At 41.3% G+C, this 144,179-nt stretch overlaps 2 protein-coding genes and 1 pseudogene across 5 annotated transcripts; 1 reads left to right on the top strand and 2 right to left on the bottom strand.

Annotated features, from left to right (window-relative positions):
* The first annotated feature begins 21,651 nt into the window (after nt 1-21,651).
* On the top strand, nt 21,652-29,246 carry camkvb (CaM kinase-like vesicle-associated b). The gene is made up of 10 exons (XM_041034412.1): nt 21,652-21,746; nt 21,894-22,025; nt 24,436-24,510; nt 25,006-25,144; nt 27,017-27,137; nt 27,264-27,339; nt 27,466-27,602; nt 27,801-27,879; nt 28,606-28,693; nt 28,884-29,246. Exons 1-10 carry the CDS (start codon nt 21,652-21,654, stop codon nt 29,244-29,246), a joined length of 1,305 nt encoding a protein of 434 aa, XP_040890346.1.
* A 10,373-nt stretch (nt 29,247-39,619) lies between these two features.
* On the bottom strand, nt 39,620-40,203 carry LOC121179792 (annotated as a pseudogene).
* A 19,732-nt stretch (nt 40,204-59,935) lies between these two features.
* sema3fb (sema domain, immunoglobulin domain (Ig), short basic domain, secreted, (semaphorin) 3Fb) lies at nt 59,936-117,726 on the bottom strand. 4 transcript variants are annotated; one of them, XM_041033672.1, is made up of 19 exons: nt 117,334-117,726; nt 115,136-115,309; nt 81,882-82,042; nt 81,474-81,536; nt 80,858-80,977; nt 79,408-79,497; nt 77,602-77,695; nt 75,422-75,541; nt 75,026-75,165; nt 73,735-73,849; nt 68,218-68,287; nt 67,976-68,120; nt 67,511-67,733; nt 66,301-66,389; nt 66,033-66,074; nt 64,889-65,046; nt 64,419-64,501; nt 64,000-64,133; nt 59,936-62,664 (listed from the first exon to the last, which is right to left on the bottom strand). In XM_041033672.1, exons 2-19 carry the CDS (start codon nt 115,251-115,253, stop codon nt 62,212-62,214), a joined length of 2,418 nt encoding a protein of 805 aa, XP_040889606.1. In that variant the 5' UTR covers nt 115,254-115,309; nt 117,334-117,726; the 3' UTR covers nt 59,936-62,211. The 4 variants fall into 4 exon arrangements, with proteins under 4 accessions (XP_040889606.1, XP_040889607.1, XP_040889608.1 ...); XM_041033673.1 differs by having other exon boundaries at nt 64,419-64,486; XM_041033674.1 differs by lacking the exon at nt 79,408-79,497.
* Nucleotides 117,727-144,179: the final 26,453 nt, after the last annotated feature.

The raw sequence follows: 144,179 nt of genomic DNA, 5'->3' as shown, positions 1-144,179 counted from the left end.
TCTGGTGGCTTGTCACTGTGGTGATGCAGTTAGAGATGTGCTTTGAGGTGACCCCTTGAATCAGGACTTAATGATGCTCTGGCAGCAGCCTGAAGGATAGATTATCATACTGTTTTTAGACACCTTGATAGAGAGGCACGTTGGAGGTCGAACAGACTTAATGATCTGTGCGTTTTCTGTCTTTTTAAGCAAGATGACAAGCTCAGCTTTGTCAGTTTGCAATTTTGAAAGGTGCAACAAAAGAGTTTTGGCTGCTGGCAAAAAGGGAGAAGGAGATGGAAGGGGGAAAAGGGCTTGATAATGGAGCAGGCAACTTTTTAGACAGTGTGCAATTAAATTAGAGATGTTAAAGGAGGTCTGAGTCACCAGAGGAAGCAAAGAGGAGAGATTTTTCTTTTCTAGTTAAGTTAATCATATGTGCCCAGCAGACTTAATCAGGTACAGTACATTGTACAAATTTTTGATTTGCAAATGAAGAAAGATTAAATTACTGTTTAAAGAGCACAGGGAAAAGTATTTATAGGCATCTGCCATTATCTTGATTGCCTCAGTAAAATGGAGCGTTAAAACTGCAATTAATGGTTTTACTTGGAGGCAATGGAAACAAGTTGTCAACATACTTACCATCACCTTTCAAGTTAATGTTGGGAATCTGTTAGCAAATAGTTGCTTATTTACACATTCAGTAGTTAAGGGGCAACATTCTTTTGGAGCCATGTTATTTTTGGACTCCAAACTGATGAATCTAAGTCCAGTATTCATCCTCTTTCAGCTCTGTTTTTGGTCTCCACCAACTCCTGAGGGAAAACTCAGGCTCTTGAGCTGCTAAATGCTCTAATATTTTCATCGGCTTGTCTCTAACTGTCTGTCTGCTGCTTTGTGGGTACAGGTGCTTTTCAGAGAGAAAACAGATAATTCTCCCTAAGTTAATAAGTATGAGCGACATCTTTCACACTGTCACATTGTCATTTGATACGTTCTCATTTCATACACTCTCTTAAAATATTTATAGCTGCTTTAAGGAAACTGTGCAATCTTTATGACTTTCTGGTATTTTCCTGAAACTGCATGTACAGATTTTAGAACAAGATGTTGTAACCTTTGGTTGCCTCTGTCTTTCCCACACCTGAGTTGTCTGGTAACCTGGAAAGCTTCCAAGAGTGAAAGTGTACCGAGGACTGTGCTGGTCTCTGGATCTGCCCGTGTATGTGCAGTGACAGAGGGTAGATACTTGGGGAAGACATTGTTTATATGAACCAGAATCAAGTTTATATTTCTGAACGTGCTTCACTAATTAGACTAAAGTTTGCTTAATGAGATGCAGCAATTCCTCACCGAGTGAGATCCACTTCGCAAAATCTTTGTCAACGGATAAAAGGAGGAGGGAAACTGGGCTGAGGGAGCAGGTGCGAGACATGAATGAGCTTATCCAATAAAAATCATTCAAAACAAGTGTTCCTGCTCCTCTTGCGTGAAAGACACAATCGTAGCACTGATCCATGTGGTAATGTACATGAATGTTTTATCTGTACGTGCTGTTTGAAGACATAAACAAACCTCCCGGACCTCCAAAAGACGAACAGGAAAAAAAAATCTTCTAAATTTAGCAATATGCAGCATACAACATGCACCCTCCTCCAAAGCAAATGATGCTTTTCTCTGCATTGAGCAGGAATGCTACTGTACTATGATGCCATGCTGGAGGACTTTGTAACCAAGGCAACAAACAACAGGCGCAGAGAATGGTCAGATTAGCTGGTGAAGTGTGAAGAGGAAGCATTTCAGATTTTACATAAAGCAAAACGGCCAAGCTGTCTTACATCAAAACAGTCCATTAAAAACTGAAATAAACAGTTTCATGTTGGTAGAGATTACGTGTGCCAGCCTTTGTGGTGCTGTGTGCACCTCATCATCAAGTTGCATAAACAAACACAGCAGCTTTTTCTTGACAACCAGAGTTTATGCTAAGTAGCAATTCTCAAGGGAATATTTAAACCCCCAAGCTCAAGGGTTGAAAGCACATATCTGAACACAAGGCTGCACATGAGCTAATCACAGACTTTAGGAAAAGAGCCTGGTGGAGGTGGATGCCTCCATTAGTGACAAGGATTCACACCTCAGTCATTCATCTCGCCACCTCCCACTGCACTGACCCCCTGTCACATGTTCTGAGTCACCTGGCTCCTCGCCACTCCTCCCTGCTTGTTCTCTCAGTGTGTTACGTGAGCCTCTCTCTCTCTCTCTCTGCCTCTCTCACGCTCTCCTCATGGAGCACACCAACACACCAAGAGCAGATTAACTGTATCACTGCCTAGACAAAGCAAGAAAACAGAGGAAAGTATATTTAGGTACAGACTGCTACTATTGACTGGAGAAAGGCCTCAGAGATAGGCTTTTTTCATTCACGTGGGAGGAAAAGAAGCACGAGTCCAGCTTTGTGGTGGATAGTAGGTTTTTGTAGAGCAGTGAGCCTGCTCTTCCAGCCACATTAACTTATACGAGAAAGGCCAAGTGTGCATCAGAGGACCAACCCCATGGGCTTTTTGGTGTTATGGCTCCAATTTTCCCAACACACACATTTGTGCTGCGGACACACGTTTGCTGCCAAGCATCACGGTTTTAAATGAGTCAGCCAGTTCAGGCTGGCTTTATTGTGCCTGCACAGTAGCACGTTATTTTTTGCCAGGAACATTGTTGTCAATCATCGTTAAGATGAAACTAGAACAGAACCACTTCCACATGTCATGTATGACATTGAACAAACAAGAAACTAGAATAACAGTAAAAATACCATACATACAGTATATTTTCTAAAATGCAGTATTTTGTGTTTGGTTTATGAACATGCGTTGTTTGTGTAGAAGCTCAGTATTTATTGCTATTGGAAGGCAAGCTATGCAAAAGTCCACTGAGGACCATGAAAGGCTGTGTAAAATTTATAGGCAATCCAGCAAATAGTTGTTATTTTAGTCTGGACCAAAGTCGTGGACAGACAGACTCACAGACAGACAGACTCACAGACTGATGTTGCCAACTCCTATAGCCGTGCAGCTAGAGTGGGAAAAATGGTAAATTTAAAAAAATCTGTAAAAACTGGTCAGTCTCCATCTGCTGATGAAGAGCATGTGATAAAAGCAAAAGCTCAGAACAGCTTGGAAATTGACCTTGAGTTTGCATTTTTTTTCTCAACCAATGTTTGTGGACTTTCTTTGTAATTCTACATTTTGAGCCATGCCTGAAACAGACGGAGGCAAGAAACTGCAGAAATAAATGAGGTGTTGACAGCTCTGTTTGATACAGTGAACGTCACTGGTGTTTTTTGGGATCAGATGATAATCTGCTGAAGGGGTGTACATGATTTACACATCCTGCCTCAAATTTTGCTGAGCGGATATGAAATAGTTGGGAGGCAGACAAATGTGTCATTAGTTCTTTTTCTCCCTCCCTTTTTTCACTACTTTCCTGCTTTTGAGCATGAACCCATCCAAAAAGTTCTAAAAGTAAGTTTTTTAACATGATGATGCTTCACCTAAGAGTAAAAGTATTAGGGGGAAATTCACTGCATGGATTTAAAGCAGACAGTATGCTTTATGCAGTACAGTAAGTAGATCTGAGTTGAAGTGTGGTGCTGTAAAGGTTGGATGATGCTCTCTTTCCCTTTGAGAAGGACAAATGTGATCACACTGTGGGTGTGAAACATGCATGAATGCCTTGGACAATTTAAGCACTGGCTGAAATGCAAACTAAAGGACGTTTTTTTGGCGCCTCTGTGTTTGCGTGTGGACAACAGGAAATGTAGCCAGCATGGGGATCGGGTTTTTGCTTGGCTCTGCTGTGGAGCAGGTGGGCCGGACTGGTGGGCAGGCGGTGCTGCGATCCCACCGGGTCTATCGAGGCCATATGCAGGACAGCTCACCGCCCCTCACTGGGTCTGTGCTTGCAGTGGGCTGTAGCACATGTACTCGCCCGGGTCTGAGGGGCGAGAGCGTGTGTCCCCCAGCAGGCGAAGTTCTCTCTCCACCAAGAACATGTCATCTCTTACAGACAGAGGTGGTCCTCTTCTGCTGTTTCACCCATGTGATCAGCGTGTAGCCATGGAGACAGGGCTGTTATCGTGCGTTTGCACTCCTTTGAAACTTTTAAGCCACTGCGGTCCTATTTAATCTGCCATTATGATTTGAATTGGCTGAGATTCATTCAGCAGTGTGTCCAGCATCTTTTTACCTGCACACGGTGAAAAATACAGCTTCTACCCTCTGGTGTCATTTGTAAAGCAGCAAGAAATTCAGTGCAAACTGAATTCTCTTGCTAAGCAAACAGCAGTGACACGATCCTAATTTTCATGAACATTCTGTCAAGAGAGATTACACATGCCTCATCCTGCTGGGTTTTCACCCCCAGAGAGAATAGCTTGTAAATATGATGAGGCTGTGAAGAATATTGCGCAGCTGACTTGTGTTACATATTAAAATACTGTAGGTTTTTTTTTTTGCAAATGAAAGGTGGAAACTAGAACAGGTTAATGTTTTTCCAGACAAGTTATTATTCTCATGTCTAACATTTTAAGGACTGCACTGGTGTAATTATTGATCCTACATTAACAGTCTTTTTGAAGCCAAAGCTTTATATGTGATGCACAAACACAAAGCGTTATTATCCTGAAAAATGGCGCAGTCAGTGAATTAACCTGCTCTCATATCTGAAATCATCAGGATATTTTAGCTAAAGCTTCTTTCTGCACAGCGTCTGTCAAGTTGTGTTTTATCTGATTAAAGACTTTGCTGCAGTTTATTAATGGCTCATTTGTAGACACACACTCTGGCCAACATCATATTTTGTGACAATTGCTGAGGTGCAACAGCTAACTTGTCAGCTTTGTGTTTTATTCATTCAGGTAAAACATACCTAGTATGTTTGAGTTGCAAAGACAATTATTCTCATCATGCAAAAATACTGTACATCTACGATAGCTACTCCTCATCCCCAAAAGCACACACACACGCACACACAGCTTATTCAAAAATACGATGCTCTCCTTTTCTCAGCTCACAGTTGTGCGAGGGGAGAGCGTGGCTGTCAGATCAGGGTACGCTACTTTAGACTGTTTTTACAAATCCTGTCTGAACACATGCATACCGATCAGCTTTTTGCCTTCAAGTGCCAAAACACATCATGATTATTTTAAACAGTAGTACTACTTTAACAGAATTTATCAGACCAAGAGAAAGTACAAATATATATTCCAGAATTTTACTGATTTTATTACATTAACATCTCAAAACAATTCAGTTAAAAAACCACATCATGACTGAGACACTGTTTTCAAACAATATATAGTTTTATTTCTTCCAGCACTAATAACTGAAAAGGATTAAAAGTTGTTTTAGTTGATCCTTTTTTTAGTTCTGCTTTTCGGACTATTTAAGGATTTCATCTTATTTTCATTATAAAGTTTTTGTATTTTCTCTGACTATAGTAAGTATTTTTGCCTTTTTTTTTGCTCAGTTTGAAACAAAAATGTAAAAATAGTAAACTTCACTGGGCATTTTGAATTTTGGACCCGCCATGTCTGAGTAACTTTTAAAGGTAGCTGATTTACAAAATCGTGTCAACGTGCCTGATTCAACAAATAACTCAATCAGTGCTGCCTGTTTTTACCAGCTGTAAAAAACAGAAGCATTTAAGAGCAATCAAGGACAAAACCTGATAAAAAAAAAACATGAAGATAGTTCAGTCAGCTTTATCATTTTGGGTGTCCTGCTTTTAATTTCAGTTAGATTTGGGTTTTGCATTTTTTATCAGTAATAAATTACATTATATTAGCTGCCAGCAGTTTCGTCTATTGACACTTGTTACACAATGCAGGGTGGACTACAGAATACACACTCACTCTCTCACAGAGTGTTGCTGTTTAAGCAAGCCCACTCATTTTCTTTGACGAACTGACCCTGTCTAATTTTAAATATCACTGACTGGTGTGTTCTACTAGTATTTTCTTCACTGATTGTTAAAGACAACTTGTGAATGTTTTTCATAATTTACATATAATTTGTTGAAGTAGTAAAAGAAGAGCCAACCCAGTCTGACCCAGTCAAGCATTAGAAATAAATGATTTGGATAACGACGACCTTCAATTATTATTATTATTATTTTTTAAATGTGTGAAATCTTTGAGGCCTTTGAGATTGCAATGGAGGTACTGATATTAATCAACAATGCTTGCAGACCCTCTCTGATACTATCAGATCTTGTTGCAATAAGCCATGAAAACATGACTTATTAAACCTTTAAATCAGAGATTGAAAAAGATGGAATTGGATGTGGATTCAGACAACATTTCAATCCATGAGAGTTTGTAATAAAGCAATAGAATCAAATTAATTTTAGCTTTCAGTGTGTACCCACTAATCCACTGCTTTGAGATTAAGAAAAGTAGACATAAAGAAAGCAGCTCACACAACAGTCTGGCTTATTATGACCACACTGTGGTCTATGAGCTTCTTTTAAACCAATAGCATTTGCATATCATTATGTCATATTTGGAGCATTTAATTGAAAATCATCAACAAATGAAAGCATCTTGTTTATTCCGTTTGGCCAGCAGTTCAGTTTGAGCTGCAGTTGACTCATAGCAGCACCAACGTACTGGCAAAATTTCACTCTGTGCCCTGTTGTCTTTGTCTCTGAAATAAAAGCAGATTCATTCAAACAGTGTGTGCTCCCATGACTGACTGACTGAGCCCAAACACTAAAGATTCTGAAGCAAATCTGGATTAGTTGAATTTTTTAAGAACCAAATACTTTTTAGGATTAGACAGCAGAGATCGGGATGGGTGACAGTGGTGAAAAAAAATGTTAAAGTTTGCATTAAAAACATAAATTAGTCTCCAGATTAACTGCAGATTAGGGTGTGTGGTTAAAATTACAGGCATACATGTGCAAATGTGCACATAAAACCCATATATAATGCCTTTTACTGCCTGAGGTTTTAGGTGAGCATTTATTGTAATGGTTGTAATGCTTGTTCTCAATATCTCATAACACCGTTACAGTGTCACAGCACAAAATAAATAAACAAAAATAAAAGACAACCATCACATTAACTAACATGATCTCATACGTTATCACTGTTCCATTTTCTAGGCTTCTCTCCAAATCACCAAGTGTTAAGCGAGAAACTTCTCTTTCATTTCACACCAAGCCCTCAGACAACAACAGCTCTGCAGCAGTCCAACCCATCAGTGTCCGTCCCCTCCAAGAACCTCCTAACGCACTTCTAACAAGCAGCGGCATGGTGCCCTGGCCATGAAGTCTCTCCATGCTGTTGGGTTTTATTTGCTCTCTCCGAATAAAAGAGAATTTAAATGAACATGCGGATGGCTTTCAAGATTGGACTTGGATGGAGAGCTAACAAAATCTAAAACTGGTTAACTTATGGACAGTGAGGAGGCCTGTGTACAAGACTGAATCATTACTTCCTAACGGGTTTTCATGTGTTACACCGCATTGTGCTGATTTGATGGTTTCCAGCTGGAAAAACAGTGGAGTGAGTCAGGTTGGTTTCATGCATATGAGTTTGCTCTGCCTTACCACATTAAACCTTCCACTGCAGTATTCCTGTTTTTGCTGACTCACCGGTTTAGCTGAATACCAAAATCTACTCATCCACTGCTCGAGTTATGGCAGTCACAAGATCGAAACAGCAGATCTGTACTGCTTAGCTGTACTAAAACCCTTTTTGACTTTGAAATTACTGACCTAATTCTACAATTACATATTATTGTTAACTTAATTTTTCTAATGTATTTTTTATGTAAATCTCAGCATCATCATTGATCTTTTACATAACCTATTTTGAAGTGTTTTGCTAAGAAGTGCAGCCTTCGCACTGCCCCACTTCCTGTAGATTGAGGCTATTTCATTAGCAAAAGGACATCACAGAGAATGAATCTAAACCATGTAGATACCCACATCTTCATCACACATGCATTGCCTTTGAGCAATGTATTCATCATAGCGCATTCAGTTTAAGTTGTGCTGGACTTCAGACAAAACCCTCCAGATCTGCCTTGTTTTAAACATCAGGCAGCAGCGGCAGCCTCAGCCCCCCCCCCTCCTCTGTCAAAGGCATTTTCATGCTCTGAACTCCCTATTTTCAGTTCAGTGAAACGATGATATAAGAAGCCTCCTCTCTCCCCGGTGGAGAATTGAGCTGTTCAAACTGAATGAGAAGAGAGAATAAAAGATGGAGCTAGAACGCAATGCTACGCACAGACAGTGGAAACTAATGATAGCATTAGACACAATCTATTTACACTGAGGAAGGAAACACAACAGACTGGGTGAGAGGACAAGGAGAGGGTGCTGGAAGACAATTTGTTGTCATATTATAGTTAAGGGAAAATGTGCTCTGTTTTTGTGCCTGCAGTCTGTAGAAGAGACCTTGATATCTTTGCCAGAAAGATGACGTCAGTCTCACACAGAGACATGACTGTTTTTTCATTTCTCTGTGATGAGACCATTTTCATCGATGTCTGTCGGTCTGTCAGTCGGTCGACCTCTTTGGTCCAGACTGAAATATTGTCCTGTAATTTTGTACAGACATTCATAGTCCACAGAAGATTAATCTTCAGTGGGTTAGCTACTTGACCAGAAAATCACTGTGATTGGCTGCTCCACCAGAACACGCATCGCAATGAGTTGTTGTACAAAGCTCTTCTGTTCATTCACTTAAAAATGATTAATTTTACATAGGAGGAAGCCAAAACAAACAAACAAAACAAAAAAAATAGCTTGAGTGAAGGAATGTGTGGCGTGAGGGCGTGAGATCTGAGCCAGTTGCATGAGTCTCACAGTCAGTGCATGAGAGTTGGCAGCTGTGTTAGGAAGTGGATGAGATTAGCGTCAGAGGTGGCTGTCGCTGCAGGTGACGGCTTAATGGAACCCAAGAGTATGAGACGGAGACAGAGGAGCGTACAGTATGCTGGGTGTACAGGCAAAGAACTAGCTGGAGTTTCTTCATTCAGCTAATGTGATTTTGGATCTTTCCGGGAGATATCAGTCGAGAAAAGAAGTGCTAATATTATTGCAGGCAAAAAGCTGGTGATCTCATATCTGTCTCAGCAGATCAATATGCCCCTGCTCTTGCGGGCAGGTAGCAGGGGCAATGTAACGTGACTGTCATCTGGATATGTAGCTGTGTTAATAACCTACAAGATGAATCTGCCATCTTGTAAGACCACACACACACATTAAACAATTAAGCTGGGACTCAGGGTGGATGTCATTAAAATGCTGGAGACCTTATTGTACAGTGAGACTAATGCTGTGTCTAACAAGACAATTATGTAATACCAAATGTGATACAGAAATGTCATGAATGTGTAGCTAGTGCGTACAATGTTGGACGATGTGGAGTTAGACCATAGTAGACTAGTCTCCTATAGCCTAAGGTTGCCTTGTGCTGTGGTTCAGCTACAGTACAACATAATTCCCCTCAGGTGGGCCACAGGACATGGTTCGTCCCACAGTCGGGAGGCATTCACTGTAGTGCAGTATTGTTTGCTTTCAGATTTATCAATTTACAGTCTCCTTTTGTCAGTTTCATTAACAGGCTTTCTTGAATTTACTGCTCATAATTTGTGTCTCTTTTGTGCTATCAATTTCACAGTCAGCACTCTAAGGGGACTTTCAATTAGTGTGAGCTTGACATTAAAACTGAGCCCGCTTTATTTATCCCTGCCTTTAGATGATAATATTTCATGTAATGTCGATTTTATGCGTGGCAATTAAAGTTTCTGTCCACTGAAGCAGCATGAAGGAACTGAAAGCTAATGAGATTGGCTCTGAAAAGACTTTGGTGTTATAGAGGAGGAGTTGGGCCACTGGGTCTCCTCATGTAAAACAGTCAGCAGTACATTAGAAAGCATTTCTATGGTTAAATTTCACAATCATAAACTTTTTTTTCACATTATTCAGATTCACAAAAATCTGAATAATGTGAATATATTTAGATGTTTGAGTATATACAATATCTGCCAATCAGTAGGCATAATATGTTTGTTAATCCCACATTTACAACTAGTTATCTAAAAGAAACAAACAATAAAAAACAAACCTGTCCAACAACTCCACCCTGATAAAAAGAAAAAGAACAAAAAAAAAACCTCTCTTAACAAAGCGTTTCTCTGTTGTGTTAGTGTGATCAGTTTTTAAATCTACACCAGGCCAGGTCCCCAGGTAAATCAAAAAGTACCTCTGTGCAAAGTTCATAAAGTTCCAACTAACATTTGTCAAGCTTCAAACAACTGTGAGAGGCATACTGGTGAAAACCAGCAACCGCGAGTCACAGACTGTCCAATCTTTTATAATCTGCTTGATTGGAGGGCCGGAAGCAGAAACAAGGGTGGGCCACACTTCCAGCAGCTGGAGCCTTATGCAGGGCTGTTTTCTTGCACAGGGGACCACACATCCTGCTCAGCATACACACAAGAAGGTTAGACACATGGGGGGTGGGGGGTGAGCACCAGCTGCGGCTATAACACAAGTTTTTCTTTATGGAAAAAAGCAGAAATACTTGTGAAAATTAGTAGTGTCTATGTGTTTCAAAATAAAAGTCTTCACTGACTCTGCATAATATTGTCCAAGAACTTAATTTAATTTGATATTCATAGTAACAGCATACACACCACTACAGCTGCAGCCTGAGCCAAATTAGTGGCTATGGTGATTTTTGTGGAATGTAATACATTATTTTCAAGTTACAACTTGAGTAAAATAATTTTTTGGCTTCTGTGTGACATCTCAGGTTTCTTATTGTTTACAGTACAGTAATGGAGGCACCACACAGAAAAAATAACATGACGACTATAAATTTGTGGACCAAACTGTGTGTTTCTGTGGATGTGCGTGCATATGACATGTAGACATGTCAAGGCTTCTCAGCAGATATCATGTCTCAGGTTGGATTTGATGAGACTCTTCCACTGACCCTTCATCATACTCATACATTTTTCAAGCCGTGTCTGTAATGAGCAACATTCAAAATGTGCTGTTACCACCTTATGTTGCGATTCACCACACTCTCCTGCTTCAGACTGAAAATGACATAAAGGTACAGGAGTTTTGACAGGAGAGACATTTCTTGGGCTAAAATTAGAAATACTGGGTACATCCATTGCAAATAGGAAAGGACACAAATGTGCATAGTACACTGCAGTATATTCACACTGTAATGCACTTGTGCATTCAGGCATGCAGTCATGTCTATACGCTCACACACACTATTCTCCCTCAGGATGGATTGTCTGTAGCTGTTTTGTCAAAACAAGCTTTTGTTTGCGTTTGTTCTCACACACTCTTTCCACGGGGAAAGTACTTCAGAGCCATCTTACCTGAAGCCCTGTAGAGTAATATATAGTGTATATGGGCTGCCAGGCCAGGTCACACTGACGCACCCTCAGGCAGCCATATTGGAAGTCAACAGTGGACATGCAGCTGTGGGTGGACAGCATTTATAAACATACAATTTGGCCTCTCAGCAGGATTGACAGTGTCACAGTGATTTTTATTTGTCCTGCTTCTGCTGACTAGCTGATTGCTTTAGTATATAATACATATTTAATCCATTTTGTTGCGTGGTAGATATTTGTTAGATAACTGTTCAATTTACTAGAACTGCTATCACTGACATAACTGTCACTGAATTGTTGTAAACACATTATTTAATGCATTAGATTGTGGTAGCGTGTCACTGTATGAATCCTGCCATTAGCTTTATTGTTAAAATAGCCTGCAATTTGTTAGATTAGTCCGTAAGCACGTCGGTACACCATCCAGGTTAATTTTCACTCACGCTCCTGAGGGCAGAACTCAGTGCTTTGGAAAAATGTCTACAATAAAAACACACAGTGCATTATGTTACAAATCCCACGAACACCTTGTTACTTTGGCATTTCAGCTTCTACCAGAAGTTAGATGATGGGTTAATATCAGATTAGTCTCTCTGCATTCAGTCAACAGACTGGTCCAGGACTTGGCTCAGGGGTTTGAGGAGGGCGAGGCCATTTCTACCAAAAGAGGAGAAATGCGACTCCTGTGAACAAGAAATGTGACTCCTGATTATTCCAGAGATGTCTTATTCACGTCATGTAGTCTTAGCTAACACTAGCCAAGTGTATATATATGTTCAAGAATCACCTGGTTTTGTTGAGGTTGTAAATGTGCAACTGAGGTTCAGACTTCTGGAGAGCTGTGTGCAGTCACAGAAGCTGTTCAGTAAATCTCTTGTCCTTGTTAAACCAAAATGTCTCCTTTTCTATTTGTACATGTATAAAAGATGTCATGTGTGGGCATAGAAGCTTATTCCTCTGAGACACCTCTGACAGAGCTGGACTGAGTGATGAAAGTGCAGTAATGAGTAATGTAACCCGTTACTTTTACTGCTGAGTAATTTCTAAATCAATGTAATTACATTTTAATGACTAAGGCAGGCAGGCAAACTGCTGCACATTAAGAACAATTTCAGAAGACTGTTAATCTGATCAAACATGGACATTTATTGAGCTTCTCATTTCCTTCCTGGTTTCTGTAGGCTTATTTTAAAAACATAATTAACAAAGCGTGTCTGGCTTGTAAATGAACACGAATCATGAACAAAATAATTTAAATCATATTCCAAAAATCTCCATACAGCAAATTTTAAATGCAGGAAATGAAACGTCTCCCCCTGGCAAACCACATTATGCCCACACTTACCATTCACGCACTAGTAGCAGAGTCAGCTTATCTGCTAGCTTGAATCAGTTTAATAATTGATGTAACAAAACCACAGCATCTCATATTCACAATGTCTTCATGACTTGCAGGTTAAACAGACAAAGTGCAGCAAAAGGCTTTTTTACCCTGTTATCTATGCATTGCAGTTGTTTATGAGGTGCCCCTCCTGGTGTACTGTACTGTAGGTCTTTGGCTGTCTCTGTTATACAACCACTTCCTTTGTGGAACAGACACGTAAGATAAATGCTGTTAGTGCTGGCAGGACTAAAGAAGACTCTAAAGACAGGTACACTTACAGGTACATTGTGGACCATTGTGCCACAGGTTTCAGTTTTTCAGCTATTTGTAGGTGCTGATTCAAAGTATACTGTTCCAAAAGATAAAAAGCAGGCAGTGCATGCTGCAGTACTGTTAGTCAGCTCTGAGACTCATCGCACATAGGCTCTGAGGAGCTGTTCACTGCTTTTGTAATAACATAAATATTATTCATAAAAATTCTTGTGCACTGTCCTGCCAAATTAAGGCTGTGCTTTTCATGTCCCCAGAAAAAAACAACAGAAAAGTAATGGTACGGCAGGCAGCAGGTGTGAGTCCTGGGGGCGTGTGATATATCGATTATAGACCTGTGACTCTTTTACAGTAAATGTGACAAAATCCTGCAATCTCACCTCCCCTTTAGAAGCTGTTACAAGATGGGGCTGTAATTTGCCTTGTGATTCTTGTAAAGTGCAAGGTTAAGCTTGTGGTGCAGTCGCTGCGAGTGACTCTCCATAGATGGGCTCTGAGTGCAGCCATGAGAAAGTGGCACAGGAAGACAGAAGGAAGTGGGAAGGAAGTGAAGTGGATAAGAATGAGGGGTTTTTCTCAAGCTCCCTCTTTTCTGCTGAAGAAGCCTCTGCAGTCTTTTCTTATTCAGTGAAGAATGCAGCAATATGAGTCAGATTCAGAATGAATGACAGCACACAGAGTAGGATTGTGATCACTGTCTCATAGTGACTAAATTATTGGGGTCCATGGCCTTGAATAAGCCTGTGAAAAAAACATATAAGGTAGATTGCAAAGCCTGCAATCCTCCATGATGTCTGGCAAACAAATGAGAGATGTAATGGATTCTTGAGAGATTTGCTGTGTGTGAGGCTGACGCAGACTCCAACAAGCAGAGCACCACACTGAACTGGGATTAGAGGAGGGCTGAGCAGAGAAGGCTGGTAATTATTATAGCACTGCCAGAGCTGCCATGCTTCTGCTTCTAGCACACTGTTAAGCAAGCGCCGCGGGACACAGCGATTCCTCGATATCAGAAAGACGGGAACCGCAGGCCCAGTGAGACAGACTGTGGAAAAAGAGACTATCAGCCATGAATAATTAATTCAACTGTGTATGTGCCCACTTTTTAAAACCTTTGCCACCATCTTCATTGTGATCCTGCTCCATACATGATGCTGATTGATGCAACTTTCCATCTCTCTACATGTATTTCTGCTGGTGTTACCTGTGGCGCCGTACAAGGGCGAAAAGTTAATTTTCTCATTATTGAACTATTATATGCCATCATTAATATAATATTTTATTTACAGTGTACTAATAAAACTGAGCAGTGCAGAGCAGCAGCTTGTAAATGGTTTGAAAATGAATGCTGGTTATTTTATTGGGAACTGGGATGTATTATATATGAGAGCACAGAGAATAGGAGAGAAGCAAACAGATAAAGGGCTGAAACCTGCTGAAACTAGGCAGGATGCAAATATGATGCGATGACGTCACAGATATGCCAATTAGCGCATGATTTCATCTAGTTGAGCAGCGCTGTGTTGAATGGCATGTCAGTTTGCATAACTGAAGAGGTAAATGTAAAAGAATTTTCCATTCAAGAATTTTACCATTAAAATTGCATTTAAACTGTAAAAGATTTAGCAAATTTCTTGTAGAGGGTATCAGCCTTGCATCAAACAGTGATTCTGACTGTATGAAGAATGTTGTGTTATATTTTCAGGGTTGGCGTGGTCTGTGGGGGTGGGGCCCAATTTAGTGTCACTTCATGGGGCCCAAAATCCATGGTGCCACCCCTGGTCCTTGCCCTGCTCTTCTCCCCTTGTTTCAGACCTCTGAGCTCCACGCTCCTCTGCTTGCCCGGCAAAGGTTAAAACAGCAAGCCTAATATGCTGAACTGCAACTTTAATTAGTGCGGTCAAAAGCCCCTGAGACAGTGCAAACCCTTAAAGTCAAATGTAGGGACATAACTCTTGCGAGGTGCAGTAATGAGGCAGTGTGATGATGTTGCCAAATGTTGTTTCCTCTTTTCCAGCGAGTTTCTGAGAAGTACTTCCATGAATACATTGGCTCACGACCAAATTAATGTAGTTTGTACTGTATACTGTGAAATAATATACATATAAAGTATATTGATTTCATCCTAATCTCGGGTGGGTGTTACTTTTCATCACATAGAAATATTCAGGGAAATGTTCAGCGATAATTTTATCACCTCTGGCAGAGGTACTGCCAGGGTTAGGTACCAACAGATTTGGATTTATTACATGGCATCAATATTCCACCTGGAGTACACTGCCAATATAGTAAATCTAAACACTAATGGATTCTCTTGGCCCTTCATCCATAAAAGTTCACTCAGAGTCAGATGGCTTTGACTTGAATGGGATTTCACTGTTACTGTATAGCAAGCTATAACAATCATCAGCAAATGTATGTGCCACATTTTGCACCTTCGGAACATAATAGCTGCAAATTCAAAATTACAGATCTAAATGAATTAGATGGTAGTGCTTTTGTTATATTAGCATTGCTGCCAGGCTGCCTCTGTGTTATCTAAATGAATGATTGCTTTGGACTGTAGATACTCTACGCCTGAACACCTTTCACACTTGGCACTTCTTTAATGTGTTATGTGTCCACACCTGACTAGAAAATGTTTTGTGTAACACTTATGATGTTTTTAGGTCTTTAAAATGCATGCATGTGCTGTCCCTCCCAAATGCCAATGCAAAGTTCACACCTGCAGCTAAAACCTTTAGCGTGTCTGATATGTCAAATTTCACATAGAATCAAGTCATGTCAGATAAGAATTACAGCAAAACTGTGCACATGATTTAGTTTTGAATTGCTATTCACATCACATCTCTGACATTGCAGCTCAGTCTGACCTTTCAGATCAGGGTCAAAACTTGTTCACCTCTTACTCAACATATGACATGCATTTGACATGATCATTAATAAACACGGAGGAGAGGCTACAAACTGATACTAATGACTGGGTGAATGATGAGGGTCAATCTATATCTGACCAGAAGTAATCTTAGAAATCAGGTGGGATTTGTCTGCTGTCTGAACACAGTACAGCTGGATTACTTCAGTATTTGGTTTTTAGAATCAGATTGACAGATTGAACATGTTTAATAACCTGGTGCGATTGAAACTTCAATGAAAAGTAAAGTGCATTATTTAAAGGCTCTTTTGTTTGCTTTGAAACTGCATATGTGGAGGGCTTTCAAGTCAAGATAGAGCAGATTTTCAAAAGTCTAATAAGAATTTGTTTTGTATTTGTTTTCTATTGTCCTCCAGTCCTTATTAATAAGCATAGTTACCTTGCGCTATTTATTTGCAACAGCAACTTCCTTCACTGGAGGAGGTAGTGAGAGGCAATTGTTTAAGTATCTTTCTCACTGGTGTCTGTTAAGTCTTACACAATTGTCCTCATGCCCATCTGTGTTGACCTCATCTTCTCCTTTCAGCTGAAGGCGAAGTGCTGTTGCAGTCTCTTGGGCAATCCCAGGAGATCAGCACGGATAAAAGAAAATGAATGTCAAGGATGTTTATTTCCAAATAGCTGCAGAGTTTGTCCTTGTGGGGCTGAGGCTCCAGCCAATGCCCAGGAACAAAGGGAAAGACTGAGAGTCAGAGGGAGGGAAAGATGATATTTCAGATGCCTGAGCTTAGCCTTGTCAAAACAGAATTACTGGTTTGTCTGAAACACTGGAGTACGGAGTGGGCTTGGTGAATCAACACAGAACAGTGCTGTGAAATTAATTACTAATTCTATGTTCTGTTCACCCCCCCACCCCCATGAATTATCCCATGAAAACAGGAAGGGAGGGATTCATTAATTTTTTTTGCCACTTGGGAGCAGTGCAACAAGATTAAACCCAATTATAACATAATATCACATTAAAAACGGTGAAACTGCCTAATTAAACATTCAACAGACAAAGGCCAACATTAGCATTCATTCAGAGTCATGTTTCTGGCCACTTGACGAAGTGAAGTGTTAACTCTTCTTTCAGCTCTGTTTTGGTCTGAACCAGCTCCTGAGAAAATCATAGTTCTTTTTTCTCCACTATGGTCACCAGCTAGCTGCTAGATTTGTCTGTCTGCTGTTTGGTGTTAGGTAGCATACAGTAGGTTTGTCAGAGCTTTTATTTGTTGAAAACAGCTGTCTGATACAGCTCAGAACTGGGTTGACAGTGAGACTGAACTAAAATATTGAAGGTGTGGCCCGTAAAACCAGAACAATGAGCGGAAAAATGCAAAAACACAGAAACTGCAGAGTCAGGTGATGATTCTCCGTCTCTTTCACACGACCCATGGCCATTTAACCCATTGGTCATTGTTCGAAAACATCGATGAGTGCAGATTCATATTGATTATCTTATCACTGTGGGCACAACAAACCGATTAGATTGCTCTCAAGGTCGCAAGTTTTTCAGAATTTAAGAAAAATTTATTCAGACAGCAAAACAGCATGTATACAAAGGACAGCCTTGTCTAGGTGGTGCTGGTATCTTTATTTTTTTCATTCATGTTATTGCAACTAAGTCTTTCTAAATTACTTTCGTATACAGCTTTCCTCCCAAATGGATTTGGCATAGCAAATATATAGTCTGATTTATACCTAGCATATTCATCTATCAAAGTTCATGTACAATTAATACAGCATGTTTTTTATTATGATAATTTTTTTAAGTCATGCTCAGGTGAAGGTTTGTCTATGTAAAATATAGCTTATACATAATTGTTGAAGCACAACATTGCTTAGGTTCCCCTCAGTAAATCTGTAATGGCCTGCAGTCAGCACAAGTGTGATGCATGGGGTCTGATCTTTACTGTGCATCCTCATTTAGATGCGGCTGAGCCAGAGGAATAGTTAGAGAATAGGGGTGAACGAAGGACAGAGTAAAAACTGAACTGCAAATGAAAGGTTTCAAAAAACAAGGAAACACTTATTCGTCTCAGAGGACTGTCATGGTGGGATTAGTGCGAACAGCTGCTCACTTACATAAAGGCTTACCATACCAAAGGTACCAGCCATTTCCCCGAGGCCTCACATTATACCACAGCAGCAGCTAAAATAATCCCTCTTACCACTGCCTTAAGAAGTCTTGATACAGTGCACATAAGTGCTGCATTTAGCCTAATCTTAAACTTCACCCAGACCCAAGTGTTACAAGAGTTTCTCACTGATTTCAACAAGCAGAAGGAAGAAAAACCCCATTTGCTCATCGTCTTGCTTGGCTGGAGGAGGCGCTGTGCTTGCCTAATAAGCCAGAGATCTTTATGACCATTCATCCTCCGTACTGTAAATCTTCACTGTATCTGCAGAAAATCCTTGGTGATGCAGCAACATGGCCCGTGCAGGCCCCACTGGCAAACCCAGTTCACACACTAGGCCATAAAGCATCACGAGCCATCGATTGGTGCTCCTGGAGGGCAGATCACAGTCAGGACATGGGGTAATAAGGCTTGAATGTTGCTGATGGTGGTCAGTCCAAATGGGCCCATTATACAGCCTCCGTTATGTGATACTGCCAGCATCCTGCTCTTTCAGCTTGAAATGCTTTAGAAATTCTTCATCCATTACACTAATCAACACTTTAAAAAAAAATGGAAGAGGCCGACTGAGATACTTTGTGGAAGTGCGTTTAGGTGCTAAACTTTGGATTTTTGTGTGAATATTTGTGTCTCCATAGTCTTCCTCTTGTTGTTTTGTTTATTTTACAGACTCATTATGAACCTATAAAATTAAGGTCTTTACTGATTGGGATCAGAAAGCCTTGCAAAACCACAAAGGCACTGTTTATTTGCTGGATTACTTCATTAGATTTATTAGATTTCATCATCATCAGAATAAATATCTCTTTCACTCTATTTTTCTCCAGGCTGTTTTCCCACCCCACAATGCTACGGGTCTCTTGTGGACTGTTACATCTACTTGCTGAATATAAATGTTTTCTAGCTTATTATAGATTTTTCCTGACATGTTTCCTAATGCCGTGCTTCTGCCAGACCTAGCCAGAATTACCTCCATTCAAACCACAGATCCTGGAGAACTTTCCTTCCTTCTTTGTACCATAACTTCAGCATTTACCACTGAGAGATATGAACAGTATACTGAGAGAGCAAGAGATAAGGAGCCAGGAAAGGTCAGCTCCTCATGCTGAGTACACAACAAGGACTAGTGCCTCAGATGAGAAAAGGAAGTTCAGACAGAGAACGCAGTTTTCTCTCGGCAATTTGAGATGCGTCTGTGCTGTGCCTCGTTCATTTAGATTGGATTACGAGTTGGTTCGCGGATTTGCAGTGAACAGATTGCCCTTCTTACACATAACGCTATACTTCTCATGCTGGCTGCGTTCATTTACATGTGGACATCCATCACCCAGACTGTCGGCGCAGATGGATGTTGAGCAGCTAGGAAATAAATATTTCTTGCCCTTTATTCATCTGGAGAAATTTTTGCTGCGCAGTTGTTTTTCAGAACTGTCCTGCTTTACATTCAGACAGCTTTACATACAGAATATTTACACCAGCTCAGGACTTGTCAATAAGTCTGCAGGTGTTGTACTATAGGCCCCTGAGCAGTTTTACTGAAGTAATAAATAAGTAGCAGAGTGCCATATTCAAGGACACATCGCTGGTAGTCGTAGAGAGCGGCAACAACTGTTCTCCCACCAGATTTCTCCAATCTGTCCAGGGATTTGAACCAGGAGAACATTTAATCACACACTTGCTTGTTGTAACTGATCCCACGTTCTTTCTTTTTTGTTTTCTGGCACGCTGTTTCCATTGAAAACTATCTATTCATATTTAGCTGGCTATTGGAAGAGCACTCAGCAATAAAATCACCTTTTGTTGCGTGTTGAATTACATAATGTCTGGGGTTGGGCAGGATTACAATAGTGCTGTCATGAGAGATGTAGAAGAGATTTAGCCATTTGTACCAAGACAGACATCCCTTTATAAATAATAAATCCAAGCGATGACAATGTGTCATCGCTTGGATTGATGCAACAGCACGAATGTTTTGTAGGATGGCAGGATTATGATCAGAGGAAAGATGTTTTTTTTAATGAATGTATCCTTACATTTATTAACAGCAGTGGAGTCACCAGGGGGATGGTTAGGGTGGATGGCAGGTACACAAACTGCACAACTGTCACACCAGAGACCAGCGTTTACATCCACAGTCCTGTCAGTGATTTAGGCAACAAAATAAGTTTGGCTAAGGTCAGGGACAGGAAACAGGGTTGAAATTCCAGATATGTATGAGTAGTTTTAGTTTAGGACAATGACTGGAATCACAGGGAAAGAACTTGCCTGGCTCTGTGTGAGGAAGGACACATGGTACCTTGTAGCTGCTATTACATTTTTGAGGACATGCACATCAGCTAAGGTGCAGCTTACTGTGTCATTCTGTGTCATTACCAAACCTAACCTTCTATTGGGCAGTAGTGTACAGAATAGTACACAGTATCAAACAGACTCTCGCTCTCTCTCTCTCTCTCTCTCTCTCTCACACACACACACACACACACACACACACAGAAATGCACAGTATTAACTGCAGGGGAGCATCCATTCATCCATTAGCCATACCACTTATCCTTTGAGGGTCGTGGGGGGCCTGGAGCCAATCCCAGCTGACACTGGGCGAGAGGCAGGGTGCAGATCGCCAGTCTATCACAGGGCCGACAAATAAAGACAAACAAACACTCGCATTTAGAGTCGCTTGTTTGTCTTTGGACAGAGGGAGAAAGTACCTGGAGTACCTGGTTTGAACCCAGAACTTTCTGGCTATGAGGGAAACATAATTTTTGCAAACTCCAAAAAGAGCTAATCTTCTCCTTGTTTTGAGATCTTTGTCCCTGACTGTACGATGCAGCGAAAGAAATGCTAAAAAAAAAAAAGAAATCTTTCTTTTTCCTAACAGCTCCAACTTAGCTAATTCTAAAACCTCTAATTCTCAGAGGAAAAAACACAGTAAATTTGCCTAGGCTGGTCTCAAATTTCATTCCACGCTGTTAGTGAGCAGCACAGAGAGGCTGTGCCGCAATTAGGTGTTCAAGTGTTGATGCAGAGCTCGTAAAGTGCCTTAATTCCTCCCTGAGTCCTGCGGTGCTGTGCCTGTAATTGCTGGTTCCCTTTCTTGATTGGAAATGCTTCACTTGTTGCTGTGGTTGTCTCGCTGGGGCCCAGAATCAAATTAGCTGCTGCTCCTTCTGCTCCCTGACCCCTACGGTTTGTGACTTTCATCCCACAGTAAAGCACTGGTACATTATGTCCAGACTTCTGCTTCAACGCAAAACTGTTCCCCCAGCTGTTATATTAGTTATATAAGTTAGATCATAATATAAAACTGATTCTGTGCAGCAGGCTCCAAGGCTTTGGCCTTTATTAATGCAGGATCATGAAAGGCTCCGTTACAGTAAGTGAAACAATCCAGTGCAATGATACTGGCTCTTTAGCTCTTACACTTTTGAAAGGCTTTCTTAGCATTGCCGTTATCTCTGTCTTATTATTAATTTCATTCTCTCCCTCTTCTGTCTCTCTTTCGCTTTCTCTTACCACAGGTCAGGAGTGGCCATGCCATTTGGCTGTTTAACAATCGGGGAAAAGAAGGATTATAACAATCCTTCAGACGTGACAGATAAATATGACCTGGGTCAGATCGTTAAATCGTGAGTATCTCAGCAGCGGCATGTAGACCCAAACGTCCATGCAGACTTTTGAATGATGTTTGTATCTTTTCTCAAGAAACCATTATGATCTATGTTTATATTTCTTTAAATAAATCTAAAATACTGTCATTAAATGCTTCCTTTCAGGGAGGAGTTCTGTGAGATATTCAGGGCCAAGGACAAAACTACAATGAAAATGTACACATGTAAAAAGTTCCTAAAGAAGGATGGAAGGAAAGTCCGCAAGGCTGCGAAAAATGAGATCCTCATCTTAAAGATGTGAGTTGTTGATTGGGATTAATGTTTCCTTCAGTTCAAATTTCTGTGTTAAACAGTGCCTGATTAGTTTTGTGATGGGAATGTCATCAAAAGTTTTTCATTTGTTTTTTTTCCTTTCTCTATTTTGTCTTAATAAACGGTAATTTCACAGACAGCATCAATTTCTAAGAAGAAAAACAAAACTGAAAACAAATCTAGGTGCTCGCTTTATTAATAATAATAATATAAAGAAAGTCAAGTGAACCTCATTTCACTGACTGATCATACACAGCCTTGTTTATCTGAGACATTTTTTTCTCAGCTTCTCTGTAATTATCTAACTTTCCAATAAAAGCCACATCAACATAACCCGGGCCTTATCAATCAATGCGTCACTGACAGCGTGCGAAGCAGTGAAGCAAGATGAAGATGAAGGTGTGATTTCTTTGCAAGAAGCCTTTCAAAGCATGGACTCACATTCTTCTGAAAATTGCACTTGAGACACTGCAATAACGGGGACGTGCAGTGCTCCCGTTTTACATGCTCCAGTCGTCAGAGGGGGTTTTAGTGAATAATCAAATGTGATGACATTTTCAAAGGCTGTGAATAATTGCTGGCAAAACATCAAATGCCGTCTTGAATGTAAAACGCTTGAATATTAGCATTAGAAAAGAAAAGAAGTGATCATTCAAGTACTAATCCTCGTTAATTTATTTTTATTACTTAGAATGAATCAAAAAAGTCCCGCACATTGTCAGTCCCTTGTGATTAGATTTTTTTCACAGTCAAGAGTTTTTAATTCTTCTTTTAATACCAGTGACTTTAAGTCCCCCTCCACTCAAAAATCTGTTTTAGTTATTGTTCCTTCATTTGGATGTCGGAGCTTCACTGTGCAGAATAATGTTTGTGCAGAGTTTGACACTAGAAGGCCGTATTCATATTCAAGATTTTGTGACATAATAAGTTGTGGTTCAGTTTGCGGTTGCACAGGTGTGACGAGGAAAGTTGAGGCATCTTGCGTCCAGCAGTTAAACTTTTGAAATGAACAATACTTGCATATTTATAGATTTCTTTAAATGATGGAGAAGGAGGAGATGTAAGTTTAAAGATTTTTAATGAGGTAATTTTTTTTGAGGGAAAACCATATCAGACATAAATTCTTTCTCCAAGCAGAGTATTAAAACATGTCTGGAGGGGATCATTAATGGTGTGCAAGAACTTTGTCATTGGCAGTAAATCCCTCTCTGCAGTAGCTGTTTTGTAAATGTCACAGAACCATAGATAATGGCCTGAGGTGAAGAAGACACTTGTGTCATTAAATGTATAAATTACTTTTATTTATTTATTTATTTTTAATCTCCATGAAAAAATAAGATATTGAACACACAATTATTTTTGGAAAGAAAAATCACTTTTAAATGTTTTTGTTCTACAATGAACCTACAAAAATATGAACCATAAAATGTTATTTGTTTATTTTTTGACAGATAATATTTCTGATGACAAATACATTTACAAATACTAACCAACTACAAAATAAGGGAATTTGGTAAACTAAATGGAGGGGCCAGAAATGTATGTGTCAGCTGGGATTATGCACAGAGGGACATTACAAAACCTGCACTTCTTCAGGGCAAAGCAAAGAGCACGGTGCTTTATTAACCAATCCTATGTAAGAAAAGATTAGAGCAGTGATAAGCCAAGCTACCATTTGTCCCAAATCTCTCCCTATTAGCTACCTGCTGGACAACAAATCTGTCTGCCATTTTATTTAAATACAGGATTTTTTGTATATGTGCTTTGCTTTGTATATGTGTCCAAATGATGTGCACTACTTTTTTTCTAACAATCCCACACTGCAGTGCTTTCCCTCGGTTCCTGATGTAAATTACAGTTACGAAACAGTATACCTGTCAGTGCGGCAAAATGAAAATGACATACAAATGTCCCAAATCTCAGTTTTCCACTCAGTAAGTAACCTATTGAGTCTTGAATAAATGAGGAAGTGATTTCAGACACAGCTTCAGTATTCTAAGTCCCTGTTCACTGCAACTTAAAAAAAGGATAAAAAAGGATCATGAAGACAGCAGGTGTATTGACAGGCAAGAACAACACTTTGCAGCCTCAAATACTGTAGCTTTATCGGCTAAATTCACCATGAAGTTTCCTAGTTGGTACTGTGGTTTGTATAAGACATGGCCATGGTCATTATTGTCTCTATACACACACAGATACATTAGAGCACATAAATCTATGGACAGACAGTTTGACATGCAGAGCTCAGTCTTGTCCTGAATGAATGAGTGAGACGTCATCTTCTATATGACTCTTGTCTTCTCTCTCTCTCTCTCTCTCTCTCTCTCTCTCTCTCTCTCTCTCTCTCACCCTGTGTTTCTCTCTCTGTCTTGTGCTTTGTGACGTGTCTCCCTAGGGTGAAACATCCCAATATTCTCCAACTGGTGGACGTCTTTGAGACCAAAAAAGAGTACTTCCTCTTCCTTGAACTGTGAGTTCAGATGTCTGATGAGCCAGGGGAAAAGGCTTGCTGCTTGTCTTTGCTGTAGCTCGGGCTTGCTGAACTGTACTGTATGTGTTGATTATACACTCGTGGGGAATGAGCTGTTGTAGCCCGAGGCTCTGTAGATATGAGAACAGCTCTGAACTCCACTCATTTGGTATTCGTATATGATTGCTCGCTAGCTGCTCCATTCTTATCAGCATGTGTTCTTGGGGAATTTGATGCATTTCCATGGATATGCTAAATGTAGGATATTCATCTCGTCATTTGAGGACGCTTGATTTGTGGGTTGAAGAATTCTAGTTAGAAAGAAATTTATTTTGGGAATGACACAATTAACATTTATATGCATTTATATGCACTGTAAAAGTAGTTATAACTTTTTATTTTATCAGTTCTTGTTTTTTGCCTTTTTGTGAATAAAATCACATTCATAACTTAATCTAACAAATCTAACACATTTCGACCTTCCTGTTTCCGCAGTGCAACAGGCAGAGAGGTGTTTGACTGGATTCTGGATCAAGGCTACTACTCAGAGCGAGACACCAGTAATGTGGTGCGCCAGGTGTTGGAGGCTGTCGCCTACCTCCACTCCCTGCATATCGTTCACAGAAACCTGAAGGTAACACACTGCAGTAGTGAAGGATTTAGAATACACTGACTAATCTGGGTTGTAGGCAGCAAATAAGACACCATGACTGTGGTGCATCTCACCGGAAAATCCAGGCAATAAAACAGTAATCTGTGTATGAAGGAGGTGTTGGTTTACTGAATACCCAACATGTGACCTCAGTGCTGACGAGTGAATGAACCCTTAAGTGCTGGTTCTATGGATGTGCACTATCCACAGGCTGTCCCCGTAAGAACAGGAACAATGGTGATATATCAGTGAATCCAGTTCATAACACACACACTGAAATGCAGCTCATTTAATGCTGGTGGTGTAGGATCCTCCTTTGATGTGAATGTGGTTACTGCATTAAAGGGAATAAACTCTGAACATGACATTAAACATATGAAATAATAAGACATTAACGGTGAAATATACAGTGCAATAGTAATGCAGTTCAATTATAAACAGTACGAGGATGAATAAATGAGGAGAATACAATTCTCATAACTGTAAGGGAGTATCAACAAAGAGCAACCTTTTACGGGGAACCTCTTAGCTTAGAAAGGCTCGTATTACTGCTGGTGTAGTGCACAAAGAAGGCGAGCTAAGGAAATGTTCGATGGTCCCTTAACAGACACATAAGCGCACTTATTACGCTGCCATAGCAAATGCACTGTTGAAGAGAGGGTGACCTTCTGAACACTGCGTAAAGGATTTCACTGTTGAACCACTTTCACAATGAAAAAAGTCCAGGAGCACTTATGCTGAAACATAAATTACAACAGTCCAGGTCTAGTAGAAGGTTAGACTTCAAGAGACTTAGACTTTTAACCTGAAAATCACCAAAACCACACTGACTGTTTCATGTTGTTTTCAGCAGCTCCCACAATAAACCTCAAACATGGGGGGAAAAACCCAGACAGCAGAACCCACAGGCATCTGCTCCATGTAATTAATTTCACTTTAATTCAATCGAGCAACTTGCCAGCTGTATGTACATCATTAAACATTAAACATGAAAGTTTAAAACACAACACATGCAGCCCATAAAACCTGAACAAACTGAAGGAAACTGGCAGGTAAATAAATAGAAGTAAACAAGCTTAAGGTGAGTGAGATAAATTGAACAGGGGACATCATTCAGACATATTAAAGGAGATTGGACACAGATAGAACAGGTGTACACTGAGCACTGTATATGTTCAGCAGAACCATTTACATGTGCTGTGCTTCAGAGCACCAAGAGGGAGAGTGAGGAGGCTTCCAGTGAGTAGAAAGCAAGACTGCAGGTTTCTTGATTTTATTTATCCATGGGTTACAGACTATTTTTCACACACTACAGTAAAGTTTAAACAGAGGTAGTGTATTATGGTGGTGTGTTATTTTAACTGAACTCCATTACATTAGGCCTGAGACACACAGACAGTGAAGCCTGTTAAACACTGTTTGGCTGCCCTCTGTGTCCTACCCCTCTAATCACGTGTAACCACATTTACAACAAAAGCCAGATCAGCCTCTCCATCTCCAAACCTCTCATGTCTCCCACTACGAGGCTGTCGGCTTAAATGGAAATCAATGCATTTCTTAAGTGGAAACACTTCTAACTTGGTCAAGGCGTTTAGTTTTAGTCCGATGATATTAAAATCACAAAATTAAACTGGATATCTTTCATTTGATTAGGGTCTTTTCATTGGCACCGAATAATTACACTATTGGATGTTTTCAGTCTGCTCATTATTTCTGTCAGAAAATGATACCACCACTGTAATTCAAACTCTGCAACCTTCAGTGCTGAAGGTTGCTGAATACCTATGATAATGAAAGACCTTAAATGTGAATATTATATTAACTGTTGTCATTGTAACATGTCATTGTTCATAGTTGGAGAACTTGGTTTACTACAACCGTCTGAAGCACTCGAAAATAGTCATCAGCGACTTCCATCTTGCCAAGCTTGAGAATGGACTAATTAAAGACCCCTGTGGGACGCCTGAGTACCTGGGTGAGAATATAGATTTACCCTGTGGGAAATGAGACAGGCAGATTATTATTAGAGAATGTCACATGTCAGCCAGATGTGGCTTTCAAACATCAGCCATTTTTATGAAGCTTGTGTGCCCTTGTGCAGCTCCTGAGGTGGTTGGCAGACAGCGATATGGCAGGCCTGTGGACTGCTGGGCTACAGGGGTCATCATGTACATACTGTAAGTTGTGACAGGAGACATAAAGTTAGAAGTTTATCATGTTTTATTATATAATACGCCTTGTTTAAATGTGGTATTTAGATGTTTTTGACTACCAACGCTCCTTTTTTTCCTTTGCTGCATCAGGCTGTCAGGCAACCCTCCTTTCTACGATGAAACTGATGATGATGATTATGAAAACCATGACAAGAACCTGTTCCGAAAGATCCTGGCAGGCGATTATGAGTTTGACTCTCCGTACTGGGATGACATCTCTGATTCAGGTAATTTTAGCTTAAAGTTAATACCTACATTGTGTAGGAACACAATGACAGCTTGCTGGGTAAACATTTCAAATTTGAAAATTTTTCCCCTCTTCTTACCTCTGGAGCGTTCTTACACACATCATATTTATGTTCCCAGCCATCAGGAGAATAGACCCTTTTTTGCTGAGTTTCTTCTGTGTGATTTTTCTCTGACAGCTAAAAGTCTGGTTGCTCGTCTGATGGAGGTGGATCAAGACCAGAGACTGACAGCCCAGGAGGCTATAAACCATGAATGGTAGTCAACAGAGCTTTGATATTTTGCGAAGCCCATTGAAAACAGAGCAGTGTGATCAGAAAGGCTGCATGAGATCACAATTTTTGGCTTGTTTGACAAGTCAATTAAAATTGCATTGGGAAACTTCATAGCTCACTTTAACAATCTAATCACTGTACATAATGAGTGCTCAGCATTTATTAGGCTGCAAGTTACAGTAGCATGAAAACTGATGCTTCACTTAAAAAAAGCAGCTTTCCACATTCACCAAAATGAGTTTAAAGATGTTTGTAGCCATACTGCCAGTGCAACTCTAGGGGCGGCAACGTCTGAAACATCTGAAAGAAATATTGGATGGATTTGCACAAAATTTGTTAGAGACAGTTGGTCGCGACCCCTCTGACTTGTGGTGTTCCCCAAGGCTTCATCCTTGGCCCCATTATTTTCCCTTAAAAATATGTATTGATCAGTTTTCAGTTTGATTGTTGGCCCTGCTTAGTTTCATCTCACAGAGGTCCTTCCAGCAAACTATAAATTCTGAACACAATTGATTGTCACGATGGCAAAAACTAAAAGAAAAGGCTCAAGAAGAAAAATAAGAATAATATTTAAAGGTTACACAGTCTTTGCAAAAGTTTTCCAGCCAAAAAAAATCAACAATGAACTGACTCATGCCCATGGCATCCAAATATTGGGGAAGCATAAAACTCTGTTGTGAAGTTGTGTTTTTTCCATTTTGTGCAACAGGATCTCTGGTGGTGCAGCTTCAGATAAGAACATCAAGGAAAATGTGTGTGCTCAAATAGAGAAGAACTTTGCCAGAGCTAAATGGAAGGTAAGCCCTTTTTTCTCTCCTCCAGGAACAAAGTTCAACACTAGTTGTGCAGTCCTTGAACAAGGACGTATAGTTGTGCTGCATTGTCTAACTTTGAGTTGAGACCGTCCAATAAGAGCTGATGTTCTCTCAGCAAGTTTTCAGGTTATAGCACCGGTCTGAGATCAGTTTTTTCTGCCTCCTTCCATAGAAAGCTGTTCGGGTCACCACCATTATGAAGAGATTGAGAGCGCCTGAGCAGAGCGAGTCAAGGGCAACCAGCCCTGCAGCTGGCACCCCGGCAGACCCCGCAGCTCCCCAGGCTGCCGCTGACCCCTCTGCGCCTTCATCTGATCCAACACCTGAGGGAGCCCCGGCTGCAGCCACAGAGCTGCCTTCCAGCGTGGAGATAAGCCAACCAGCGCCAGAGGCCTCAGCTGGGGTGTCAGCCTCAGCCGCTGAGCCACAGCAGCAGAGCCCGGCGCCGCAGGAGGCTGAGCCCACATCGCGTTGTAATGGTGAAGCCTCGACTGCTCGCCACGCGTCCACTGAGGCCGGGGACGAGCAGGGTTAGACCCCGGTGCCCCTCCCTGTGTGACCTCTGCAGTCCCCACCAACTCCTGCACACTGTACATTAGCTGCTAGCATGGTGACACTGACTCTGCTTCTCTCTCACTTGCAGCATTAGCATCATCTCATGGAGGCTGTGTGCTACCTTTCCTGAGTGCTGCACTGTATTGGCTTTCTTTTTACATGTATTGTGCCACTGACCCTCTGGTGTTTTATGTCAGATCACATAAACCACGTCTATCCACGTACATTTGAATCTTAGGGGCAAAAACAGATTTGCTGTCAAGCTGTGGCTTACAGCTAAACTTTCTGACGCTTCTCTTAGTGATAAGAGAATATAGGAAGACATAATTCTGCTGATTCCTTTTTAATGAGCCAACTTGGGAAACTTCTCTCTGCCAGTCTTGCAATTACAGTATTTGTTCTCAGAATCAGAAGAAAAGTTTTGCTTTTCCCTAAATTTTGACCTTGTACCGTAATACTCAGTAAGTGCGCTCCCTCACATATCGTGGGGTCCAAAAGTCTGAGACCACTTTTTCCAAATTAATGTAAATTCCTCTCACATGGAAAATATGTTTTATCTTTCCTGTCTTTTATTGTCTTCACTAACCAGTTATTGTGTGTTAAACAATGAGATTGATGACTGGGAGATTTTATTCCCAGTGCTGTATTTTGAACTAGGCAGCTTCACACATAAGCACACACACAAACACTATGTTCCTTTGCTAACTTCCTGCTCAGGAAAGAACCTCACAGCTGTAAGTGTAAAGATTCTGTACATAGAGACCTTTGTAGAAGTAGCCAAAACAGCATGCATTCTCACTTTCTGCTGTTCATTTTACATGTACAGCCACTTGGTGGATAAAGATGTGCTACCCGCTACTCGTCTTATCGTAGGCCACAGCACTCTCGCCTCTTGCCACAAGCCGTGTCGAGGCTAATGTTCTTTTCAAAAGCGTACTATACATTATGCTGTCTATTACTACGGTTCAGTTAGCACCCCTGCTGTTAATGTAAGTTATTTGAAAAAAAAAAAAAAAACAGTCATTACATAGCAGTTCTATGCATCCAAATTAATTTGTAGCTTTTCTTTTTTAGAGACATCACAGCAGACTTCATGACATCTTTATCCATCACGTGATAAAAAATTGTTTTCTTTTTTGTTTTGTTGCCAGATCTCAGTCTGCTTGTGTCTACTTTGATTTAATCATGTCCTTTGTGTTAGGATTCTGACTCAAGTGCCGCACACGTCTTAATATTTGGTTGTAACTGTAAAACGAAATGTGCATTAACAGACCACATGCGGCTTTAAAGGGAAGACATGCATCATTTTGACTTTGTGGTAATTTGGGTCATCTTCACCAACTCAGCTTTGTTGACTTGTACTGAAAAAAAGGATGACTCACATATTTAACATTTATTTATTTATTTATCTATCTATCTATTTATTTATTTATTATTTACCTATTTATCATTTTTATTTCCATAGATTTTCAGATTATACTTGATAAACAGTAATAACAAACTATCCTTTCCTGTCACTGATTCCCCTCAAGAATTAATAATGAGCTATAGAAAGAGTTCTCTATAATCACTCTAGAGGAAATTGAGCAATATTCAACTGGCTGCAGAAACTGTGATTCCTGGTGTCCTTTTGATAGAGTCCATGTAGAAGTCCATAGTCCTTGCCAGCTGTCAGGCTCTCCAGGGCCACTTAATTAACACATGGCTGCTGTCAGATAAGTGTGTGTGTGTGTGTATGTGTGTTTGTTTGGGGGTGGGGTGACAACTAAGACCATATTGCTCTTATGGCATTATTTCCGGCATTCACATACAATTAACCATGGGTTTTAATTCCCTGGCCACCTAAAGACAGCAGCCACATTGTCAATACAATTATTAGATGATACATTTAAAGTGTAATATGTCCTGAGCTCGGCCACTTTGTCTGACTCTATCCAATCTGTTGTCAAGAGTATTTACTGTGCACATCTGTGAATTTATATGAAAATGTGCATTTCAGATAAATTGGGGGAAAAAACTGACGTGAAGTTTGTTGTTGCCGAGTCTTTTATTTCTACATGTATCTCCTTTTAATTTGTGCTACAGTGGTTTGGTATACACACCAATCATTCAGATTATACCACTATATCATTTCTTACATTGTTGAAGATAAATATTAAGATTTTAAAGAGAGGCTTAATCAGAAGAGATTTTTATGTGAATAGATTATTTCATGTAGTCTGTTCTCTTTGTTTAGATGGCAAATAAAAACTGTTTAAATACTATTACACAGTTTAAAGCAATGCTTTTTTCTCACTGTATTTAGTACTCCATGTCTGTTCATTTGACCACGCACTTACAGGTGTATTTGTAGATGTGATGTTTGCCAGGACCAGCGGTCACCTGTAGGTCCTGTCTTGCATTTGTGAGCTCTGTACCGTACTCCTTGACTGAGTTGATGACTTTGATGGTAATAAAATTTAATTAATCTGTTTATTCTTGCGTGATCCTCTCGTTTTTCTTCTAAGTGGACAGTCAGTGAACGGAGTGTGCATAGCATCTTTCCAAGCAAAGCTGGCTCTATGGAAGATTAATTAGAGAAAACGTGGGAAACAGCCTGCGTCATCACACTCTGCTTTCCCCTTAACCCGGAGGAGAGCATCTGTGTTACACTGTCTCAATTAGCACAAGCTTAGCACCCATCCTGGTGGGGTGCAAACTCATGTTCAAAAAATCCCAGCAGTGCCATTTGGTGACACTTTCCAGGATACTTGAACTGCATCACATTGGAATAATAATGCAGAGAGCTCGGTTTCTGGGCCCTCTGGGATTTAAATAGGCTGCCTCTTGGGAGCCCTTCTCTTTTTCATGCCCATCGTACAATCATATGCAGCCATCCATACAGCTTCAGGGACTCAGGGGGATCCTAACTCTGTCTCTGTGTCATTGGATGACTTCATTAAGGGTGGTAGGGTGAGGGAAGTGTCAGTTTCCAGTTTCTTTCAACCAGCAGTGAAGAGTTGAAAGAACACTGATAAGAGTCCATCCTTGCAGGGAAGAAAACAGAATTTTACAAAGAATTCAAAAATATTTCATCCTGTGAGCAAAACCAAACTTCCCTACTGACTAAACTAAAAATGTTTAGTGCACATGGTGGATTGAGTTATGAAGTGCAATCGATTCGGGAAGTCTAAAGTTACAGCAAAGAAGAATGAATCTACTCACACAACTCACTGAGCTTTCCACATCTCTGCTCATAAGCAGTGTTTCCATCTTTCAGGTCTATCAGCCATTAGCTTCAAACTGATGACAGTGTTCCAAGTGAAGAATTACGGTAGTGATGAATGGCTGTGGTGCGTAGCATTGACTTATTAGCATGCTGAGGTCAAAAGGCAATCAATCACAACAACTCTGCTTATCAGTTTGCTGCCTCATCTCATTGCTCACCTCTGAAGTGTCACAGAAAAACACGTCTAGCACTTTCTTCAGTAATTAACTGTAATCAATGTCAGCAGCTGTGTAGAACGGCAATAATGAAATATGTCAAGCATCCAAAAGTGTCCATGTTAAAATGAACCTACAAATATTGACAGTGTAAAAGAAACAAAATAAATCCAGACTTATGTTGCAGCACTTTTCAGATTTACCTGGTAAGCCTTTGGAGGGGATTCAACCTCTAGACTGAACCACTGAACAAGACTAAACTATGAAGTGGTGAAAAACTAGCTCCACCTCAACCAGTTACAACAGTAGATACCGACACATTGTTGTATCAGCATGAACAAGCTAACAGCCCAATACATCAGTCATAGAGGCCATTTTTTTCATATATAAATTAAATACTTCAGGTACATTTAGCTAGGATTTTGAATGCAGATTTTTACCTGTGATGGAGTATTTTTTTTACAATGTTTATTGGCCCTTTTTATAAAAGGAAAAGATCAGAGTGCTCTTCCTCTACTGACTGTTTCCAAGTTTTATTTTGCAAACACGTTTAAAGCAGCACTACATCATAGTATAAATTGTCACACTATTATACTTATGGGCTTGTTCATTGTGCACAATTTTTAAATAAAGCTCTTGAATGCTTTGCAGATTTTCTTTCACTTGACAATGCTGATCCTTCCACATGAACACTACAGAAGACATCCTGCCATCTGCTGGTTGACATTGAGTAATGCAGCTGTGGACAGGACACTTGTTGTGACTGCATGGGAGCAGCAGAGGACAGTGTTGCTCCCTCTTTTCTCCACTTCACTTTTGAAAGGTGCTGGTGGTCGACAATAAGTGTTCCACACTATTCCCCTGAGTCTCCTCCTGCATGTGGTTACTGCATGAGAAAGTCTGACATTATGAGAAGTGGGAGTTCATCAAGGCCGGAATAAGGTGGAACTAAAATCTTTCACCCTGTTTGTGACTCATAGCAGGTTGAGGCATGAAACTAATGTCAGCTCATCATCTCCTCAGTGGGCTGAGTTTAGTTTTTAACAGCGGCCAAGTCTGTAGGTCTTCAGAAGGATGCCTGTGAACAAAGACCTAGTTTCATAGCATGCCAAATTTCTGCCTCTCACTATCCGACTTCAGAGCCTCTGCTCCAACAATGCAGTAAGTGTCCAACAGCTCTGACTGAGAGAGAGATGGAGCAGATACCCACAGAATGCCACCACTGCCTCTGAGCCACTGAGCAGCAGATCAGACTCAGAGATAAGACTGAGCTGGATTCCACATCTGAAAAGTCAGTAGAGTGATGTCAGTGGTGCCACTGTTTGGCATCATATCATGTGATATACCAGTGTGGAGATAACGTCCCACAGTAATACATCTCTGTTGTGTTTTGAAGAATAGCGTATAGAAATGTCCGATCAGATTCTGATGGGTCAGCCTCTGTTGTGGGTAGTTTGAATTTCCAAAATGTGGATCAGCTTCTTGGCTTTTAGCCAGTTTCTGAATCAGAGACAGAGGTGGCTGGATTAGAAATGATGTGGAGATGACGCAGATATAATTTTAACAGCCACTGTGAGAGAGGGTGACCCCTGAACATTGGTGACCCCTGTTCAGAACTATCAAACGCCCACCCTGACTCCCCTCGTCTGCTCTGCTGCTCCCTAGCATGGATCAGATAAGCAGAGGGAACAGAACTCCATCTATGGGGAGGAATGAAGAAGCGGACTACAGATCTGTCATCTGCCGACTGGAATGCCCTGTGATGGTTTTCCAAACCATGTGACCTATTGTCTCTTGTGTCCTGAAACAAACCCATGCTGGGTTGAAAAGATGCCTGCAGACATGTTCGCATCTCCACATTTCAAAATGTGGCCTTTGTGATATGCACATTACAAGACTATATTCAGATCCCCAAAGAAAAGTATGTTGTGCACATTTATGAAGCCACAGTCAAGTGCAGCTAGAAACACACCCACCAAGGAGAAGATGTTACCTGCACTGAGGTCTGTTTTTATTAATCATTTATGCAAGTAAAACAAGAATGCATGCATGTTTTTTGGATCAGTGCTTCTTCTAGTTTGTATGTTTTATGCTTGAATTATGAACCATCTGAGCTGGTTTGGGAGTTCAGAGAACTATTCCTTGTTATTTATTCACATAGCAATTTGTTACGGCAGTTGGTTCTGGGAAAATATTTATACTTAAAGGTGCCATGTGAAGACTTTTAATATGAATTAATCATTAGTCCACATTTGTATTGATGAATTATCAAAATAACCTGAGACCTTCATAGGACTGGTGGCCCGTATCAGTAAGCCCTGTATTGTGTTTACTGGATTGAATTTTATCTAAACTTTATTCGTTTTGTGGCACCAACAGAATTGTCCCTTAACGGATAAATGTGATCATATTCTACATTTTTGTTGCTATCAATTAATTCCATAATAAGAGAAAAAACAACAATAAACTGATCGTAGTAACAAATATAGTCTGTTTCCAAAATCTGATATATCTTATTCATCTGAGCCGTATAGAGCTCCATTGATGTCCCAAAACTATTAAAACACATCAGGGAACCTCTGTTACACAGGGTAACATGTTCCTTCATTACCATGAACATACACTGCAGTTTGACTCAGACCCACGTTCACTGTCCTGCTCCCGTAAATTCTCACTAAAGCAACAAATACAACAGCTGAAAATAGCTCCTAACAAATGCACTATTAACTGCAGTTCCCAGCAGTTAAAATTAATATGCATATTCATCACACATTTTGATGATTTACATCTTCAGCAAGAACAAGTTGGTTTTGGGCTGAGACCAAGTCAGAAAATAACAAGGAAGGATTAACAAATTATGGGTTTACATCTTTTTGTAGGTCTTCTTGACAATAAGAAAAATATGGAACAACTACAGCATTGTTATGTTGCAAACTGTCATCACAGGGTGCAAGAGTTGTGAGTCAAATCGAAGAAATGTTCATGTATATATATGCATGTATGTGTATATATATATTTTCATTGTATAACAACACAACTGTACTGCTCATTTTGTGCTCATTTTAACAAAGTAAAAGTGTTTTATGTCTCAATCTCTTAAATACAAGATATGATGCTGTCATGAGGTTATCCTCTAACAGTCTCTGTGCACTGTCCTCCTCCACTCTTCCCCAATTGCCCATTTTCCTCTCTTTCACTCTTCTTCTCTGCCACTTTACTCCTGACCTAGATTGTTGTGGGAGATTGTGAGTCACTCTTGGGCCGAACTGTGGTCAGCTCTGCTGTCAAGGCTTTAATGAGGTGCAGAAACTCTGTTGAGCTTGACTGACACTACTTTGACCTGACAACAGCCTGTTTCCCTCGGGTGCTGTGAGCCAGAGTGGCCTACGTGAACTCCCCTCACACATTACATCTGAGTCATTATAGGATGGGAACAATACCGATGACTAAGGGATCATGAGAATTTGAAGCTTTGTGAGATATTGTACAAAAGATGAACAGAGGTGGTAGTCAATGGTAGTCCATTAGAGTTAGTGTAAGACACTTTGGGGACAAATTCTAGGTGCATTTAAAATCATGTCTCAGACTCTGCATCAACATTTAGACTGCAAGTTCCATGAGGCTGGGCCACTTCCTATGAATAATCCAGCACCTTAAGTGTGATGGGGTCTGACTGAAAACATGAGAAATTAGCAGGTTCCTCAGGTGTCACTTCCAAGAAGTGAGATGTGTCACTGTCATTTCTGACCCAAAAGTACAAAAGCAAACTAGACAATTCCCCTGCGGGAAACCGCCAGAGCGGTGCGGTGTGCTATTATCTGTGTGTGTGTCTGTGTCAATACTGTGCTGTGCTATGCACAGCACACCTATAGCTTTGCTATAGTTCTAATTAGAAAGATAGAGAGAGATAGAGTTATTACAGACTGAGAGACACAGTTATTCCTGCTCTTGCACTCACGGTTGCCATGGTGACAGACTTTCTGGAGCTCACAGCTGCTCTGATGGTCTCATTTTTGGCCGATTCGGGCCTGCCGAACTACTGCTATTTATTCAAAAACCAAACATGATATCACCAAACAAAGCCACAAGGCCTTAAGGAACACGGTGATGTATTTTTTTTTGTGCTAGTGTCAAAAATGTGGAAAATACGGCAAGTTTAAAAATGGGTATTTTATGCTTTTCTCCAAAAATCCTCCTCTCGATTTACATTGGAGTCAATGCAGCAGTTGAGAGCAACTCTTGTCGCTAAAAGACACACTATTCAAAAACCATAAATCCTACAGAAAAAGTAAACACATTGTGAGAAGAGGACAAGTGTTGCTACAAAGTTGGAAAGTTTCACATGCTGACCACACCAGAGGAAAACACCACTGGGACAAAGTCCTCTGAAGCCAGCTACAGTCAGACTTTAGTACACTCATTTTGCTTATCACTTCCTGATGAAGCCTCCCACAGTGAAAGCTCCAGCAGTGTTGTGATCACAGTGGTGGGTGCTTCAAGCGACAACACTCCTGAAACATTCTCTGAGCCTAGACCAGTCCCCTCCCAAAGTCCAGTGTTCACAAGCAATGGTTTACAGTACAAGCAATCACTCCTGCCCTTGTCAGTGAGTTCATCCCGACTTCATAATCTGATGATATTAAGGTTGAAGAAACAAGGTTGATGCTTCATCTCCCCTGATAGGATTAATATACTGATTCCTTTCTAACAATTATTTATTTTATCTCTCCTCTCTCAGATCTGAGTACTTAGGTTCTGTGTTTTGATCTGCATTGCGTTCACGCTCACAAAACCTTTGAAATATAGCCTAATCTGTCTTTTCAATTAACACACAATAAAAATGTAGGTAAAATCTTCTGAGTATAATGATTACAGGCTGTCCATTTTATAGATCAGTGTTGTTTCACCTATCAAAACTTTAATTTTCTATTTGGAGTTTGCCAGGTAGTGCAGAAAATCCTTATCTTGCTACTGTATGACTCCTCCTCCAGGATGATCTTCCTTTGTCTTTTCATCTGGCTCTTGAATTCATCAGGAAGATGTCTCCAGTGGACACTTTGACCACTTATCATGGTGGAGAAGAGCCAGGGCGTTTGAACCAAAATCCATTTATTGACAACTTATTAACATTTACAGCTCTAGACGTAAATGCTCAGCAGCTGTAAGGACTGTGGGAAATAGAATACAGTATAAATTTGCTAATGTGGCTTAGTCATTCACGTCTATGAATAAAAGAACAATTCCACAATTTATTGCTCCTTCCCTGGTTTACTGCTTTACATCACCAGGTAACATTCGTGCTTTTAAAGCACCAGTTCAACAGAGAAATGCAGTATTAGACCTTATTCTCTTTCTTTCTGAGAGTTAAGATGAGAAAATGTATTCCACTCTCTTTTGTACAATAAATATAAAGCTATAGTTAGCCTGGCTCTGTCCAAAGGCAACAAAATCTGTACCTCTGAAGGTGTTGGTTTAACACTTCAGTTATCAGACACCTTGTGCAGCTCAACACAAGTCCCCGCAGTGGATTAGTTACACGACATTGGCATCTTGTTCTGTGTTGTGTATTTGTAGCAGATCATTACCATGTGAAACCAGATACACACAAATAGTGTAAAGCTCTCACAAAAAAGCTTAATCAATTGTAACAGTTTGATATTTTATTTTGATGGAACTAGTGGTGCATTTGCTGCTGTTCTACCAACAACTCTGTTTGTGTGCTGGATTGTGACATGTCCAGTTTTTCGTTTTTTTTGTGTATTATTATTAACAGTATTATTTTTGCCTTAATTCTCTGTATTTTGTCAGGTGAAATTGTTATAGCTTACAGTGTGGAAATGGAGAGGAAAAATAACTGTCATCTGTTACCAAAGAAAAATCAGTGAAAGTACAAGAGCGTGAAAGTAACAGAGTGGAGCAGGCTACTAATCCAAAGAAAAACCAGAGCCACCCAAACAGAGAAGCTTAATGCCAGTAAGAAACTGATCTGTGAAGCGCTTGAGGACCTCACAACCCATATGTAGCCAGTCCCACCCAAGTTGAGCTGAACAGAGATGCTGCCAATCCCCCTAAAACCAAACAGAATAACTCTGGTGCTGCTAAAAGAAACCCCAGAAAGTGTCAGGAGTGTGAAAAGTCAAATCCAGAGCGAAAATGTATACACTGCTACAAGTGTGGCAGTAGTGAACACTGGGCTGTGGGTTGCCAGAAAAGACACAGCCCCTAACCCATCACCTGTAAGATAGAAGTGTTCAATTCCAGCCAGCAGGAAACTGTTGCTTTGCCTCCCAACCGGCTTCCATTGTCAGGGAAACAGGAGAAAACAGCAAAGTTGGTGGGACACAAAAGCTTTATCCAGTGTAACCTCAGAGATGTTGCTACGACAGTGTTATGGGACACAGGATCTCAAGTGTCTATCGTGGATATGGACCAGGAAAAGATACACTTACCAGATGCAAAGATTCGATCAGTGAAGGAACTCTCAGAGAGAGTTTTCTCTGTCTTTCTGCGATTTGAGACAATTTTGATATATAAATAAAATAAAATTGAAGTGAATTGATTGTATTTAAATAAGAGTTATAATGATATCCTCCACGGTGCTCTGGCCTAGATTTTCATAAATTAGTTCTTTAAATGCAAGTAGAAAACATCTTTTTGAATCCACATGAGCAACTTGCCATTAAGGAAACATTAAATTCCAATTTCTCAGTTTAGTTTTTTAAACTATCATTGTTATAATAATAATAATAATATATATATATATATATAGACTAATGCAGTGTAGTGATCTCAGGACTAATGAATGCTATTGTCTGTAGTACAACAGGAAATGAAACAATTACATTCACATATGTATCAATAACATTTATTCTGCTGATTCTAGATGATGTTGTTTTATAAATAGGACAGAGGTTTGCATTTTAGTCTTCTTTAAAGTGCATCTTTCTCCTCTCCTGGACAGTAGCACGCTGCCCTCTGGCTGTTCATGTAGGGTCTGCAGAGCCCACACTGTGTTGAACAAGGTGTCTGCTACTGTCTCACATGCTGAGGAGAGAAAGAGACAGTGAGCACATGGAGAAATGTGTGACGTTAAAGTAACATCTGACAGGATTTAAATTTGACTCAGAAAACAATTCAAAGGAATTTTATACGTTATATAAATAGATAAATCCAACATTTAGGAGATTTAAGAAGTGATAAGGAGGCAATCTTGACCAACAGTGAATTTGAAGTTTTGATGAATGATGTTTTTTATGGAGGAAAATGCTGAGTCCAATGCTGACAATGGTGCTGAAAAAATGGGAAAGGTCTTGCATCCAATAAAATAAGGGTTAACAGGTTACTGACTTTCAACTTTTGACACAAAGCCGAGGCTCTTCTTGAGGTCTGAACAGATGCTGTGGAGACTCGCAGGGGAAGTTGGAGTCGTAGCAGTACTTCTTGAGGCCACAGGTGTCGTAACACATGTCCAGCTGATTGCAACACTTGGTCATGGCAGGAATGCCCATGTCCATCTGGGACAGAACAAATATGATTAAGTGTGAGGGGTATGCAGGTGTGAGGAGTTCATAGGTGGTTAGAAACAATTACAGGAAAGACTAATTCTGTTATTCAATCTATTGTAGACTCTGAGTATTTAAATTTTAGGGGTGGAATTAAAATGATCATGATCAAAGTTAGAAGGGAACGCAATCACAAGCACCATTATTTCACTGGCCAACAACTTAAGGAACACAGTGATGTATTTTTTTTGGTCCTAGTGTCAAAAATGTGGATAATACGGCAAGTTTAAAAAAGGGTATTTGCTGCTTTTCTCCAAAAATCTTCTTGATTTACATTGGAGTCAATGCAGCAGTTCGGAGCTCATGTCAGCAAAAGGCAGACTATTCAAAAACCGTAAATCCTACAGATAATCACATTGTGAGAAAGAAGACAAGTGTGGCTACAAAGTTGGAGAATATCACTGTTGTAGAATAAAATTTGTGGTTGTAGTCGTCATGTAAAGAAACAATTTCTGAGACGTTTTTTAAAAGCCTGTACATTCTAAGCTCCCACTCTAGGCTGGAACATTCTGCAATACACAGCCATTGTAAACTCTGAATTTTTCACCGTTTCACCATCGCCGTTCAAAAACTACACTTCTTAGGAAAAAAGCTGAATACACAAGATACACCCCGCACCAATTCGATTTTAAAATAAAAAGTAAAACTAGTTAATTATTGTGCTAATTAAGATAGATTACACAATAATGCACAATAATACTGGTTTATCAGTGGCTTGTACTTTACTTCATCACTTGAGCAGCTGAAAATGTGAGATGGTCTGTTTATTGAAATTTGTCTTTGGACATTATGTTGAGAAACTAGACAATTCCCCTGTGGGAAACCGCAAAAGTGGTGCGGTGTGCTGTGCTGTCCCTTTCATTGTCTGTACTATTACTGTAAAGCAGAAATCAAAATATATTCATGACCTTTGTAAATGAAAGAATGATTTAAAAAAAAGAGGGTGGGAGAAGAAGAAGATGAAGAAGAAAGCGAGCGTAGGACGGAGAGAAAAGGGTCCAATTCACAGAGGGGAGAGGAATGATAAAAATGGGCTAGTGTGGAAAATCAGTGTAGGAAGGAAAGAAGGAAGGGAAGGTAGAAGAAGGATACAGAAAGGATGGATATATGGGGTTGGGGCACAGAGGGGTTAGGAAAGGGAGGAAAAGATAGATAAAAAATGAGTTGTAGATCGTAAGAGGAGTTAGGGAGGATAAAGGATGGAAGAATGTCAATAGTAGTGTGTGTGTCTGTCTGTGTCATTTAAATAAAATTAAATAAAACATGAACAAATTACTTTGGGTCTCTAATTACATCACATTCAGTTATATCATGAACATACATATCGCAGTTCAACACAGACTGCCCAGAGACTGGAAATGACACAGAGCATCAGCTAATAATCAGGAGAGGACACAATAACAGCTAATAGCGACCTCACAGTACAAACTGAGAATGTAACCTTGGAAACAGCAGAATATCCCATATCATAAGAACCTAAAGTTAGAACAATAATTTGCTATGGTTTCTTCTGTTAAACATACACATAATTCAGATGCCAATACAGATTTGAAATTCATTCATAAAATAACTAACTTGGTAAAAATGCAGCTTTAAGACAGGGTCAGCAACAGTAAATGAACAGTAACTACTTACAACAGCACTATGTCATATTAGTATCACATCTTATGTCATATGAGTCGACTCAGTTTGACCTTATTCACTATATAATGGAGAAGTTCTAGCTAATTGAATCCTGATAATGACACCAAATTACTGCCGAAATGTGAGCACTAAATAGAAGACAATAATAAGAATTAAACACTATAAAGTACAAGATTTTCTGCAACCAAGTGACAAAATTAAATAAGAATGTGTTCAGATAGTTTCTCCTGGGCTTGATTTCATGTGTTCAACTTCAAGTATGTCAATAGCATGTAGCTCAGAAGGAGCAAATTAATCATTATTGTGCAACCTGGTAAACTTGACACATCTCACTGTGTTCATCATCACCACTAGGTGGAAAATGAAGCAATTATACCCAAACTGGGTGCATCTTTACAGTCTGAGCTATCTGAGTCGTCTCTCTGCCAAGCTTCCTTCACTTACCCTGTCCACCACGCAATTTAAAAAAAAAAAAAAAAAAAAAAGGTACGAAACCACCTACACTTAAACCTGACCCAAATAACCCCATGCTGCTTGATATTGCAGTGAAACTTGTCCGCGATTGACCGTACGTAGCGCTTTACAGGGGTGGGAAAAATTCCCCTGTCGGGAGGCCTCCCTATGTGCCGACGCCGAAAAACGTAAGAATCGCAAAACTGTTCCGTACCGCACCTACTTTAACACAGAAAGGTCCTACTCCTGTCTCCCCTTGGAACGAAACTTGGCAGAGTGAGGCGAGCCAGTGTTTGACCTCAAAGTCCAACTCACAATAAAGCTTCTATCAAAATTTGGCTGGTGATGATGAACAGCAGTGCAACTATGCTCAGAACACAGGCTGACCAATTGATCTAAATCAGACCTGCCCGTGTACGTCCACCATTTAATGGTGGAAAACTTAACAACTTACTAACCTGACAATGATTTTACTCAATATCAAAAAATGTGATCACAAATGTATCTCAGACACCAATACAGATTTTAAATGCATTGATAAATCGTCATCCATGGCCTGAATAACTGCTTGAGAAACACATCCATTGGCTTATTAAGTGCTTGAGAAAGCCAACATCACAGATCCAGATGTGTTTTGTTTGCACTTCCCTGAGACCGTCTCCTCTTGGGGCATCAGAAGTGAAGAGCTGGTAAAACTTTGGTTCCAAAAACAGCACTTGAGCTTCACTATGCAGAAAATCAGTCCATCCACCTCCTAGATGCAGCAGACTCACTTCCTGGTTGTGTCCTATAGTTTGAAGAGCAGATTGCAGACTTGTGCGATGTGGACTGCAAGTTCTTCAGAGGTGAGGTCCAGATTTCTAGGCGGTGTCCAGGGCTTGGTGGAGGAGTTCAGGCCACAACATTCCCTTTCCAGCCTTCCTTAAGGTTGGACATATGAGTCAGAGAAAAACAATCATTAGTAATAAGTAAAAAGCAAACAGACTAAAGCAAACCTTCAACATGACCTCAGATCTTACCTTTGGTTGCCACTCTCTCACTTCCTCTGACTCTGGTGTCTGCTGCTTTCACAGACTGTTGTGGAACAGTCCAGTGCATCCATCCCTGCAGGGTGGAAAGTCTGCTGGGAGTCTCCAAAGTCATCTATCCATCAGTCCATTAACTCAAAACTTCATCACATTCCAGTTCTGTATTGCCTGTGGAACTCCTCTTCAGCATATTCTGCCGTGGTTTTGTGATCGTTGCAAACCCTTCCAAAGAGGCTCAACAATAATTAGCAAGTCCAGTGTCCTGATGTAAATGGAGACAGTCTGAGAAGACGCAATTGTCTCCTACTGCACTTTACACCTTTTACAGACTAAACATATGAACAGGCTGACAGCTCCATGTCTTGGGCTCAGAGACAGAAAAGTCCAAATTTAAAGTAAGAAATTAAAAAAAAAAAGAAACAAAAAACACAAATAATCAAGCACTACAGGGTACAAGATTTTCTTCATCCAAATGACAAAGTTAAATAAATTCACAATAAAAAATTTAAGAAAAAGGATAGCTATGAAAACAAAAGAATAAAGAAAATTCACATAAGTATGTAAAGTCAAACCAAAATAAATAACATGACAAGTATATGAAAAAGGTGCTAAAGGACAGAAAACTGACAGCATCAGCTGACAACAAGGGAGCAATGTGTGCAACATACGATGTAAAAGTAAAGATCATGGATAAAGAGAGTAACACCATCACTGGAGGTTCAGCCACAGAATAAAGCCTCAGTTCACTCATAATCGAGCTACAGAATCATTTATAAGAATTTATGGTCTGTCCAAACTTCAACATGTCTTTCTCACTCTGTTTCTTAAAACACTGAAACGAGGTCTGAACTGTGTCTTCCCCTCTAGTGTGTTTGACATGGTTTTTAAAACATAGTGAAAGGTCTCTCTACCATCTGTAAACATCTTTTCAGGTTTGCCTTCTGAAATGGCTGTCACTCTGTTCAGGTTTATAAAGATTAGCAATTCTACTTCAAGACAAAGCCTTTTAACCTTGAGACCCTCTCTTCAATTCAGCCCATGACAATGTCTCATTTCAAGTATGTCAATTGCACGTAGCTCAGAAGGAGCAAATTAATCATTATTGTTCAACCTGGTAAACTTGACACATCTATTAGGTTTTCACAGTGGTCACTGCGTTCATCATCACCACTAGATGGAAAATGAAGCAAATATACCCAAACTGGGTGTATCTTTACAGTCTGAGCTATCTGAGTCGTCTCTCTGCCAGGCTTCCTTCCCTTACCCTGTCCACCACGCAGTAAAAAAAAAGTATGAACCCTTACCATTTAAACCTGATCCAAATAACCCCACGTCGCTTGATATTGCAGTGAATCTTGTCCGCGATTGACTGTACATAGCGCTTTACAGGGGTGGGAAAAATTCCCCTGTCGGGAGGCCTCCCTATGTGCCGACACCGAAAAACGTAAGAATCGCAAAACTTTTCCTCACCGCACCTATTTCAACCCAAAAAGATCCTACTCCTGTCTCCCCTTGGAACGAAACCTGGCAGAGCTAGACGAGCCAGTGTTTGACCTCAAAGTCCAACTCACAATAAAGCTTCTATCAAAATTTGGCTGGTGATGATGAACAGCAGTGCAACTATGTTCAGAACACAGGCTGACCAATTGATCTACATCGGACCTGCCTGTGTACGTCCACCATTTAATGATGGAAAACTTAACAATTTACTAAACTGACAATGACTTTACTCAATATCAAAAATGTGATCACAAATGTATCTCAGATACCAATACAGATTTTAAATGCATTGATAAAACATCATCCATGAGCTGAATAACTGCTTGAGAAACACATCCATGGGCTTATTAAGTGCTTGAGAAAGCCAACGTCACAGATCCAGATGTGTTTTGTTTGCACTTTCCTGAGACCGTCTCCTCTTGAGGCATCAGAAGTGAAGAGCTGGTAAAACTTTGGTTCCAACAACAGCACTTGAGCTTCACTATGCAGAAAATCAGTCCATCCACCTCCTAGATGCAGCAGACTCACTTCCTGGTTGTGTCCTGTAGTTTGAAGAGCATATTGCAGACTTGTGCGATGTGGACTGCAACAGTCCTTCAGAGGTGAGGTCCAGATATCTAGGCTGTGTCCAGGGCTTGGTGGAGGAGTTCAGGCCACAACATTCCCTTTCCAGCCTTCCTTAAGGTTGGACATATGAGTCAGAGAAAAACAATCATTAGTAATAAGTAAAAAGCAAACAGACTAAAGCAAATCTTCAACATGACCCCAGATCTTACCTTTGGTTGCCACTCTCTCACTTCCTCTGACTCTGGTGTCTGCTGCTTTCACAGACTATTGTGGAACAGTCCAATGCATCCATCCCTGCAGGGTGGAAAGTCTGCTGGGAGTCTCCAAAGTCATCTATCCATCAGTCCATTAACTCAAAACTTCATCACATTCCAGTTCTGTATTGCCTGTGTAACTCCTCTTCAGCATATTCTGCTGTGGTTTTGTGACCTTTGCAAACCCTTCCAAAGAGCCTCAGCAGTAATTAGCAAGTCCAGTGTCCTGATGTAAATGGAAACAGTCTGAGAAGACGCAATTGTCTCCTACTGCAATTTACACCTTTTACAGGCTAAACACATGAACAGGCTGACAGCTCCATGTCTTGAGCTCAGAGACAGAAAAGTCCAAATGTAAAGTAAGAAATTAAAAAACAAACAAACAAAAAAACACAAATAATCAAGCACTACAGGGTACAAGATTTTCTTCATCCAAGTGACAAAGTTAAATAATTTCACAATAACAAAAAATTTAAGAAAAAGGATAGCTATGAAAACAAAAGAATAAAGAAAATTCACATATGTAAAGTCAAAGCAAAATAAATAACATGACAAGTATATGAAAAAGGTGCTACAGGACAGAAAACTGACAGCATCAGCTGACAACAAGGGAGCAATGTGTGCAACATACAATGTAAAAGTAAATATGGATAAAGAGAGTAACACCATCACTGGAGGTTCAGCCACAGAATAAAGCCTCAGTTCACTCATAATCGAGCTACAGAATCATTTATAAGAATTTATGGTCTGTCCAAACTTTAACATGTCTTCCTCACTCTGTTTCTTAAAACACTGGAACGAGGCCTGAACTGTGTCTTCCCCTCTAGTGTTTGACATGGTTTTTAAAACATAGTGAAAGGTCTCTCTACCATCTGTAAACATCTTTTCAGGTTTGCCTTCTGAAATGGCTGTCACTCTGTTCAGGTTTATAAAGATTAGCAATTCTACTTTAAGACAAAGCCTTTTATCCTTTAGACCTTCTCTTCAATTCAGCTCATGACAATGTCTCATTTCAAGTATGTCAATTGCACGTAGCTCAGAAGGAGCAAATTAATCATTATTGTTCAACCTGGTAAACTTGACACATCTATTAGGTTTTCACAGTGGTCACTGCGTTCATCATCACCACTAGATGGAAAATGAAGCAAATATACCCAAACTGGGTCATCTTTAGAGTCTGAGCTATCGGAGTCGTCTCTCTGCCAGGCTTCCTTCCCTTACCCTGTCCACCACGCAATAAAAAAAAAGTATGAACCCTTACCATTTAAACCTGATCCAAATAACCCCATGCTGCCTGATATTGCAGTGAATCTTGTCCGCGATTGACTGTACATAGCGCTTTACAGGGGTGGGAAAAATTCCCCTGTCGGGAGGCCTCCCTTTGTGCCGACACCAAAAAACGTAAGAATCGCAAAACTTTTCCTCACCGCACCTATTTCAACCCAGAAAGATCCTACTCCTGTCTCCCCTTGGAACGAAACCTGGCAGAGCGAGACGAGCCAGTGTTTGACCTCAAAGTCCAACTCACAATAAAGCTTCTATCAAAATTTGGCTGGTGATGATTAACAGCAGTGCAACTATGCTCAGAACACAGGCTGACCAATTGATCTACATCAGACCTGCCCGTGTACATCCACCATTTAATGATGGAAAACTTAACAACTTACTAACCTAACAATGACTTTACTCAATATCAAAAATGTGATCACAAATGTATCTCAGATACCAATACAGATTTTAAATGCATTGATAAAACATCATCCATGGGCTGAATAACTGCTTGAGAAACACACCCATGGGCTTATTAAGTGCTTGAGAAAGCCAACATCACAGATCCAGATATGTTTTGTTTGCACTTTCCTGAGACCGTCTCCTCTTGAGGCATCAGAAGTGAAGCTGGTAAAACTTTGGTTCCAAAAACAGCTCTTGAGCTTCACTATGCAGAAAATCAGTCCATCCACCTCCTAGATGCAGCAGACTCACACCCTGGTTGTGTCCTGTAGTTTAAAGAGCAGACTGCAGACTTGTGCGATGTGGACTGCAGCAGTCCTTCAGAGGTGAGGTCCAGATATCTAGGCTGTGTCCAGGGCTTGGTGGAGGAGGTCAGGCCACAACATTCCCTTTCCAGCCTTCCTTAAGGTTGGACATATGAGTCAGAGAAAAACAATCATTAGTAATAAGTAAAAAGCAGACTAAAGCAAACCTTCAACATGACCTCAGATCTTACCTTTGGTTGCCACTCTCTCACTTCCTCTGACTCTGGTGTCTGCTGCTTTCACAGACTGTTGTGGAACAGTCCAGTGCATCCATCCCTGCAGGGTGGAAAGTCTGCTGGGAGTCTCAGAAGTCATCTATCCATCAGTCCATTAACTCAAAACTTCATCACATTCAAGTTCTGTATTGCCTGTGTAACTCCTCTTCAGCATATTCTGCTGTGGTTTTGTGATCTTTGTAACCCCTTCCAAAGAGGCTCAGCAGTAATTAGCAAGTCCAGTGTCCTGACGTAAATGGAGACAGTCTGAGAAGACGCAATTGTCTCCTACTGCACTTTACACCTTTTACAGACTAAACCTATGAACAGGCTGACAGCTCCATGTCTTGGGCTCAGAGACAGAAAAGTCCAAATGTAAAGTAAGAAATTAAAAAAAAAGACAAAACAAATGATCAAGAACTACAGAGTACAAGATTTTCTTCATCCAAGTGACAAAGATAAATAAATTCACAATAACAAAAACTTTAAGAAAAAGGATAGCTATTCACATAAGTATGTAAAGTCAAACCAAAATAAATAACATGACAAGTATATGAAAAAGGTGCTACAGGACAGAAAACTGACAGCATCAGCTGACAACAAGGGAGCAAGGTGCGCAACATACAATGTAAAAGTAAATATGGATAAAGAGAATAACACCATCACTGGAGGTTCAACCACAGAATAAAGCCTCAGTTCACTCATAATCGAGCTACAGAATTATTTATAAGAATTTATGGTCTGTCCAAACTTTAACATGTCTTTCTCACTCTGTTTCTTAAAGCACTGGAATGAGGCCTGAACTGTGTCTTCCCCTCTAGTGTGTTTGACATGGTTTTTAAAACATAGTGAAAGGTATACCATCTGTAAACATCTTTTCAGGTTTGCCTTCTGAAATGGCTGTCACTCTGTTCAGGTTTATAAAGATTAGCAATTCTACTTCAAGACAAAGCCTTTTAACCTTGAGACCTTCTCTTCAATTCAGCCCATGACAATGTCTCATTTCAAGTATGTCAACTGCACGAAGCTCAGAAGGAGCAAATTAATCATTATTGTTCAACCTGGTAAACTTGACACATCTATTAGGTTTTCACAGTGGTCACTGCGTTCATCGTCACCACTAGATGGAAAATGAAGCAAATATACCCAAACTGGGTGTATCTTTACAGTCTGAGCTATCTGAGTCGTCTCTCTGCCAGGCTTCCTTCCCTTACCCTGTCCACCACGCAGTAAAAAAAAAAGTATGAACCCTTACCATTTAAACCTGATCCAAATAACCCCACGTCGCTTGATATTGCAGTGAATCTTGTCCGCGATTGACTGTACATAGCGCTTTACAGGGGTGGGAAAAATTCCCCTGTCGGGAGGCCTCCCTATGTGCCGACACTGAAAAACGTAAGAATCGCAAAACTTTTCCTCACCGCACCTATTTCAACCCAGAAAGATCCTACTCCTGTCTCCCCTTGGAACGAAACCTGGCAGAGCGAGACGAGCCAGTGTTTGACCTCAAAGTGCAACTCACAATAAAGCTTCTATCAAAATTTGGCTGGTGATGACGAACAGCAGTGCAACTATGCTTAGAACACAGGCTGACCAATTGATCTACATCAGACCTGCCCGTGTACGTCCACCATTTAGTGATGGAAAACTTAGCAACTTAATAACCTAACAATGATTTTACTCAATATCAAAAAATGTGATCACAACTGTATCTCAGATGCCAGTACAGATTTTAAATGCATTGATAAAACATCATCCATAGGCTGAATAACTGCTTGAGAAAGCCAACATCAGAAACACATTTACAACTAATTCATCAAATCAGAACAGCAACGTTCTATCAATAATTCCATTTAAACCTGTCATCAGTCTCCTTGCTCACACTCCTTTACCTACTTTTTTACTTCAACAGTAATCACTTCTATAAACAGTAGACCTATGATGTACATATAAATATGAAGATGTGTTTTTTTTTCTTTTGATATTGGGGTATATGTATATTCTAAGGGGTGGGTATTATAGGTTTTTTTATTCTATTTATTTTTTATAATTTAAATTCATTTAAAAAAATGTTTATATATAATTTCTGTCTGTCAACTCTTCTGCATAGTACATTGCATTTTCTTTATTTTCTATTGGGAGTTTCATTGTATCTAAAGAATTTCCCTCCAGGGATTAATAAAGATTCTCTGATTCTGACACACATACAAAGAAGAATGTGTTTGTTTCTGAATATAACAAAAAAATAAACAAAAAGACAGCTGGAAAATTCATTCATAGCACATGATCTATGAGCTTCAGGCATCACAAGTGAAGAACTGGTACAACTTCTGTTGCAAAAACAGAGATAATAAATGGTCATAGTATGTGCTTAATCAGCACTTGAGCTTCAGTAGGCAAATCAGTCCATCCACCTCCTAGATGCAGCAGACTCACTTCCTGGTTGTGTCCTGTAGTTTGAAGAGCAGACTTGTGCGATGTGGGCTGCAACAGTCCTTCAGAGGTGAGGTCCGGAGAGCTAGGCGGTGTCCAGGGCTTGGTGGAGGAGTTCAGGCCACAATATTCCCTTTCCAGCCTTCCTTAAGGTTGGACATATGAGTCAAATAGAGAAAAACAATCATTAGTAATAAGTAAAAAGCAAACAGACTAAAGCTAACCTTCAATATGACCTCAGATCTCACCTTTGGTTGCCGCTCTCTCACTTCCTCTGACTCTGGTGTCTGCTGCTTTCACAGACTGTTGTGGAACAATCCAGTGCATCCATCCCTGCGGGGTGGAAAGTCTACTGGGAGTCTCAGAAGTCATCCATCCATCAGTCCATTAACTCAAAACTTCAACACATTTCAGTTCTGTATTGCCTGTGGAACTCCTCTTCAGCATATTCTGCCGTGGTGTTGTGATCTTTGCAAACCCTTCCATAGAGGCTCAGCAGTAATTAGCAAGTCCAGTGTCCTGACGTACATGGAGACAGTCTGAGAAGACGCTATTGTCTCCTACTGCACTTTACACCTTTTGCGGAATAATTATATCAACAGGTTGACAGCTCCATGTCTTGGGCTCAGAGACAGAAAAGTCCAAATGTAAAGTAAGAAATTAAAAAAAAAAAAAAGAAGACAAAACTAATGATCAAGAACTACAGAGTACAAGATTTTCTTCATCCAAGTGACAAAGTTAAATAAATTCACAGTAACAAAAAAATTAAGAAAAAAGATAACTATGAAAACAAAAGAAACAGAAACTACACATAAATATGTAAAATAAAACTAAAATAAATAACATGACAAGTATATGAAAAAGGTGCTAAAAGAAAGAAAACTGACAATTTGGGAGAAATGTGTGTAACAGACAATGTAAAAGTAAATATCACGGATAAAGAGAGTATCACCATCACTGGAGGTTCAGCCACAGAATAAAGCCTCAGTTCACTCATAATCAAGCTACAGAATAATTTATAAGAATTTATGGTCTGTCCAAAGTTCAACATGTCTTCCTCACTCTGTTTCTTAAAACACTGAAATGATGTCTGAACTGTGTCTTTCCCTCTAGTGTGTTTGACATGGTTTTTAAAACATAGTGAAAGGTCTCTCTACCATCTGTAAACATCTTTTCAGGTTTGTCTTCTGAAATGGCTGTCACTCTGTTCAGTTTTATAAAGATTAGCAGTTCTACTTCAAGACAAAGCCTGTAATCCTTTAGACCCTCTCTTCAATTCAGCCCATGACAATGTCTCATTTCAAGTACGTCAATAGCACGTAGCTCTGTAGGAGCAAATTAATCATTATTGTTCAACCTGGTAAGCTTGACACATCTATTAGGTTTTCACAGTGGTCACTGTGTTCATCATCACCACTAGATGGAAAATCAAGTAAAAATACCCAAACTGGGTGCATCAGTCTGAGCTATCTGAGTCGTCTCTCTGCCAGGCTTCCTTCCCTTACCCTGTCCACCACGCAATTTAAAAAAAAAAAAAGGTACGAACCCGCCTACACTTAAACCTGACCCAAATAACCCAACGCCACTTGATACTGCAGTGAATCTTGTCCACGATTGACCGTGCGTAGCGCTTTACAGGGGTGGGAAAAATTCCCCTGCCGGGAGGCCTCCCTATGTGCCGACGCCAAAAAATCTAAGAATCGCAAAACTTTTCCTCACCACACCTACTTCAACCCAGAAAGGTCCTACTCCTGTCTCCCCTTGGAACGAAACCTGGCAGAGCGAGACGAGCCAGTGTTTGACCTCAAAGTCCAACTCACCCTCCCTGTACAACAAAGCTTCTGTCAAATTTGGGTGGTGATGATGGACGGCAGTGCAACTATGCTCAGGACAGAGGCTGAATACTATTTAAAAACTACTATTATTTTGGAGGATCCCCAACTGATCTGCATCAGACCTGTCTGTGTACCTCCACCATTTACTGATCAATGATTTTACTCAATATCGAAAAATGTGATCACAAATGTATCTCAGATGCCAATACAGATTTTAAATGCATTGATAAAACATCATCCATGGGCTGAATAACCACTTCAGAAAGCCAACATCAGAAACACATTTACAACCAATTCATCAGATCAGAACAGCAACGTTCTATCAATAATTCCATTTAAACCAGTCATCAGTCTCCTTGCTCACAATCTACCTTTTTACCTCAACAGTAATAACTTCTATAAACAATAGACCTATGATGTACATATGTAAAGATAAATATGAAAACATGTTTATTTTTTCTGATATTGGGGTATATGTATTTTCTAAGCGGTGGGCATTAGTTTATATATAGTTTTTTTTATATTCTATTTGTTATTTATAATTTAAATTTATCTAAAAAAAAGTTTATATCTTACTTCTGTCAAGTCTTCTGCATAGTACATTGCATTTTCTTCATTTTCTATTTGGAGTTTGATTATAAATAAAGAATTTCCCTCCTGGGATTAATCAAGTTGAGTCTCTGATTGTGACACAAATACAAAGAAGATTGTGTTTGTTTCTGAATATAACAAAAAAACAAAATCACAGCTAGAAAATTGATTTATAACACATGATCTATGAGCTTCAGGCATCACAAGTGAAGAGCTGGCAAAACTTCAGTTCCAATAACAGATATAATAAATGGTCACAGTCTGTGCTTAATCAGCACTTGAGTTCCAATCTACAGAAAATCAGTCCATCCTCCTCGATGCAGCAGACTCACTTCCTGATTGTGTCCTGTAGTTTGAAGAGCAGCTTGCAGACTTGTGTGATGTGGGCTGCAACAGTCCTTCAGAGGTGAGGTCCAGATATCTAGGCGGTGTCCAGGGCTTGGTGGAGGAGTTCAGGCCACAACATTCCCCTTCCAGCCTTCCTTAAGGTTGGACATATGAGTCAAACAGAGAAAAAAAACAATCATTAGCCATCAGTAAAAAGCAAACAGACTATAGCAACCCTTCAACATGACCTCAGAGCTTACCTTTGGTTGCTGCTCTCTCACTACAGCAGCTACAGAATCATTTAAGCAGAATTTATGGTCTGTCCAAACTTCAGCATGTCTTCCTCACTCTGTTTCTTCAAGCACTTCCTTGTTGAATAACCACTTGAGAAAGCCAACATCACAGATCCAGCTGTGTTTTGTTTGAACATTCCTGAGACCGTCTCCTTTTGAGGCATCACAAGTGAAGAGTTGGTAAAACTGTGCTTCCAACAACAGATATAATAAATGGTCACAGTCTGTGCTTAATCAGCACTTGAGCTTCACTAAAAGCTTCACAGCTTCACATGAAATTAGCCCACCCACCTCCTAGATGCAGCAGACTCACTTCCTGGTTGTGTCCTGTAGTTTGAAGAGCAGCTTGCAGACTTGTGCGATGTGGGCTGCAACAGTCCTTCAGAGGTGAGGTCCAGATATCTAGGCGGTGTCCAGGGCTTGGTGGATCAGGTCAGGCCACAACATTCCCCTTCCAGCCTTCCTTAAGGTTGGACATATGACTCAAACAGAGAAAAAAAAAACAATCATTAGCCATCAGTAAAAAGCAAACAGACTATAGCAACCCTTCAACATGACCTCAGATCTTACCTTTGGTTGCCGCTCTCTCACTTCTCCTGAGTCTGGTGTCTGCTGCTTTCCCAGACTGTGGTGGAACAGTCCACTGCATCCATCCCTGCAGGGTGGAAAGTCTACTGGGAGTCTCCAAAGTCATCTATCCATCAGTCCATTAACTCAAAACTTCATCACATTCCAGTTCTGTACCGCCTGTGGAACTCCTCTTCAGCACGATCTTTGAAAACCCTTCCACAGAGGCTCAGCAGTAATTACAAAGTCCAATGTCCTGACGTACATAGAGACAGTCTGAGAAGATGTTATTGTCTCCTACTGCACTCCTACACTACTCCTTTTGCAGAACAACATCAACAGGTTGCCAGCTCCATGTCTTGGGCTCAGAGACAGAAAAGTCCAAATGTAAAGTAAAAAACCAAAAAAAAAAAAAAAAAAAAAAAAAACAAATGAGCAAACACTACAGAGTACAAGGTTTTCTTCATCCAATTGACAAAGTTAAATAAATTCACAATGACAAAGAAATTTAAGAAAAAGGATAACTATGAAAAAAAAACCCATACAAATAAATATGTAAAATTAAACTAAAATAAATAAAATGACAAGTATATGAAAAAGGTGCTAAAGGACAGAAAACTGACAATTTGGGAGAAATGTGTGTAACAGACAATGTAAAAGTAAACACCATCATTGGAGGTTCAGCCACAGAATAAAGCCTCAGTTCACTCATAATCAAACTACAGCAGCAACACAATAATTTAAGCAGAATTTATGGTCTGTCCAAAATTCAACATGTCTTCCTCACTGTTTTTTCAAGCACTGGAAAGAGGCCTTAACTGTGTCTTCCCCTCTAGTGTGTTTGACATGGTTTTTAAAACATAGTGAAAGGTTTCTCTACTATCTGTAAACATCTTTTCAGGTTTGCCTTCTGAAATGGCTGTCACTCTGCTCACATTTGTTTCTAAAGATCAGCAATTCTACTTCAAGACAAAGCCTGTTTCCTTAAGACCTTCTCTTTCATTCAACCCATGACAATGTCTCATTTCACATAATGTCAATAGCACATATCTCAGTAAGAGCAAAACAATCATTAATGTTCAACCTGGTAAACTTGATACTTCTAGATCTATTAGGTTTTCACAGTGGTCACTGCGTTCATCATCACTAAATGGAAAATGAAGCAAAAATACCCAAACTGGGTGCATCTTTACAGTCCAGAGCTATCTGAATCATCTTTCTGACAGACTTCATTACCTTTCCCTGTCCACCACGCAAAAAAAAAAAAAAAAGTATGAACCCACCTACACTTAAACCTGACCCAAATAACCCCACACCGCTTGATATTGCAGTTTATCTTTTACCACAAGATCTGAATAGCAATGTTCTATCAATAATTCCAGTTAGACCAGTCAAAATACAGGCAAGTCATTATCAAAGTCTTGGTCCTAATCAGTTATGATGATCTTAGAGAAGCTATCACCAGTAAATAACAAGGTTAATCAGCAGATTAAAAGAATTTACAGGGAAGCATGTGTGGAGACAGTAAAAAAAAAAAAAAAAAAAATAATAATAATAATAAATAAATAAATAAATAAATAAATAGAAATCAAAACACCTTAACTCCTTACCCTAACCTGACACTAACTATCCAAACTAAAAGTTGAAAGGAGGGTCTGACTTATCAAAATGCCTGTTTTTCTTTTTTTTTTCTTTTAAAACAGCTGCCTGTGTTTTTTGTCCTTCCACACCTGTGACTATGGTCACAAGTTAAAGTTAATTTGTCTTATTTTAAGCATTTTGTCATGTGACATAGCTGCTGATATATATCGCTGTATATTCTGCCAATCATCTGTCTGCTTTGGAAATTTGGTGTTTAGGTCGATCTGATCTGCCAATAAAGCTAATTTTTTTTGGGGGGGCCCCCAGATCAACCCCTAGCAGGCTGATTAGAGGGAGGGAGAGAGAGAGACAGAGGTGTGAGTGTGAGTTTGTGTGTTTGTGTGACAGAGAGAGAAAGAAGGACAGAGACTGGCACAGCAGCCGAGACAAGGTAAAGTGATGGCACGGTGGCTGAGCAAACATCAGATACCACATACCTCCTGAAGACTCAGACAGCAGCCAGGCTGAAGGATGGACAGGAACAAATTCTGTAGGAGGAAAAGTTATGGCACGGCGGCCAGACATCCCAGCATCAAAGAACTTAAAGTCGCATACCTCGTATGGCCTCTTGATCCCCTGGGGTCAAAATCGACGAGCAGACAATAATCAAACAAACAAACAATAATCAAACAAACAACCGCCCGACCAACAGACTGAAAGAGAGAGACAACCGATGGCAGCCACACTGGATGGACAGGAACAAATTCTGTAGGAGAAAAAGTTATGGCACGGCGGCCAGACATCCCAGCATCAGACAAATGAAACTTATACCTCGTATAGCCTCTTCATCCAACGTAGTCAAAATCGACGCTACAATGTTGAGAGAGGGTTAGAGTGCAAGAGAGTGCGTGAGGGAGTGACAGACAGGCAAACGGTCGGGCGGACAAATAATTATGACATGGTGGCAGTGTGTGAGATAGAAAGAAAAAGAGGGTGAGACAGATTGGCACAGTGGCCGTGTGTGTGTGTCTGTGTGTGTGTGTGTGTGTGTGTGCGCGCGTGTGCATGTGTGCGTGTGCAAGAGACACACACACACAAACACACCCCAGCAGCAGAATAAAAACTGCACTTACAATTAGTTGATTTATTCTCATGCTGATCTGTTTGTGGACCTGAAAGAAGAAGAAGAAGAAATTGAAGACACGTAGTGGCCTGATCCTGTCCAACACACACTCTGTGGACATCAGTTCACTGAATAAAAATCCATCTGTGTGAAGCTTTATACACACACACCTCACACTGATCAGGGAATAATAATTTCTCCTGCTGTGATCGAGCTTATGGAACATTCCTGTCATAGTTATTGATCATATTGGAGACTGTGATGTGTGAGTGAGGATGACTGTGGTGAAGCTGAAAGATGAAGATTTTGCTGGTGGTTTATTGATCGGAGGCATGTTCTCTTCACTGAGCAGCCTTTCACAATCTTTAAATATTGTTTATTGATTAAATTCTGCTCAACGAGTAAAACGGAAAATCAACACTGATCAAACTGATGACGGTATTTTACCGTCGGAGCTTCACTCAGAGCGAACCACGGCCTTCAGGTTCACCTTCACCCAGGCCGCTGCTGCACCTGTGAGCCAAAGCAGCAGGTGCGCTCCAGACTGCCACAGTCCGCGCGCACTGGCCTGCAGTTCTGGACTCTAATACAACTAATAAATGTTTACGTGGGTAAAAACTCTGAGGAGTTAGAGGCCTGTCTCCACATAACCCTGATAACCTGAGCACGTGGGAAACGAACTGAGGAGGTCGCTGAGGCCTAATTACCTCTGTGCGGCTGCGCTGTCCCGCGTGTCATATTCAGCCTTAATCTTTAACACATGAATCACATCACGGTCCATAATTTAAATGTCAAACCACCAAGACTTAAGAAATATTTACTACAGAGCTCCACTTATAAAAATAAAATATAACCCCAGGTGGCCCCAGCACAACATGGCGCCATAAGCTGTGAACCATGTCGTTGGCGCGCTCGTTGGGGCTCGTCTGAAATGTTGAGTGTACTCACTTTTCGTAAAAAGTCCAGAAAGCCGTTTCCAAGCCGTCTGTCCAAGGTGAGCGGTGCAATGGCGACAAGCGAGCTGAGGCGGTGTGCGCGAGCGTGTGCGCGGTCGTGAGCAAAAGTAGCGTCTGTGGCGCACACGGTGGAAAGGCCTCTGTTGCAGCATCTGAAGATCAGAGATTCACAGGCTGATACACCTGGTCTGTTTCCCTCAGTGTGCTCACACTGTCTCCATACTCACTCAGAAACTCGGTGGAAGTCTCGGCACGTTCCGCGCACACGCGCTCTCCTCTCCTCCAAACCGGCGCGGTAATGGCGGACTCTGTGACCGCGTGGTGGTCACAGTAGTACCGTGGTTTAGCTGAACTACGAGCTGAAACCAGCTCCAACACACGGCTCAGCGTCCGGTTTTATCAGGTTACACTTTGACTCAAAGTCCCGGGTCTTCACCTGATGAACAACAGTATTTCACAGATTTGAATAAATTCACAACCAGCGTCTCCGTGTCCCCCTGTTTCTAGGGTTCTCCCGGCCTGTACCTGCGCCTTTTATGTCCCACCCCTCTAACAACCAGGTGGGTTGGTTCCTCTCTGATTGGCTAATGATTGGCCAGTGATAATTGAGCCAGACCATAATATCACAGGCCATGTATTACGAAACAAAACATAGAAACCAATAGGGATCCCATAACAAGCAAATACAGGGCCAGTACCGCTGATAGCCATACCAGTATCAATACTTTTTTACTCAGAAAGGCAGCTTTGGCTAAGGTCCCCTTTTGGTTCCTGTCCCCATATTTAGAGGCACAGATTTATAGGTTTTTGTTCAGAAACAATAACATGTTTACAGTTTTCCCTTTTATAGCACTTACTGCAATTGCAATTGACCACTAAATCTGCTACTGTTACTGTTTTTATCTATTTTATATTTGACTTTTACTGCAGTTCGTATGACTACTGTTATCACTGCTAATCACAGTAATAATTTGTCTGATCCTATGAATGGATCTAATGTGCCTGCACCATGTCAGGACACTGGAATCCTCAGGACTTTGTTTTCTCTTGTTTTCTTGTATGCTGATGTTTTGCCTTTGGGAAATTTTCGGAGCACCTCACAGCCGCTCCGACGGGCTCATTATGGGCCTGTCAAACTACTGCTATTGATTCCAAAAACATGATATCGCCAAACGAATTTCACCGTCAAAGCCACGAGACCTTAAGGAACACAGTGATGTTTTTTTTTTTTTGGTCCTAGTGTCAAAAAGGTGGATAATACGGCAAGTTAAAAAAAAGAGTATTTTCTGCTTTTCTCCAAAAATCCTCTTCTCAATTTACATTGGTCAGTGGAGCAGATGAGAGCGACTCATGTCGGTAAAAGGCAGACTATTCAAAAACTGTAAATCCTACCCATAAAGTAAACACATTGTGAGAAAGAAGACACGTGTGGCTACAAAGCTGGAGAATATCACTGTTGTAGAATAAAATTTGTGGCTGTAGTTGTCATGTGAAGAAACAATTTTTGAGACTTTTTTAAAAGCCTCTACACTCTAAGCTGGAACATTCCGCAATACACAGCCATTGTAAACTCTGAATTTTTTTATAATCACTCATGATCATTAAAGTGTCACCGTTCAAAAACTACACAACTTAGGAAAAGTTGAATACACCTCGAATACACAAGACTTGTGTCTACATTTTAAAGTTTGAATGGTGTTTCTAGGTGTACACTGAAAAACTGCAACTTTTTTGACACTTTTTTGACCTCGTCCCATTCATTCTCTAAGGGAATTTTTTTGCAGTTTTTCACAAATTATGTTGTGAAACCTGAATATTCTGGAGAAAAGAATACAAGCACACCGAGTCTGATCAAGCCGCACGTTTTGATGTATAATTTGTTGGTGTGCGCTCAACAGTGTGGGATGAGTTACAAACCGAAATTCTAGGTGTAAGAAAAGCGAGAATAACAATAGTTTGCGGTGCTACACCCCGCACCACTAATTAGTATTGATGAACAACTCTGTAAATCTCCTGTAGGTATATTCTGATTATCTACTGAACAATAAAAAATTGAGTTAATGAACCTTTCAGTGACTGAGCCTCATCTGACTATATTATCTGATGGGGATTAGGCTCTTGCATAATCCATATCTATTAGGCCCAGAGGTTAAGACACTTACATTGAGACACAGAACAAATCTCCACTTGTGTTCTTTCATTAGAGATGTTTTACCTTCCAACAGTTTCATTACATACACCAATGCAATGTGTATATTTTATACAAATGTGAATACATATCTCTTTTACAGGTACAACTTTATTCCAAGGATCCAGAGGGTTCTGGGCAGAACATGGAAAACATCCAGTATCAAGCCAATCACAATGAAGGGGGGGAGCATTCCATTCTTATAAAATATAGAGCTTTAATTTATTAGTCTGCAACAACAATGGAAAGGGAAGATAAAAGTAATTTACACAAGTCATTACAATAACATCACCTCTGTGCATTTAGTGTTTTTTTCTTTTTTTCATAAAGTCTGATGATGCAAAAAATACAAAACAAACAAAAACACTCAAAAACTAAAGACACATTTTAAAAAAATACCAACAAATTGTACAACCTCTCTTTGTAGTTTTCTTTTTTTTTCTGAAGATCCCCTGGTCTCATTTGGAGGAGACAATCAGGAGCTGGGATTAATTCTGGGAATGCAGACAAATCCCAAATTGAGGAGCAGATACGGATACCCCTGTATGAACTATGGATACATCTTCCCAGGGATGTTAATGCTGACTTTCATTCGGCCTAAACAATGAAAAAATTCACCTTGTTCCAAATGTTTTTTCCCCCCCGATGATATGTTCTTATATAAGGAAACTCCATTTTTAATAGAGAAGTGTACTAAAGGTTAAGCATTAAAATATAATCAATTTAACCTTTGCTCACTTCTTAATAACGCCCCTCTCATCAAATTCTAACTGCCTAACTGTGTAATTAGTAAGAAACTTGTTTGCATTTTTTAAAATGATAGTATTATGTGCTATCGAAACACATAAGCAAGATAATTTCACTTTATATTTTAACAGAATTAAATTTATGTCGATGAAAAAATGTATCATTCTTTATACAGGAGTATATTTGAAATGAGGCCATCTTTAAAGGATTTGTTTTCCCCATCTTGTTGTACTGAGAATGTCCCTCAGACCATACACCCCTAGAGATGAAGAACAGAAAAAAACAACCACACAGTATCTTATCAGAATTACAGTACAAATACAGGTTCATGCACACAATGAAAGCCAGCTTCCCGATATTTTGGTTAGTGTCACAACATTGTTACAATGCTCTGTTGTGTATATGGGCAATTATTTTTTTTCCACATATGAATGTCAAAGGAAAAATGAACAAAAGATGTCTTGTGTGCTCAGAGCTAACAACTGCTACCTGATCCGGGCACCTCTTTCATCTTAAACTGGATTTGTTTTTACACAAAAGTCAACTATACCTTGCCCGACTGTGCTTGTTGCATTTGGCCCCAGCCAATGTCCCTTGAAAGTAAAAGAATAATGCCCTTTGTGCAAAACCTTGACCCTTTATTGCACCTCACTCTAAGTTAAAAAGATGTATGTGTTTGAAAAGAACCCAACCATTATAATGCCTATAGTATTAATAATAATCATTAAAAAATGATCTGATGCTTGCTTCTTTCTTTTATGTATCATTTTTAAACCCAAGTTCATGGCCAGAAGGAGCCACATGTTACTCAGAGTAGAACGCAAGTGAGAACTTTGTCATTCTTTTTTTTTTAGTAAATCTCCCTACTCAGAATTAGTATCTGGGTTGAAAAGTAGCCGAGATGTTATTTTGTCATTTTACAGTCAATCCTCCAATCAAGAAGGAAACACAGAGGTCAAGCACCAGATTTCTATTAAAAGGCCCAATTAGAACATCGGTTCCCATGGAGAAAGTACAGTTTCTCCACAATAACTGGGACCATGTGTCGATGGTCCCCTTGCAATATTAAGTCTCTGTCTGCATGCAGCCACGAGGAGGTTGCATCACCAGCATTCCTGAAGAGTCCAGAAATAAAAGAGTCCTGGCATCCAGTCAAAGCAAGCAAGAAAAAAAAGAGATCCCATCACCCCTCTATCAACAACTCATCTCCCCATCACAGAGAGCTTCTTGTAGTTGGCTCCTAACAGCTTACAACATAATGCTGACAGATGAGTTTTGTAATGACAGTAACAGCAACAATAAAATTAACAACATCAATAATAACAATAATATTTGCCCCAAAGGTACCTATACACAAAGAGCATGTTTTTTTCTATAAGTACAAAGAAATCCACAGAATGATACTATATACAACCTACAATAAATACTGTGTATCATATATCTTACTGTTTGAGAGGATGTATGTGGGATTTTGTTTGTAAGCCTCTTTTTTCTCAGTTTGTTTTTTTTTCCGGTTTGTGGATTTTTTTTTTCATGTAGCTACTCTCAATGAGTCTCTCCCAGTTTTCACAGGGTGGAGGGGAAGGGTGGTTGAGGGTGATTCAGACGCAAAGCTGGGCTCCTCATGTCTCTACCTCCTGCTGCTCCTCTTTCTCCTCCCCCTCCCCATGATGCCGGCGGTTGCGGGGCTTCTTCAGCTCCTTGAGCTCCTTCTGGTCTTTGGCCTTGAGGGCGCCCAGCTGCGGGTCTCCAAAGTGCCAGTAGTCCTGGCAGTACTGATTGATCAGGTTCATCTCTGGCTGGCTCAGGATGGTCAGCAGGTCCTTGTACTGGCCTGTGCTGGGGGTCCACTGGGTGCTGCTGGAGTGGTGAGAAGACGGCACCAGCCCTCCCCCTCCCTCCACCAGGACGCTGTTGACGGCCCGGCTCGACAGCACCACCAACTGCAGCTTCACCAGCGTGTGTTTGAAGTTCTTCTCCGTGGCTGTACATTGGTACATGCCGGAGTCAAAGGGCTGCAGAGACCGCAGGAGCAGACCTTGCTCTGTCTTCAAAATCCGACCATCAGAACGCATCTGCAGACACAGAAAGACAAACAGCTCATGAAACACCTGAAGTGTGACTTGTGCATTAGAGGTGTGAACTTTATCTTTCATCACATAATCAATGAGGTGAAAGCTGATGAAAAGTTATTGTGGATTATTGTGGATGTGTTTTTAGCATCTAGCATATTTACTTTTGGGGATGTCTCTATAATGGAAAGTCCTGCTTCTTTGGCTATTAGCAGCTCATGTTCACACTGTACAACCTTTGATACTGAAGAAAAAAATCTGATGATGAATCTGATGATTCTGAGCCCAGATGTTAAGTTACAAGGAGCAGCTTTTTCTATGATTTCTAAACAGATTTAGGGACATTTGCCCTTGATGCACATCAGACATCCTACTTCTACTGTAAAAGAGTGGGTTAGCAGTGTGTATATGTTTCTGGGTTTCAATTTGACCTGGTTATGAAGAAGTAGTGTCATGTTTTTCTGGCAAATCAATCAATCAGATGACAGGTCAGTGAGGGGAGAGGGAAAAGAGGATTGAAACCTTGGACGCTGTATGGATCATGTATCTGTTAAGTCTATTATCTCTCCATATGCGAATAATGAATTCACATTTGTTTACACCCCTACTATCTTGGACTGTATCGTGGATTAATACCCTTAATTAAAAAAAAAAGAAAAAAGATTCATTCAAATGTAATCAAACAGCAAGTAGTGGTGAAACTCCATTATTTCAGCTTTTTCATTACATCTACGCCCAGGAATCTGAATTGGTGATGACAGCCTTTTTTTGCTCTGAATCACATGTGCGAGGCAGCAGTCAAGCTCTGCCTGTGGGAATAGAGACCATCCAACAGAATAGTCAATAAAAGAGACCCAGTAACACTACATAGCTTCACAATAAAACTTTAACTAGTGCCTCAGGGTTGTATATCATAGCACAGGGCTTTTTCACAGCTCCCCTTTACGTGTCCTTCCCTTGAGCCTGAGGACAGTCGGAGGTCTGTGTAAGAAATCAGGCATCGATCAATCAGAGCCTGACTCGCTTAATCATGTTAACAGATTATCTGAAAAGATTTACTCTGGACTCATTTTTCAAGTGTCATACCGCATAAACATTGCCAGCTCCCCATGACAACAAAGTAACAAAATGAAATGAAATACTGTGGTGGATATGTCCAGAAGAAATCATTCATGTTCATCTGTGAAAATACTCATCTGTTATTAACCCATGTCAGGAAACTTCAAACTGATTCAACACTTGAGGAAACTTTATGCTTTGCATTTGAGTAAACTACCCCATGATACAATATGCTTATATAACCAGAAACCTTGAGAAATACACTATGTGAAGGCTCACCTCTTTCCTGCGGTCACTGTTATCTCTCTGCAGATGCCATTTGATGACAGCATGTGGAGAGCGGGCCTGACACTCCAGGAAGGTACTGCTTCCCTCCACCCCATACTGCACCATCTCCAGAGTGTTCTTATTGGCTGCAGGGCAGAGAGAGACAAGGATTTCCATGGCAACCAAAACACTCATTACCATGAGCTCCTAAGGACCAAGATCTCAGTTGTGGTAAAATCAAAGTCCTTCTAGCAATACAGCCTTCACAGATTACCATAAAGCTGCCAGAGTACATTCATCACGGCCCATTACAATGGAAACTTTGAACTGTTTGGATCATCAACAATGAGACTTTCCAATCCTCTGAGTTCATTAATGAACAAACAGAAGCAGAAAAGAAAACTCAGGAGGTTGAGGATCATGAGTCTTACCGTTAGAGTTGAAGCCTCGGCACTGGCGGATGGGGTTCCCGTACTTGACGTCCTGCCTCCGGCTACGTCTAAAGGGGTCAGACCAGTATTGCCGAATAAGGAGAGAAAACATCATAAAGCAACCGCAAGCCATTCAAAGCCATTCAACAATACAAGAAGCCATTAAAGTATTCAGTTCAAATGGAGATAAGCACAAACCACCAACCCATTATGTTACTATGTCACTGCAAAATGCAAATGTACATCATTTACTGTTTACACTTAGAACACAACATGTATATAATTATTAGTGTATCGTTAACCACAGTTCACCCGAACACCATGATGAACATATTATTGAAACACATTAAAATGCCAGCCGCTCAGCCATCCACGCAGTCTAATCTGAGCATCATTCAACACATCAGTCAAGTCAGTCAGTTAGTTATGAAGTTAGTGTAACTCATGCTATCACTGATGTTGGTGCTCACCTCTTCTGCGAGGCAGAGTAACGGGAGCAGGACTTGCCATCCCAGGCACAGTAAGGATCTCTGGCCAGGCAGCAGTCAGCACAGGCCTCGCCGTACACATCACACCGGTGGAGAGCCAGCTGTGTCAGCCCTACCACAGATGACACATACAGCTGTTGCTGTTGAGAGGAAAGAGGACAGAAAATGGTGTTAAACACAGCCCTCGACAGGATACTGAACTTTAGCCAAATATAAGGAGGCAAATGCTGGCAATTATTGACAGTTTTAATAGTCGATTTCATGATGTACAATTTCAAAATTGTATTCACAGTATGTTTTTTGGGGTTCATAAATTCAGATTAAAGTGCCCAACATTCAACATTTTTATTCAAACTGCCTCAAACCTCAAGTTGGATCTAAAAAATGCCAGTCAAGCCAAAAAATCTGATTGATAAAACTGGCTCAGACACTAAAAGTCTGGGAATTGTCTATCTTTGAAAATCATAAAAATATATGTATAATCTGGAAATAAAATCTTTATAACTGTACACCTTGAAACCAACGATCAAAAATGACACAGAGGGAAATTCAGACAACATAAAATCAGGTAACTGGTTTTCAAAGTAAAATATCTGAGTCCAGTAAATTCAGTGGCTTGTATGATTCCAGGCTTTCAGAACGTTATTCATTTCAGTGTACTTGACAAATCCAAATGGATGTAATGAGGTAAGTGTAAAACGTAGCCCTGCACTGTGCTGAAACAGAAGCAGGCTCTGGATCATCTGGGAGAATACTGAGCTCATCTCTATCAGGTTTCCATGATAATTTTATGATCAGCTGTTTGAAATTCATCAGTCTGGCAGGCTGTGTGTAATATTAACTCTCTGTCTGTGGACTGATGTCATAACATAGAAAAAGGCCAAGTATTTTAATCACTGTGAAAGGCAACACTAAACTTTAATGTCTTTTCCATATTTCTCTCTTCATTGTCTCGCCTTGTCATGCTTATATTATAAGAATTATGAAGCAACAGGGAAGCACAGCTGTATACATGTAGCCTATGACCTTTCCAAATTGTGTCATTCATTTCCTTTCTTTAGAAGGTGAATTCATTTCCCTTTGTGTCAGCAAAGGTTAAGAAAATCCATTGCACAGACATGCTTACCCTTTTGGATGAGATCTTCATTGTTGTAATTGGAGTAGGGACCTTGATGGAGAAAATGATTCATTGTGAGCACAGTGTATTATCTTTATTCTAGATGAACATGTAACATACAAAGCAGCAAAATTAAAAAAAAAAAAAAGAAGAGAAAGGACAAGGAATTTATTATGGGGGGTGAAGGACAAGCAAAATAGAGAACAAAGATGGAAGTGGAAAGAGGTAAGAGTAAGTATGATGGGAAGAAGAAAACGTAATAGAGAAAAAGGCTTACCTTAAAAACCTCTACTTCCTCCAGGACCAGCTCCTCGGTCTGAAGATCATCTCTGGGCAGCACAATAACTTTTTGAACTGTTCCCTTGTCTGTGGACCACAACACACACCTGTCAGCTACACACCTGCAATCTCTCACCCCTCCGCCTGTCAACAGCCCCTTGGATTTCCATTTTTATTCTCTCAGCAACCTCCAACAAGGGATAATCCTCATATCAACAGACTCCTCTGTTCTCTTCACCTCAGTCATGTGGTTCTCTCCAGTTTAACCTTTCCTCAGTGACGTGAGACTCTGTTCCACTTAGTGTCCTCACTGAAGCCAGCATGACAAACCTCTTTTGTCATCCTCATCTTCATTCTTACCCTGACCTATTCATTTTAATGCCATAAGACATTCCCTGGCCTTCTCTGGCATGTTTGATTCCTGTAAAGATTTCGACATTCCTGTGAGCAGGACACCTGAGATTTATTATGACTTCTGCATTGAGCCTCGGCGCAGGGCTGAATGGCTGCCTCCGACAGCAGCTGAAAAGACACACATTCCTCCACGGTGGCCGCCATCACACACAAACCCATTAGTGTCTTCTACATAATGCACAGATGAACAAAGAAGCCCGTTAAGAGGCGTCATGTGCAACATGTGAGGGCTGCGTACTGTGCTGTGTCTGCTACTTTCATGCTGGGGTCTCATTAAAGGTTCAAGGCATGAAGACACACAGATTATCTCTCTTACACCACTGGGCAAGATTAAGGTGATGGATATTCCAACTGTAACTCCCACCCCCACCCCTCTTTCTTTCTCTCTCCTTCCTGCTGTTGATCCACCCCTGCCCTCCAGGTACAAATCCTGTTGTTTACTTCATGTGAACACAGCGAGGTACAAACCCTTTGATTGGTTCAATTTCCACTCAAGCACAAAAGACAAGAATGTTCTCCTCTTACAGATAAATGACTGTAAAGGAGACAAGCCCTCTACTTATATGGGATTTATTTCCATCTTCATTATCCACTGACACTGTCATTCACCATTCTCACTCTAATCAAAGGGTTCACAGGTTCAGACTGACTTCATGTGTACCTTAGTCACTTAAAAATAACCCTAAAAAGCTATGAAGATTTTATGAGCAGACAAAACAATACAGATCTGGCTCCTTCCCTCGTTTGTGTAAAATTTACATAACACAATACACATAAGTTTACACAACACTCACCAGTTCCTAAAAAGAGCACTTCATAGTTGCCATCTGCAGCTGTCACCTGGTCCACAGTGATGGTGGTGAACTCATAGTCCACGTTGGTCCGAACCACCAGGGGGCGCTTGTGTACCGGGTACACGGCATTGTACATGGCTGGGTGATTCCTCATAAAGTTAATCACTTCATCTGGATAGTCCTTAGTGGACTTCATGTTGGGGGTGAACGTACCCCCAGGGCACTGAGGAACAAACAGAAGCATTTAAATTCTGCATTCTACACTGAGTATTCAAAATCCATGAAATAAATGGACATAATCATATGAAATTTGAGAGCTTGTATTATTATTTTGAGTTTGGTTATGCTGGTGTCTACATTTTGTTCAGATGGTTTCTATTTGAGTCCTAAGTCAGAGAGAAATCCCTGTTATACCAGCTTGGAGTGGGATTTTCATGTGTGGAGTCAGTATGAGGTAAGGCTTACCGTGCCGGGGCGAGGGTAGGGGATCTTCCCAGTGTAGGCCACCCATTGGTAATTGGGGCCCTCCTTGTGGGCAAAGGGTCCATTGAAGACCATGCGGATGTCGGCCATGGAGTAGACACAAACTGCAGAGCCTTTGAAGACTGAACTGTGAAATGAAAGGTCAGAAAAAATTATCTCAAGTCACAAAAACAGAGCCTATTGTTGCTGTTGTGCATTTACAGTATCTGTTACAGTACACTAACCCAGAGACAGAGAAGACTCCATATATCACAGGATTTTTTGTGTCCTGTGTTGGCTGTATGTAAACATCTCCTGTAAGGAAACAGAAAGAAATCACGTCAGTGTAAAGAGCAGATGAAGGAAACATCACACTCTCCAGCACAAGCACTCTTCTTTACTAATATTTACACAGCTTTCAGTCAATCCAACCACTCGTAGCAAGAAAGACCTTTAGGCTACACATCCCTGGAATTAATGGTGCACTAACAAAGAAGCTGAACCTTCATCTCTGTTGAAAACATATGGTACCCATTAGTGGATTTGAATAGTGAGCAAAGTGGGCTCTTGGGTTATGTCTTGAAATTCATAATTGCACCAATAGAATAAAGGTCAGGGATTCGTGTGAGTGACTTTTTGAATTGCCTTAAGTTGGCTGCAACAGTTAACATCTAGACTAAACACAGCACTAAATTCTGCTTTAAGCTAAATGCTAATGTCAGCATGCTAACATGCTCATAATGACCAAGCTGACATGCTGCTGTTTAAAGGGTTCTATATTGGCTATGTTAACCATCTTAGTTTAGCATATAAAATAGCATAAGGAAAATAAAAACAAAGATTGTGCTAATCTTAGTTTAGTGTGCTACCATGCTAACAGTTGGTAATTAGCGCTGAACAGAAAGTACAGCTGGAGCTCACAGGAAATTCGGTCACAAACCAAAGTACTGGACAAAAAAATATTCATTTTACCCATTTATGGAACTGAATAAAAAATATTACTATTCATCCTGAGTGTGTACACTGATGACTATTCATCAAATAGTTATGGACACATTTCACAAGTTGGTTTAATTGACTGACATAAAGGCAGACAGTGCTTTCCCTAGAGTCATGCTAGCATGGCTGAAAAAGCTAAAAGGAAGAGGAACATTAGCCAACAGTCTAATAGAAATAATAAGAGGTAAAAACTTCTTCCTTCCAGACAGCCCTCCTGCCAGTCCCATATCCTGCTGACGGAAAGAGTAGGTGTAAAACCACAGCAATCGACTGTGCAACAGGAAACGTAATGATGGCCTCAGAGGAAGGACATGTAAGGTGAAGGCTTCATTGACAAGATAACATTGAAACTGAAACCCTGAGAAGCTGTTGCACCTAACCATGCTAAACGAAGCAATTCAATCACAGAGCCACGATATCTAAAAGTAAGGCTGTGAATTCAAACAGTCTGTCTACAGTCTGGACTGGAGCAGTTTGATTGCTGAACCACCTGAAACCTCCTAAAGAGAAAATGTGAGCATGATGTGCAGGGATTCTCCTCGTCCTGCACCCATAGTTTATGTCTTCCACTTTGAGGGAAAGGAAATATCTCTTCCCTCCCAAGGGAGAACTGCGTCATATTCTCTTAAACCGATTCTGGAGGTCTGTAAATCATGAATGCTCACATACTCTGTCTTATAGGGCTCTGACATCGGACACTGCCTGATTTAGATCATCCTTTTGTTGATACTGAGGGAAAGGTCCACAGCAACAAATAAAGAGGAGCTAAACACGTGATGGGTGACAAGTCTCTCTCCTGTTCGGTACCTGACCTAAATACTATTCCCAGGAGGCATGTTCACAGCCTACAATAGGACAAGGGCCTTCAAGGGAAACAGAGAATGTTCTCCCAACCTAGTTGCACAGGAAAATAACCGCAGAGTGGAAAGACGCAATCGAGAAAGTCGAAATGTGAGAGAGGGAGGGAGAAAAACTAAAAATGTGATTATTAATGCTCGGAAAGTGTGGAAACAGAAGGAGAACTGATCATGTGCAAAAAAAGAGAGCAAGTTTACAAATTCAGATTTATGTGCTCTCAGTCCCACATAAGAAATTAGCTGCCAGGTTGTTATGCAGATAGAATGATACATGGAGGGTGTGAGCATAGTCTTTGAATTTGAACTTCTGTGTTCTGGTCCTGTCCACATTAGAGAATCAGTCCAGCCTTCCTCTAGGGACTGTCTACAACTGCAGGCTCATTCCTGGAGAAAAGGACAAAGCAGAGAGCTAGCAGGAACATTACTCCTCCAACTTAGCTACCAGATGCTCCAAAGTCAGACCCCTAAACACACACGCACATCCACCATCATGCCATCTTCCACAGCTGCCACAGCCAGAGCAATGGAACAGTCATGGGTTAGCATGGACGCAGCACGAGGGTCGGTCATGGGTGTCACACAACAGATGATCCTTGACAGGACAAACAGCTGTTGTAGTGCAGAAGTGAGCGATTTGCACGCAAGAACATGTAAGTGCGCGCATGCAGACAGGATACCGCTGAGGCCAAGACAAAGCTATCATGGATGCAGCTAGAAACAGATCATGACTTCATGAAAACATGGGGAAAAAATAAGCTATGTGATCTGCAATAAAAGCTGTCCTGACAGTGATGACTTAGCTCCGGGGGATCTTGCTAATAACAGCTAGGAAAGTATCCAGATTCCACAACCGTCTTTCATCTGCTTGTAAGGCAATAAAATCTCAGCCGCCGTGCATCCCATGTCCTCCAAAAAAAAAAAAAAAATCAATTTCTGCTTGATCAGTCTTTAGGTTTCGAGTAATATCTGTTTTTCTTTGTGTCTGTCTTTTCTCTCTCTCTTCTTTTTCAAGCCTCTAATTATTGATCTGATATGTTTTAAAGCAGACATTATCTATCTAAAATGCAGTAGTGTCTTCTGTTTTGTGGTTATTTTTGAGTAAAAACAGCACTCTAACACTGTTTTAAATCTCTATGGGTCATTTAGGTACAAGCTGTCAGATAGAGCCAATAAGTGTTACATATTCCAACTGTAAAAACTCACCAGGTCTCAGGTGTGCTTTGTCATAATGTCTCTCTACATAAGACTACCATGCCAGGAATACAGAAACACAGGAATACAGCTGGTCTGAATATTTCAACAAACCTCTCACTAATGACTTGTAAAGTCATTTTGTCAAAATTCTTAAAGAAAAGGGGGAACGTTTAAGAACCTTCTCACTCAAGCATGGCTAACTTAACTTTCTAAGTTTGTCCTGGCTCAAAATAATCAGCTGTATTATACTACTGTACTGTAGTCCATCTATAGTACAGTGCCTCCTTAGTACATGCCCTAGTATGTCTGTAGACTTTAAAGAAATTGCGCATTTTGGGAAATATGCTAATTTGCTAGTTAGATGAGAAGATCTCATATCTGTCTGTTAAATTTGAAGCTACATGGCTGCTGGTTAGCTTAGTTTAGCACAAACACTGGAAACAGGGAGCAACAGCTAGCCATGCTCTGTCCCAAAAATAAAATAAATTAAAATCCTAACCCTACCTGCACCTCTAAAGCTCACGCGTGATATTTCTTGTCTGGTTAAGCCATACATGTGAAGTATAAAACATACAATTTGTGGTTTTACACAGTGGTTGCCAGTCAAACACTGCTGTTTTTGTGTTTCAGTTTTAGTACAGATTAAACAAATGAGACATGGAGGGTTAATTAATGAGCTTTAGAGGTGCTGGTAGGCAGATTTCATTACCTTTGGACAGGGGCTAGCTGTTTCCCAGATTTCCAGTCTTTTATGACTCTAGCGTCATGTTGAACAGACAGCTATGAGAGCGATAACAATCTTCTCATCTAGCTCTCAGCAAAAAAAAACAAAAAAAAAACGAATAAGCTTGTTTCCCAAAATGTCAAACTAATCATTTAATGACCTACATTTAATGTGCAGTAGTTAAAACCCCATTTGCCCTTGTGCAATCCTAAAATCTCCACTTTCCTCTGTAAAGACAAACCCTCCAGTGGGAGAGCTTTATAAACATTCAAACTAGACAGTAAATGTGAAGCCATTAGCATGAAACTCAATCATATCCAATTTATTGTCCCCTCTAGTAGTCCTTGGTGGGGATGGCTGTTCTGCAAACTGGCATGTGCCTGTGACTTTCCTTCTCTGTGGACATGTCTGCGCTGTCAGGCCTGCCCTTGTTCATTCACTAGTCTGTTCCACTACACATTTACAGCCTTATTCAAGCAATATCCTGAAAATCATCATCAGAGCCAACAAATGACGAATCTTCCTCTTACAGAGCCACTCTGCTCTGCATGCCTGTGTCAACACTGACCTGACCGGTAAAGACAGAACCCTCATTTGTGAAGGCAAAGTGAGCCCATTCCCACTCAGGACCGCTTTCGCGTTATTTACGTGAAGTGGCTGCACACACGAAAAGGCTGCAGAGTTTTCGAGTGTGTGTCACTTTTGCAGTTGTTGAACAAAACAAAGCAGCTTTTATAACTCCAGGCAGGTTGAGCTAAAAGCAAGGAGTGTGTCAGTGAGATAAAGAGACAAAAATCTATCATTGGATTCAACAGCCATGGCACTTTTCATTCCTGAGATTAGTTCAAGAGCAACACTAGTCTCACGCATCAGCCCCTTATCACTCCATGGCTCTATTTTAAACCAGTGAGACAGAAAGAGATTCCTCTAGAGAGGCTAACAGTCTCACACACAGTCACAGACATTCCTGCTTGGTGATCTGATCTGCCCACCATCAGGCCGCCCCCCTTACACACACAAAAAACAGACACTTTTGTTTAAGACATCTTGAAAGAAAATGACAACTACAGCGGTGGGACTGTGTGTGTGTGTGTCATTCACATTGCAATATACTGTATGGGCCATATGATGGGAGTGGGCTGCCATATGGGCCAAGGACTGAGCTCTTGTGTGTGTGTATGTGTGTGTTTTTAGTGGACTCTTGGCAGGTGCTGTTGTAGAAACAGCAGACCGTGCAGTGGACCGTTCACTACTTAATATTTCAGATGTGATCATACATGACAGGAACCTGAAAATGAATATGTCTGAGATAAATCCAGTCATGTCATTTTTGTACATTTTCTCCGCAATTTGATATCTACTGTCAAAATGATTAACTGCACAAAGACGAGATTTGGTTTCTTTCAAAAAACAGCTACAAAAGTTCTTGGTTAAGGATGTATTAGTAATATTAATACTAATACTAATACTAATACTAATGCTAATTCTATTGGAAAGAAGGAGTAATTTTTTGTAGAAAAGGTCCATGTTTGTTGACACAAACTTTTACATTTTCTGTTCTAAACACCTGGTCATAACCATAACATCACACAAACTAGATCTCTGTACCTCAGGCATGCAGGACTTAAAGTGTTAAGAGCAGAAACAATTAGTATTGATTAGGGGATAGACAGAAAATTAATTGGCAACATTTTGATAATGACAATCATTAAAGATTAACTGATACTGAAAACAATCATTAGTTGCAGCCGTAGATGTGTTTGATGTAATCTGGCAGAAGAACAGTGACACCCAACTTGGCTGAACTGACAAAGAAAGAAAACCTAAGAAAAAGACATCACAGAGCTGGCAGCATCTTTGATTGACAAGGAAGTCTATATGACACCCCCCACCCACACCGAATAACCTGCAGATCACCATTTCAGCTGCAGACAGTCGGACTAACCACAGCACGGTCTGTTTGAAGGTGTAAAGGTTTTTGTACTCACGGAGCTCGTCGAAGTGAGTCTCCATGCCGTCGGCCCCGGGCACCGAGCAGATGAGCCTGGCCTTCAGGAAGGTGCTCCACTTGTTGACCAGACAGCAGTGGCCCCCGTCATCATTCTGTATTTGAAAGGGTGGAGTAGACACAGAACAGTTTCTCCATCACTCGCTCACACTCACATCCTCCTCTGTCCTCCTACTGAAAACAAACCCAGGTGGAGCCACCCACACACACACTATACAGTACATGTTGGTTTGCAAAGCCGGAAAGCTAAAAGGAGGGGAGGGGGGTGAGATGGTAAACACTGTCTCCTCCTATTTAGACACTTCCATCTGTGGTGGAGCGAGGCCAGAATCAATCCCAGTAAGAAAGAGCTGAGACCAGTATGTGCTTCCAGACCACCATCTTTAGAAAACGTCACACTTTAATGAGAAATCATATATACTTTTATATTTCATTTCAAAGGGAGGTCTTGTACTTTTGATGAATCCCACTTTGGGAGTTGTTGGGAGATGTTTGCATACTTTCCAGAGTAATTACAGTATAGCTGAGTGTGTTTTAGGTGGTGCACAGGGTGCAGAGAATGACAGTAAGAGTATCCAGATGTGTGGCAAAGTAAGAATGACAGCACCGGGCCTCTGGAGGCCATGACAGAGCCTGCTGAGAGGGGGATGAGTGTTTGTGTGCCGGGTCAGTGCCTGACCCTCTCAAATAAATACAAGAGTGAACAGCTGAAGCGATGAGCACACGTGTGCCACATTTTCTCACTCATATCCATAATCATATACCCGCTGTAATGTTCACACATGCACGCAAGCCTTCACATACATTGCACACATGCTGTAGACTCAGAAAGATGCCCCATAAGCTTTCTGAGACATTTGTTATTTGTTTTCATGGCTGAGCTCACTTTGTATTTCCAGGGCACATAGGCTTTTGTGGAGGAAGCCCAGTTTAACTGAGAAGGACTTTAGAATAGTTTTTTTTCTATCCTATGTACACTAAAAGCTTCAAGTGTTTTAGGACTACCAGGGAGAAGAGGTCAGGAGATCATGGGGTCAGAGTTCAGAGGGCAATCTCACAGACAGAGGGATGCATTGTAGACAGGAAGGTTAAAGATACATGTGGATTCCAGCACGTCAGCGTTGGCCAAATACTAGTCCTGCACCCGTAAACATTCAAACACAGTGGGTGTTTCGCCTCAAGAGACTCCAGGCTGTTTTTCATATCGATGCCGGTTTTCTTTTCATTATGTTTACACCCTAAAACAAACACGCTCCTCACTGTGTACACACCAGGCAGATGCGTCCTATACGGGACTGGGTCACAGGACTCTGGCCCATCTCGGAGGACTTCTCCCGGAAGAAGAAATACAGCTTATCGTCATTTCTCTCCGCGCTGTCTGGGATGAGGTGTACACGGATGAAAGTGGGGTCTATGGGGAGAAGAGATGGTGACATGTTTAGGCAGAGGAAGGATATGGGAAAACATCTGGCTGAAATCATTTATAAACTGTCAGCGTTTCCTGTTTTGTTGAGTGACTCTATACATATGCAAACAGCAGAATCTTTACATTTTTGCATACATTAGGAACCTTGTTTAGATTGTTTATTAAAAAGTCAAGTAAGAAAACTGCATAAACTGGATGAAAGTCCCTAAGTATCATTTACGGGCCAAATAAGACCATTTACCATTCAGCCATCTGGAGTTATACTGATCTGTTCGCATGGCAGTCTTTGTCCCCAAAGTACGGAAAATGGCAGAGTCTGTTCCCATAAAGTCAACATAGACCCCAGCATACAGTTCACCATCTGAGAAAGAAGAAAAACAGTTCAGTTTAGTGAAATTCCTTGACTCTGACATTATTCCAGCGCCACCCTTGGCACAAAAATACCAAGGCTTTTGTTTCAAAAAGTATATTTAGAGCCGAATGTCACAGGACTCTTCACTCCATTATACAGCAGCTAAGCATTAAAAACAGCTTCATCAACTATTTAACCACTATTTTCTGGTTCTTTATCTGATTCTTGTCTTAAAAACTAAACCAAATATATGGGTATTTATTATATTGACTGGCTTTGTTTTCCTTGTAATTAGTATAATGTTCTTTCCTTAAAACTTTGAGGATCATTAAAAAAAAATTACAGGACACGTAAAATATATTGTTACAAAAACCAGTGGTCAAACTTCCTCAAACAGCCCTCACATGCACTCCATAAAGACATAAAATATGAGTACATCCATGTGTGCAGACTGACACATGTACACAACAGCCTTGTTAAGCCACAGAAAGGCAAGGTGTTGGTGCTCCAGCTGCTGTCGGGGCCCCATCGGAGAGCAGGTGTGACTGTCAGAGCTGTTAGGGATGGAGTAGTGAGACAGCAGGAGGCAGAGCAGAGGAAACAAAAAACTCTGTCTGACCACCATTACATTCAATGTCATGGTCCTCAGCAGTGCTATATGGAGATTGATGACATATCATTAAAATGTCCACGGATGATAGGACGTCTAATGTGGTGGAGAGCTGAGAAGTTCGTGGTCAGTGGTAAATCCATTGTTATGGCACTGGGTTCTTAATCCTTATCAACACTAACAACAGTGTCCCTTGTATGATGCTAACTGGTGGAGGTGGGAGGTAAATCCATCTTGGATGACAGCACTGGTTCCATACTGGTCAGCTGGCACTGTGCTAATGTGGGAAAGCAGTGCCAGTGATTTACACCCGCTGTCTCACCCCGCAGAGAGATCGCCTTTCACTGGTGGCAACTGTGGGGCCTGGACCTGACTAAGTGACCTTGGGCAAAAGGACAGAGGACACTGTCTTCATGAGTACTATAGCAGATGATAAGCACAGTTACATTTTATTTTTACAAAAGCATGATAGATAGATAGTGAATAAAAATGGAAATATACTTCTGTCTTACTCAAATAAAGTAAATCACTCAATTATTTTATTATTTCTGTAATATAACAATCACAATTATGACACAAAGTGCATACAAACGGGCGGCAAGCTACAACATTAAGTGTCTTTGGTGCTGGGCTATTACAGGCTTCCAGAAGAGCTTCAATGCTCCTCGTCATAGACTCTCTAAATCTGTGTAAGTCTGCTTACACAGATTATGAACGACATTCGTTCAGAAGGTATTCCATCATTTGGTGTTTTGATGATGGTGTTAGACAGCACTATCTAACACCTCTGTCTCCCATAGGTGTTCATTTGGGTTAAAATCTGGCAACTGCTCTTAATGGAAGCATTTACATTGATTCTCCACTCATTTATTTAGGTTTTTCCTTTAATTTGCCACCAGTCTGTAAGTATGATGATAAGTGTGTGACTGTTTGACCATTAAAACATGTGAAACCTATACCTCAGGGTATAAAACCATACCTCAGGGTTCATGGAAAAATAAGACTGTATGAACCCAGGTGAATGTGGGAATACAGAAATTTGAAACTATAAAAAGTGATATAAGCACTAAAAAATTTTCCCAAACATAACCTAAGCATTTTGACTGGAAGCCGTTAAATCCCTAGTGAAAGATTCACATATTTATAGGCACATGTTATTGTACCCATCTCCACCCTAACAAGGAAAAATTCCTTAGGATTTAATGATTAGGCTGATTAGACTAAGCAGCTCACTGTGGGAAATAGGCGCCGAGTGAAAAAGGACACTCAATGGCTTGATGTTTGTGAACAAAAAACATAAACTGTGATCAGGGAGAAGGTCATAATGAAGAAACAGGAGATAAAAGAGGAAAAATCCATATGGGATGAGACTGTCATTGCCATGAAGACCTAAAATAAACTGGGCTGGACTGTACCCATGCCTGTGTCCTCAAGTGACCAAAACCCAGATGATACTCACTGATCAAAGCTGACACACTGTTGAGCTTCGGGTCGTAGGAGCACTTTCCCTTCCCAGATTCCACTTTGCCTGGCTCCAAATGGAAAATTTCTTCCTGAAATGGAAAAATCATATGGAGATAGCAATAAATTCAGCACTCTTCATCTTGTCACTGCGATTCCCTTGTGTAGGGTAAATGAGGCAGCGTATGTGCTCCCTCTCGCTCCTGTGGGACCTCTACGGCCTGATGGGGGATGAAGTATTAGAATAATGAGCGTGCGTTCACACAGAAAAATACATGCGGGAAAAGAGAGGAATTTCTAATCCATCTCCATGCCACTCTACTACAGAAGACAATGTGTCATGGGCTGCTTCTCTCGGCATAACGAGCTGCATGCCAAATATCTCTCAGCTTCTTGGTGCCTATGGCTGTTTAGGCCTACTGCTGACACCTGTAATCCAGCACAGTGAAAACAAGCCCCGAATGGAGGCTGGATGACTGATGCTCACAGCTCGTAGCAAGCACTGATAGGTGATTGGCTGGAATTTACGCATGAGAAGAAGGAGAAAATGAATCAGTGGCGTGTGATGACATGTCCTGTAGCTCCGCCTCACAGACCAGAGAATGTCCAATTGCCATTTTTCTCTCCCAACAGGGACAGAGGTGGAGATATCTCTGTCATTGTCCATCAGCACTAAAGGAGGGGAGAGAACATGGCACTGTGCCAGACTCACTTCACTGGATCACACATGCACCCCGGCACAATTCCCTACTCATCTTTGATTAAAATCACCACTTGCTCAAATAAGAAGGTGCTGGCAGCTCACTCCCAGCCATGCCAGATGTTGACGTGTAAAAAAAGGTCACAAACATTTATGTGTACCAGAGGGAAACTGTGCCCTGCAGATGTTTTTACATCCCTGCTGTAAAATATGACCCTTCAGAAAAGTTGCAACATGTTTAAAAAAAAAAAATCAGACAAGAAAAGTTGCAACATTTTCAAAGTGTCCCACTTCACCTAAAGCCCTTATGTCCTTTAAAAGTCTCTTTCTGTGTTTCAAAGTGCTTGGAGTGCTCAAACAGTGGAGACATGTTCAAGTATGCAGCCCTTTTATTTCCTTTGCTGCACAGCTAGTTGGCTACAGATGGCTGGTGTTTGCTCTGGGCTAACAGAGCCTGCTGTGAGAGTGGGTCAGATGCTGACTAGTCCTGCTGCCTCTGTGGGAGAGACTGCACCACATTCCTACAGAAGGTGGAGGGCTCGGTGGGGTGAAGGACTGATGGGTGGGACATCCTGCATTGTCTCAGATAAGCGGGATGAATGACTTTTGGCTATCTATTGTTCATGTTCATTCAAATATATGCTAAATAAAAAACAAATATGCCATGCACTGAACAGGAGTGAAAGCCTGTTTAATTAAATCTGTGCCTAACAAAAGTCAACATAATTCTGAGAAGCCATTTCCACGTGATAAGCCAGCTCTCATGCAAAATATGGCATTTAGCATAAACGCAAAGCACGAAAAGGACAATGATGGATAAGAAATGGTGCTCAGACAATGAGGCTTACACAAAGAAAAAATGAGGGAAACACGTGAGAAAAATGACATGAAATGAAATGCATTTCCACATGACACAAAACTTAAAGGATTGTGCTCGGACTGGAAAGGATGCATGCTAAATGTTACGGAGATGAACAAACGATGACCGAGTTAAAGACGGTGATGACAAAATGTGCTCAGACACAAAGACAGGGAGCATGCTGCTGGTGACCACGAGCCCAGGCAGTATGCAGGGCTGTGGTGCAGACAGGGCCCACATCGCACCTTTAGTCCGAGTGTCTCGTGCACCGCGCTGGGTTCAGCTGCGCGGCTAGCCCTTCCTCTGGCCTGGGCCATCTGTAGATACATGGACGTCTAAAACAGGAGACAGCAACACAGTCTGGATGTTACGCCACTGATGAGGAAGGGGCAAGGTCCTTCCTAACCTCCTTTCAGATTGCTTGGATCTGTCCTGACTTCCAGACATGGTGAGAAACTTCCTAAACTGAAATTAATGTAATGAAAGTGCATGAGGAAATTGTATTGTGTGTGTGTGTGTGTGCAAGATTGTGCAGGAATGTGTGTAGCTTTATTTGACCAGATGGTGGAAAAGGCAACAATAATAGTTCTCCATCCTGTGGTTGAGTCAATAAAGGCTCTCACAGTATGCTACATATATTTCCTTCAAAGCTGCTGTCAAAGCAAAACATTTAACTATTACAGTTTACAAACGCTACAAGCCTCATACTTTAAGCACCTGAAAATGTACCCTGTGAATATACCCTGCAGTGGTTTGATCAAATGATAACACTTCATCTGAATGTTGAATCAATAATGACAAAAAAAGAAATCCTTATGTGTGTTAGGATGTGTGTTTTCATGCATCTGTGAGCGTATCATTTCATGTTTTTGCAATCATGGTCAACTCCCCGGTACAGCTGAGAAAGGTGCTCATGGAGGGGGGTGGGGCAACTCAGACCTGTCGGTTCAGTGTGACGGAGAAAATAACAGTCGTCTCATTAATGGGCTAGAACTGGAACATTCCACTGGCACCCCATAATGGGAGCTCCCACTCCCAATTACCCAACGTCTCAAATGGTAGAGGCTGGCGGGTGGCCTGGATGGACGCATGAAGGGGTGGGTGAATGGATGGAAGCCTTTCGTTAGTTAGGGGTCATGTAGGTTCCATACGCAAAAAGGGACTCATGGAAGCTAAGCTCTCTGCCGCAGGTTCTCTGCGTTGTTCTGTGATCTCCTGGGAGAATCCAGTGGGAAATTTACTTTTTATTTATCCCTTTTTTAAAAGTCCCCTGGCCATCATTAGGGAACAAGTGTGATATTTAAAGAAGAGTGAGGTGTTAAAGGGGAGTATGGCGAGGTAGTGATGCCTGGCTTGGTTTGGGAAATTCAAGAGGTCCCATTAAAGGCTGAGACTAAACAGAGTAGCTTTAACAGCTCATTGGGGACAACAGCTGTGTGCTGGTGAAGCTGTGTGCTGGTGAAACTGTGTGCTGGTGAAGCTGTGTGCTGGCCGCTTTGCCAGATGCAGAGACATGGTACCATAAGCAAGCTTAATGACTGTAAAGTGAACCTGATGTAAGGTGGATGGAGAGTAAGAACTTGGGTAAAAGAAAGCAAAGGACAGGCTGAGCTATGGCGTTCATGATTCGGACGGAGAAAGCCATTGAGAGATCACCTTCTTGGCCTCTACATTAATCAAGTCTTTAATCCTAACCTGAGGTTTGCGTCCACGGTTGACGAAGGTGCAGACTGGATTGTAAGCTCCTGTCCCACAGACGTACAGCTGAGTCCGGTTCCATGGCTCAATCAGACGGATAAAGTTTGCACATTCCTCCTAGAAACACAAAGACTGGAGTAAATTGAACTGTAATAAACGTCCAGCCGGCATATTCATAGCCTTATTTTACTGGTACACCTCCTGCAGGTTTACGGAATGCTGAACCCGAGTGACTTTCATTTAAAAATACACCAGTAATCCTGTGCTTCTAAATATATTTGGACAATATATTAAACTATCTGCCAGTGGTGCTGTGCTCTGGTCTGGCAGTGAGGAGAATGGTGAGACTGACTAGATTTCTCTGCTGCAATCCAGTCCTGTCTCTTTGGCTAGACTGAAGGGAACCAGTGTTTTTACTGGGCCAAGTCTCAACCCTACAGGTGAGTGCCATTTAAACAGGTTCCTATTGTCACAATGGAGATAGCTGTGTGTTTTGAATGCAATGCATTTGAAAAACTAAATATTTTATTTTTTCAAGTTATCAAGTTGATGGAAATCACCTCAGTTGGACAACCCTGCTGAGGCTGTGAGTGCTGTCAACATGTGTACTTACATTGGCGTCCTTCCCACTCACAAGGCACTCCATCCTTCTTCGCTCGGACACAGGCCAGTGGATCTGCAAATTGGGAACAGAGGACATTTTATAGTTACAATCCAAACCTGTTATACACCACTGTCATTTATGAGATTTTGGGGGTAATATTGCAAAAGGGATATCCACCCAGGCTAATATTAGTCCTGTTAGGATTGTCATAAACCAATTATAGTGCTTTAATGACCAAAAAAACTGCAAAGCTAACCAAAATGGTTGCTGCTGGGGCAATAGAAAAGAACATTTTGCCCTGGGGGCAGCTGCTGTGAGCACTGAGGTAAGGGCGCTTGCTTCATCCCAGTGTAACAGCCCATTTGGGGGGCCAGGGTTTGAGGTAAATGGGGAAGCAAAGAATGGGAATGGTCTTACGATATGTGGGTCCTTGTTGATGTCATGGAGATCCAGGGACAGGATGTGATCTTTGCTTCCAACGTACATGCGGTCATGGTCCTCATCCATACGCAGGATCCGGTAGTCGGACGTGTTTAGGAGGTAGGCGAAGTGATGAGCGGTACCAGTAGACCTCAGCTCTGTTTGGAGACCAAAATATATCCATTAATGACAGCTGTGGCTCACACGCACAGTTTCACCCACATATGTGCATGCACAAGAGACACATTCCTCATGCCACTCCTGCATACCGGTGTGGAGTTATCTGATGGTTTTCCACCAACACTGTTGAAACTTAACACCACACATTAGAGACAAGTGCTACTGAGTGTCTGTCACCCTGTGTTGATGGCTTAATACCGCCTGAGTGGATCAGAAGATCGAGAAAGTCTCTCATCATCAGCCGTCTGTGACTTCTAGGCAGAAGTCAGGAAAACCGAACATTGGTTTGACAGTTAGATGTAAGATGTTTACTACAAATTCATTTCTAAGTATAAGGAAAAGTGGATTTACTGACTTAAGGTGGATTTAAACTCCTCCATCCCTGTTTGAACATTAGTCTCTGAAGGTCAGAGGAGTGTGCGCCTTTGGTAACACAATGCAGTCAATACGTCCCCTCATGTCAAGAGTAACCCAATCTTCCTCCAGCTCTGTGCTGGAGTGTTTGTTTGATATGTTCTTCGTGGTTCAGAAACCATGTACAGGCAGGGCAAAGAGGCCACCGCTAAGACAGCAAAGGCCCCATGTCACGCCATAGACAAACACACTCCCCCACTATCTATAGGGGAGAGGCATCAGAGGGTGGCATTCACATATTGTTGGACAAACACTGAGGTTTCACTCAAACAGCAGGAAAGTCCCATTTCAGTATTTAGCTTTATTCTACAACCAACAGACCACAGAAAGCTGAAACAGGGAATCACACTTTGAGGTTACCCCAAGTGGCTTTGTGTTGGTTTAGCAGCCAAAATGTGGTGGAGAGAAACCAGAGGATAAACTGTCAAATACAGTCTGCTTTGTTTGACTGTTTACTTATGATCAGAACATGGGAGTGCCAGTGTATAATTAAAGGAAGGAAGTGTGAAATGTAGTCAACTCTGGGTGTTGGACCTTAAAATTAACACCCAAGACTTTTAAAAATAGGAATCATTTCATGACTTGAACATGTTTCAGGCGGTTGATAAATCAGATCTTTTTTCAAGCTCTGTATGTGTAGTCATACTCAGTGTTTTAAGTTACTGAGAAACATTCCTGTGAGGTTGTTAGGTGGTTCTGAGGAAGAGGTCTGGACACCAAAGCATGCAAAGCCATCAACATGTCCACCATTGGGCCTTAAAATAGAGACCTTTTTAAACAGTCTCCCTATGGAATCTGATATTACCAGTCTTTCCAGCCAGATCTAAATTTAAAACGGGGTTACGTCAATAAGCAAAGATTAATAGCATTAGATTTGCTATATTTGTACAGTTTGATTTAATAACTGTGCCAGAGGAATGTTTACAGGTCAGCAGAGTGATTGACAGCTGTCAGAGACCCGCGCGGAGGAGCTGCAACATGTGGTCGGACCCTGTGATTATTTGTGTTGGAGACTTCAGTTGAATGATGAGTCCCAGTACACTCTCTCTGTGTTTATGAGTGTGTGTGTGTGTGTGTGTGTGTGTGTGTGTGTGTGTGTGTGTGTGTGTGTGTGTGTGTGTGTGTGTGTGTGTGTGTGTGTGTGTGTGGATAGAGTGAAATACATGGGGACTGGATAAGAACGAATTGTACACACACACAAACATTCCGATGGCCAGTCAAAGCCCTTCCTGAAGCAGGTTGTCAGCAACTCCTCAGTGTGTGTTTGTTGTCAGAGAGAAGCTGGATGGGACCGTCTGTCAGCTGAAGAGGGAATGTGAGCAATGCATAGCAACTACACACCCTATGCAGAGCCACATATTAAGAAACAAACACATGTGATCTAATCTCACAATCATCTGATAATACACAGATAGTCTGGCCTGCATGTACACCACAGCACGTCCAATTTGTGCATCACAGTAAAAACACAGCTCTCTGTAATGAACTCTAATGGATTATCTTTCCTCACACCTCATCCACCATATCTAACAGTAATGCAGCCTACGTCACAGAGAGCCACGCCTATTAGATGATGGCTTTATTGAAAAAAAAAGAAAAAAGAAATCACACCTAGCATTCCCCTTTGCCCCTTCATCCTGACTGAATGAATCAGAGCTTAAGTATCTTTAAATGTTTAAGACTTTTTAGAGCTCTGTAGAGGTAGTGCTGCACAGGAGCTGATGCCAAAGCCTAAATACCACTGGGCCTTCTGATACCATAAGAATGAGACTGTTGAAAGGAACAGAAAAAAAAAGAAGAGCAGGAAATCTGGTGCAAAAAAAGTGTAAAGGCATTCCAGCTTCTAGACATCATTCGCTATTCTATCAGCCTTTCTCAGCTCAGTCCCAAAGTCAACCTTCGCCTCAGGCGGGGGCACATGGCATTGTGCTCGTATGAAATGTTGATGGAGGATGTATAATAGCAGCAGACTGAGTTAGTTACTACGCTGCTCCGGTGGTCAGGCTGCCTGTGGAAACAAGCCCAGCAGGTCCCTGGACTGAGACTGGTGCTACGCAAACACCCAGTCACAATCAGCTTGGACAGACACGTGGAAAGACTGAGCTGCACAAGGATGATGCTGAGGAGAGGATCTTGTGTTGTCAATGCTGAGAAGATAAAGAGGAATTCATAGGGTTGCGCTGAAGTGTGTGATAATTCCCAAAAGGAAGCAGCATTTGCAGCATTTGCTACATGAATAACACATGTGATGAGCTTGCTCCAAAAACAAAGGTTAGTTGGACAAGATCCCTGATCTATTCAACCAGTCACATTTTACTGAGCTGAGATATATTCAGCTGTACACTACATCCACTGTTTTCCAGACACAACTGCATACTTGCAGTAGGAGATTACAATTTCAAACAGGAAAGGCTCAGAGAGGCTGAACTACTGTGCTCTTTGTCAGCCCCATTAGGGCATGACAGCATTTTCTGCACACACAGACTTATCCTGGAGATTTAGAGGCTGGGAGCAGCGTACGAGTGTGTCTATTAGAGCCAGATAAACTCTTAAAGTAGCCCATTACTGCGTGTACGGTTTAGGTTCACTCTGGGGGGTCTGCACACACACAGCGGTGGCTTTGTTTCGGGACCGCACCGCTTCCCCTCAGTGGAATGGCAATGGCTCTATTAGAGGTGAAAGTAAGCCGGTGAGGGAACCTGATCCTCGCACTCAATGTCTCTCCCTTTACTCATTCACTTACTTTCTTATGCTAGCATGTCCGCACTTACACAGAAATAAGAAGAGGTCAGTGTATGAGATCTCTCTCATTTATTCTCATTTTCCATCTTTGTCACTCATGTGCATGTGTAATATTGTGGAGAAAATAAAGTAATTACACAGGAGTGGGAGCTCAGACCTCCTTAGTCCACAAGAGAGAGGGGATCCGGTCCATTTTCCTCAGTCTGCTGAACTCAGACAATCCTCTCCTCTCTCCCAGCATCTCAAGGTGCTGTTGGCTGACGCGGCCCACTGCCGGTTCCCACAACTCAACACTCTGCTCTGGCTGTAAGAAAGGTTTGTGCCGGAGTTTGAGGACAGGGAGCTGAGTAAGATGAATCCTGAGCACGTTCCAGTTTAATGTTAGCATCAGAGCCAACTGCTAAATGTTGTGCCGAGCTACACATCACACAAGTTGACAGACCCCAGGACAGCTCCTCACATGGTGTTCTGGGAAGATACAATAATCCGTGGTGGAAAGTAAATAAGTACTGTACTGTACTGTATTGAAGTACAATTTCGAGTTACTTGTAAATTGTATTTCCAGTTTTTCCTGCGTTATTCTTGTACTCTGCTACATCTTATACTCTCCTACATCACTTAATTTCCAAGGGAAACACTTTGCTTCACTTATAAGTGCATGTGTTTGACAGGTATAGTTACTTTACTCAGTAAGATTTTACATAATACAACACATGCTTAAACACTACGCACTGTTAAAGGTTAAACCAACCAGCAAAAAAAAGCAGTGGTTACCTGGGGCCCCTTGTCATGTTTCAGATGTCTATGAGTTGTCAGCAGTTTCCCCAAAGAGACATTTGCCCTCTAAACCTCCTAGATTATTAACAGTTCAGAGGCCCAAAGAGGTAAGATCATATCAGTGTTCAGTGTCAATTTAAATTCATGGGCCCAAACGACTCACTAATTATCAGTGTTTATGGTTCAAAACATCGATTGTCTGCACCAACTGTAATGCTAATAGATAGGGGGGTCTTTTCATGGTCTTCATGGCATACATGTACATACGTGTACCTACATGTACAGATGCATCCAGGGAATACTTAGGAGACTCTCTACAGACTTAAAGCCTTTTAAAAGCCCTTAATCCTCACACACACCGGCCTAAAATGTCTCACACACAAATCACTACCTCCAGCATCTTAATTGTTTTATCTCTCTGCCTGTATGATCACCTACAAAATCTGAACTAGAAACATGGTCTTTGCATGAAAAAAAAAATAGTGATTGCCTCAGCAGGGGAGTTAATTCAGTAGCACTGAAACTGGGCCAAGAGTGAAACAAGGAGCCAAATAGCAAAAAAAAACAAAAAAACAGATGGTTTATTTTATTTATTGTCCTATAGATTTTTATTGCATTACATTAGATTTATTTTGTACTTACTATACGAGGCTAATTTGATAAATTAAGCGCGGTCCTGCAGTGCAACTATTAACTTCATGGATTCATGTTCGCAGATTTGCGCAAGAGTGGTTCATGCTAAACCCTCAGCTGCTGCAGTGGAGCCGGTCAGTGGCCTGTAGTACAATATCATGGTTGTACTGGGAAGTGTTGGATGTGGTCCACCATCCTATTGCAGCCCTTTCCTCAGACCATAATAAATACGAATGTATTCTTGTAAGCTTGCCTGGTTAAATGAGGTACAGAAACATAGAGGAGAGACATGCCTCACTGTCAGACTGAGCCAGACCTCCTCCTCCTCCTGAGAGAATACTTGGCTGCTGACGGTGATCTCCGAGGCTGCAGGCCTGCATGTTATAGCATATCTCTCCATCTTAAATTAATAGCCAACGGGCCGAGTTTACTTTGGAAATATGTTTGGACAGGAAAAGTTCACTGGCATGCGGTGCACTCTCAAAATCACATCTCCAGAAAAGAGAAAGCTCACTGGTTAACGCTGTCTTATATGAAATGATTTCCCACCATACTGTGACACAGGGGAAAGAGGAGACTGGATTTTATGTATCATATTCAGCTGTTAATGCATCCTACTCTGCTGTGTGCTGCGGTAACATTAGAACTTCCTCTCATTAAGGAGCGATTACTGCATCCAGCGTGACTTAACAGTACACAGCCCACCCCACTCATAACTTTCCTGGCAAATTCACTAGAAGCGTCGGGTAAGTGATTAGATCACGGAAAACTCCAGAGTGTGTGTTTAACCAAAACATCGGAGAGAAAGAGAATTAAGAGGGAGTAAATACACATCCTGGCACTCGACAGCGCAGTGCACACTCGCTACATGACACTGATATGGGTGTTCCACCCCACTGCATATTTCTCTGGTTTCAAATTGAGTAAATTAAAAGTGCAGGCCACTGCCAGTGACAGCGCAGAGCGTGTTGCTGCTTGAAGAAAGCCTGCACTGCTCCCTGTAGAGAACTACTGAAGATTAAGAGGAGGATGGGGGAAGGTGATGGGAAGAAACAAAAGTTTTGCCGTCTGATCTTTTGACACTGCACAGGAAGGGAGCGATGAGCAATGCGGAGCAAAGTGTGTAGCAATCACCTGCTCACTTCACGGGTCTGTGGTTTTTCCCTTGTGGAGTGTGTGGCTGATAATTAGAAACTGCAGCCACTGCATCAGTCTGTCCTTCTATCCAAGGATCACAGCAAGATCAGACTGAAGCATAACGGCTGCAACACACAAGCTATGATCTATCTGACACTAAATTGGAAAATGTGGTGTTAAATAGGGTTGTTTTTATTCAGCCTTCCAAGGTAGCGTAAGAAAGTGACAGAAATATCCCGTTAGCCCCTGGCACATTACAAACAAGCTGCACTACCTGAGCAGTGTCCTGAGGCAGTTTCCAACCCGCCAGAAAGAGGTGTGTTAGTTCACACACACCGGAGTGGCAGGAGTGATAATTAGGGTGTTTAAGAGGGGGTGGGAGAGGTGGCATGCTCTCACACATCAAAGGCAGCACTTGTCAGGAATCCTGGCCAAATATTTTGAATGCTGTCAATGTAGAGGAGAAAAACTCGGGTTGAGACAGTCCTATCACTCTTCAGAAGATACAGTTCACTTCAACTGCAGTGATGGAGCTCTGCATAAAACAGCTTCAGAGATTTTTTTTTTTTTTTCCGGAAAATTGCAAGGTTGCCTGGCAGTTGGGTCAGCTTTTAACAACGTGCAGTAGTGAGTTGAAACACCACAGGTGACAGTGCCACACGTTTAAGAGACTTACTTGCAATGACAAGCATTGCCATATGGAAGTCTCAGACTTTCTCATTAATTTGTGAGTCTTAGTGAAATGTTCATACGTGACTGCTGCCTGTGCACCTGTATGAAGGTGTATTTGTTCTCTTGTGCACAGTTGCCCTAGTTGTTTGTTATGTTTGCCAAGAAAGCAGGGATGAACCTGAGAATCAGGGAGAGTTGGAGCACATGGACAGCTGCTGTCTGATGTGTGATCTGGGATAAATGTGCCAATCTGTCCTCATCCTGCCGTAATGTTGCTTCAGCAGATTTCTATTTACTTATCTACTGCAAACATGCCAATCGTTGGCAGTCAGAGAATATTCTTGGCTTGTCTGTGGGTGATGATTTGGTCCGACTGCAATAAGATGGGAAAATTACCACTTAGTAACAGAAATAAATATTTTTTAGCAATCAACTCTTTAATCTTGAATGTCTAAATATTGACTTTCAGTGTGGTATTTAACTGTTGGGTGTAAGTGAATTTGCACCTTCCTACAAAGTGTCTATAAAAAGCTGTAAAAAGCACAAAAAGTACAAGTATCTTCATGTACACCAGCTTTTTGCGTGTACATTTCACAAAACGTGACAATGCTTTTCCAGATGAGTTCTTTGTACAGGCTAAAGTATGTTTACAAGAAAAGTCTGAATTTACACAATAGGAATGGAGTTGGCTTATATCCCGATGGCTGTGGTTCCCTCTCTTATCTTAATCTAGCACAACTTTCTCACAGTGATTTCCTGTACCTGCAGGATAAGGAAGTGCCTGGTATAGGGGCAATCACTGGGCTCACAAACATGAAGATGGAGATTAAAGAACCCTCTCCTGCATTTGGACAAGTGTGTGGCCGCTGAAAGCCTGAACTGGCACCTGCACTGCTATCTTGTTAGCAGAGTCACCTCTAATCAGGGACTCTCAGGGCCCGCAGAGCCTTCCCTCACTCTCCTTCAACAGCCTCTTTCAACACAACTTGTCTTCGTGTCAAACATTTACATGAGTTATTTGGGTTTGTGTAAGCTGCACGCTTCAAAGCCAGTAGAGAAGTGACACAGTTGTTCAAGAATGCCTGTGTGATTACTGGAGAGTGGGTATGAGGTTAGCTGTGCTGCTAAATGAAAAGGAACGATAACAGCATGTGAACGCAGCAGCTGCTCGCCTCGGCTTAGTCACTCTGTGGGACGGAGGATAATAAAAGCGGTCAGAGGCTCGGCCACTGTGTCACATCAGATAGGACGTGTCATTCAGCAGATAACAAATATGCAAGGGCATAGGATCCAGAGATATGGTGTGACCCACTGCTAATCTTTTGTGATGTGCTCTCAGAGACGTGGTCAAGCTTCGCTGCATCCTCTCTGTGCGTCTCTGCTTCTCGGTGGAGAGACAGGCTCTGCAGCTTGCTGCTAGGAAAGAAAACACAGACATAACAGCATGCCTGTGCAAACACCCGCCTCATACATTCAAAGCATCAACAAAAGCCACTTCATTCACCATCATTTTACTTCAAACTTTTAAAATGAACAAGCCGTGGCACACAGAAACATATTACAAAACCACTCTGCACAATTACTGCAAAACTGAAAAGTTATGATCCCAGGAGTTTCAGCTCAAACATGGCAGATGATGGTCTTGGAAACACCTAAAGCCATATTTGATCACCCTCCACTCTGATAATAATAAATGAATCCAGATAACAAGACTATGACCAAATGTTGCACCGCCTATCTGATAATATATCAAGTCTGTTTGTCACACATTATCACACACAGAAAATTTAAGCTACTTCTTCTCAACATGCGTTGAATGTGATCTGTTATAATGGACAGACAGTAAAAGCTCTCCCACATCACACATCATTAACTATCACTCCTGACTTCATTGTAGCCAGAAGTCGAACCATGATGAGCTGTGTCAATGTGAGACGCGACACCTTACTGTTTACTGACATTGTCACCTTGTTACCACTGCACCCCCGCGCCCTGCCACTCCCCTGCTGACCTGGGGGTCTCCACCACTCTATAATTAGAAGCCGCTGTATTGCCACACTCCTCCTCTATCCACCCCCCTGCTTGCTAATGGCATCAATTTGTATTCACTGTCAGATCTGATGAGCTCTCATGCAGAGAGACGGCCTTATCACAGGGTCCCTGACTCCCACCACCTAAGCCCCTCTCCTGCTGCTGATGGACAGGCAGAGAGGGTAAGGGGGGTGGTACACATTTATCTCAATTTTCATGTGAACTCTTGTAAGAGCAGACAGATGTGCTTTGGTAAAGAAACAGTTGAACAACATACACAAGAGGTGATGAAGAATCTATGACCAAAACTTTAATCACTCATACTTTCACTGTCTCTCCTTTTCACCTTCCCCTTGTTTAGTCCTCAAACTAGAACCCCTAATGCATTTTAACTCAGTAATGTGTGCTGCTGGACCTGCACTGCCTTCTCTCTCCAAACAAATGAACACCTTTCCCTCTCAATCCAGTAGAAATGTATGAAAGTGGAGGTCCAGCTGAGGAGGATGTGAAATGTGGAGAACTAGTAGGGAAGGAGATCCTCCCAAGAGAGTCTTGATCTAATCGCATACATCTGCACAAACATGGCTCTGTTTTAACGGACATGTGTTTTATTAACAGTCTCCAGCTCAAAAGTGACACATCTTGCCTCGTTCCCATCCCACATATGAGCTCCTGCACACATACAGACAACAGTTGTGAATCAGTTCCTCCCTTTTATAGTCACAGGAGACTCTACCAAAGAAGTTACTGGTTTCTGCCTCTGTCTAAGCCCACGTGAGCCCTTTGGATTATTCTAAATTGTACAAATGCCTTAACCTGCTGTGGTCTGCGCTTGGATAAAACCTGCTTTTCCAAGTGCTGGTCGGCAGGGCTGCTGCAGCCTGAGCCAGGAGACATGAGGAGGTCAGAGGTCGCTGGACAGCAGTGGCAGCTCTTTATGTTCTGGTTTAATCTGGGATTAGCTCAGGGTCAGGGTTATCTCTCCTCAGCCTGAGTGGAATCAGGAAACAGGGATTGCCTGGGGTAAAGTGGCATTACTGGCTGGCCTGTCCAGAATCGCAATGAGCCTGTGTTCAACAGGGGTAAAAGAGAGAGGCATGTCGAACATGGCTCACCGGGCTCAGGGCTGTAACCTCTCTGCCATCACTCTAACACTTCCCAGCCCTCAGCTCCAGCTCAGCGGAGATCCACATGCAGTACGACTATGAATTACTACACCCTATGAACCCATGAATCATGGGTATATGGTATCTGTCTAGCCACAGCTATGTGCATACCTCTGGTTTCCTGAATGCATTTAGCATGGTAAATTCATTTTAATTCTGATTTACTACAGACACCAGAGGAGGTAACATGAGGCAAGCATGAACTCAAGTGTTTGTGTGTGAAGAAGAGAGACGCAGCGCTGCAGAATTAGGAGAGGAACTTTGAGGAGCAGCACCCACGAAGACTAAACACAAGGCTCTGGTTGAAAGAGCATTGCTACCTTTAGCCTCCCTTATCTTAACCTGGCATGTCTCAGCTTCATGTCAGACCATAATCCCCACATACTGGACACACTCAGAGGCAGAGACACACTCTGCTGTCTCTGGTTCTGCTATCTGGTCCCAGAGGGTGTGTGCACCTGGGAGAAACCGTCAGCTATGAGCACTGAACAGCCTTGTTGTAATGAAGACGGATCTCTCTCAGTCTCTCTCTGTGTTAAATGTTAAAGCTAAAAGGTCTTGGCTCTTTGGGAATGTTGAAAAATATACTGAAACCCTGCTGTTAACCAAAAACAGAACTAGTGATAGGGAGGTAGACTGAAAGACTTTTAACGGGCAGTAACCCATTAAATCTGAATTAATCCACTGTCTCACACCATTGAATACCGCACACTCAGCCTCTAAGTTCAGCTGTATTCACTCTGAAAGCTGTTGTCAAATTTCACTTACAAAGTGACTTTTAATAGCTGCACTACATTGGATCTGTCATTTTTGTAAGAATCTGCTCAGGGGTTTCCATTAAAAAATATTTACTTTTCATCATGAATGACACTGCATCTCATAAATATTATTAAATGGTGATCTTTGTGATATTTCTGGTGTGACAGAGAACAACAAAACACATCAAAAGGCATCAGAAAGTCAAGTTTGAGCTGCCATGGGCTGACTTCAAGCTGAGGTTTTCAAGTTTCTCTTTTCGCTATTGACTTCATGTCAACTGTTTACCATGCTGTGCTCTGGAAACATAAGTCTGTATCCTCTGCAGTCTTACCTTAAAGTATTTCCAAGTAGTTTTCATCCAAAGAGGGGAAGTAACTCATAGTTTTATTTGTATCAGCGGAGCAACACTGCATTTAAAGGAAAAGTCTTTCTTGGCAACAAAAATCCACCACTGAGAAGTGAAGATGTCAGGCAGCGCTGAAAAATGTCTCAATGTGACAATACATCTCTGTGTCTCTCAGGTGCAGCCTGACAGGCCACTGGAAGATTTACAATTGAATAGACACAGGATAAGGCACCCTAATGTATGTGACACCGGTGACCCACTATCATGCTCAGTGGTTATGAATGCCTTATTTGTTAAGCCAGTGTGGGGTCACAGTGTGGGAGGCCAGTTGTTCTAGCCCCTTCCTGAGAGTGACAGGAAGGCAGGACAGATTGTGACAGCAGCCATTGTGGCTCTGCTCCAGGTCTCTTCCTCCCACCAGACTCCCGCTGCTCCTTCACCCTGGGTAAGTGCACCCAATGCCACCTCAGCGCTTATCTTCCTGCTTCTTAAGGGCGGGGGGGAGTTGTGGGTTGGGACAGGAAAAGCTTTGCCATTTTATTTGTCATGTAGAGCTTCTCTGGACGATCATATGTCATACCTGACATGAGTCAGATGATGTTGATGGAAGCAGGAGGCTGATGGGATGTCCCTCTTGTCCATACCCTCTTTGAACAGAGGCAGGCGAGCTGAGTTCCGATGTGCCACTGATTCCCAGGCCTTGGGGACAGGAAGTGGGATTAGAAGACAAATCCCACTTTTCCACTTGTATGTCAGGAGCATCACTGCATTTTGCCTCATCACTTCCTCTCTCTTTTCAAAAGGCACTCATCTGAAATGAAGGTGATTAGCCTTTTATAAACAGCTTTGTGTTTTCGGCTGCGGCTGCCTCACTGGGCAATGGTAAACCCCAAATGGGCTGCACCCCCAACACGTGCTCCCATGGGAATGGGTTGCAGAGCCGGAGCTGCAAGTATGCTGCTTCAGAAGTACTTGTCGGATAGCCAAATAACTTTGGGAACACTGTGTAACACTATGACTGTCTTCCAGGAGTCTGTTGTCACGGAGCTGTTGTCTCCACTTTTAAATGATATCATGTCTCCCCCCTCTCCATAAAGGCCAGCAGACTTGCTTTCTAACACGTCATACAAAACTATTCTGTTCTGCTCAAACATAACTTGACCCAAACCCCTTCTGAATCAGTATATTTATTCAGTCTCTAAAGGAGAGCAATCCAGAAGATACAGCACAACAAAGAGTAAAAGTGACTGCTTCCATCGTGCTCTCTGATGCTATAAGCCTGCCGTTCGTAAACCATGGCAGTTTTAAAGGGCCTTCTAAGGCTCTGTACTCTTATCCTCTTTCTGAGGCAGAGCGAGATAATAGGTTCCCTTAAGGCGTGAGGAATCAATCTGATGGGAGATGTTGTCCCCCGGCTGACCAATTTATGTTTCTGGGTTTTTTCAGAAATTCTGTTTCAGTAAATGTAAATATATTCCTTGAAAGTACATGTTAATACCTACATGTTTTCCATGACCCTAACCTCTTTTCCTGTATTTAACAAATGAATTTGCAGTGGATTACTGTCTTCGTACCTTGGCCTGATTCACTCTTTGCACCTTCATCATTTAAATGTAGTTTCTACCTAGATATGTCCTTAGAGCTTTATCTGTGTTAAGACTGTTATTTTGGCAGACCCTACTCTATGCCCATGTAAGGTGGTGTTAAAGAGATAGTGGCTCAGGGGGGTGGTGGTTTGCAGGGTCAGTGAGTTTACCAAGCCGATTTAGCCATCCCAGTTTGTCACTGGTAATCTCCCTGCAGCTAACAGGGTGATAAAATCAGCCTGATAACCACAGGAGATGGATAGAGAGAGAAACAGACAGAGTGGGTGACAGAGAGAGAGAGACATGGTGTGTGTGTGTGTGTGTGTGTGTGTGTGTGTCTCTTCTTGGACCTCATCCTGCTGTCCAACTCACACACATAAAGATAATACGCATAGCATGGACATATACACACACAAGTACCTCGCACACAACAAGTGTGACTCGTGATGCTTTACACACGAGGCAGCTGGAGAAATCACACAATGTAATTACAAACTGCACCAATGCAGTAATGGACACAAACTGAAAGTGTGTATTACAGCAATTCCTGCTGCAGTTCCTACACATGCAAAACCAGCAAGCAAACTAAGTAGAAATGAGGTAACTCCAGATGGAAGGTACAGAACGAGAGAAAGCAAGAAGCGTGTGAAAGGTTCATATTGTTTCCTCTGAGGTGGAATATGGAGGTGTTTGCTTTGGCAATACCGACCAAAACCTCAGCCCTCAGAGAGAAAAAGAGAGACGCGCAGCCAAAGCATCAGTGCAGCCTCTTTTTACCCCATCATAAACACTTAATTTCTTTCCGAGCTCAGGCAATATGCTTTCTAAATCAGGGGAGGTTTCTCTTTTTTTCTCACATTCCCAGCCAAACAGAATTAATCTGAGGAGGTTTGACTTTTACGAACTGAACTCTGCTGCTTCTCCCACACCAGGAATAATGCAGACATGTAATCTTAAACAAGGAGCTCTGTGGTAAAGTTGATAGGTCTTACCTTTTGCTGACAGCACAGCAGGACCTCGTTTAGTGACCAGCTTTTATTTAAACACATTAAAAAGGAAATGTGCTTGTCAAAATGTATTTAGTGACTTCAGGTGCAACCAGGTTGAACACTGGCATGTAGTAACTTCTGGGGGCGAAATTCAAGTCTTGGCTCAGCTCTAACTACGGGGCTATATATCTTCTTTTCAGCAACGTGTATATATTACATATGGCGTATATGGCTACGATAACACACTCAAAAGTAAAAGTTACTCATACTGACTGAATTTAACTGCAGAAAAAAACAGCACTATGAATGTGTCCCAGCTGAAGTGTGAGAGCTGTAATGGCAGAGTGAAACAGCTCATCCCAGCAGCATTATGTCCAGCTGGGTCCAGATACACTCGTGGCACAAAGATCGATTTTCCCTGTTTCTTTTTTCAGCCGTGTTCTGTCCTGCTCTTGGAGCTGAACGTACTACAGTGATTGAAAGTCATTCTCTCACAGCTCACCGGCCCTCTGGTACAGCCAAATCTGAAGAGACAAAACAAACTCTCTTTCTCACTCATCACTTGATTGCCCTGCAGCTTTTCTTCGCACTGAAATTGGCAAAGTGACCTTGACGAGGGAAATACCAACTGTCAATCATTGATTACCAGGACTTTTTACACATTCACTTAAGGGCTCCTCTTTCAAGTTTGATCAATATCAGCCAAAATGTAGTCAGAGAGTAACACAGAGGAGTGGCTATTAAGGGAACTATTGAGCCTTAGGGAATATAGGACATTTTAAATGGGTAGCCTGTGCAGGAGAATGGTGTGAGGGAGGGGTCTCAGTATACAACACACCAAACTGCACCAGAAAATTGCTGAAATAAAGACACACCGTTGCTCTTAGTGATTCCTTCATCTGTCTTGTTGTCGTCTGCCAACACAAGGACACAACAGACCTGTGTGTAAGGATAATGTTGGTCCCGCATGATGAGCACAAACAAGTGGTCACTGTCACGTCTCATATGGTGATGTTGCTGTTTGGAGTGCATCCCAAATCTTCTATCCATCATTAAGAGCCATAATGAAATGTTGACAGTGATCCCGCAGTTAGGAAAAGCTTGTCACCAGCACAAAATGTAAAGCAGGTAGAGTCTAGATGGTTACAATAGATTAGTTTACACTTCTAAACTAAGAGCAGTGTAAATTCATTCCGCGACTGTCCATCTTTGACCTACTTTACTTCTGTAGCTGTGCACACCCCCAATTTTCTGGGCAGTGATGGATTATTAGCAATATTTTGGATGTGTTCTCCTTCGGTTTCACGTTCAAATAAAATGGTTCAGATTATCTGGATAAACCATTACAACTTATCTGACCGTCTGACCCTTAGTTTCTTGCCCTGTCAGATGGTGATGTAGCAAATATTATCCTGTTCCCAGATTTCAGCACTTACTTCAATGCAATGTTATTATAACTTATAGGAATGGCAGACAAATCTATGAAAACGAGACTTAAGTTGTGATAAATCTTTTAAAACCTTTTAACAGTGTTCTCTGCCGGGTGTTATGTATCTTTTACCCGTGAGTTTTCTTTTGAATAGAAGCTAAATCCTCCTTTCTCATGAAAGAACACCTGAGATCACGGAGCACAGCACATCGACAATCCTTATGTGTAAGCACTGCATTCCACATAAAAGCAGGATCCATAAATGGGAATTAAAGTAAAACCACATCAAGGTAATAAACCCACTGGCTGGCTCCGGCGATCTGAAAGTGTCAGGTGAAAAAGTTGATGGCCTGTCTCATTATTCCTTGATAGCATATTTGACATGGAATTAAACCTTAATCCAGAGAAAATCCTGCTGGGTTGTTCAACCAGGATGGCCCCACTGCAGGTTGATGGAAAGCAGCTGAGGGATTGCCGGGCAGAGTTGCCGCTTATCCACAACTGTAAGCATCCAGCTCTGGCGGTGTTTGCGGCCAGAGCACTGCACTCCCCATAATGACCCATTGATCTTAACTTCTCAATCCCTGCCCGTCTTATCTCGGCTAATGGGACGGTATGGCGGTCTGTCACAAGCTGCAATCTCTCAGAGAGACTGAGTGCACTTAAAGGTCAGCGCTGTTGCTCTCCAGTTGTATTGCACTACAGCCAGGTGAAAAAAAAAGCTTCACGTATCTTTCTGAACACTCTCTCTTCTTATTTGACAGGTCCACACTCCCTCTAACAACCATTCTGTTGTTTTTTTGGAGTGGTGTGATATACTATCCCTCTAGGACTTCCTTTTATCATTTCAATAACAAACTCGCACTTCACACATCCATAATTCTTCTGGGTGCATGATAGCCTTGCTTTGACCCCAAACATTTGAAGCTTACAAAAGGACTCCCCTACACAAACCCATGAAAGGCTCTCAAATCCACAGTCATTTATAACTTTTGGGGCTGGCATGACAGCAAGACACAGCAGGGAGTAAGCGAGAGGGGAGGAGAGGGCAGACGGGAGGAAAAGAGCAAATGAAAAGTCTAAACGGCGCAAACAACTTTACTGTACTATAATACATGTCCTCAGTAGACCGACTCAGCCTGCTTTCCTTACTGACCAGTGCTACTGAGGTTACGGGTAGAAGGTATTGCTGTCAGAGAAACCCAATATCACAATATGCCCTTAAAGTTAAGGCTAAAAAGATTTGTGCAACTTTTTAAATGCCACCCACTGTCCATTTACTACATTCTTCATTTTCCATACCACAGTCTTTCAGGGTCATTGAACTAAGAGGAAGGCTTGTGCAGCCCAGCATGTGTTTCCTTTAAAACCACTCTAAATCCTGTGGTGCATCTACTCTGAGGGAAGTAACTGTTCGTTTAATCAAATTCCTCTGCATCCATCCACTGGTCACAATATCAATCCCATATGACCCGGGGTCAGCACAGGGACTCAAGCCTGAGAGTCGACTAAAAGAAAACACTTGTAGGAAAGAAGAGCTGATCATCCCTCCTCATCTCTGTTCCCCCCATCATCATCCGTCTTCCTCATTAACCCTGAGGAAACCTGTCTCTCTCGACTCAGTCACGCCCGAGGTGACATCTGCACATGGCAGCAGACACACAGACAGCTTGACAGCTGTGGAAACACACTGAGCTTTGGCAAAAATCAAAACTCGGCCTCCCTGCGAGATTTTAATGACCAGCCAGTCTTTCCCCACTTGGGTTTAAATGCACCACAGTGAGACACACCTGACAGCCCTGACATTTGACTGACAGGCAGGATATCCTACTCTGTGACCCTGCAGCCCTCCTCTTGAGCAGTTCTGGCGGTATGTAATGAGCTACGGGAGAGGTCGGAAATATAGATTGCAAAGCGGCTAAAATACAGCTTTTGTTGAGAGTGAATTCCTAGATGGTAAAGACAAGAAACCAGCAGGGAGGAGGCATCCCACTCACTTACTGCTACATAGACTGGAGACTGCATTGCATGCCTCAGGAAATTATTTAGCCATTTTTACATGGAGACACAAATAACAGACAAATAAGGGCCAGAAGAAGAATGAAAATGAAAAACAAAAAAAGCACAAGAAAAGGAAAACATTCTGGGGGGCCCTGTAACTGAGATAATTGCAGTTAGCTCAACTTCATCCCAATTTGAGGCAATGTTCTGCGTTGACAAACCTTGAGGGCCTCTCTTTGGAGCCAAGACCATAGTGGGTGTTCAGACCAAAAATAGCAAGGTGTTAAGAAAACACAAGGGTCTGTTTGGGTGGAGGCACGTTGCAACAGGTATGGAGAAGATTAAACATGATCTCTAGAAGTTCAGCATGAGTGACAGATGTATAGGGACACAGTAAAAAAAACTGCACAGTGGTTTATAATAATATTAAGAAGAATTGTGTGTGTGTGTGTGTGTGTGTGTGTGTGTGTGTGTGTGTGTGTGTGTGTGTGTGTGTGTGTGTGTGTGTGTAGGCTCTGCTAATCCCTTCCAAACAAAATTAAATCTAGTATTTGTCTCTTTTCAGCACCAGACACCAAGCAAACTCCACTGTAGAGGGAACAGTGGAACTTATTCTCACACTCTTTCGTGGCCCCACAGCACCCAGCAATTAACCGTCAATTTGGTATGTCTTTCCCGTCCCAAAGGGCATCACATTCGTAGATTTGTTACACTTCGCCAAACAGAACAAAACTCAGCTCCCATGTGTCAGCAGTTAATATGGCATGTTATCATTGGCCTCATTGAGGCACAGCAGAAACACAGAGAGCCAATAGCATCCACATTATTCTACATCATTTTCATTGTAAAGGCAACTGCCACAGGATTTCCTGTCCTGTTTAAGTGACGTCAACCATTCCTTAACTCCACCAAGGAAATTATACTTCCAACCCGCGTCCATTTGTTGGTTTGTTTGTTTCTTTGTCAGCAGGATTACACAAAAAGCACTAAACCAATTTGCACCAGAGTTGGTGGAGGGAAGGGGGCGTGGGCCAGGGAGGAACCCATCGACTTTTGGTTCAGGATCCGGTTAAAGAGGCTGATCCAGGAATTTTGCTTATTGTTTTCTTTCACATTGCGAGACAGGGCACTTTCTGCCTTGGCAGCGGTACACGCTCTACGGAGTGCCATTCTAGTTTTATTATCAATTCTTTAAGAATGGGCATTTTCTTTGTAGTTCCATCTTACTTGTCAGTGGATCCACGCAACCTAAATCAACAGCACTTCCAGCTATAAGCTTTATCTCACACCGTGCACACTTTGCATTTACATCTCGACAAAGGTGCGTCTCGGTTACTGCTATCTCTGAGTGAAATGTTTATCTGATCTGGACAGGAACACACCGAGCGCTAGCATTTGGCTGCTCACCACTTTAGCTCGCAAACCTCACTTTCTCTTGCTCTCTCTGCATCGACACTGCAGGCGATGCACAGATGTGAACAAGACAGAGCCACTCGCGATCCTCCCAGCCCCTGCCCCGCCCGCATGATGGTTCAGAAAAACATTTTAATTGACACGGCAATTAAGCAAGACAAGTCAAAACAGAGCTCTTCTGGAGCCTCCGTGTGAGGAGAGAATAATCTGCTTCCCCAGGCAAGTTTATCTTGAGAATGTGGAGTATTCATCAGAGATGTATGGCTTGTATCTCAGCCAGAGAGAGTTCACTGCAAGGAAAATATTTGGGAACTAAGTGTGATTAACTGCAGTATATCACCACTGGTGGGAGATTAATTGGTGTGCATCACCATTAAAGGGTCGTGCCAGCATTTTTGCATTTTTAGTCCATTTACTACTAATCATGCATGTGTTCAAATGACTGCCAACATTTTTTTAAAAACCACACAACAGGATAATAGATTTTTTTTTTATGCTTTTTCTACTTCCAAGCAGGTTTTCACTCATTTCTGTGAAAAATAAATAGTTGCATGGGCTTGAAACTTGTTGGAGCAATTACAATAAACATCATGATCAGTTTATTTTTAATAAAACCTCCAACTTCAAGACATAACCCAGACAGTGAGGTGTGAATTTGTTAATTCTTTTCTCTCAACTGGATTTACACACCACAATAATTTTAACTAAAAATCAAAGTGAACACAACACTTTCAAGACTCTGCCAGTTGGTTTTCACACCAGGCTGATGTCAGGTACAGCATTAAAATGCATTAAAAATCTGAAAATCTACATCATGGTCAGCGGTACAAGCATGCAATTTGTAGTTAAGGGAGTAAGAAATACAATCTAGGAATAATCCTTTAAGGACATGCAGTTTATTATCCATGCCACTGGTTGCGTAAACCTCATTTGGTTTAGGGCTGAGCTGCAATGCATAAGCAAAACAAAAGATGTAGGAACACTGATTGTAGTACTATGATGCAAATAAAGAGTTAACAGACATTGCTATATGTGCGTATTATTATATATTCGCTTCACTCTCTATTCCCCAGATAAGACAGTACATAGCTTTTATAACAGTTTTTATAACAGCAGTTTTTCCAAGTGGTTTTCCTGACATGAAGTAGAGATAAGTCATAAATATCCGACTCACTGCACAGCTCGGTGAGGTTAACAATGATGTATTGCTGGCAAGGACTCCTTTTTTCAGACAATATTTATCACATTCAACCTCAAGGCCTTTTTGTTCCTAACAAGCATGTGAGGGATGAAGTTGGAACCAAGGCTGCAGCTTCAAGTTGCACTGAAATGGAGAATTTAACAGCAGAACTTCCCTTCGCAACATTTATCTCTTGCCACTCCTAATTTCCGATCAAAGCAACTGTGTGCCACAGTATGAATGTAAAGGTACGCTGGCATACACAGTCTTGTATTTTACATCTCTTGTGCAAATAACATTTCATTAAACTGGATTGCTTTGTCAGAGATTCTTCACAGTGTGAGACACAGACCATTCAGGCAAAAAGAATGGTAATGTCCACAGGCATATCAACACACATTTAATATCACATAAAAGCATCCGTCACAATAAACTCAAAAATTATAAAGGATAATTAAAAAGGAGAGGAAACTGTTTGACAGGTAAACTATCGGTTGTGTCAGCGATTGTCCATGGCCATGACAGCTCTTTTCAGAGCTGGTTCAGACTTCCCCTCTGATTAACGCATGAAAGTGAATTTTCTTGACATCTCAAGTGGCAACCATTGCCAAGCAGCTGAGGCATGTTGCTAAGAGAGAGAACTGGGGACGTGTTAAAGTAGGTACGGCGAAGGCAGAGGTCGGCCCCAGCTGTGAAAAGATTTATCGCTGCATCTATCAGCGATTCTGCTGTCTGCGTGTTAAAAGCTATTTTAGAACTTGACACAACTTGGATCCTGTATTCCATAAGGGGCTTTTCTTCCTGCCATGTTTTAACAAGGTGAAAATAGCAAGTCAATATTAGGCAACTAAAACAAGGTATAATTTAAAAATCCCATGGTTTATACTCCCTAGTTGATTTGATTTCACTCTGCTTTTATGCACTATTGCTTTAGCTCCAGCCAGAAGACACTCCTGTTGTGGCTTCAGCCATGCACATCAAAATAAATGCAGTCAGCACATAATTACTTCTGAGTTAAAGAAGTTTCTGATGCAGACAGAGTATTCATTCATTTCATGAAACAAGCATGTTCTTGTTGGTGACAGGCCAGGGACAGGTATGGGCACCACAGTATTACTGTGCCTGTGTCAAAGCTGATGACGACACTGTCACATGCAACAAGTGTCTGATTTAAAACTGAAAGCACCTGCTGTGTCCCTCTTTTTGACCCCAATGCAATGCTTCATCTATGAAGAGCTAATCATAGCTCAAAAACTCAAAGTTATATTGGAAAATTTACTTGATTTACTAACTATTTCCACACACTCCAGCGGAGCCAGTGAGTCCTAAGGTGCCTTGGAGATTAACCCACAAACACAAACACATGACTGAGCTTTACAGTGTGCTCGAAGCCTCAGCACAGTCGCTGAAGAGTTAATTCCACAGTGAATTGCGTCCCCTCGGTGTGTCATTAAAAGCGCAGCATCTCACCTAACCATCGTTTATCTCTCCTCCACTAATTAGTTCCGATCAATTACCTTTACTCAATGCTGCTTCCACGTTTAAGAAAACAGGAAGGGCTGCTTATTCATTACTGCTCTTTTTGCCGGTCTTTTAAATATTCCCTCGGGTTGGTTTCACTAGCTTTCTTTTTTTTTTTTCTGCTGGAAGGCCTCCATTAAAAAGCCATCGTTCACCACAGGGTCCTGCGCGTGACAGAGGGGGACGCTGGGACCCCCTGGAACCCCTCACTGGTCGTGCACTATGATGGAAAAAGGGGAGGTTAACTGACTTAATTACAGGCTTTAAAATAGCAAACACTCGTCACAGCTGAGCTGCATTTCTGAGCTCCGTCTGACAGAGTTATGAGCAGAAGAGGAGAAACACAGCAAAGGTTGGTGATGATATCAGTCATTAGCCACCTGAGGTGTAGTTGGGAAGTTTGTTCTAGCAGTGAGGGCACTAGAAACACAATCACGCTGTTGACAAATGTATGGATGGCTGCCTGATTACACACCAGCGGAGCTGAACTCCAGTGAAGTGACAGAATATGGACATGTCCAACAGTCTACGGTTACTGACTTTCTGTGTGTGCTTTCTGCAACTCTATTCCTCACTGTGCATCCTGGCTGTGTCCACCCTGGAAGATAAAACATAAGCATGTCAAAACTAGGAAGGTGGGAGAAGACAACTGGGGTTAAAACCTGATCCACACTGTAGCCCATGAGATGGATTTTGGACTGATTCAGAGCCTGGAGGGAAAGAGGTAGGAGTGAAATCCTAGCCCACACTCTGCCTGCCTCTCTTCCTCCTCTCCGTCCTCTTTTTTCTGTCTTGCCCTCCCTCTGTCAGAGCGCTTCATTTTGGACTCTAGGCCTGTTTGTCTTCTCACAGAAAGGAAATGCAAAGTAGGCTGCTTCGAAACTCTGGGAAACGCCACAGGACGTCCCTAGGGGGGAAATTAAATACGACCACTAAGATCCACACAGTAAAGTGGCAATAAAGTATTCATTAACCCTCCATTGAAGCGCTAAGCAGGAAAACAAGCAACTGAGTTAAGAAGTCAAACAGGGACTTAGCGCGCACAGTAACACCACCCCCTCTCATCCGAAGATTTACAAAACAATTGAGAGGACTCACAGAGCTCAGGAGCATGTACATCCCGCTCAGACAAGCAGGAAGATCAGAGAATCAAAGAAGGGGAGTGCGTAATTGAACAAAGTGAGCAACATTAGGGCATTACTAAATAGTTTCATAAACATTTCCCCTGATACTCATAATCCTCTGTGCTTTCATATTGCACTGCATTGCCAACTCTTGGTCTGGCAAAGCGCCAGGCTGGAGAGGAGGATGTAAACAATCCCCTCTGCTCGTCTTGACTTTCATTTTCCCTCCATGCGAGGACCTCATTTTTCACCTCTATTCTAAACCGCTGTCCTCCCTTTGCAGCTCCACAGTGGCGCTCCTCGGACCTGGACTGAGGAATCTATAGGCAGCACAGAGAAAGGCCTGCGGGATGCTGTGCAGCGCATTCATTGACAAAAAAAGGACTGATGCCAAATTGACGCCCACCCCCAGGTCTCCCAGAATGTGAATGAACTTATGTGAATAAGAGGCAAACCTACACAAACGCCCCTGCAGCTATAGGACCTTCACAGGGGGAAGAGTGTGTGGGCGACGCCAAACAACAACAAAAACAAGGGGAGTTGCATGCCAGTGTTCCTCTTTTTACACTCCTTCACCAATCAAGAGGAGGCACCGCCGCAGGAGGGGGGCCTGAAAGGATAGGTTGCTGATAAAAACAGCCTGTCGGGGGGTCACCACTGGCCCCGGCACAGCCTCAATGGATGTGAGCGAGAGTCCATGCCCACATGTTGCAATTAACACCTACTCCACCAACAGGCAGGAGGCGGCAACAGGGAAATCTCCAAATCAGCATTTCAAAACCAAACCACAACAAAAGCATCAAAGTGCAGGCATTGTTTAATGCCTGAGTGCACTTGTGGGCTAAACTCTTTAGTGTGTCTTCCAAACAGCCTCATTTCCCCTTACTGAAGTGGGTAGTGTATGACCTCATCACTGACCAGATGAGGAGGCGGGAAGAAGGGATTGGATGGGAGGGCTGGGTGAAACGCTGACTGCAATGTACCCTTAACACGCTTCAGTGAACTCTAAAACAAAGATCAGAAAAGAATCCAGTTTGTGCAAACTACTTTTCCTCTGACTTTCTAACAAAACCACAAGCATATGTTGGTTTACTGAATTGTATCCTTTGAATTTTGATTCTTTACATCTCACTGAATAGATGAGGTGCTGCACTGTGGCCGTATTTTATCATGTAGGTTCATATTTTATCACACTGTAATATAAATCCAAATTACACCAGATCTGGTTCCTATCTGTCCCCTATTTCACCTTTTGATCTGATATGTGACCCAGACGAATCAGTGCGGGAAACTACACTGATTAACAGCAGCCAGACGCGTCAGACATGAAGAACAAGTTGCAGCTGAACGGTTTATTTAGCTTATGCATGGCTTCTATTCTTGCACACTCTGCATTCATAGCTCTGTGTTTTGAACGCACTCAGCCGTTTCAATACTTACTTAATCCACATGTCAGCAAATTACTTCACCATCATTGGCATGACATGATGTTTACGTAACTTTTGTAATCAGTAGTTTTCCAATCCTCGATCAGGATTGCCATGAAACAAAGAGCCTGCGAACTGCAAACAATTTATTTACAAGCTTATTTATCCAGTGCTTGCCTTTGTTTCCTTAAAAACCTATACTTCTCCTCCTGATGTGATGGAATTTCCATCATACGTGTTTCACAATGCAATATTCACAGACCAAGATATTTGTCATATAACATTTTTTCTTATACAACAAGTGTAGAAAACATGAAAATGTGAAAACTCTGTTACTGTTTCTTACAGGGCCTGAACAACATCAGCTGTACTTGCAACATGCAGGGCACATCAATTGTGTGTGACCTGTAAATGACACACAATTATTTTCCACCTAATTCTGAGGTTACAGTTCAGTGCACCGTCTCAGTCATGGTGTATTTACTGTAGTTTGTACTTTAGGCCTCAACGAGAAGAGGTCATATCACTGGTTCCGAGTCTCAGCAGTGAAGGCAACGAGACGCATCTGAAACTCAATCCCTCACTGACAGAGGGTGAGAAATTATGTTGAGGTTGTAGATCAAGGGGGGGGCAGTGGCCTTGACCTCCCCAGTAAGAGTTAAACCCTCCCACTTGACCTCTCTGAGAAACTCCCATACATTTAATGTCTTCAGGGAGCAACACAAGTATGGAGACAGGCTTTTAGCTATATTTTCTTGCAAGGAAGAACAAAGTTGCAGCCAACCAGTGTTGAGGAACAAAGTCTTTCCAGAGCAACTGGTTTGAGCAAAAGAGGCAGAGAGCGGATATGATTCAAAGATTCAAGGGAGATGTGGGGAAGTTCTTGAGAAGATGATTTTGAAACATACAACCACAAAAAGGGAGTGACTCTGTGAGGTAACTGTGTGGAAGCCGGAAGGAAGGAACAAGAGTGAACAAGTGATTACTTGGCTCTTTGTAGCAAAGAGCGAGTCAAGTGTCTTCTTGTACCTTAATGCAAAGAAGGGTGAGGGTGGTCAGATGTGTGGGGTTGAAGCCACAGGCCTCAGTGTACAGGGCTGCAGATCCTTTTCAACAGGCAAGTATGCCAGCACTGAGATCTGAATTTGATATGAGCAGCCGCAGACAGCCAGTGGATGGAGAGGAGGGAGGGTTTGGGGTGTTCTGCAAACTGCCTTGTCTTTGTCTTTGACAAAGAGTGGCCTATAAGAGGACTTCTGAAAAAACCTGAATATCGTCCACCTTTTCATGAGCCAAACATGAAGAGCTATTCCTTTTCTTCTGATCTAAGATAACACAATTTGTCTGTGAGTAGCTCAATGATGACTGGGGTCAAATCACACTTGCATCCTAATTCATTATGTTTGTCTTGAGTAGCAACTTTAGAAAAGGTATCATTATATCATATTCTAAAAGATAAACCCTTTATGAAACTTGGGCGCAGCTTTGAGTTGGATCCATGAACGCATCTAATCCGTCTGGACCATTATTCTATCTGACACCTTAATCTGCCACAAGAGAAACTAGCGCTAAGAATATACAGTGTTCAGCCCCAGTGGCAGTGCAGAGACAAAGCCAGTCTGAGTCCTCAACCTGTTTATCCAGTCTCCATTAATGCCCTGTTTTCACAGGTGAGAAAAGACACCAAATCCCACAGGAAGTCTTAATTATGCCACCTAGAAAAGCAACAACCTTGAATCTTGGCAGGTGTACTAGATACCCTGTCGCAAGATCAGATGAACCCGGTCGCCCGTGCAGTTCGACGAATATGTCAACTCTGAGAACACTACTTCATTATCTGTTAGCAGTTTCCTGAACAAAGGGAAAGTGCAGTAACAAAACATGTGACTGACAGTTTTCTTCACATCACTGAAAAATTCCATAGAGTTTAATCACACCTGACAGGGCTCCCACGATGTGACTGACATGGTCTCCAGCTACCACAGTGGCAGACAAACCTCACCCAGGCAGTTTTTGTGATTACAGGAAATAACCAAGTACTGTCTTATTGCTATAGTTTTAACATGCGGAATCATTTACAGCTCCTACATGTTTGCCCATATTCTGCGTAGACTTCAAAGACATAATTTCATCAGCTCCACTCTGTTTCTAATTGTTGTTGTAATTCTGCAGTTCTGGCCATTTCGTGTAAAGCTGGAAAAGAAGAACGATTGTAGTTTCATAAATAAAAACACATGAAAGGAGATGCTGCACCAGTGGGGAGAAAGTGATTCACAGTATCTGGACAACTTGTCTGGTATTTTCCAGTCTGGTGAGGAGGGATTCGGGGGTGGGGGCAACAGATGCAACAACATGCCCGTGAAAGACAAGACGGACAGACAACACTGGGTCCTCAGTCTTCTTGAGAAACGATCTCGGTCTCACTGGAGGCGAGGCACTGACAGAGCCCGAAACCCGACTCAGGAGGTTGTTCCGCAGGTGAAACCTCGACCAAAGAGGGAACACCACGCTCTCAACACAACATATCCCTCTTTCTGCAGATGCTAAAAGAGAGTGGTGCTGCCATGCCAGGAATCCCAAACACCCCCGTCCCTGTGCATTTACTGCTGTTCCCATGCCAGTGGAAGAGAAATGAGTAGGAGAGGGAAGACAGACAGAACTGCAGCAGGAGACCAGGCATTCAAAGATGAGTTCGACTATATTTAGATGCCACTCTGTCACCTTCAGTTTCCCCTACTCACAACAATCCCCGGGAGATGTATACGGACCTTGTTACCTGCTAACGCTTTTAGACGCGCAATATATTCAACAACCATTGGCCAGATGTTGGAGAAAGTGAATCCAAGCACTGATACTATTTCCTCTTTTATCAAACATTAGGACCACCCAAGCAGCCGGAGATACACTTTACAACCTTGCAGCCATATGGCATGAGAATCAAGCAGAGCAAGGTGCCAAGCGGGTATATTCTATAACACTCAAATACAATGACTCGATTCACGGGCCATCATAAAGAAAAGCTTGTGTGCGTTTAACAACCATGGGAAGGAGAGGATAAAAGATATTGAAGGAGCTGCACCATCAGCGCTGGGTGGGAGGTGCAGACAGTACTAATGGTTGGCTGACACACAGCTATGAGATGACACTGTGACCACGATTTTATTAGCAGAGGGAAACTGGCACCATCACACAATATTACTGCTGGATTCAGGGGCAATGTGATGAAAGGTGCCAACATGTTCATCTTATTTGAGGAATATCACACATCTGTCCCACACATTTACCTGACGAGGAGACAGAGGACGGAGGCAGTACTGTCTTCTGTAAAACTACTGCACACGGACGGAAGATTTAATAGATTAGGTCGACCGTAAAGCTTTATGGAGATGAGAATTTGTGCCACATTTAAATGCAATCATGCAATTCACACAGATCATTACTTTTAATTACTGATGTGCGTATAACAGAGCTACAGCGATTAGTCAGTTAGTTGGTTGGCAGAAAATTAATCAGGAATAATAACTGATTAATTGTTATTTGTCAAGCAGAGACACCAAAATACTTGACAGTTCCAGCTTCTAAATTGAGCTTTTCTATAAAAGAAATATATACAGAATAATATGAAACACTGAAGTACCATCCACACAGATTCATTAAATTCTATCAGCGTTGTGCTTTAGACCAAACCCTGTGTAAAAAGCACTGCTCCTCTTTTTCCCTCAGCTGTCACCATCATCTTCACTGCATTCCTACAAGAACAATGTAACAACTGGTCCGGAAACAAAATGTAATCATGGTTCTATCAGCCGTCCACCAAACCGGGGGCATGGTTAAGGTTACAGGGGCTCACAGGCAGGCAGCTAATCGATCCCTGATTCCTGACCTGTCAGTCCAAGGCTTTTTTACTTATATAACGTTTACCTCTGACTAGATAATCATCCATGTCTCTGGTTTGGACGCGGACTGTGGCCGGCCACCAGTGACATTTCATTTTAACACAACTGCTGCAGGATTTCGATTGATCTGCAATTGAGAATACCATGACAGCTGGAGACATACGAATTTGGTTTTGTCAAGGAGAGAAATGCTTTTCACGGTGGCCTGCAATCCATTCTGACATAAATTCATCATTTAGTTCTTTGAAAATAAATCCAGGATTATTATTGTTCAGCACTGGGATAAAGCAAAGTGAAGATTTTGACATTTTCTGATAAATTAAACTAATAAACAAGTGAAAGTATGAATTTTATTTTGTTTCACAGTTATGTCTGGATTTTAATGTAATAAAAATTCCTCTACATAAAGCTTATAGAGCTGCTGTTGGGTTACATCCCAGATACAAACACACACACACCTCCACACATTAGGTAAAAGGGACTCTCCAGTTCTTAAGTCATGTGCACCACAGTGGTGGATTAACACAGTTTCTGGAACACTGGGCTCAGACTAGACCTCACACCACAGCCTGCTTTTGCTTCAACATGCGCTGACTTCTCTACACCCCCTCAATTAAATTTCAGATGTTGTACACAGCTAAGGGAGGCTTTTTGCCAACTAGGACCTGACAATTAAGTGACACTCTTGACAGCTAGATCACAGCAGAGTGCAAGTTACGCTGGACCAAGCTGCGTTTGCACTTAAACCACCATCACCACCTTGTCGACTGTGTTCAATGGTTAACCACAGTGCTACAAATGACTACCGTGTGCCTGCTGAGGGAGAAGAGAGTTTTACACTAAATATAACCTGGCTTTGCTGCTGCGGAGACAAGCTGAGGTCTGGGACATGGCCAAAGTAATAGTGGTTTCCAATGCTTTGTCAGTCATTACTTTGCTGCCGTGGGGATATGTGGACTCAACCCTCACAAACAGTAATTAGAGATCACAGTCAAACATCAGCAGCAGTGCCAGACGTCTGGGGCAGCGGTTTTGTGGCTTCTACATGTGGTCCAACAATACTGCAATATTACAGTTAGGTCGAAGGTGTGCCTTGAGATATCCTGCAAATTAGATCAGCAACAGCAAACAGCAGGACGTTATCAGCAATGATAACATCACGTTGCATTTACTTCATGCTGCACCAAAAGGGACTGGATGGACATTTGCCAAAGGAACCACATTATAGTTGCTCATTCAAACAGTCAATATTGAGCAAACACTCGGCTCCAGCCTCCAAAATGCAAGCCGTCATAGTTAATCAGGTTAGCGATAAGAGCGTAAGATAATTCTGACCACTAATGTATACCCCTGGAGCGCAAAGAAGAAAGTGACCACTGGAATGTATTGTGTGAACAACAGTAATAACAGTTTAAACATTCACTAGCAGAAGTGACAGGGTGGCAGTAAAGGGGCAAGCCCAGAGATGAAGTGATAGCAAACTGTTGATTTATCAAAACACATACTTCGCCGTATGGACACACTCCTATGCTGCTTTTTAGCTCACATTTTCTGATTTAATCTTCATGTTGTTATTCCAGCACATCGAAAGTCATAAAAACACACTTCAGAAACATAGCTACTGCATAACAAGGGCCGACACATACCAGACTTAACCCCAAAAGGGAGCTTCTAACCCTCTACGCTACCACCCACCCACACAAACACTCAGCCACACATACACTCACACCCGATATAGACTAAAGACTTTGCTGAGGAGTAAAAATAGGAGCCTGCTGTTAGCCCTTCACAGGAGGGAGTGCAGATGAGAAATATTTGGAATAATGATGAGCCAGAGAGACTTGGTTTTACTACCACCTGCACTGCCAGCGGTGTGTGCGTGTGTGTGTGTGTGTTGTGGCAAAGTTGACCCACATTCTGGTGTCGTCCCTGTGGATTTGGCCTTGTGTGTACATAGAGGGAGGAGGGGGGAGCATGCTGTAATCCTTATGATGTTATGGCATTTAAAGGACTTTCCCTTTGTACTCTCTGACCATAATTCCATTGCTGTAGTTGCCAGAGCAGCCGTTTCAAATTTCATTAACACCAACAGAGAAAAGGTGAGAGGTTCACGGTGTTAATTCTCACACGCTCTCTGCGGCACAAGACATGGCTCCACCCTCAGCTGTAGATTAAATCTGTATGGCTTTTCAAAGTGAAAATTTACAAGCGTGGAGATTCTTCACCCTGTGCCTCTGTTTACTCTGAGCCATTGTTTACCTGTTGTCTGTTTATCCATGCAGACTGAGAAATGCTTTTGTTTAACGATCTGTACGATTTCACCAAAGGCTTTTAGTTACCAGTTACAACCTCCATTTAAACAACCACAAATGATTTTGTGGATCCAGCTGTGATTAATTTATGTGAATGAATTCGTGGCAGCTCAGATGAGTCTCATGAGATTCCTGTGTGATATAAGGCCTGAAATGGCAGAGCCATAAGCATGGATTTAGATTGGGATATGTCATCGAGGGAATGTGGGCCAGTAGCAGCAATGTTACACTCTTTGCAAAAACCATGGCATGGACAAAACTTCCCCTGGAGCGATTTGTCCATTCAGAAAATGTGATGTTTTCTGTACCCCATGATCTAAAACACTGCACATATAAATCAGTTGACCTCTTAATGGATTTACGGTACAAAGGCGCTTGCATGACTTAGGAGTCTCACGGAGAGGCGATGCTCTCACACGATCCTTTCACATGTTAATTCGGTATTTCACATCAGTGATGGACAGCTTTACAAAATGGGCCGATTTGACCACGCTAGATTCAAATGAATCTTGAATGATGGCTTCACTATACTGCAGCTCCACTTCTATACATAACGAACAATCACAGTCACTAAATTAAAGGCCTACTGGAGTCTGAGAGTTTAAAGTACTGAAGAAAGTTTAAAAAATACCAGATTTCCATCCAAAATTAGTACAAAGTTTAACTGAGTTTCCAGAAAATCAGCAAAAGATAAAGCTACTTTCTGTGAGTTTCTACCTACTACTGTCCTGACAAATAACAGGTGTTGAGCGCACTAGGATGAACAGCTGGTTGCACTCATTTAGTGCCGCTAAGGCATTGCAGAAGAAGAAAATATGAAAAGAGTAAAACCTCAAACAACAGAAAACAAAGTAGAAAATATGATGAAAATATAGCACTTATTGTATTTTGTATTTGAGGAAGGTCACATGCTCACATTCCACATGTACGTCATAAACAAATCCCTCAGTCTGTTTCAATTTCACTTTAATGCATTTTGCTTTTTAATTAACACACTAACTTTTCACCTCAACCAAAACAATAAAAAATTGAAAAGATACTGTAGGTGTTTCCACTCAGGTTTGTTTTTAATGCTCACATTGAAAAACACATAAAAGCAGAGATGTAAACACACCTACAGTCAAAATGAAGGGTTTCATCACAAAATGTTGTCGCTTTTGAAAAATACTACTTGAAATCCCTTAAAGTGAACTTACAGTGAACTTCTTTATAACCCAATAAGTTACTTCACTACTAGCAGACAGTATTCTTATGTTTCATCTGGAAGAGTGTGTGTTAACATTCTCAGCAGCTCCATGCTGAGTATTTGATATGATTCCTGTCTTGCGGGTTGCTGGCAACAGCAGTCTCAATTAACCTTAAAATATCAAATGGTTATCTATGGCAGATTTGCTTTGCTGCCTCTCCTCATTCTACAAAACACTCACTTGGCTCATCCGACATTGATTTCACCTATTTGCTGTCTAAACTGAGTCAGACTTCTTTCTTCTTGCTCACTCTGCCCTTTCTCCTCAGCTTACAAGCACAGAAGACGTGATAAGCCTGAACAAAGTCTACTTCCAAGGTTTATCCCTCAGACTTTACAAACTCTAATCTTGCTGAAATGTGTATAAGTAGACACAACTTACACCCCCTGAGCATTCTGAAAGTGTGTTGGCTTTTTTTTTTTCAGTATCACAGAAGGTGTTGTCCCCTGTCATAAAAGCTGTGCACACTACACGAAGCCAAAGCAAAGCAATTAGGTCCCATGATTTACTCTGCCTGCTTTAATAGGGAAGAGAGTGCCTCCCAGATGGAGGTCATGGTTCTTAACCTGCTTCCCAGCTACTGAGTTAATCAGTTTGGAACATGTGTTTGGTTCAAGACTGAGCGAGCCGTTCAGCTTTATAGCTGCAATTTGAGTTTTTCTTCACACCGTGACACAATGCCATAATGATCAATAATTATAAAGAGGGAACTGATAATTAACACATTCTTTCCCTCAGTCTCACACCGAAAAACCTGGATATTGTCCACACTTGTCGTCATGTTGTGTTCCATTAAAGTTGCTGCTGAGAGGCAAACTGCCTTCCCAAACAGCTCAAGCAAAAACTTAACACATCACGATGCATCAGGGGAAGTGCAGCCAGCTTGCCAAGGTAAGGACTACACGGGCCTCTCAAAAAGCAATTAAGGGAGAGAGGGTCATAATATTGAATGGAGAGGGGGGTGCATTCCTCTGAGAGAGGCAGCAGCAGTAGACTGTGAAATTCATATTGACTGGAGAGGCAAACACACACAGGTAAGCAGGAGAGCTGAGCTTTTTCCACCCTGCTTGTCAGCCAAAGAATAGTGCCTGTAGTCTGCCGCTTTCCAATATATTTCAGGTGAGGTCAGCCATCCAGAGATGCACCAGCACAAGAGCCTGTCTCCGGAAAAAAATCTTATACACAGTCCTCTAAAAACAACACCGCCTTTGTGTTAAGAGAGGACTAAAATGATATCTGGAAAATGAAAAAACTGCTGAGTTCTGTATGTGCGCTCACTGATGTGTTAAATCCTACTTGATTAAAGCAGGAAAACGCCTTCAACAATGAACTGTGCCAGTCCACTTAATTAAGTCAACTTGTACAAGGGAGCGCTGGGAAATGGAAAGCAAAGCAAACAGGGGCGCTGCTGCTGCTCGCTCCCTCGGCTTTTCTCTGGATGCTAATCAAAGGCTTGATCTCCGAGCAGGACAGGCCTTGGGGACGTCTCTCTGCTTGGCTGATCCTGGCAATTTGCTCCTGATAATACCCCCTCTCTCTCTCTCTCTCTCTCTCTCTCTCTCTCTCTCTCTCTCTCTCTCTCTCTCTCTCTCTCTCTCTCTCTCTCTCTGTCTCTCACCCCTCAGAACCCAGCAACCCATCTCACCTAATCTGTGCGGCTGCTGAAACGCACAAACACAGCCCCCTGAAGTACACGTCTGCCTCGCAAGGGAATAATCACATAATGGCCATAGAGTTATTACATGCTTCTTATTATCCCGTCTCTCTTTGTGGCTCCAATTTAGGGATTCCATAATAAAGATGATTGAAGATAAAGACACTGCATTCAATCAACTAAAACAATAATCACGTATATTGTTTCAAAATGCGTACGAACAAGACAGACATCTTCAGTTTGTGCATCTGCTCAGTCATTGTTTGTGTTTTTAATTGTTTGTACAATATAGGCCAGTGGAAGCATCTGGTGATTATTACCATGCCTGGAGGTCTGAGGAAGGGGGCAGCAAATGAGAACTGCATGATTTGTTTGTGGTGTGCTCTGCGGTGTAACACGAGAGTCTGGTGATGCCGTAAGTTCTTCCTCTGCAAAAACCTTCAGCGGTTATCAAAGCCACAATCGCTTCAATTACACATCTGTCACATCATCAGTCATCCAACGAGCAAACACATGGCAGAGTTTAAGTAAACCGGCAAAGACTATGAAGAGCCAATCCAGGAATCAGAGACAGGTGGGAATAAGCGAATGGAGGATGAGGTACAGGCTTCCTACCTTTGAAGGAGATGAAGACACGAGGTGCGGCCAACGGGTCATTGCTCACCGGGTTCCCGAGAGCGAAGCTGGACAGTGCCAGGAGGGCGTGGACCGTCCACAGACCGTCCAGCTGCATGGTCGACCAACCTCCAGCTGCACACAAAGACTGATTTTTTTGTGTGTGTGAAATCTCTGCAGGGACAAAAAGAAACGTGAGAAGATGCTTTCTCAACTTTGCACTGCAAAAAAAGAAAAAAAAAAAAAAATCAGCCGCAGCACGTCTGTTTGTGTTTATTAATTTATGTGACAAGTCAAATCGACGGTTCCCACGGGCCCCATCATCACGAGTTTTGGTGATACAGCACTGAGGTGTGGAGATTTACACCCAGATCTCTGGAAGCTTCACAAAACTGATGAGTCCTGATGCAGAGGAGCCAAGGTTTTAGAGATGTGTACACACTTTCCATTTGGTAAAAATTATGTTTGTTTTTCAGAGTGTGACAAACTGATGGTAACATCACAAGTGAGAGGAGCTTTTCTTCTGCTCCCCTCCACACGCCCACAACGCATTCCTACTCCATGACACCACACGTGTGTGCTGCTCTGTAATTATGGCTTCACCTAATGCCCGGTCATACCACATCCTCACGCTTCATAGAGAAAGTGTTATGATTGGAGGAACTGAAAATAAGATATTAACTTCTTGCTTAAAGGCTTGCTAAAGGGGTTACAAATGATGACAAATGCTAATGGGGATCGTTGAACAAGTCTCCCAAACAATGCATGGTGACCATCAATTAAGTCTTATAGTTAATGAATGATAGTCACCAGGGAGCAACCACAATGATCCACACATACATCACAGACCATCAGAGACGCTTGTCTAACAGGTCACCTCCTGCCCCTGGTCATTCTCCATCAGACCCGCTCTTGGTCCATTTAATCATGTCTCCTATGCTGCCACTTCCTCAGCCCACTGTGGTGTCTGCGTTTTCATGTCTGATGAAACTTTTTTTTTTCACCACACTCTATTCACAGACTTCAATAGCTGAACATTCACAGTGGGATCACTCTAGAAATATTGCCTCCCCACATTTCCACCACAAACGCTGGACACTTGGACCAGGTCTCCACCTCAAACACACCTTCCGAGACATCGGCGGAGCCAAAGAGTGCTCAGTCTGCTTGGCTGGACTGGATTTATGAGCATAAGCAGCTGTTTAAACCTCGGCTGTTTACTGACAATTTGTTAACCATCCAGCTGTTTATTCTGAGACAGAGGCCAAGTCCTTCACACAAGCAGATGAAATCAAACAAGACACAGGGGATTGTGAAAGACTTAAGCTCACATTATACTATAAAACTAAACATACCTACTCTCCTTGAGTAATTTAGAATTAATACATAAGTGAAGACTGCAAAATGAGAGTTTATGGGAACATATCAGCATCTGTGTCCGACACACTGGTCCAAATGTGTTTATATTTTCAGAAGAAAAAGGAGAACACAGCCAGTGATGCTCTCAGCCTCTTTATTGTTTGTGTCCGCAACTTATAAATGTTGGACACATGAACTGCAACTACTGAAACTTAGATAGTCAAAGACAAAAAGGCAGTAACCACAAGTCGGTTAGTGTGTAAAGTTGCAGCACAACACTCCTCCTGAATCCTGCTGGTTTATTCAGTGGACAATAAAAGATCCACTAATAATCTCCTACATTTTACAACAACTGAGACAAATAAAAATCCTCCTTCTCTGGTGCTGACGATGCCAACAATAGAAAACTTTTAATCACTTTGTTCTTTGCAATAAAGAACACAAAATTAATGCATTTTTTTTTTCAATGTTGCTGAAACATGCACCGAAATTTGTGTTTAACAGACTGGCAGCCTTGGCCACACATGGACGACAGAACTGTAAACAGTCTGGTGCGGTATTAGAGCGCACGGTAAACTGAATGGCAATCAAACAAATACTAATAATGAATCAAGTAAGAATTAAAGCTGGGTTCTATCAGAAATTTAATTTATGGTTTGGCATTTCATTTAATTTTTTATTCGAGAAAATAAGACCGGACACTGGACAATGCAGCAAATAATAAAAGAAGACACAAAAAGCGCGCAGATGCAGACAGGTAACCTTTTTCTTTCAGTGACAATATAAAGCAGGTTAAGAAAGAAATAAGAATCAAAACAAAACAATACAATCAGGCTTACCTTGTTGTTACAGATCCCCGAATATAACTTCAGATCCAATCTTATAAGTCATTGAAGAAACCAATTCCAACAGATCGGTCACTTTCGCCTCCAAGTTGAAATCAATAATAACAACAGAAAATCCCGGTGCTGCCGGTGGACAGTCCCTGTTCAGGAGAGCAGTCGTTCTACCTGCGCACACCGCGCGGTTATTGGCCCCGGGAGTTGTCAGTGTGTAATCAAAGAAACTGAAAAAAGGAGAAAATGTTTCTCTAGTTCAGTCTTGTGCGAGAACGCGAACCGAGGAGATGTTGTGGTCGCACGACCACGATCAACATCCCGTGGGGAAAAGCAGTTGGAAACAAAGTCCCCGTGGTGTTCAGAGGTCCAGGCATGCGGCGTGTGCTCCTCAGGAAAGTTAGGCGCTCCTGAAAGGAGGCAGGGCGCTAGCAGGTGGATGCAGAGGCCTGTGCGTGTTAAACACACCCACAGGGCGGGCAGCGCAGAGCCGAGCCGCCCATCAGCCTGCCGGGGGAAGACATGATTTACTACCGTATTTAACACAGTATGCTCCCAGGGAAGCCGGCAAAGAAGGGACACATTTGTATACTGAAGTTTTATTCTTATCAATTTTTTTTTTGTAAATATTGATACCAGTGGTTAATGATTGATTCACTGTATATATATGTAAAGACATTAATGAAAACAATATTTGGGATACCAGATTGTGTTTTTTGGTGCCTTCTATTTGCTAATAATGTACATACAAATGTTCATGGGTTTCTGGCATTCTAATAAGCCATCAATCATCAGTCATGCCGTTGTAAGAATAATAGGTCTTTAAATAAAGGGAATTAATAACCTACCTTAACAGTCATCAGCAGATGCGTTCTAGACATCCATGGTCAAATAATCTAACCAGTCAAAGGGATTTTTTTCACAACTTGGCAACCCAAAAGTTGTTCTTAATTATGTTTTACAACTCATCCATAAAATATAAGTAAATGATTTGATGACCATTAGTAGAAAGTGCTAATTCTTTTTATATTGTGCCAGATTTACCAAAATATTACCTGCATGTGCACATTTTAAAATTCAGATCTGACACACATGTTTTACGGAGCTGATGCAGGATGTTGTACAAGACATTTAACAGATTTTTGGGCCATGGAAACAAACTGTGAAAAAAGCTCAGTTCTCTCACTTTCTAAATTGACATGTTTGAAAACAATTTCTGTGGAGCTGTGTGTCTGGCCACAATGTTATCCAGAGTTACCCAAAACTTTATTAGACCAATGGTTTGACTTTGCCCAATTTATACTGCAGAAAACTGTAGGTGTGCTATAGGGCTATGATTCCTTTCCTAAATAGGAAAAAAAAAATCTCAACTGTGATATGAAAATATTGATTATAGGAGCTTTAATGGCTGAATAATGTGGTTGTGTATGGTGCAGATGTCATGATGAAACATATAGTTTTCAAATAAAAGTAGAGGCAGTAGAACCAACAGTTGCCAGGAAAACACAATACCCTATGAGCTATTAGCAAGTAGCATGAAGTAAGGTGGTTTTCATGCCTCTGCTGTTCTTATTAATATATACATTCATTATCAGTACATTAACAGCTCTTGCTTTAATGCAAACTGAGAAAAAAAAGGGGAGAAAACCTACTGCTGTGTGAATGTCTGCATGAATCAGCTCTGGGTCAGGTCTCCTATTCCTTCTGCAGCTGCTATAGTATGGCAGAGAGTGTTCCACGAAGGAGGTGTTTGCTTGCCTTGGATCCGTCGACTGTATTTCCATCTTCTATCACTGTGACAACCAGCGAGCCACCATCTGCCACCCACACATGAGGTGTGGAGGGAAAATGCTCAACAGGATTTGGCTTAAATGGTGCTTACATGTGTTCTTTTTCTCTCAATTAACAAGCGAGTGGCTTCAAAATAAATCCTTTTGATATATTTTTACATGCCCACTTTTACCTGCCTTAGTAATACTTTTAAAACTGTATATGTAGGTAAAATAACTTATATTACCTTTACCATTCACTGGGTAAAAAGTTCCATCTGTACAAGTTTATTACACTTTATTCTATTGAATATTTGACCTGCCAAGTCAATTTTAGTGACTTAGAGCACAGACAATGTAATGATTGTTGGCTCCAACTTATCAGAAATTAAGAGTCTTATCTTGGTTACATACTCATTGGTTTGAAAAAAGGGTGAGAAATGTCATTCATTTGATGGTACATGGAAAATGACGATTAAAATGCTTAATTTGCTCCTCTATTCAAACACTGAGTGGATGCTTCAAAGTCACCGAGTTACCGCCTGTGCTGATTTTCTAAAGCTCATTGAGAAAATGAAACATTTTCCCATTTTTAATCATATTCGTTTCAGTGTCCTTTCACACCTGCATTATCTGCCCCTCATTCAATCTGGAGCTTTAAATTGTGTGCACTGGATTCACCATGAAGCCCGTTGGGGAGTTAGTGAGAAAGTTTGTAAGGTGTTCAAATGTCGGCTCAATGGGGTCAAAAGAAGCTGTTCCGCTCAACTTTTCTTCCATATGAAGCCATGACGTTTGCTCTATAGCCTTCACTCTGCAGTCTGATCCAGCATAAAGGTTCTTTCTTAAAGTGACTTGGCAGAGGTCAAATAGAAAAGGATCAGTCTGATGAGTCCAAGTAGACTTCTTCCTTTTTCCGGACAAGTTATCTATTCAGTAAAGACATGGCAGATTTTCTGAGAAGCAGCGCCTTCAGCTTCTCCAAAGACACATCACTACACATTCCTCACCCGGTCCAGTTTTCTGAAAGGAACAAGAAAATCAGCTGTCAGCCCTGATTGCATGTAGCCCATGTGTACACATGCTCGAAGGGAATCCACGGTGAGTGTGTACATTACCCAGAAGGACTTCTTGCTCCTAAGTGGGCCTGAACTGTATTATTTGTGATAAAAATCTTGGCAGTGCATGAGTCCAAGCTGCTGTTGAAATCTATCTAAGTGGTGTATGGAGTTGTTTTAATGTTCTGCAGAACCTGCATTCCAGCTGAGGTGTGAGCAGTGCTTTCTATGCGGCTCTGCCTGCCAGGCATGAACAGATGTCAGGTGTTGTATCAGCATTTGTGATTCTTACACAGTTCAAGGGATCATCTGCAACACAATCCCAGTTTCAGTGTGCATGGAGAGATGTGACGCACTGCATGCTCTATAGATATTGCTTTGTGGTTTTGTGTTGTGCTGAGATTTTTCTGTCGCTCCAGTTTTTTTTTCTATTTCACAACTTCCTGATCTTCCCTCTCTCTCATTTCTCTTATACTGAAATATATATCAGACGCAGCAACGTTAACTGCATCCAACTCTCCTGCACCAACATGTCACCTCTCCTGTACGTGACTCACACAGAAACAGAAAAACAATGGTGAAAGAAGTATTGTGGTCCTTTATATAGATAAAAGTAGATAATACATTCAGATAATTTTAATATGTAAGTGGCATTTCAGTGCTGTAGTTGGTTAATGTAAATTTGATTTTAGATTCTTTATATACTTTCAGGTAGTTTGATCTGTGACAGTGAATCATATCATATAAGCTCATTAAAATCTGAGTCAGCACAGTAACTACAGCTGTCAGATAAAGGTAGTGGACTGAAAAGCACAGTATTTCTCTATGAATGTAAAAAAGTGTTGAGTCGCATAAAATGGAAATTGGAAACTACAAGCACCTCAGAACTGCAGCTGTCCAGTACTTCAGTAATACTTTCAACCGGTGTAGAAAATATGATGTCATGGTTTAATAAGCAGCTCTCTTATAGTTAGGAAGTATTCACTAATTATTAACTGCAAAGTGACTGACTTCAGCTGAAGGCTATCGTACCAAATGAAGCTAACGGTGACTGGCAGCGGAGAACTTTTGTCTCACCAGGAAGCACAGTTTCTGTTTGATTAAAAGCCACCCCACATCTCAACCTCACGTCATGCTAACTAGTCCGGCAGCAATTTGTCCTCTGAAAGCACGGAAAAGATTTTGATATCAACCCACCATTCAACCCCTGGTTAGACAAAGAAGTAAAGCCCTAAACTATCAGAGTAACAGTTAATAAATGGGATTAACAATGAAAATACTGAATAATAATGGTAATGAAAGTACTGAATTTTGCTTAAAGAAACCAATTACATATTAACATATTCCTAAGTAACACTTATTTGAGCACTTATTTGATCAGTTTCCAAGACAGACTTTGGCTACTTTAAAAAAATAAAATAAAAAATTTAAATCACAATGTGCTCTTTGTTTCACATTAGCTTTGACTACCTCATTGCCAGGCAAATGAACTACTGATTCCTGAAAAAATTATGTCTGTGGCTAAAACAGGCTCTCACACACACAAAGACACCCACACATTTGAGTGCACGTGCACATGCACACTCCCATCAAACAAAGCTAAAACTGCCTTGTTGCACCAACGTCCAGATTTAGTAATATTTCAAATTCAGCAGGCAGGTGCTCACCTTGTGCTGTGACCAGATAGGAGAAAAGCTTTGCTCCCAGCACTTTCTGTAGATGATGTCCTCAAAGTTATTAGCATTTAAATGAGAAAAGAACAGCATCATATCTAGATCATGGGAAAACTCAACAGTCTAAAACTTGTTCAACAATTCAAGAGTGTTTAGAACAAACTTTTCTAATCTCCTGAGGTGAGTGACTGAATGTGACTGAGTTAGTGACGCTGTTAAACAAGCAAATGAACAAATTAGGTAAGAGATAAAGGAAGAAGGGGATTTCAGGCTCTGTGATTACACTGAATGAAAGTATGTGACTCCTTGGAGCAGAGATTTCAAGTCAGTGTTTAGACCACCTTCCTTTTCCCCTACCTGTGGTTGGTGCCTTTGAGCAACAGTTTCCTCTGTTGTTTTTGGCAGTATGTGGAGCTCCGTACACTTCCCAGACTCTGTGGGCTCAACGACACTTTACTGCCAGTCTCGCCCCTGCTGCCCCAGGGAACCACAACCCACAGCGGCCAGAATGAAGGAAATGGCTTTGATTTCCTTCCACTTTTCACACATCAAATGGGGAAAGAAATGAGGACCGTACGCTGGTCTTGACCGAGCTGAACAAACAAACCCATGCCACAGTCTGTGTGTTTGAGCATATGTATTTCTGTGTCGTTTAAATTGTGTGTGTTGGAAACAATATGATGTGTGTGTTGAGGAACAGGTGAGTTAATTTCTACCCACCGCTGCTCTACATCAGTGTTGACATTATGTGAAAGGTAAATATTCTGTAATTGAATAAAATCACAAACCGCGACATCAGTCCAGGGAGAAACAGACAGCCCAGTTTGAGATTCTCAATACAGCTCTGTTCTCAGGGGCTGGCCGTCTGGGGTCGTTTTTTGGCTGTCACTGTAAAGTTTGCAAAATTTGAACAAATAATCCATCTACCAATGTCTGAATGGTGATTTCATTTAGTGGAAGACTGGGTATGATTATGAAAAAAAAAGAAACACAACCAAGTCCTTTAGGTGGGTCATTTATGATTCATACTTACTATGCGTCATTCTTCCTCTTCACACTAACTTTCTGGGAGGTACTAAACTAGGACAGAGTTTATGTTGTGCTGCCAGGACCCATAGGAGAGGTAAAGAAACTGGATTACATCAGAGAACCACCAACATGTTTAGCTACACATGTAGCAGAAATCATTTTCTCACACACTGATGATGTATTAAGATCTGTAAAATGACAGGGGCTTTTCCAAAACACACTAGTTGCTGTCTATTGCTGTGTGATGGGGTTAGGTTAAAGGAATAATTTGACACTTTTGGAAATGCAAGAGTTTGGAAGGGTTGATAAATATGTTTTTGAAGTCAGCAGCCTGTTAGGTTAGCTTAGCATAAAGACTGACAGAAGGATGAAACAGCTGGTCTGGTTTGGTACAAAGGAAACAAAATCATGGGCTGGACCAGCTCCCTCAGTTTTTGCTGGTTATTTGGCAAGTGCCCAACCCCAAAAGCCCCTCACAATAACCAATCATAAACCAGAACATGTCATTTTTACACTTTGGTTTTGGTGATAACTGGCTACTGGCTCCAGCATCATATTTACTGTAGTGATGTAAATAAGTAAACGAATAATTGAAATAAATAGCATTGCATTGGTTGTATATTTTATTTGTACCTTTTATCTTTATTTTTAAACTAATTACTAGTTTGTGTTATTTCAGTGTATGGTCAGTTGATTCCATGTTCCTGCAGCTGAAGCGCTGCCTCATCTTGTGCTGATCATATTAAAAAGCAGGCCACACGACACCCACTTCGTTCCCACAGCTGCAGTAGCTGCTACTACAACTCTCAAACACTTAACAGAAACCCATTACACCACCAACACCACACTAATAACTACTACCTGTCTTTCTGCCTCTGTCAGCAGACCATGTGCTGTACCTCCTCTTCAGGTTGACAGTCTGGCCTGGCTCACAGAAAAGCAGTCAGAAGCTCTCTGCTGAAAAGTTCAACTTTTCTGTGCTCTAGCTAAAGGATGACGATCACAGTGGCTTCCCGGTGCCGAGTGAATGTGCTCTCACTGAGGTGGAGACCAGTGATATGAAGAACAATCTGTGCACCCTCTCCCTCGCTGCTTGTTATCTATTGTACTGTCGACTTGGCACTGCTTCGCTTCATGGATCCTTCCTGAGGATGTCATGGGACTCCCGGTGAATAACAGTGCAACACTTCCTCTGGACTCTCGTTCACTTCCTGCCTTTTGATAGGACACAGAGGTCATGACTCCTCCAATCAAACTCGTATTAAGAGTGTGCTGATCTGACTGAGCTCTTGTCTTGTTTGCACTGGGGGGAATAACATACTGTGATAACCATTCAAACCTGCTCTGCCAGTTGTACCTTTCGAGCATGTCATGATTTGATTTTAGACATCATTAGCAAATACACACAAGTTCAAACGCATGTCAAGATTGTTAACACAGTACAAAAGCCTGAGGGCCCAATCCCATGTCAGAATCCCTGATTAAATGCTCATAATTACAGCTTCTGAAAGGAGGATGACCTGAACCGAACGTTAGCAAATATTTCAACTTGGAAATTATACATATTCCTGAGAATTTCAGCTCTATGTGAAGTATAAAAATGTCTTGAAGTCCTATTGCACTTTGATAAATAATTTTAATTTCAAATTGATCAGTGTCCAGTGTTCGTCATTAATTGTTCCAGCAATCATTCAAACATTTTTTAAGAGAATATACCATAATATACAGTATGTCTGCGCTTCAGTTTTTCTGTGTCTATTAACATCCTCCTAAAGGAAATGAAGTAAAGGTGAGGCTGTGAAATCTTTGTAGATAGTCAAGGCAACAACCGCCAGTGGAACGAACCCACCCAGTGAAACCACAAACATTGTGCCACTTTTGTTTTTCTGTGCTCATACTTTTGTGTGTCTCTATTTCCATGCCAACCATGTAAACTAGCCTAGCTGAGGTGTTGGGAGTTGCCAGTGCCAGAGCTGAAAGGTTATCTTGAACTCTCTATGGGAACTAATCCTGCAAACTCTCAATACTGGCTTGCAGAGCTATTGTTTCTACAGGGACAGGATACTCCCGCCCTCTCCCACACCCTCACCCATCCCACCCATGAAGTCAAAAATGCCCCAGAATCTCAGACTAATTAAAAGGACTTGAGTTGAGCCCATCAGACCTGCCCCACCAATGTAAATATTACTTAAATCATATTATCCTTAGCAACATTTCTGTCCTGTCTTTCTTCAGCCACCATTTTATATTAATATTCAACTGAAATATAGGAGAATAATATCTATCATAATAGTTTACCAAGTTGGCCTCTTCTTCACCTACTGTACAAAAACAGACCAGAATGCAATGCAGCCTCAAATAAAGAGCTCAATCTCTCTCACAAGGGGTAGTCTTCTTGCTCTTTTACTCTTAATATTGATGTCTCTGCCTAAATGAAAAGCCAAGATCCAGCTGGAAGAAAGGTCAGGTACGTCCTCTAAGAGTTGGTGAAAGGCCTGAGGAAACCTCTAACTAAACAAGAGGTAAACAAAACAGTTCGAGGTGCAGTGGGGACACCAAAAAACCTTTCATCACACTGTACACCACAAGAAAACAGTGCTGACACACTAGAACAACTCTGGGTAATACAGTGTGGGTCTACATAAAAGTCAAACTCAAATTTCAGTTCCAGTTCAAAAGCTTCCACTCAGTTTGTTGTCCTAACTTACTAAGATTAGTACAAATTCCTACTAGATCTTAATTTTCATCAGTGTTATTTCAACACCTGCTGCAGCAATGAATGGATGAAGGAAGAGAGAACAGGTAAAGACACAGACAGGGCCCTTCATGTTTAATTTGACAGATCAATCAAACTGCTAATTGCATTTACATACATATTAATCAAAGGTACTGGAACACACCCTCTGTGTAGCCATGACCTGTTTGCATGGGCTTACAAGATGGCATAAATCAATATAAGCCAGAATTAGAGTGCAGCATACACACTGTATAACAATTTTTAAAAATACTGAAACGATTTAAACAACTTTCACAGTCAAACCTTCATCATTGTCTACAACATAAATCTCTTCTAATCCTGCTGAAATCAGACTAAATACTAATAAATCGGTTTATTGCTGAGACGTTAGAAAACTTAGACACACCAAAATTAAACAACCAGTCCAATATTCAGATCATCTGAACTCAACTATATTTCGGGTTTTTGTCAAGCCATAGACAAGAAAGAGGGTCTAATTTCAGCTGTCTGTCTTTCATGGCTCCACTTGAGTTACTGGCAGATGACCACTGTCAAAACTCACAGCAACCACTAGTACTGCAACCTCGACCCTCCATACGCCACATCATGATTTGAATTATCAAACTGACTAATATACAAAGTCACACAGAGAGTGCTTAAATCAGAATAGTTACAATGGCTAAAACAGGGGTTGTCAGCTCTTAAACTGCCTGTGTGGCCCATATAAATTGAAATTGAAGCAATGTTACAAACTATTCTTTCATGTCTGCCCTCACAACTGTTTCCACAACTGTTACCGGACCAAAAATTTATGATACCAATGTAGGGGGCACTACCACAGATGAAAAATAAGTAAAACTTATTATTATTATTATTTTTATCATGCCATGGCATTTTTAGTACTACTTTACTGCCACATCACATATGATGGGCTGTATCTGCTTGGAGACACTATATTACACAATGGGTTTTACTTTTTCAGAAAGAAGTTCAGTGGAATTTTTTTTTTTTTCTTATTAACACGAATTGTTGAAGACATTTTATCATATCACACAGTGAACCCATAAAAGAAGGATGTTGAAGTACCCTTCGTGTCTCTCCTCCCTGCTGACGTTGGTCTTTTTCCTCTTCACCAGCTCACAGGATATCACTGCCATGGTTACAGTTCCAATATTTAAGGCTGTGCCCTGCACACATTAGTGTGTGATACTATACTCATAGGCACACCACCCAATTATGATAGAAACTCATTTTATTTCAGGGGGGTTAAACTGATACGACATGGCGTTCTGAAACCAGTGGTTCTCTTCGGTGCCAAATCCACATGTGCTGACTCATGTTCTCTCTCTGTTGCTGTGCTGCTGCGATTGAAACACAGAAGGTGTGAGCCCAGGGAAATAAAAACAACACACACATTGGCATATCAGAAACACCCATAAATCTCTCAGCAAGATTCCAATAAATAGTAGCAAGCAGGAAGGATTTGCACAGCCATCCACAAAATGATCTTAAAACCATCTCCATCTGTAGCGCTTGCTAAGTGTGTGTAACTCTGATGTCCTTCATCTTGAGCACAATTACCCCACATTGCCTGACGTGTATGGGACCGCCTGCATGGGAGCTCTGAGGGTGACAGGAGACTTAGTAACATTGTGTTTCAAGTACTGTGAATACTGTTGGTTTCTATGTGAGGTACTTGTGTTGTCTGCCATAGTGCTGCAGGGCCTGTGGGCTCTGCATGTCTGGGCTGCTCTGCCTCTCAGTTTGTAGACTACACAGCGCCAGCAGCACTAAAGGCCAAAGCCTGGATTGAATTAATTTCTTTGGGAACTGAGTAACACTGTCAACATCGCTAAACTGTAAAAGTTTAGAGTTAGGATTTATCCTTAATCACTACAATAGACTTTTGCGGACTTTACACAAACATGATCAGTTCTTTTTAAAACATTAATCCTCAGTTGTGTTTTAGGTGTGAACTAAACCCAGTGAGAGTGAATGACATCATGGGAGTGGCTGCTGGCCTGAACATTGTGTGGCCCTGGATGTCTTCAGTAACACTTCCTCACTTTTCTAAGAGCATATACTGATGTGACAAGTGCCAAGGAATTATCAAGTGTTCAGAGCAAAAACAGCACTATGTTTAAAATCACAAGGGGCTTTGATGGTGTGGGAATGTTGCTTCAGTTTTCAATGAGACGATGAAATAAGATCCAGGAAGTGCATGTTTGGATATCAGACCTGTTCATTTGAAATTACTATGCCACTGTAACTCCACAGTACAACTGTAGCATGATAACTTACAGCAAAATATCAATGAAGCAAAAATGTTCAACAATGCCTTGATGCTGAATCTTACGACTATACAACACCATGTGCCAGTGTGATGCCGCATACTGTGGGAACATTGTGGTTCATAGACAGCACCTTAACCCCAAGGCAACTGGACACCTCCCAAGGTGTCTTGTAAAACGAGATTTCACAATTCTGTGAATTTGTCACTGCAACAATCATTTTAACCTAAACAGTTCACTGTTCACTGTTCACGTTACAAATTCATCAACTAGGAAAGTGAGCACTTAGTCCTATTTAAATGACCAGTGCTGTGTGCTGCCAATGGACTTTGCATTGCACTGTGAAAGAAGATAAGCCAGGTTAAATTATTTTGTTGGCTCCTCTTTGCTAATTACTGCTGTTCTGGCTTTTTGTAGTATCTAGCCATGCTGACAGTTTAGTTTACTTTGTCCAGGACATTCATCTCTGAGATTTTTTGCTGCCACCTAAATACAACAATGTTTGAATTGCTCACAATGTTTAATTGGAAATACTTTCTGCCTAAGAAATAGTCCCTAACTGTTGACAGTGAGCTCTGTGGATTTGGTTTCTGGAAACACTTATTGTTGTCAAATTGTTTCAGTGTCGCTTTTCAAGGCTGCAAGTACAACAAATGCAATTCCAATTACCTTTGTGGTGTTGGAGTGGCAACAGAGATCTCAGAGACAGATATCACAGTATCTCAACAAATGAAACCAAATTTATCTGCCTGCACAGATACCTGGTTAGAAAATGTGTTTTCTTATAGTATGGGTGAGTTAACCCTGTGAATACAACAAATTGCCCTTTTTCCATCACAGGTAAAGTTTTACTTCTTTTCCACTTGCAACAATAATGAAGACCCACTGAAGGTTTGCTCAGATGTGAGTGGAGGACCCAGCAGAAATCTGGAAAAGACATCATGATCAGATGTCATTTAATGCTCATGTGCTACAGATGTTTTACTCGGGGCTCCAGGTGACAAAGTCATTAGGTTTTATGTACCTCTAATTATTGATAGTGATGAGTGCCACAGAGGATCGCCCACTAGTAAGATGATATATGAGCAAGTTACTTGAAGGCGCGTGCCAAATAGGCCCCCCACGCTCCCCTAAACGCCATCTGTAGTGCCCTTTAATAATTTTCAATTTAGCATTAACACAGCAATCCAGGTGGTTGGTGGTGGTTGGAATGACAGTGGCTTTCATTACTTTCAATACAAGAGCAAGAGACTTCATCAAACAGTACTCTGCATGAACCTTTTTGAACCACAAACTGTTTTGGTTTCTAGGCTTGGCTGGATTTCCATCCTCCCCTCAAACCCTTTGTGCTCTCCTTATACGACCTATTGGCAGTGTCACCTAAAGAGGGTTTTTCAGCACAGATCTGCTCCCTGGCATCAAACATTAGCCAGAGCTGCAAGAAATTTACTAAGACTTTTGGCACGTTAGCATGACTCACACTCGAAAAAACACCCTTTCACCCGCAGTTAGAAAATACTTTCCTTTTAACTTCAAAGTGGCCTCTTTGGGTTTTGCATAAGGAAAAACATATTTGTGCAACTGCCACAGGACTATATTTATTCATGGTACATGGGGTGAAAGGAGTTTGAGGACAATACATGCATGTCACCCAGCTGGACTAGTGCCAGGTCCTTTAAACAGTACTTATTTGTCAGGGTGGATCCTTTGCTGTTAGTTCTTTTAGGCGATACTGATGACAGGGTAGGCACGCTTCATAAACTCTTCATAAAAAGTAAAACAAAAAGGAAAAAATAAATCCATTCTGTAGAAAGGCTGTCCTGATCCCAGATTTAAGTCATTATGTGATTGATGAGAAGCTCATAACATCACAGACTGGAGCCAATGGCTAAGCATGTTGGCCTGGTCCTCATTGAAGGGGGGATCACTGTTTACATGTCTGGGATGTGCCATTGAGAGATCAGTCCCAGCTTAGACTGCTACGCACAGAACATCACTTTGAGATATTTGACTTAGAAACAGAAGACTGTGCTGTTGTTATAGCTCCAGTGTAATAGTTTGCCATCTGGCTTAAATGTTTATACCACTGGTCTCTCTTTATTGGAAGCACTGCAGTGGGAAATGACCCACTACAGGAACGTGTTAGCAATGTCTCCAGGGCACACAGACTATCTCCCTCTCGCATAAGAAAGGATGAAAGGATCTTTTGTTGCCACGGTGAGTGGGCTCTAAGGTAACAGTTCTGGCCATGGAGGGACTCCTTACCATCAGAGGTTTTCTCGTGAGAAATACCTGCAGGGATGTATGCAAATTTATGGTGCCAATAGACGCTCAATGGTGAGCAATTGGAGGACTGTCCCTACTTAGCAGGTGAGAAAAGGTAATGAGATAATATATAACGGAGGAAGAGCTGAGGAGGAAAACACCACCTGTAACTAAAACCTGCAGCTCTCCCACATACAGAGTGAGGGAATGCAGCGTGGAACAGGTGATCAGATAATCCCCCTATCCCAGCAGGCAGCCTGGCAGCACACTCAAGTATTAGCAAAAACCTCTCTGATGGAGGTCTGGATAGTGACACACAGCTCAGCGATGAGAGAGGGGAGATAGGTGATGAGATTAAAAATAATGCCTCACAACAAAAGCGGCAGAAGAGACGAGTGTTTTTTGTTTTGTTTTTTGGCAAAACTGCATCACCACACGTTTTTTATTTTATTTTTCACCACATGGAAATTACTAGTAACTGTACATCATACTGTAAGTGTGTATGAAAATAAAATAACTGAACTACACAATATTGGGACCACAGCTGAACTACACAAGATTTATTCAATATGGCGAACCAAGTGTCCCAGAACCAAGTCCCAGACCATACCTAAGGCACAACAGGACTTCAAAATGCTGACTCTAGCTGCTCTCCCTCTCCTTTCTCAACTTGTCGTGTCTCGTCCTCTCGTCCTCCTGCTACCACTACATCTTCCCTGTCTCTCTGACTGGGCAGACTGGGTGTGAAATTGTCATTGGCAGTCTAACAATAACTGAAGAAAACAGCCTACCAGTTTGCAAAGTACATCTGTGTAGAAACTACAAATTGTGAGCTGAATTCCATTGAAATTAGTAAACTATGCACATGAAGTTAATGATAAATAAGTGGTTGGTTCCATGAAATTCTTCTATGATGTTTTACACTCGAGGAAAAGTCAGGGAATCACCAGAAATTAGGATTCATCCTCTGACTATGAATATTGTATAAAATTTCATGGTAACCTATTTAATATCTGTAGAGAGATTTAAGTCTGGACCAAAGCCGTGGACCAGCAGACATCATCCTATTGGATCCACTCCTGTAGCAAAAAAAGAAGAAGAACAACAAAAAAAAAATCACAAGATCATCATAAACGTTGCTGATGTTACAGATTTTAGTAGGAAATTATTCAGATGTAGGTATTTTGCCATATATGTGGATTTGGTAAATCAGCTGACCTGCGTGTTATTCACATGTCAAACTGAAAACCACAACATTTTAAACATGCCTCAATTATGAGGGGAATCAACCCCCCCCACACACCTCTCAGTGAAGAAGAATCGCCTATGGTTTACAGAGACAAACCGACTCATCCATTTTCAGCCTGAGCAAACAAACACTTTCAGACATCACCAGAGGTTGTACTGAACTCTGACCTGGCCTGATGTGATCGACACAACTCATGCTTGACAGAAGTCCTGCTCTGTCTCTTTGACCCATTTCTTCTCTCTGTGTTTCTCTTTCTTATGCACATTCATGCAAACACACACACACACGCTCTCAACTTCACACAGACCACCTCCCATGTCATACACACACAAGCATGCAAACACTCATTTGACCACTACCTGTACCTCACCCCTGGGGTTTCCTGCTGTGGATATTTACATCACAAGCAGCTGGAGGACACTGGTCCATTGACAGGGAAATGTGCCTGTCAGAAGGAAATGGTGAATTATTTACAGCAACACACACAGATCAGTTGAAGTCAGAATTTCTTTCCAGGAACAACTGCCAACTGAGGCATAAGGCAGCTTTTTTCTTTTATTTGCAAAGTTGTTGTAACTGGTCACCTCCCTCTGGGTGCTTAGCTTGTTTGCTGGCTTTTACATAATATATGCAAGGTCTTTTGTACCTTTTGCTGCTGCTGCAAGGTAAGTTTCATTTGAAGGGACAGTGAAGTGAAGTGCAGTGAAAAGTTGGCCCATAGATGGGATATACTTCTCATCAGCCATCAACTACCCCATTGACAAAACTCAGTGCACAACATGCAGCAGTCAGTTTAAGTAGCCATGAATTATATGCTGAATCAAGACGTTCATATCTCAGTGCACTTGCAGATTTACAGACCTAGTTGCCTTGAAACGTGGCGCAGGCATTTGTCTCCTAAGGAAGAATTGTAATATCTTTGGTAATCCTCTGACTTATAATCAAACACAGCCACCAAGTAAAAATTTCACTTTGTCTCATACTTAGTTTATGACTAAATACCTGCAAAACTAATGAAATTCCATTCATCCATCTGAAATTATCACCACTAAGGTGGTGAACATAGAAAAACATTACATCTGCAAAATATCAAAATGTTACACACTGAATGCTCAAATTGTTGTTGTGCCTAAGTACAGTCTCACAGAGCTGCTTTTCTCTTTTTTTTTTAACCCTAACCGACAGAATGCAAACCTCATCACAAAATTCCTCCATACCTTTGTCAGAAAACATCACAATTGTCTTCTTAACCTCCAAAGCAACACAGACAGCTCAGGTAAATGATTATATCTTCTGCTTTCTCAAACAACCAAGTCAACTCTTTAAAATACTTAGGCCATGACAGGATAGGTGAGTTGGAGCTGATGAGGTGCTACTGTTTGATCTGGACTGACGTGGAGATGGAAGAGGGGAAAATGAATAAACCAGGCTGAAATTCGCCAGTCTTACACTGTTGCTCCCCGGAGAGGAACCAAGCAAAAGGAATATCTGATAAAAACAGAGAGGAGGAACAGGCAGAGAAACTTTGAGTTCTGAATTATTGAGGCATTCTGAGGTTGTAGTGTATGCACAGGACTGTGTTTATGCACAGAAACCTCATGAATGACTGCACATATGCAGGATTGTAGTAACACATGGACTCTGATACCGAAGATCTGCTGTGGCATTGACAATGTGTCTGTTCGAGTTATATTCATGTCCCTCATAATCCAGTCATACCTTCAATTTTTCCACCTCATTCAAAGCCACACTCGTGGCTCATGCATGACAAGATGCGGTTAATAACAGTCAGTTTGATCATGACCTCCCTGCTGCGATAGTTCACCAGGCATGAGGAGCCAAAGCTTTCATTTCTGATGCTTTGAGCTGGATTTCTGAGGTAGTGTGGCCTTCACACAGCGCCATGTGGAGAGTAATAGAAATCGGTGTTGAGTATGTGGTATCCATGGTGACCACCCCATAGTTAAAGGGAGGGATTCTCTGCCAGCATTGTGTGTCTAGACCATGTAAGTATCTCTAGTTGGGTGAAGCCGAAGCAAGTCTGGCGTGTCTCGCTTTCATGTACTAGATCAGAGCCATGCTAATGTTACTTTCAGCGGTATTAGCAGCACTCAGCTCAGCCTCGATTTAATTGTCAAGTGCCCATAGCAACCGGTGATTGTGAATAACACTGCTGGCTTTTTATTTGTTTAGTAAGAGCAATGCCAAAAGCAGCAGGCCGCTAAACCTGCTGCCTTTTTATTGTGATTTTCAGAACCAAAATTAGAAGTTCATTATTCCAAAATGTTTTCCTGCCATTTGACAACTAATTTTGGCAAGGAGCCTCTGCTCTTATTTTGGAATACTCCAGTTTGTGTGTGAGAAGCAGCAATGTGTGATTTTGAAATAATTTATTAATTTATTTCACTCACCAGCAAAACAAGCACTGTTACACAAGTAGGCCTACATGTAAGCCCACAGCAGTTCACAAATTCTACAGCTGACCGGTGTTGGACCGAGATGCAAGTGCTGCTCCCACTACAAGGCTACACTTAAATGTTAATTATTAATACCAGATAGAAACAGACGTGTTAATGCAAGAAAGATAGTAAAAAAAAAAAAGAAAGAAAAAAGTCTATCTTTAAAAGAGAAATCAAACTTTCACGGGTGAGAAGAACAGCTCCCATAAATAGCGAATGCCTCTCTCTAAACATAAGGGGCTATCGGAGTAGGGTTTATGGGTTTATGGGTATTTATAAATGTCCTCATGCACATGCCTGATTTGATACACACCAACAGACCTGCTCTGTAAATCACACTGTACACTTAGGGCTCTGTACATGTAACTCACATAAAATCACAGAAGATATACTTAGCCTCAAACTCTTCAGTTCAACACATAATCTGTGGATTAAGTGGATCACTTTATACAACACACTGTAGTCCCGCTAATAATAATAATTTACTGCTTGTGTCTCAGAGAGCTGATTTGTCTCTCTCATAAACTGTAATTATTTACCACCCTGTCATCTCAGCAACCTGCCAAACATACAGCCTGACCATGAGTAGACGCTTCCAAGAGGAAGATTTCTTTACATGCATAGACACAGTTCAGAGTATTTAAAGATGACATATTAGGATACATTAAGGCGCAATGCAACAGTTTTCAATGTCAAGATGTCAATTTTTCATAGCAAACTCACTTGTCACACTGTGTAACAGACACATGATAGTGTAGATAAAAAATGATTACAATAATTCACATAATTTCACCTTTGGAGACCTCCGTTATTTTTCGGTGCTTTTGAACTCATCTAACAGAATAACCAGATTTCCAGATTTTCTATCAGGTGGACAGTAGCAGAACATGAACATAAACTGTAGATGAATTCGGTTTGTCTGCCAGCATAGCATCAGTTCACAGAGTTCAAAATGTAAGTTCAGCCAAAAGACTCTAATATAATAAAACATAGTCTGTTTTGGTTACAGTTGCTTAATGTTGAGGTTTTAGTCCAAATATACATAAGTGTTGTGTTTCCAAGAATACTGTCAGAACACAACTGCTTCTTGTCACATGAAACAAACTGTAAGTTATGACCCCCCGGGGGTTTGAGGAAACAGAGCAAAGGGCTGTAGTCCAAGTCTGAGCTGGATGTACGCTGGATCACCTGTTCATGTCTGCTGGCTTTGCTGCTCATCTCTTGCAAACTTAAGCCATCACAGTGTGTCAGCAGTGGGTTGTCATTTAGTTGGCCTGACAAAAAACTTCTTTTTCCCCAGTTGTCTATATTTGCTGCAGGAGATCTTTGTAAACTTGATATAACATGAACCTGATGTCAGTTCAATTGTCTTAGTCAAAGAACAGAGTCCAGAGGTGCTCAGGAGTCAAGACCCCAACAAGTTCTGAATGTGTACCATCTCTCCACGGGTGCTATCTAATAAATGAATAATATGACTTTTGCTTACTGCAAAATAATTCAGACTGAGACACATTTTCCATACCTGCCATGTTGTTTGTGCACTTCAAAACTAACCAAATAATAAATGCAGACCTGTTTCAGGTAAAACCTGCACACACCCAGAGAAATTCAGCAATAATTAGATTACCATCCACTGGTATACAGGACGTGTTGGAGGGTTTTACGTCTGTAGTTTTTTTACTTGTGCATGAAATAATGTGGATCCAGTGGTTAGATAGATATTGCATTTTTTGTATCATTAAAACCTTTGTCCAAGTGATTGGTTGAAGTTTGAGGTAATATATATGTAAAAACAGCCAATGACACAGAAGTCCACAAAAAACAGAGTAGGTACATGTTGTATGAGATAAGCATCTGTAGACTCAGGGGACCTGGGAGGGGTCTCCTGAGGTTCTGATAAACATTTCCCACCTGTTCCCCAGAGCCACAGATCCTGGCATCTGATAGCAGCTCAATCAACATAGCACTGTTGGTATTTGGCAGCTTTACTGAGTGAAAGATAATCACCTCATTGTGCTGCATCCATGTCCTGCCACCACTCCATACCAAGGCTGGACTGGAATCAGCCAACCAGCAGTGACCCTTAATGAAATACTGTATTCTGGCATCCCTCTGCTAATCCAGTCAGGTATCTCATTAGCTATCTGGTTGTGTGGTATTCGGAGCAGGTGGGCAGCCTTGTTGCGGATGCTGACTGACATCCCCTTTCATCTCAGGCCCAGACCTGCTCTTTCTTTTACGGGGTCTCAGCCTCACATAGACAGAGCTGCAGAAAAAAGAGATGGAGAATCACTAATGTCTCAGCTGCGTACACGATGCCTGTCTTCTGGTCGTCTAAGAGTGAGACCACCATCAATAAGTAAAAGCTGCCTTCTTATATTTTCATTGCCTGATAAAGCACATCGGGCAAGCACAAGATGCTTTTGTCACAGTGTTTACCCTACATGCTTCAGAAAACATTTCATGATGTTAGAGCAGGACAAACTGTATTGTATTGATCTAACCATGATTTATGAATGTGCTAAAAGCTGCTTGTAATGGGGACTATTCATGGTATCTGGGGCAGTCCAGGGTTGTGACCTATCACACACATTCACACACAGACTGACATGCTTTCCCACACACTGACCTCATGGTTGGCACACATGTTGCAGTCTTTTATCATAGTGTCTTAAAGCCAGGAGACAGCTGTGCAGCAGCAGCAGCTCCCTCACGCAGCAGGACTGTAACATGGACAACTGACAAGAAGTAACTACACTCAAAACATGAAACAGACATAAATCACACTTGGTTGTTTTTATATTTGGATGGAACCAATTTCATCACTGTTTCCACGTCAGCACATGCATGATATTGATGTTATAATCATTAAAACCATTAAATCTTGTCAATTATGTTCTTTGAATCCACATTTGAAATATTCTGTAAATAAAATCCCCCTAAAGAGTCACTGACTTTGATGTATAATAACTCCAGTATCTATTATCAGATTTATTCCTGGGGAGATAATAACAATAGTTTCATTTAGCAAATGCATCTGCAACTGGCAGCAGTTTTAAATGTAACTATTATTATGGTTATCTTTTTTTTTTTTTGCTTGTTATTTGTTCAACATTAGAAATGGGATAGTATTCAACTTACAATGAGTTCAACTGGACAATATGAAAGCAAATATTCACATTTGAAAAACTAACATTTCTACAACACCTTTTAAATAATCTGTGGTGTTTTCATTATGAAGTTTAAAGTTAAAGTTTATTACTTTATTGATCCCTCAAACTGGGGAAATTAGTTATTCTCTGAATTTTACCCACACCAAGTGAACAAAACACACACACACAAGCATGCACATGCACTAGAGATGCTGGGGCAGACTACAATAAGATCATCAGGAAGGCCAGCCATGTTGTGGGGGAGGAACTGGACTCAATGACCACAGTGTTGGAGAGGAGAATGTTGTCCAAAGTTAGGACAATATTGGACTCTCCTTCACACCCTGTCCACCATGTGCTGATCAGTCACAGAAGCTCGTTCAGCAACAGACTCATTGTTCCACACTGCACAACAGAGCGACACAGGAAATAATTCCTGCCTGTCGCAATCAAACTATATAACTCTGAACTGTAAGAATCACGGACTCATGTATACTGTGTATACTCCATTTTCAAACCATCACCCACAAACCTCATGTACATATCTACAAATATTAAAATATTAAGATGTCTTATTTTTTCTATTTTTATATTATTTGTATATATTGTTTGCTTACCACACACTATGTGCAATTTTCCTCTTTTCTTCATTTTCAACTGGGAGTTAAGTAACTAAGAATTTCCCTACGGGGATTAATAAAGTTATTCTGATTCTGATTCTGATAACTTGTAGTGATGAATAACTCAGGGGTTGTGATGCTGTAGACTGGATTGAACATGAACTGAGACTGTGAGCAGCATGTTTGGAGACAGAAAGTAGCAGCAACAAGCAAAGATGACAAGCAAAGCTGTTTTAAGCTCCATCACATTGTAAAAGTACTCGACAACAGAAGAAAACATCTGTCTTACATTTCTGATGCTTGATTCTTCAGTGAAGCCTCACCTCAGAGCATCTGAAAAGTCATAAACAAGCGACATCCAGAAGTATCAAACTGTTTAGTGCAAAAGTAAAAATGAATAAGAATGATAAGAATAAATAAAGAAATCAGCAATTTTACATTTTCTAACAGCAGTGAGTTCTTGGGCTCCATCCAAGTCAATCAGAAGACAGTATTTTTCCAGATGCAGTCTGGATCAGGCTGCACTAGCGCGGAACAACTCTGATTTTAATGAGCTCTGTAATGCTGGGTCTGTACACAGTCTGCATCACAAGTTCACAAGTTTATGTGTGAGAGCTGCTACAATGTTTTAATACCTCTGCAGAGGGACTATGCTGCCATGATTCAGAGACTGTCAACACATTCAGACAATCTTGCCTCTTGTCACAGAGTGAGGACTGCGAACAAACAGAAGAAGAAAATGATTCATTATAATTTGAACCATTTCACACCAGCTGTGTGGCCCTTTATATAAAAGTAAATCCAGATCTTTGGAGACCAACAACAGGGCTTTATGTGCAAATAAAACAACTGCCTTGTATTCATGATGTCAAAATAATACACTGTGGTGAAAACAGGCTTTTAACAACACACAAAAATGCATTAACAGTATTAACAGTAACCTCTGGAGCCGGTCAGGCTGTAGCAGGTAGTAATCTGAGGCCAGAACAACCACCTCTGTCTGACCTCTCTGGCCTCTCTCTTCAAGCCGCTCTGTAATTACTTTGACCTGCAAATTCTGACTGGCTCTACCCTTCACACTTCAAAAGAGAGCATCCTTCACACATTTACTCTGAAGATGAATACAGCTGTTAAGATATCATCTCAGGAGAACACCTCCAAGAGGTCAAATTCCTATACTTTCACTGGACTTTGTATGCTTTTTCCTGCTCTTTAGTCAATAGCATTTGTTGGGTCATGTTTCATCTGTTAAAGAGGTTAAAGGGACAGAGGAGAACATGTGATGAATGAGCCGACACACACAAACCTTTTGGACTCAGCCTAAATAGAGATTTTATAAAACAAATTTTCACCACAACTGAACTTAACTCAGAGATTAATATACAAACATGATTATGGTATTTAGGCTTATTAACCCACTGTCCATTCCTGAGAGCTTATACATTTTAAACCACAGTAGCTACTGTTTAGTGCATGTCATGATTGTTTAGGTAAAACTATGACTCCTCTACAACATCATCAACTTTAATTTCTGAATGCACAGCTGCATGCCTCTGTGACAAAGCAAGCAGGTAAATGTGATTAAAAACACACAAGAGCAACTTTTTCAAAAGTGTTTCACAGTCATTCTCTTACTGGCATTGATCCTGTAGTTATTTTTATATTGTTTGATTTTGGAAAATGCCAGTGTAGGCAAAGATACACACACTGTAAATACTAACTTAAGAAATATGGATACAGATATATACACACTGCCAATATATTATATTTGGAGAGACAGCGGTGATTGGGTCCATCCACTTACTGGCAAAAAGAAAATCCAGTGAGTAGGAGATCAGTGTTAATAGTTTTGTTCAAGGATAACAGTCACACTCCCTAACAAACAAAGTTAGAGAAAAGAAATCATAACAAAAACAACTCGACCTGCAATCTTAAGAACTGTAACTTTAAATCCATTTAACAAATGAAATTAATCTTGTGCTAGACCTTGAAATCTTGCAATATTTTTCTTCAATTAAATTTTAAAAAAGTTCCACTGAGAAATCATTCACTTGCTTCTCAACTAAATCGGATTTTTGCAAGTTTCTTCCTTCTCCTTCTTGTCCCTCATAAAGTTATTTACATTCTTAATTTACGTCAGTATGAGTTATATGAGATTCAGTAACTCGTTTAAACTGATTCTTGTAATATTTTATACCTTCTTTACTCTCACTCATTCAAAGAAAACAAGCTCAGAATTACTGAATCTACAGGACACGGTGGGAATTGAAAAGAAAAATGGAACCGCCTGCCTCTTCCCTTTTTTTTTATTCTTTCTCAGCTGGTTGATTAACAAAACAAGCCCAAACCTTGTCTACTTTCACTTATGACAGCCCATTACTGCCAGGCTTACCGTGAGCCTTGTTCAAAGCAGAGAGGATTAGAAGATAATTAAAACGAACAAGCTGATGTCATCTAAACTTTTGTGTTTGGCAGAGGGCACCAGCTAACGAATTCCCTTATTCACCCATATTCCTGGGTGCAATTAGAAGCCACACTTGTTTCGCAGGGGAAGTTATACGTGATACAGCGGTGACTGGCTGAAGGGAAATACTTAAAATCCTCTGCTGAAATAATGTGGGCAGAGCACTGGTTGGTTGAAATTTGCGTTTGGTTTCAGAGTCAAATATCCAATGGCCAATAAAAGATAATATCTAAGTACAGGAATTCTACTTCCCTCAATGGGGGGCATGGCTGTAAGTCACTGTCTTCAGTTAAAATACCAGTTGTCGTTCTATAATAAAATGTAATGACCTTTCTTGTAATTTGTTGTGACCTTACCTTGAACTCAGCTTGAAAGCATCATCAAATACAGATGTGCATGTGGTGGCGGGGCAACAACTGTTGAGCAAAATTCTGAGTAACATTGCAAACAGTGTGATGCAGTGACAAGGCCTAATACCAGGATTGTACTGCAGAGAGTTTACACAATAAAACCTGTGAATATTACAGCAGGGCTTTGGTTGATACCACCTTAGTTTAGAATTCAACAGTGCACAAGACAACCAAAAAAATTCAATCTCCATGACCCACAAATAAATAAATCAATAACAATAAGGTCATGGTTGTTCACAGTTAAGTGTCAAGTTAAAGGTCAGTGACATGAGGGGCGTTGAATCAGATCAAATAACAGCTTATTTTCAGTATGTGACAACATTTCACCATCGCTTCGGCTGATTCACAGCAGAGTCTGCAACAAACGGACCTCACTTTATTCCCAGTTTATTATAGTATAATACGTATGACCTCCATAGCCTCAATAAACCACAATAAAACAAACAACAATGCTCAATGTCTTGCAGAAAGCAAGCATTTGATGCAGTTCAGTAGACAACTGTTTATTCTATTTTTATTCTATTTTCTATTTTTGCTAATTTTATCAATGTTCTAAAGACACGTTCAGAAACATGTTGCTTAAAGTTGGATTAATTATTATGTTTTATGTCTCACCATCCTCATTTCCAGAAGCAGCAGGCAGCACTGTATGCCACCAGCCCAGCACCCCTAAACAGCAGACAGACAAATTCAGTTACTAATTAAATTTGTTAAACAGATATTTTTTCAACCCTGTCTCCCAGAAATTATGCTCATATACAATTAAACTGTTTTTTTTTAGGATGTGGTAGTAACATAATCGCTGACTGGATTTTGTTCAGACAACTTTTTTTTTTTTTTTTAAATGAATGACACACTACATTCATTACTGGCAGCAGAAGCAGTCGTTAAATATCACATTTGCTATAGTAACTTTAAAGGTGATTATATGTCACTGTTATGTTTGCAGTTTGTTCCATTGCCCCCAAACGGCCAAAAATCAAAGCCTGCTGCTTTAAATTAATGAAATCACCCCATTTTGACTCTGACACCTTTTCCCACCATTATGATAATACTTGCCACCTATGATTGTCAACATACAATACTGCAAAGTAAACCACGGGCACCAAACACAATTACATACCACACTGAAACCTATGATTTTGATGTGATTATTTTCATTACACATTGGTTTCAATGACCAGAGGGCCAAAACCCTGAAACATAGGTCTTATAAAACCTGCTAAGGTTTTTTAAAGGGAGAGAGTAAAATGAGAGAGGAGTAGCAGCGCAGAACAGCGATTCTAGAGACTGTAACATGTGGCTAAAAGCAACAGAAAAACAGAATGATTTTCAAATACACAGATCAAAATTAACAGGAAAATGAGTTAAAGCAAGCCATTACTCTTTCTTGGAATAAATCCTTTTACAGGAGTAACCTGATACCCAGATCCCTGTATCTCAATTACCCTTCCCCTCTGAATCATTACTGATAGAGATGCATTTATTTTCCCGCCTCCCCCTGAGGAATCAGAAGCAGATGTAGGGAAACACTACCGCTGGCAAAACAACACAGCGTGATTAGGAAAGGGATGAATGACAATATAAGGGGCCCCAAAACCTATAAATGGACACTTTGCATTCAGAGTCACTGATGAATGAAATAAAAGGTGGAGGACAGGCAACATTGTGTGATCTAGAGCAGAGGTCCAAACGCTCCACGCCAGCAGAGGCTCAATGGAGCTTTTTAAAGATGTGAACTCTGAGAGAGAGCCAGGTCACGATGAGGGGGCCGGTGGAAAAACAGCTCTGATGGTGAAGGCCTGACCCAGCATTTAGATGAGTTAGCCTCTACATCCTACTTTCATCAGGGAATAAGCATGAATTCCACACCGTGTGACTGCAAAGATGAGCCAGAGCAGCTTTCTGTGTTTCACATTCACAGAAATGGTGGTCGGGGTTTTTTTTTTTTTTTTTTTTTGGTTCATCATATTACAGTGTAGCAGATATCTGCCCTTTAGACTTTGACCTTTGGCTGCAGTCTGTGGTGTTAAACACAGTGGATGCAGAGCAGAGCTTGGCTGACTTCAGTGTAAGCTGGCGGCAGCTGAATGCGCAGTGACAGGCCTTGGTCCCTGTTCTCCCGCCCCTCAGCTTCTGCAGACAGCCTTCACTGGAGACTTGTCAAGGGTCTGGTTAATGCACTCACACACACGTAGAACACACACACACACACACACACACACACACACACACACACACACACACACACACACACACACACACAAAGACCTTTTCACTTTTCACAGAGGAAACTAAATTGTTCACCATCTTTATCGAGTCAAACAAATCACCAGGTTTCCCATACCACCCTTGGACATATTTACAAAGGCTTGAATATAAGGTTTTTCTACTAAATAATGCATATTTCAATCACGGATGAGTTAATGACATTCTCTGAACAAACTGAAACTGAGGAGTCAGAGTTTGTCCACAACTGACACCTCACAGGCTTCAGGTCTGTCTCAGTTCTCCTCATTTTTATAGTTTGATGATAATAACTGAGATGAAAATGAGGCAACTTTGCTAAAAAAAAAAAAAAAAGAAGAAGAAGAAGTCAGACAGCACAAGAAACATGAGCAGACAATCAGACAATCAGACATGCGTGTTACTTACTTGGATGTAAAAACAGTATCACACACCGATTCTGTAGGTGCTCTGGACTTTGGGCACCCATGACCTTGTCTTGATCACTGCCTAATTAGGATTAACAGAGACATGGACACAATGTAGAGTAACTTTCATACAATCCACCAGAAAAGAAAAAGAAAACAAAACAGAAAAAAACCCTGCAATTTCAGTTACACACTTGACAGACCAACTTTTTGGTTCAGCATTTACCTGCTGTACTTAATTGTGTGAGCACACTGGTGCCCTTACCCATATTTCTGTGTGCTCACTTTGTTTTTCCCTCCAATTAAGATAATCATTGTAATGTGGCTAAAGTGCTGGCTTGTTTGCAACTTGTCCGATTGTCTGCTCATGTTTTTTGACCCTACTGTTTATTTCCAGACCCCAGCAATTCAGTTTGCAGAAATACGACTGTCTAAAAAGTCAGTGAACACTCCCAGTTTGCCCAGATGAACCTCTGTGGCTCAGCTGCAGTTGTTGAACTCTAAATTGGGAGTAAAGGACTTGCTATCTTACTTATCATCTCTCCTTTCTTATCAGTCAGGCGTGTTCTTGTAAGCAAAACAACTCAAGACTGGATCCAAGGCACGCTAGTATATTTATGATGCTCTGCATGCAAAGTTCACTTACCTTCACTAATTCACCTTCATTCAAACTATACTGTTAATGGCAGTTTGGTCAGCCCTCTGATTCTGACCTTTTACATTTTACAACACATATTATTACAATGTCAGATGCTTTAGTCCCTTTTGACTAATAAGATTACCAGAAGAACAGGCCAAGTTCTTCACGGCTGAACCAAGGTTTGGCCTGAGGGTTCTGCTACCTCTGCCATCCATCATGCGTTTAAAGTTCCAGAGGCACAAGTCTAACACTGGCTATATTAAAGGCACATTTTTTTATTGCTTGTGATTTCTGTATGATTGACAGTTCAGAATTACGTGAGTGCGTGTGGCCTCTGGAACAAAAAGTCCTCTCACACAGAGACTTAAATGAAACAGAG

The sequence above is a fragment of the Toxotes jaculatrix genome, chromosome 3 (assembly GCF_017976425.1).
Source record: "Toxotes jaculatrix isolate fToxJac2 chromosome 3, fToxJac2.pri, whole genome shotgun sequence".
Lineage (NCBI taxonomy): Eukaryota > Metazoa > Chordata > Actinopteri > Toxotidae > Toxotes > Toxotes jaculatrix.
The sequence above is the reverse complement of the archived record's forward strand: the minus strand, read 5'-3'. Positions and strand labels throughout refer to the sequence as shown.

Coding starts and splice junctions, on each gene's coding strand:
- camkvb (XM_041034412.1), top strand. CDS start 21,652: ATGCCATTTGGCTGTTTAACAATCGGGGAAAAGAAGGATTATAACAAT. Junction 27,340..27,465: donor GGGGTCATCATGTACATACT/GTAAGTTGTGAC, acceptor TTGCTGCATCAG/GCTGTCAGGCAACCCTCCTT. Junction 28,694..28,883: donor TTGCCAGAGCTAAATGGAAG/GTAAGCCCTTTT, acceptor CTCCTTCCATAG/AAAGCTGTTCGGGTCACCAC.
- sema3fb (XM_041033672.1), bottom strand. CDS start 115,253: ATGCAGCTGGACGGTCTGTGGACGGTCCACGCCCTCCTGGCACTGTCC. Junction 75,542..77,601: donor CAGTGTGTCAGCTTTGATCA/GTGAGTATCATC, acceptor CTTCTTTCTCAG/ATGGTGAACTGTATGCTGGG. Junction 62,665..63,999: donor ACAGTGACCGCAGGAAAGAG/GTGAGCCTTCAC, acceptor CTGTGTCTGCAG/ATGCGTTCTGATGGTCGGAT.